This window comes from Callorhinchus milii, unplaced genomic scaffold (assembly GCF_018977255.1).
Source record: "Callorhinchus milii isolate IMCB2004 unplaced genomic scaffold, IMCB_Cmil_1.0 Scaffold15, whole genome shotgun sequence".
Lineage (NCBI taxonomy): Eukaryota > Metazoa > Chordata > Chondrichthyes > Chimaeriformes > Callorhinchidae > Callorhinchus > Callorhinchus milii.
In genome coordinates this window covers 9,839,815-9,964,553 of record NW_024704756.1, presented here as the reverse complement: position 1 = coordinate 9,964,553, position 124,739 = coordinate 9,839,815, and the positions used below count along the sequence as shown (strand labels likewise).

At 39.4% G+C, this 124,739-nt stretch overlaps 4 protein-coding genes across 4 annotated transcripts; all 4 read right to left on the bottom strand.

Moving 5' to 3' along the window:
* Positions 1 to 10,779: 10,779 nt before the first annotated feature.
* Positions 10,780 to 20,336, bottom strand: LOC103177953 (interleukin 13 receptor subunit alpha 1). Its single transcript, XM_007892374.2, has 10 exons — positions 20,150 to 20,336; positions 17,291 to 17,436; positions 17,050 to 17,197; positions 15,528 to 15,648; positions 15,257 to 15,435; positions 14,555 to 14,703; positions 14,287 to 14,425; positions 13,720 to 13,813; positions 13,201 to 13,285; positions 10,780 to 12,355 (listed from the first exon to the last, which is right to left on the bottom strand). Exons 1-10 carry the CDS (start codon positions 20,274 to 20,276, stop codon positions 12,143 to 12,145), a joined length of 1,401 nt encoding a protein of 466 aa, XP_007890565.1. The 5' UTR covers positions 20,277 to 20,336; the 3' UTR covers positions 10,780 to 12,142.
* A 2,885-nt stretch (positions 20,337 to 23,221) lies between these two features.
* Positions 23,222 to 84,353, bottom strand: dock11 (dedicator of cytokinesis 11). Its single transcript, XM_007892360.2, has 53 exons — positions 84,156 to 84,353; positions 74,973 to 75,089; positions 74,243 to 74,332; positions 73,526 to 73,608; positions 72,842 to 72,911; positions 71,756 to 71,851; positions 70,650 to 70,784; positions 69,986 to 70,169; positions 69,495 to 69,574; positions 68,675 to 68,758; positions 68,256 to 68,396; positions 67,616 to 67,837; positions 66,791 to 66,913; positions 66,476 to 66,558; positions 66,142 to 66,264; positions 65,369 to 65,448; positions 64,646 to 64,833; positions 64,463 to 64,528; positions 63,922 to 64,014; positions 63,705 to 63,828; positions 62,988 to 63,109; positions 61,423 to 61,509; positions 59,984 to 60,073; positions 57,824 to 57,939; positions 56,948 to 57,017; positions 55,807 to 55,932; positions 55,299 to 55,370; positions 54,384 to 54,530; positions 53,097 to 53,180; positions 51,363 to 51,474; positions 50,854 to 51,032; positions 50,006 to 50,119; positions 49,810 to 49,909; positions 49,294 to 49,397; positions 48,333 to 48,450; positions 47,585 to 47,651; positions 46,654 to 46,701; positions 44,633 to 44,775; positions 43,533 to 43,648; positions 42,409 to 42,543; positions 41,312 to 41,494; positions 40,570 to 40,683; positions 37,717 to 37,932; positions 36,203 to 36,260; positions 34,492 to 34,598; positions 32,186 to 32,308; positions 31,628 to 31,741; positions 30,927 to 31,073; positions 30,260 to 30,470; positions 28,315 to 28,505; positions 27,535 to 27,635; positions 27,222 to 27,360; positions 23,222 to 25,663 (listed from the first exon to the last, which is right to left on the bottom strand). Exons 1-53 carry the CDS (start codon positions 84,255 to 84,257, stop codon positions 25,538 to 25,540), a joined length of 6,264 nt encoding a protein of 2,087 aa, XP_007890551.2. The 5' UTR covers positions 84,258 to 84,353; the 3' UTR covers positions 23,222 to 25,537.
* Positions 84,354 to 89,401: 5,048 nt separating this feature from the next.
* Positions 89,402 to 93,828, bottom strand: LOC103179378 (G-protein coupled receptor 183-like). The gene is made up of 2 exons (XM_042340819.1): positions 92,974 to 93,828; positions 89,402 to 89,518 (listed from the first exon to the last, which is right to left on the bottom strand). The coding sequence occupies exons 1-2, from the start codon at positions 93,826 to 93,828 to the stop codon at positions 89,402 to 89,404; spliced, it is 972 nt and encodes a 323-aa protein (XP_042196753.1).
* Positions 93,829 to 97,900: 4,072 nt separating this feature from the next.
* On the bottom strand, positions 97,901 to 123,575 carry wdr44 (WD repeat domain 44). The gene is made up of 20 exons (XM_007892348.2): positions 123,276 to 123,575; positions 120,049 to 120,082; positions 118,004 to 118,084; positions 116,788 to 117,466; positions 113,469 to 113,599; positions 112,802 to 112,900; positions 111,206 to 111,342; positions 110,914 to 110,991; positions 109,563 to 109,669; positions 108,989 to 109,140; positions 107,681 to 107,819; positions 106,916 to 106,980; positions 105,161 to 105,277; positions 103,964 to 104,086; positions 102,978 to 103,169; positions 102,608 to 102,709; positions 102,405 to 102,520; positions 101,625 to 101,752; positions 100,344 to 100,487; positions 97,901 to 99,078 (listed from the first exon to the last, which is right to left on the bottom strand). The coding sequence occupies exons 1-20, from the start codon at positions 123,356 to 123,358 to the stop codon at positions 98,993 to 98,995; spliced, it is 2,793 nt and encodes a 930-aa protein (XP_007890539.1). The 5' UTR covers positions 123,359 to 123,575; the 3' UTR covers positions 97,901 to 98,992.
* Positions 123,576 to 124,739: the final 1,164 nt, after the last annotated feature.

Here is a 124,739-nt window from a genome sequence, read left to right as displayed (position 1 = left end):
TGAAAGTGCAGCTGCCTTACTTGGTGTGTGTGTGTGTGTGTGTGTTGCTGCTGCTGCTGCTGTTGGGTGGAGTTGGGTAACTCAGAACACGTCACTCGAACTACTCAACCGCAGCCCGAGGTCACTCACTCACTCACTCGCACTCACTCACTCACTCTCTGTCTGCTCTTGTCCTTCCCAGCAGCAAGACCGAAGAGGTGAAAAGTCTCAGCCTTCGCTTCGCTTTGCTTCACTCCCAGCACCAAACCTCACCAGACCCTAATGATCCCCAATCCTGCTATTATACAAGTTTTCACAATCCACCACCCCACCCCACCGCCCGCCCGCCCGCCTTGTAAAATATATTTTTTAATGTATTGGTTGCTTAGGTGTGCGTGTACTTTTCTTGTTATATCATCCGTTGAACCATTTTGCCCACAAAACCCAAGTCGATTCATTTTTACGGTATATTCTGTGAAGCGCTTTGAGGCGTCCAGAAGACGTGATAAGGCGCTACATCAAATGCAAGGATTATTACTTGTATTTGTTATAATAAATACTGTAAATTTGCAGCAATGTTTAAAGTGATGTTGTATGTTTTACAACATCCAGCTGCTGTCAAATATCTCAGGGGTTTTTCTTAAACAAAAGTTTCCGAAAATCACTTGACGCCACCGGGCAAATGAGGCTTTTAAAATACAAAGGGATTTAAAAATAAAATGAGGCTGAGATAAATTGTCCAATTTTAATGCGGAGAAAGAAAGGCACCACTGCCTTGATTGTTTCTTTCTGTAACAATGCCGTGTAAGAAAAAGAAAGTGCTGTATCTATTAGCAATAATTTTTTCACATTCTCGTTAATATAAAAAAAACTGCCTTTCTGAAGAGCGGAGAATGTGATTGTTCTCCAATATAAACTAAACGTTGTTTAGATTATCACTCTATATGCATTGATTCCCTCCCAATCAATAATCCTTCAGTGCAGATGTCACTGCACATCATCATTGCAAAGCGTCAGGGTACATTAAGTGAGCCTAATACTACCAATGTCCTACAGTATCAATGTCCTGTATGCCTTTTGTGTTGTCGGGTTGACATGCCAGTGTCTAGCAGTAACTTGTTGCCAGTGGAAATAATAGGGCCCAAAACGTAATCTAAAACACATCATAAATTTAACAGTATATTACAAATACACATGAGTGATCTTAAGGCTGTAATTTCATTTTGAGATTCAGATTAATTGTTATAAAATCTCATGGTTTCTTATATCATTCAAACAATTCAACAACATTAGCACCTTGTAATTACTCCAAAGTATAGTATTTATTGTTCCTGACATAATCTGTGAAAGATCACTGTGTAGTTCACTGTCACAAATACTGCCCGAAATTAAAATCTGATCCTGCCTATGGATCTCACCACTTTGCGTGCCTCAGTTGACTGAAAGCACTGTGAAGCAATCCTATGAAGCATTCTGTGGTGACCTCCTGATGTGAAAGGCCCTATACCAAATACAAAGAATATTATTCTGTGGATTGACATATAATGATAATAATCCTTGCATTTTGTATAGTGCCTTTCACATCGGTAGAATATCTCAAAGCACATCACAAGATATACTATAAAGTGCAATAACTGTATTTATTTGTAGGTGTAATATATATATAAGAATCCTTACATTTGATACAACGTCTTATCATGTCTTCGAGACATCTCAAAGCACTTCACAGAATATACTGTAAAGTGAATTGACAGTAGTTTGTGGACAAAACACAGCAGCCAATTGCGCACAGCAATGTCCCACAAAGAGTCGTGGATTGAGTGACCAAATTATTATAATTATTTATTTGTAGGGATTATTACCCCTGGAAAGCAATCCGCCATTCGATTAACAACTGGGTTCCTACTTACTGTTAAGTAAACAAGCGTGTGTGGAGTAAGGAAACTTGCCTAACATTTCACCCTGCCCAGGAATCACATCCAGGTTCTCTCGCTTGTGAGGTGAGTACTCTAAGAAATAAGCTACAAAACTCCACATATATATTGGTGTCTAAAGAATATTGTTTACTAATGGGATTCTGTAATGCAGACACCAAGTTGCAAATGGGGAATCCTGGTTATTAGCATTGAGTCAAGCCTGGAAATGGAAATTGCCATAGTTTTGTTGAAACAATAAGTGCTGATTACATCATTGGGAAACTGGTTTGGAGAGGTTACTGCGGTTAAGAATAGCGTGATCCTAGAGGTATGTTGGTTGGCTTGTTGGTTTCCCAAAGGATTCTTCCACATAGATCAAGTTGGCAAGATAATTGGTCCAGCCTTCAGAATCAATTCCAAAATATTATATTGCATGTCAGCAATCTGATTCCATGTGTATAGCTTCTATATACTGTAGCTGGGTTTTAGACCCAACTCATGGAGCGTAACCCAATTAACATATCGCATTTAAATATTTTAGCTTGTGGGCAATGTTTATTCACCATTCAGTTTCCTACTAAACACAGTAGTAGCAGTTTGACAATAATTGTATCTATTGGAAATGATCAGAGAGTAAAGCATGAAACTTTGGCAAGGAGCAACCGGGTTCTAGATGAAGACCAGGCCTCAACGAACAACAAGTGTTATTGCATTTCTCCCCATACTGATATCAGACATTTTCTAACAGTTCCAGATTCCCAATAAAATTGGCGAAGATAGGTAGAAAATACAACAACAACAACAACAAGATTCCATTTATAGAGCGCCTTTCACGTCGGGAGGACGTCCCAAGGCGCTGGACAGTTGGGTCGGGACCCGAGCAGGGGGGAAATGGTCAGGGTGAGGGGAGGGAAGGGAGGGAGCAAGGAGGGGGTAGAGAGTCGAGAGGGGAACTGAAGGCACGGTCAAAGAGAAAGGTCTTGAGACCGGCCTTGAAGGAGGAAAGGGAGGAAGCAAGGCAAAGGCACTGGGGGATGGAGTTCCAGAGCCTAGAGGCTGAGGGCCCGGCCACTGATGGTAGGGCGGTTGGGGCGGGGGAATGTGGAGCAGACCGGAGCCAGAGGAACAGAGGGTACGGGCAGGAAGGTAGGGGGATAGTAGGTCGGAGAGGTAGGAGGGAGTAAGGCCGTGAATGGCTTTGTAGGTGAGGATGAGGATCTTGAAATCGATCCTCTGGGGGATGGGGAGCCAGTGGAAGCGAGCGAGGGTGGGAGTGATGTGGTCCCGAAGCCTGGTGCGGGGCAGTACACGAGCTGCAGAGTTCTGAATGACCTGCAGCTTGTGGAGGGAGGTGCCGGGAAGGCCGGTGATGAGAGAGTTCCCGTAGTACAGCCTTGAGGTGATAAAGGCGTGGATCAGGGTTTCAGCAGCGTGAGGGGTGAGGTAGTGCCGTAGTCTGGCGACATTCCGGAGGTGATGGAAGGTGGTGCCAGTTGTGGCGCGGATATGAGGGAGAAAGGACAGCTCAGGGTCGAACAGAACACCGAGGTTCCTGATGGCTTTGAGAGGTGGAGAGTGCAGCCTTGGATGCTGATGCTGTCAGCGCCTGAGGTGCGGAGGCGCTGACACGAGCCAATCAGGAGGGCCTCAGTTTTACGCACGTTGAGCTGAAGAAAGTTGTCCCTCGTACAGGACTCGATGTCGGACAGACAGCTGTCAGGACATCGGTGGTCGTGGAGTTGAGGATAGAGGAGGAAAGGTAGAGTTGGGTGTCATCCGCATGTGGAAGTTAACCGCATGTCTGCGGATGATGTCACCAAGGGGGAGCATGTAGAGGGTGAAGAGGAGGGGACCGAGGACAGAGCCTTGAGGGACACTGCATGAGACAGTGCGGGGGGTGGAGGAAAAACCATTCGTGGAAACAAAATGAAGACGGTGAAGAATAGTGAGTGAAACAGCAAATGTAATTGTTCCAAGTAAAGACATCATCTACAAAAGTTTCGCCCACAAAATATACAGTGAATTCACTTTACAGTGTATTCTGTGAAGCGCTTTGAGACATCTCAAAGACGTGATAAGGTGCTATATCAAATGCAAGGATTATTATTATTATTATCTAACACTGTTCAAGTCTATTCCACCCTTGATGGGGTGCCTTCTACTGGTGTAAGATCACACATAACCAGTTAGGGCAGTTTGATTTGGATAGGACAGTCACAAAGGTGCAGTCTTCTTTCTGTTTTTTTAGCTACATATTCATGGACACGACATTCCCAAGATAAACCAAACTATTGTACTACTATTCACCAGAGCACAACTGCAAGATGCCATTTTTGTGCCGATAATCAGGTTTGTTCCAGCAACACTTAATTTCCGGACAGAGAAACTAGTGAGGAGGAAGATAATTTTAATTGGCAGAGGAGGAGATGGGGTATAAAGTGCTCGTAAACAAGATTATTGCAAGCAATTTATAAGTTTTTGATAGATTTATGATCACCGTATGATAAAAATACATAATCAATTTGCATCTTTATGTAGCTGAACTCTAGTCAAGATCAAAGTACAATATTGTACAGTGGAATAGAGGACATATATGTTTATTTAACCATTAGGTATCAATCTAGCTCACTAGCTCTCCACAATTTTATGTGAATATTAAGTAATTGAGTCTCAATTTTAATAGGGATAAGAGTCATCTTGCTTATTATCAACAGGGTACAACAGTATCGATGCTCTTGAATATTGTACCAGAAATGTACACCAGATATTTTCAAACATAGCAAAGCCTTGATGCACAGAGTACATTCCTACATTGTGGTTAACAATGCCCAACAACACCTACACCCACAGGTTAAAGGCCAGAAGGTCTGATCTAACAACCCCCCAGATAAAACTAATTTACTTTGTGGCTTTTGCAGGGGGGCATTTCTGTGCACAAACTGGCTACCAAGTTTGCCTGCAAATACACAGTCATTACATTTTACATTAAAATCCTATGAAGTGCTTGAGAGGTTTTGATGACATAATAAAGCAAGGATTATTATATATTTTAAAAGTCAGACCCGAACTGTATCTTTTTTTCCTTAAAAAAAACACGATGAATATCTGCAGATCTTAGAATTGCGTTCAAATCGGACCATTTTATTCCTGGTGCAAATTTTCAGTTTTTACTGGAATTTTAGAAAGTAAGTAAATGTTGAGAATATATGACTTGAATTAAAGGAACGAAAGATAAATGCCATAGCATGCCATACCTAATGAGTGTAAATTCCTAGTACAGTACACTCGTGGGATGATGCGTAACCTCACAGGGTGATCAATGTCTAAGATGACCTTTATCTTCACTGGAGGATGGGATATCATTAGCAATTGAAAGTAAATCTGCCAACTTCATCAGACTGACATCCATGTTTACTGCCTCAGCACATGAAAACCTTCCAAGTGCAAATGAAGCCATTCATCAGATCAGATAATTAATTTATTATTAATATAGTATCCTCCTCTTAAAATTCCAGGACATTTTTAAAAATATAATTAGGATCCAAGCTTGCCCTTGACATATGAAGAAGTTAAGCAAATAACTAAAATTTGCAGCATATAATTTATTCTAGTGCAAACTCTGCTAAATGCACACTCTACATTATTAAAAACAATTAATTTCCATATCATTCTTTTAATTCCTCAAACACCTGTTGATTTCTGCCAATTAAAAAAAAATGGATTAAAAGGAAAACCGTGCGTTCTAAACTTATATTTAACTCACAGCACCATTCTCCAATCCCGACTTGCCAGCTTTATTTTTTTATTTCATTTTTGTGTAATATTTTATATTAATATTAATATATTTTTAAAACTACCTTTCTTTGCTGCGATTGAAAGTCTGTGTGTGTTTTAACCCCCTCTTTTGTTTAATCCCTAATAAAAAAACTGTTTTTATTAAATCTTCTAATTAAAAAGCCCTCCGACTGTGACCTTTCCAGTTTTCCTCTGTATTTTAGCCAGCAGTAGTCAGCAATATGACATCATTACTAGGTGGCAAAATAGCTAATGATCTCTCTACAGCTGTGTTGTGCATGAGTTCTCTCATGCTCCCATGTTGCTGTCAGTGCCTTTGATTCTGCCCCACAAAGTAAATAGGATTGGACCCCAGACACGAGCAGCTCATGCTAATTGAGAACTCGTTCAAAAAGTTTGCAATGTTACATTGTGTCTGTTCTCAATGGTGGACCTTTGAGAGCTACAGATTCCTGGTGTCTTGCTTCCTTTTGACCAGCATTGCTAGGTCCTCAAACAGATTTCATTAGTACCTGGCAAACCTCATGTGCTAATGTCGTTAATTCAGTGCAGTCACTGAGAATTTGATGCTTTTATCAATGAAATAACAACTGCTCCTTTGAACTTTATGCTTGAGTTCTACATCTCAAAAATCCACCCATGTATTTCAGTGAAAGTCATCACTTTTTAAACCTTATACTGTAAAATGCTAAAATCTGATTTAAGTACATATTTAAGTATAATAATAATAATAATAATCCTTGCATTTGATATAGCGCTTTTCACGTCGGGAGGACGTCCCAAAGCGCTTCACAGAACACACTGTAAAGTGAATTGACTGTATATGTGTGGGCGAACGCGGCAGCCAATTGCGCACAGCAATGTCCCACAAACAGTCGTAGATTGAAAATGACCAATTTTATTATTGTGTTTGGTTTTGGAGGGATTATTATTAGGTGTGTGAAGTAAGGAAACTTGCCCAAGGTTTCGCTCTGCCTGGAATTGAACTCGGGTCTCTCACTTGCAAAGCGAGTGCTCTAACCACTGAGCTACAGGACTCCACAGGACTATTAGAAGGTTATGCTTGAAGGTTTAGTTGAGGAAGGGCAGGACAAGGCTCATGTGGAGCATAAACACCGGCATAAATCAGTTGGGCTGAATGGCCTGTTTCTGTGCTGTATATTCTAATGTAAGTACTGTATTACAAATTTTGACTGCACCTAACTTTACTGTAACTAGGAAATCAGCTGAGATAAAGCTGCATAAACCATTGCTCCTGAAGCTAGTGGATTCTACAGTCTAAGGTAACTGGATAGTTTATTGTTAGGCAAAGCAAAACTCCCCATAATTGCATTTCTGAAGCGCTGCCATCCTATAAACTAGACACATAGTGACAAGAGGCATCTGTGGATTATATGTATCCAGGCATTTATAAAGCAAATGAATTAACAATGAGTCAATGTAAAGCCATTGGAAAGAGAGGGAAGAGAGGAGAGAACATTATGTCTTGAGGTTCCCAACTTTTGTTTATATATTTTAAGAACATACTGGATTACTGCTCCTAACTGGGTAACAGGAAATGGCACACATTCTCTCCCGCTTAAATATTGCCACTGAGTTGCTACAGAATAGTTGGCTTTTCACTATTGCTCAGCATCTCAGGCACAGCCCTCATGTATAAAACTCAGCTTTACCTCCTTTACACACAGGACTCAGTCATAGCTCCATCAGCAATAGATCCTTTGCACTCAGGATTCAACTGGAACCACATCTTCACATGGAATTCCCAAATCTAACGAAGACCATTTCTGTGCTGCACAGTGCTGTACAGCCTTATTAAAATAATTTATCAGTTTCATATGATTAAAACCATTAGGTTACTGATCAGATGAACATTTATGTAACTAACCAAGTGTTCAATTAAGCTCCAGAATGAGTCCTTGATAGATGGGGAGTCAGTCATTCTTGGCCTAATATACCCAAAATCAGGTTTCTTTTCATACACTTGTTGCTACAAAAGAATATAATTTCTAGAAATCTTCTTCAAGTGAACAAGGTACCAGTCCAGACCTGTTACCATTTTCATGTTTGTTGGATTTGAATTTGTTTTGCTCCTTAAAATAAAATCTATACACACAGTGCTAACATGTGCCCCACCTGCTGATATTGCAGGAAGCCCAGTCCAAAATGATTAGCCTGATCTCTCGCTGAATGGAGAGATGATCTCTGGTGTGACCTTGTCATCTGATTGCAGTCAGTAGTCTTTGTTCTGTCCTGCAGCACTATGGGGGTCCAGCTATTTCCAACATTACCAAACCCTCTGCTAGCCCTTTGTTGTAATGCTTAAATAATACAATCAGCACATTACAGAGAGGTTGAGAGGCAAGACAATAGGAGGAGGAAGTTACTATGGTAATGTTGAGTATTTTAGACTGAAACGATGGACAAGGCACAAACAAAACAATACTCTTTCAATAGGATTTTAGATTAGGATTTTAGAATATTACACACATATATATATGTATATATAAATCGCCTGCAAATACAGTCACTACTGGCATTTACAATATATCCAGCGAAGTGCTTTGGGACGTCTTCCTGACGTGAAAGGTACTATACCAAATGTAAAGACTATTATTATTATTACCATGAAATTGTACATTAGTAGACAACATTTTTTTACAGATCAACTAAACTTTATACTTATCTAATATGGTGCTGCAAAAGCAATGCTCTAACTTCCCAAGTAGATCACTTGGATGTGCTTGAGACATGAGATCAAGAGGTTCTTGTTTTGAATTTTGGAGGATCCACTCAACCTTTGAACTTTTTAAGCTGAATAAAATGAGTGACATTCCTCAAATGTATCATCAGAATAGAGTGCCGAAGTATAAAAGAGGTCTTTTGCGGGAAGAGGGTACATAATGTTGACGATGTGATAAGGTGCCCTAACAAATGCAAAGATTTATTACTACAAATCTCAAACTGCTCCTTGCCAGACATCTAGAACACTTTAATTGTAGAGTCATTCTTTTCTACGTTTGTTAAAAAGGAATACATTTATCAACTTCAATATTGTGGGATCTTATTCCAAATTTGAAAATGTACTGCATTTGAGATATTTGCTGTGAACATCAACTGCCAGGGGGTGGAACCATCGAGACGCAAAGTAGTATTGTTTTGTAATGACGACACCTACTGGTGTTGCTGTTTAAATTCTGATCGTGGAAGACTGAAACAGCTCTCACATTGAATGGATCACATGAGAAAACTAACTTGGCTCACAACCCACTCCGTATCAAGACAACATTCTCTCCCTTTCAGCAGCGCAAAAACATGGAATATTTTTTCACTTCACCACCAAAAACTTGCATGTATATGGTGCCCTTCAAGTTGAATAAGATCTCGGAGCGTTTTTGCACAAACCATCCGTAGGAATAGATGCAATACTCCAATACTTTTCCCAATCAAATACTTATCCAGTTCTTTTTTATATACATAATAATCCTTGCATTTGATGTAGCACTTTATCATATCGTTGAGATGTCTTAAAGCACATCACAGAAAATACTATAAAGTGGATTGACTGTATTTTGTGGGCGAAATGCAGCAGCCAATTGCGCACAGCAGTCCCACAAAGTCTTGGGTTGAGTGACCAAATATTTTTTTTTTTGAATGGATTATTACCCCCAGAAAGTGATCTGCCAATCGACTAACAACTGGGCTCCTATTTATTGATAGGTAAACAGGTGTGTCGAATAATAAAAGATGAAAGGATAAATCAACATAGCTATCGTTTGGGAGTTTCACCTTTTGCACATAGCCACATAGTTTGATCCTGCACATTATTCCTGGCAAAGCTCCAACAAGACCTTAGCAAGCTTTAGAGTTTCAGAACTATTGTTCCAAATGCTTTTATGGCCAGTTTTGCAGGGGGAAGAATGTCATGTGTGGTTTCATTTCTGCTGGCATTAGTCCAGATTGTCAACATTGCTCCCTAGCAACATGGAGAAGTTTTCACCCTTAACATTACATATGCCTAAAGTCCATTTGGCATTCCTTTTTTTCCAGCAACAAGTTAACCAATTGTTTCAATTAAAATGGATTATAGTTTATGCAGGATCAGCTCAGCCACACAGATGTAATAATACGAACTGCCTGTGAGTTGTGCTGCCATACCAAAAGAACTTAAGGAACTTAAGAACTTAAGGCTACAAAATTAAGGGTGTAAATTAGGAATTCTGGACACTGAAATTCTAAAAAAAAATAAGGTACTTATATTTCAGAAGACGTGAAAAGCGCTCTATCAAATGCAAGGATTATTATTATTATTTATTATATTCAGATGTGATTTTGCCCCTTAAAAATATTTTATATGATTCCTAGAAGGGATTTGCTAATGAGATTATTATCTTTCCCATTGTTGGAGGTGTGGTGTAGCTCCTATCTTTATGGGAATATGTTCTTCTTTAGGGAGAGCTAAGATATAATAGTACTAACCCTTGCATTTCATATAGAGCCTGATCACGTCTTTGAGATGTCTCAAACCGCTTCGCAGAATATATTGTAAAGTGAATTGAGTGTATATTTTGTGGGTGAAAAATGACTGTTTCCCTTCCTTTGAATTTGGAGTTTGTTTGGGGAATTTTGTTTTGGTGATGTTCTTACATTATCAAATGAAATTTTTTTTTGCTTAGTGGTTCTAATTCAGTCGATTACGTTTATATAGTGCCTTTCTGACATTGCTGGCTGGGCACCTGAGCTGGGGGTAGAAGCCGAGGGAATGGGGAAGGCAAGGTCAAAGATGTATGTTTTGAGAAGTGCCTTGAATGAGAGGAGGGAACAAGCGAATTGGAGAGACTCTGGGATGGAAATCCAGAAAGTAGTGTGCGTAAATTGGCTTCTGTGTTCGCATTCAAAATACAGTGCAATCCTGTGCAGAGCTTTGAGGCATTCTCCTGATGTGAAAGGATCTATATCAAATGCAAAGATTATTATTATTTTAATATAGTTTGGACAGCATAGCAGTGTAGACCAGGAAAAAGTTACCATGGTAGCTTCAAATAAGCAACGGTTAATTGTAAATGTATACAGCAGTTAACAAAACAGGTAACTTTAATAAACCTTTATTCAGGATATGAAATGGGATCCATTCTAATCCTGTATGTCTGCATCTCCCTTACATATCACAGCTCTTCTTCCTCAATACCGATTAGCAGTCAGTACACAACATCAGAATATGCACACATGAATATTGTCATTTTTCAATAGAAAATGTTCTAACGCAATGCTGAACTGCAATAAAATTTAGCTCATATACCGACACATTGAATCAATGTCATTTTGTGAAGCATTTGCTTGAAAGATGCTATAAACGGAAGTTATCTTTCTGAGATTATTTCCATTTACACATCAATGTTTTACGCTGATTCCTCTTCACTGTAGAATAGTTAAAAAGATATTTAAAAACAGTTGCAGCACATTTTTTGTGGTTTAGTTTCAAAATAATCATAAAAATATTGAGTTAAAGGGGACCACATTTATTTAAAATAAAATCTTGATTTACAAGGCAGAAACTGTCTTTTTATAAAAAAAACTGAATTCTGTAGTGGATTCACCTAAACAAAATGTAAATGGTACATTATAGGAGGGTGAGAATATGTTGTGCTGTTATCTTCTATCTGCAATACCAACCTAAGAACATTCAATTTGTCTCAAGTGAATATGCGGTGTCAATAAAGTTTGAAAATTCTCCATCAATCTACCCAGACTCATTTGATTCATTTGTCTCATCGGAATACTTGCAGTTGTTAATTCCTGATGAACAAATCATTATTTTCTCAATTTATTTTGTTTTCTTACTTAGGGTCAAAATAACCTTGACAAACTAGCAACCAGGTAACAAAATGAAATGGAACAGTGTGGACCGCAATTCCAATTTTTTATGACAGTATTTATATGACACTGCATAGGCTGTGGTTCCTTGTGAGCAACTGTGGAAAGTTTTTTCTGAAATGCCAATGTTGTTTAAAGGCATGAAATCATCAGCTGCATCAGAATCGCTACCATAGACATCTGTTTGAGAAGCCCACATGCAATACTGCACACAATCACAATGACATTAGTAGCACTTTACTGAAAATTACTGATAAAACGTTGCCACAAATCAAACAGATTGAACAGGAACTGGTTGTATTAAACCATATCAAGAAGAATCGAACTATCCACTGTAGATCTTATCTCTCCCATTGTTGGCCTCTGACCTTACCTGAAGTAGTTGGAGATTATATCCAAAGTCCAAACTTTGAGAATACTAGAATTTACCAAATGTATAGTTGGAAGAGTTAATTGCCAGATAATCCAAACGACAATGGCTTTGACAGAAAAGTGCGTGGGTGTAAACATGTATTTCTGCAAGTCAAAAAGCTGAACGACACCTGCGGTGAAAAAAATGGACTAAACAATTGTTAATATCACAAAGTCACCATGTTATAAAGCATACAGTTATCATCCACAGAGCCGTCTTTATTAGCATAAACAGGCAGAGTTTGTTCCTCCAGCATCTCATTTTCACTGAAGTTTCCCTCCTTTCCATACACCTTGATCTTCTCCACTGTCAAGACAGGACAGGTTACTTCCTCTTCAGGTTTCCATGTCATATTTTCTTTAGGCTGTTTGATCCATGTCTATAAAAAATAAAAATGCAACCAATTCCCCTTATTACAAATCTATTACTTTGTTGATGTGATGAATGGGGTACAATTTGTGGTTTAAGGCGCACCAAGATGCTACCCTGGACGTAGGGCGAAATATTGTTGTTGTTTCCCTAAACTGACCTTGGTGAAGACCAGCAAGTGGCGGCAAATGTTTTTACTCAGCTCTTGATGCCGTCAATGTTTTTGACGCCGAGGTCTGGGCTTTTATTTTCTAGATTTTAGGCCCTGTATTGGGCTCTATGTCATTTTTTTGTTTAAATATTTGTTTCCCAGCATTAATCTGCCAAAAATCACGTTCTCTTTGAACAATATATTAACTTTGAGTGATCAGGCGGGTGAGGCCCAGTTGCTAAAACTCAGTGGTATTGTTAGATACAGGGCGACCCTGTTCTAGGATAGCCGGGTTTAGTGAAGGTCCCTTTATAGCAAGGGTATACTCTGCCTGGCCTCCTTCCGTGTGCTATGAGTATTTGCAATGACCGTCGCTAATATCACACTGCACAGGGACATCATTGGCAGGAAGCGACCCTCATTTCACTTCTTGCACACTGCATATACATTCTATATTTAGGAAGCACATGATCTGAAAACCCAGCAGGTATTTTTTCACACGTTGCTTTCATATGGGGATTATGTTCCTAGAACCAGACGAAAACGCCAAAATATGGTTCCCCCTTGTATTGCAATACGATTTCTAATTTTAGGCAACATCGCAGGAATTCAGTCAGCCCTGAATAACTGTGCACTGAAGTGGAATTCAAGTGTTACCAGAACAAGTCAGTACGGTGTCTGAAAACAGCAGAGCACAGACCTACCGAAAAATCTACATTTTGATCCCCAAACACGCCTTTAAACATCTTTGCAGGGTCAGGAATTGGTGGAAGTATCAATATCTGGAGCCTTAAACGTAGAAACAAACAAGAACAATAAATAATGAATCACACAAATAAAGTCAGCTTAGCAACATAGGATTAGGGAATTATATGAGCTTTGAAAGCCTTTGAATCACTGTCACTGGAGGTCATGGCAAATCAGGGTTTATGGTTATCACAGTTAAATCATGTGAGCTGGAGATTGCTGTAGGTTTATTTTTTGCATTTACTGTAGATGCTGCAAATTATCTCATGATAATTCAATCATGACTGTTCTAGTAGGAAGGTTGGACACTAACACAAGATCCAAACCATTTATTATTCAATACAGAACTTTTTTGAAAAAAATTGCTGACAGAACTTTTGTATATTATTCTGTAACTTAAAACCTTTTCCATTGTAAGTTTTGCCTTTTTAACTTCAGTGCTGGATTTCAGGCTGGGAAGAATGTAAAGTACTTACCGTTTTAAGTAGGTGAGGAGCAATATTGCTGCGAAAGCCACAAATATGACAACAATAATGAAGAAAGGAATTCTCCAATTGAAGCTTTCTTCTCCTATAAAAGTATATCAGACTCAATATTCAGGCAGACCAGAAAAGATGGAACCACATGACCAAATCACACTCTTAACTACTCGTGATAGAACTACTGCATTTTACAGAATAGCTTTCAAGCCTTGAGTTCATCTGATTCAATATACATAAACATAACTTTGTATGGCTGCCTTGATAGTTACGTAGTTACTGCCTAGGTCAGCATAAGAAAAATATGAAAAATTATGATCCCTTTGTCCCAATTGCTCGAATACTTACAAAATACCCACCCTAAACTCTGATAAGAAAATTGCTCTACGTGTGTGCACACAGACTGGAGTGAGTCATCAAAACAAGTCTGATCCTATCCTTCACCCATTACCTATATTTTCTAGTATAAGCTGTTGGGACAGCTTGTTTTTTGCCCCCTCCCCTACGCAGCTCTGGGACACTGAAACCAACTGTGTCTGGTATATTTATAGAGTTGGCTTTTACCAAAAGTTGATTCGCTGCTCCATTCACTCCACTTTCCATTCATTCCACACCTATCAGTATATATTGCTCGGACTTTGATAGTATATTGATGGCTTTCGGGGCTTCTGACAGGATAAGTTACTTCAGTCCTCTCGGCAATCTTAAAGAGAAAGAAAAAGAAAGGAGTTAATAGAAGATTTATTTATATTTCTTAAAGCCACATTGACATTTGATTCTGAAAATATAAAAATAAGGAAATGTCACATTGCCACTGGTGAGAGGGACTCACATTAATTTCCTCCCAATCATTGTTGTCAACCTTGATTTTTACGTTATAATCAACACACTGTTCTTTCAAAGTTGAAGGGATCTTCCACTTTATGGTAAAATTCTGCTTATTCCTGGACACACTTACATTGCTTGGTGGGCTGAGTTTCACTGCAAAAAAAAGAGAAACAGACCTTTATTTGTTTTGGGAAATGAGCCAAAATTTACATGTTTAATTAATGCAACATATAAAAGCGATTTTTTTTCTGTAGATTTGACAGAATATGGAACGTCTTTTTATTCTCCTCTCATTATGACCGGAGACTTGTTTAGATAAGTCAAGGCATCAAGTCAAGTGTTGAGAACTAAGTTCAAGGCATCTTTATTCTCATTATTAAAATCAACTCTGGCAAGAATTCTCATTTCTAATACAGCCTCTGAAAGTGAGATTACCAGTTTAGTAAACCCTCGTAGGTGGTTTGGTTCTGTGGAACTGTACAGATATGAATTCATAGACTTTCATCTCACTGATATCAATTGGATTTAAACTAAAGTCGCACAGATGAAAAGAAGTTTGATAAACAATCGCTTCTATCCATTCAGCTCCTTGTGCACATCTAGTTACTAAAAGTTGTCTTCTTTCCTCCTAACGAGAAGACAACTGCTTTAAGAAATTGATTTAATGTCTTATCAATGTGTTCTAATGAGAGACTTAACAACTCACCAAACCCTTGACTATGTAATGTATAGTAGTATGACTTTATATCCGGAGACTCCGATCCAACGCAAATATTAAAGTCCAATTCACGATTAAATTCATCTTTCTGAAGTTGGCAACCAACAACCTTGTTTTCCTTCATAATGTAGGTTTTACAATTCTGAACGCCTTCCACATCGCTTTGCCTGCAACAGCGAACGTACATTAATTCTCACCAGATGACTTAAAACTTGGTCATTGAAATTAAATCAATTGGAAACAAAATGTAGTTTCATACCAGTATTGCAACCAATATGTAGTGTTTGCTGGTGCTTTGTTCCCAATGTCCCAGGTACAATTTATGTATTCAAAGTTGTACAAAATGCATCCAAAATTTCTGACTGCTGTCTCAGGGTTTCCTGCAAGTGAAATTTCACAGAAAATGGAGCAAAGATTGAAACGTTGAAAAATAAGAAGCAGCATTTGAAAGCAGTTTATTATAAAGGGTGAATGTTGTTATTTTATTTATGATGTATTTCTATGGCAGGGCTGCAAACGAGCCTTGGGAAAGATAAACAAACAAATTCAAGGCTCCATATCTGTGTTTCAAAATGATAAGGTTGATTGAAACTATTTTCATCTTATGCCAGGTAAACGATTGCTAGTACTATTCTAACTTGCATTTGTTTTAAAAAAAGTGAAGGATGCAAATTACTGCCAATTTAAACTTATAGATCATTCTCTCGAGATTTCTTATGTTCTTGAATAAAGACTACTTTTGCAATTAATTAAAATCTTGCCTTTGTATTGATACTGATATTAGTGGAGTCCTGTAGCTCAGTGGTTAGAGCACTCGCTTTGCAAGCGAGAGACCTGAGTTCAATTCCAGGCAGGGCGAAACCTTGGGCAAGTTTCCTTACTCCACACGCCTAATAATAATCCCTCCAAAAACCCAAAACAATAATTAAATTGGTCATTTTCAATCTACGACTGTTTGTGGGACATTGCTGTGCGCAATTGGCTGCCGCGTTCGCCCACAAATATACAGTCAATTCACTTTACAGTGTGTTCTGTGAAGCGCTTTGGGACGTCCTCCTGACGTGAAAAGCGCTATATCAAATGCAAGGATTATTATTATTATTATTATTTCTCCATAACTAACATTTCTCCCTATAATTTAAAATGGTGCCTTATCCCAAAGCTATTTGCATCACCTACAACAACAACAAGATTCCATTTATAGAGCGCCTTTCACGTCGGGAGGACGTCCCAAGGCGCTGTACAGTTGGGTCAGGACCCGAGCAGGGGGAAATGTCAACTTGTTCCATGGAAGACAATGACCTTTAAAGTCAAGATAGTGAAACCTCAGTAAGTAAGCTGTACTTTTTAATTCTGCCCCAAAATCTTCTCTCCCCCTGTAGTAAACGTGACTAATGCAGGGGATTTGTAAAGACAACAACAGATTTCCAGTAACTTGCCTGAACACTCATTCTTCCTACACATGCTGGCAATGTTGGCAGATTCTTTTTATAAATGTTCATCGTACATCTGCAAAGAGTACTGTATATATAATAATACCTGGGGCAGGGCTTAGTGATCAGGAGCAGGAACTGTAGATGATTTTCCTTTCCTAAGCCTAGGGACAATGAGATCAATTGCAGTATTCCTCTATTGCTATTGCAGCTGAGCTCAGCAAAGAGTAAGTATTCAACCCGGGACCTTCGTGACCTGTATGTTGTCTATAAACGTTAACTAACATAACCAAACCATCATAGATCTTGCCCTTTTGCCTACAAATACACATATACAATTTGTATTACCTGGTGGTGGTCGTATGTATATTTGGCACCAACTGCTTTCTGCGCAATTATTGTCCCCGGAGTTCACTTTTGCTCTCACTCTGAAGCTAATTCCTTCATTGAGATTCACCACTTCTGTACGATTCAAATGTGGATTTATTTTAGTTTCCTAAAGAGGAACAGAGAAATGATAGACATTCAGTGTACTGTACGCACTTTGATAAAAAGGAAAACTACAGAAAATGTTACCACCTATACTTACTTCCCAATTGGGGGAGCCATATTTTTGTTGGCTTTCATATCGGACTAGATTTTTCACACAATCTGGAGGTTTCCAGATCCACGTCCAGGTAACAACACAAAGACCCCTTAATGTAAAATTCAAGTGATCAGGGCAAGGGAGGAGCACTGCAACACAATCAAAAGATTCACTTTGAGCACATCAGAACCTGACTCTTGCTAAAGATAATCCAAGGGTTACACAGAGAAGACCAATCACAATAAAGACCATTAGGGGTAGAAGATTTGGAAATAATCATCTTTTAATAGTTCAGCCCAAACAATCTGGTAAATAGACAGGTTTATCCACAACAGTCATTTTCTAAGATTTTAAGCAAGCCCATGAAACCCCACAAAATGAGTCTAGTGACCTCAACCACGTTTCCTGGTAACCTGTTCTGATGTCTGTCCTGGAAAGACCCTCTGCAGCCTTAAGCTGTGCACTTCTAATAATAAAAATATTAATTCTTGCATTTGATACAGTGCCTTATCACGACTTTGAGACGTGATAAGGCGCTATTTTTAAGACCCTATATCACGTCTTACTTTTTCAATACACTTAAAAACTGATACACCTCGATAAAGTTCCCTCTGAGATATCTCGTTTCAAGTTGCACAATACCAGACCTCCTTAAATCGCAAGACCAGATCTGTAGACAGGATTCCTTGGGGCATTCTTGCACAATACTAGACCTCTTCCTGATGTCGTGGCTAACAAAAACAATGGGCATTCATTCATTTCATGGCTGTTTTAATTACCCTTTATAACTCTGCACCTGCAATCTTTGCTCTTTTGTATGGTATATCTAAATGCGTTCTAGATTTAGTTTCTGTATGCCAATTAGCATCTTAGATTCTCCATGAAGTCCTTCTAAACCCATTTAATCAAAGAGCTGTGGTTATATATCAGTTGCATTTAAGTCACATTTTAACCCAGTATTTTGGAAGATTGATAGTAAAGTAATAATAATACTTGCATTTGATATAGTGTCTATCAGAGTGCTTTACAAAGTCTGTGCAGTGTAGTGACTGTATTTGTAGGTGAACGTGGCAGCCAATTTACCAGGGCAATGTTCAACAAACAAATGTTCAACAAGTAAAGTGAATGACAAAGTTCTCTGGAAGACTGTGGTGAAACCTGGGCATTTGGTTCCTTAGTTTTTCCTTTCTCACGATCAGCCCTGGCTTTCCTTCACCTTTGACACATGACCTGCTTATCCCCTTTTCTAAAATCAATTATAGCCTAAAGCCTTATTCACACCTTTGTTTTTCACCTCCTGATTTTTCAAATCTATTCCTCGCTGGTCTCCTGAGTTCCACCATTCATAAGGCCCAGCTAATCCAAAACCGTGCCATCTGCATTCTCACCCACATCAAACTCTACTTCTAAAGCCTTGACAAAGTTCATGCCTCGTAATAATAATCCTTGTATTTGATAACGCCTTATCGACATGGAGTCCTGTAGCTCAGTGGTTTGCAAGCGAGAGACCTGAGTTCAATTCCAGGCAGAGGGCGAAACCTTGGGCAAGTTTCCTTACTCCACACAGAGCCTAATAATAATCCCTCCAAAACCAAAAACAATAATAAATTGGTCATTTTCAATCTACGACTGTTTGTGGGACATTGCTGTGCGCAATTGGCTGCCGCGTATGTCCACAAATATACAGTCAATTCACTTTACAGTGTGTTCTGTGAAGCGCTTTGGGACGTCCTCCCGACGTGAAAAGCACTATATCAAATGCAAGGATTATTATTATTATTATATTATCACGTCTTCGAGACGTCTCAAAGTACTTCACAGAATATACTGTAAAATGAATTGATTGTTTATTTTGTGGGAGAAATGCAGCAACCAATTGTGCACGGCAGTGTCCCATAAACAGTCGTGGACAGTCGAGTGACCAAACTATTATTAATATTATTTTGAAGGAATTATTATCCCCGGAAAAGCTATCCGGCAATTGACTAACAACCAGGTTCCTACTTTCTGCTAGGTAAACAGAGGGTTGTGGAGTAAGGAAACTTGCCCAATGTTTCACCCTGCTGGGGATCGAATCCAGGTCCTCTCGCTGGCGAGGCGAGTGCTCTAACCCCAAAGCTACAGGATTCCAATGGAGCAACTTCAAGATCCTCACCCTCGGCTCAGCGAACGCAGGTTGTACTACCTGAGAACCCTACCACTTGCACGGGCTGACACAGAAATTTAAGGTCCCCCAGCTCCTGTCGGGGCTTGAGGAACCAACTCACAACCTTCGGACCCGGAGCTACCATCCAGGAGGTATGTAATCCACATTCCTCAAGTGTCCCAACTGGAGGCCAAAACGCAGTTGAACACAACTTTCTAAGTCATACACCGCGCCCCCCCCACCCGAAATAACTTTACGAGGTGCGGCAAAGTTGCCTTGTTCGTGCCAAACTTTTAAAACAAGAGCAGAAATTGTGCAAGAGTATCTCCTGGTGAACTTGATGTTGAAGCCGCCTTCCCGGCCCGCAAAGCGACTCAGTCACCAAACAGACGCATGTCATTGGCATGATAACATGTGTGTGTGTGTGTGTATGTAGGGGTGTGGGGGGGAATTGGAGCACTGAGCTCTCTAGAGTCCAGCCTCCCCCCCCACCCACACACCCACACACATAAGTCTTAAAGACGATCTGAAACCCCAAGAGACCAGAGAAAACAAAACGACCCCAACAAACCTGAACAAGAAAAACACCCCGAACGAAACAAACCGAGAGAGAGAAAGAGAGAGAGAGAGAGAGAGAGAGAGAAAAAAAAACACACACACACACACATAACCGACATCCCACCCAGAAAAAGTAAAGCGTAAAAGAGCGCACCGACCTGCGGTCTTGTAAGGACTCGCTCCTGAGGTTACACTGCTATCGCCCGGACAGGACAGACACATCAAAAGCAACACGAAGCTCAGTAACCCACACATCGTGTGGCTTAACTTCTTGTGGACCACCATCACACCCCCCTCACACAACACAATGTTGTCTCTTCCTCTGCCACCACCCACCCACCCACCCACCAGCCCACTCTGCTCCCCCCCTCCACTCCACTGTTACATCCACATTGACTGGAGAAGGCTCAGCACTGCGCTATGGCGCATAATGCGGTCCCAGTGATTTAAATGCAGATTCCCTTCCAGCCAGGGCGGGGGTTCCAGCTCCAACACGTCACTGGCACAACAAGTAGGCGTTCAATCTATCATCAGGTTTTTTTTTCTCTCTCTCTCTCTCTCTCTCTCTCTGTGTTTGGCCCCTTCAGGGCGATTGCACTTGTTCCTAAACTTTCAAACCATCTGCTGCAAACAGATGCCTTTCCGGCTCTCAACACACCCCACACCCCCACACCCCACCCTCACTGCTGGAACCCCTCCCTTCACTGTCTGCTTCATTAAGGAGGAGGCACACAAAATACTGCAGATGCTGCAAATCTGAAGCAAAACCAGAAGTGGCTGAGAACACAAACACACACACACACACACACACTCACTCACTCACTCAACAGGTCAGGCAGCATCTGTGGAGAGAGGAAAGGGAGTCAACCTTTAGGGGTCCACGACCCTTCGTCAGGGTCGTGGAACCGAAATGCTGACTCACTTTCCTTTCTCCATAGATGCTGCCTGACCTGCTGAGTGTTCCCAGCGACTTCTGTTTTTGTTTCATTAGGACGCGGGTTCGATTGGTTGTGGTGGTACCCGATGGTTTCTTATCGTAAAAGATCCCAAATCTCGTTGTCGCGTCATCCAGATCTGCTATTGCGCTTGAAAAACGTGTGATGGCATGATTTGAAGTGTGACGAAAGAAAGGATTTGAAGTGTGTTTGGGTGACGGTGGGCAGTGGGTGCAACGTGAAACCAACCGTCCAACTTTCTGCTCAGACTTGCAGTTATGTGATCGGTTGACTCGGACATAATCATTGCACTTGATCATTTGATATGGCGCCTTAACACATCGTTGAGACATCTCAAAGCGCTTCACATATCATAAAGTGAATCTTGTGGGCAAAAGGTAGCACCCAATTGTGCACAGCAGTGTTCCACAAAGAGTCATGGATTGAGTGACCAAATTATTACCATTTTTTGAAGTGATTATTAGCCCTGGAAAGGGAACTGCCAATCGACTAACAACCGGGTTCCTACATAGGAGCATATGGAGTAAAGAAACTTGCCTCAAGTTGCTCCCAGTTAAAACATTTTTTAAAACATTAAACCCATTATCCAGATAAAAACATGCTAAATTTAAATTTATTTAAAATACAATTTCCATGTTCCCAGAGAAAAAACTTTTACCATTTCAATTTTTAAATTCTTAAAACTGTCAAAAATATTTTCTTTAGAAATAACATTGTTTATTCGTATCTCTACATATAATTTAGCTGCATTCCAACCAGGAAAGTAATTCAAGGCTCGATTACGGAAGTTCCCTCCTCATCGGCCTTCCCAACTCTTCCCTTCACAAGCTGCAGATCATCCAAAACTCTGCAGCTCATGTACTCTCACGCACCAGGCTCTGTGACCCCTTCACTCCCACCCTCGCCTGACTCCACTGGCTCTCCATCCCCTAGAGGATCGAATTCAAGATCCTCGTCCTCACTTTCAGGGCCATCCATGGTCTTGCCCCCTCCTACCTCTCTGACCTGCTGACTCCCTACCAACCTGCCCGCTCCCTCCGTTCAGGGGGCTCCAGCCTGCTTCATGTCTTCCGCCTGACCCTCCCTACTATCGGTGGCCGAGCTTTCGGCCTCTCTGCCCCCACACTCCGGAACTCCATCCCACAGTCCCTTCGCCTTGCTTACTCCCTTGCCTGCTTCAAGGCCGGTCTCAAGAACCTCCTCTTCGATTGTGCCTTCAGTCGCCCTCCCACCTCTCTGCCTTCTCTCACCTCTATCCCACCCCTCCTCCATGCTCAGGTCCTGACCCCTGACTGTCCAGCACCTTGGGATGACCTCCTGACGTGAAAAGTGCTCTATAAATGTAATTTTACTGTTGTTCTGACAAAGGGTCATGGACCCGAAATGGTGACCCACTTTCTTTTCTCCATAGCTGCTGCCTGATCTGCTGAGTTTTCCCAGCTCTCTCTGTTTTTGTTTCAGGAAAGTAGGTTTGTTTGTAAATCAATCTTTTTCACTGACATTTGGAAGATCTTTTCAAATATTAATTTCACATTACTGAAGAACTTTATTTGTTTTGAGTGCATAAATTGCCTTGAAATGAAATAGCCATGATCAACAGAATGGAAAGTAATTGCGAGGTGTGCTATTAGATTTCTTCCAAGACCAAACATTGTCAAGGAAACAGATTTGGCTAATGGTTCAGGTTTACAGCTACACAGGTAAAATAATTGCCATCTTCGTATTGCATAGCTAATGGTTTCGACCGTGCTTTTGGTCATCTTCCTCCCCCTCCTCCTGGCTCAGTCCCGGGATCCATTACCGTAAAGCGCTCTGAGACGCCGTCCAGCGTGGAGGGCACTATATAAATCCAAGTTGCAGTTGTTGGTTACTTCAACTGCAATAAAAACAGCAAGCTCTGATATGCTGTGATGCTTTGTACTGTGGGATAGATTTCAAAGTGACAACAACAACTTATATTTACTGTATATAACATTTTTCATGTGAGTACTGTGTACATGCAAACTGTAATGAGTACTGTGTACATGTACTGGCTGTTACCTATTACTATTGATGGGGAAGTTCATTTACAATTCAGAAATGTGAAAAAAGCATCACGGCTACTCTGTAAAGACAGAGGAAGCAGTCAGCCTGCTTGCAGTCAGAAAATGATAGAATCACTAGAGAGAAGGGCTGGTATTACTGCCTTCAGAAATGCTGAGAAAACCACTTATTGAGATTACATTAGCACAGAAGATATTAATTCATCAGAAAATAAGACAATATTCAATAATGCATGATTAACACTTTTCTTTATTTTACAGGTCATCAATCTATTTACATAGAGGTCTTGTTGGCATTAAAATATGCTTGAATAAAAAGGACTTAATTATTGTTGCTTAAAATGAAAACACTGTCAAACGGGGCACGGTTAGCCTAACAGCAAAGGTTGATGGAAACACAACTGGATTATGCTACCACAGCTTAAAATGCCCAAGCTAATGTCCGAGGGGTCATGCTTTTGGCATGGAAGCAGAATTAGATCCTTTTACAGTAATAATTACAAATGCTGAAATCTTCATATAGAATATTAAGTTCTTACAGTTGATGCTCTTGAAACGATAGGATTTCCAGTTAGCAATCTGCAGGCACAATGGATCTAAATGAATGAATACAATGAATTCGTGACAATGGCCTACTATGATCAGCTGTACAATACATTTCAGAATGCAGTGCGTTTTAAGCTGGCACGCAACAATTTAAATTTTCAACTTCAAAGACAAGAGCTATATTTTCCTCATTGAATGAAATTTACAGCTTAATTTTCATATTTAAATTGACTTTATATTTTGTGTGTGTTGTGTTAGCACTACACTAATTCCGTGCACGGAAGTGCTGAATAATCCCACCTCATGGAAAGTGGGAGAGATAGAGGATGAGTGGAGGAGGGTTGTGCAAAGTAGAAAAATGCTTGGGTAATATAGGAGACAAATAATATTTCCATTAACTTTTGACCTAGATACATAAACAATTCAATGCTTTCCCTCAACATTTACAGAACATCAAAACAGCTGTCACTGCCGAGAGAAAATTTTCATAGTATTCATAAATTGTCTCCTAAGTATTAACCCAGTACAACATTTAAACGAAAGCCACTGAGCAACAGTGGGTCTCCACATGGCTGGCAATGACCATTTTATTTTCTGTACACTTGAGAAAGGAAGAATAGCATAGTAAAGATAGGTTAATAAACAAATATTGGAACTGGGATTACTGACAATCAGTTGAATTCTGCCGTTTGTGATAGCAGTTACACTGATGGCTTTATTTTGTATTTTCATGAGATCTTTGTATTTGGTAGCAAAGCCTTACGATCTCTAGTTTGCATAGCTCTGTGGTGGCATGGCACATAATTTATTATAACTGCTCCTCTATTTGCATAGTGGATGTTAGGAGATACTGTACTAGTTTCAGTATTCTGGCAAACTGATATGTTAAACAAATTAAAACATGAATAAAAACACAACAGAGGCTAAAATATAACAGAAATAACTGATTCGTATTATGGGGGAGGAAGAGGACACAAAAGTGAACTAATGTTCATAAAATGCCTCATGAGTTAACAATTTTTAAAAAACATCTATTGAGAATTGCAAGGTTAGTGCACCAAAATAAACACCTTCCTCAATTTACTGTGAATACTTTGCATTGGGAAAACAGTTCTTTAACCTTTTCCATTTATAATATTTAGAATAAAATTGCAGAAAATTGTTTTTAAAAGACACCAACGACATTCATATTCTGTAAGCTACAACTTGTAAGTATTCACAAGGTTCAAAATGAAATAGCAGCAGCAACAAATATCTCTAAATCATTCAAGCTATTTGTTTTCCATTCGACAAGCAAAGATTAGCTGAAGAACACGAATTCTGAATACTGCAGATTCATTCTTTCTTTCCAAACATACAAATATTTTTCTGATGCATCTTTTCGATATGTTAACTATCATCAGCAAAGGCAAGTATTTTTCATTCCTTAGTCTGTATGTATTTTGCTCTGACATTTTTTTGAAAATAAAAACCATGTATTTTTAAATAGTCCACAGTTAAGATGTTTACACAATTACCGCTATTTTGTTACATTTTAAATGTACGATACTGTGAATAATCACACATTAACTCATTTTACTTTCAAACACATTCAAACCAGCATTCTGTACAACTAGAAAATTACAAGAAGGTTTTGAAATATATGTTGAGCCTTGTACTTGTGATGCAGGATTAGACTCCTCAAAGTTAAATCTTTTCAAAATGTCTAATGGATAAATTCAGCCACCTTGGGCAAAACACTGTTTGCAGACAACATATGACCTGAATAAGAATGTTTTTTAAAATACAAAAACTTGCAGTTGTATACACTTGGGCCCTTCGAACCGCTGGGTTCCTCCTTTGAATACAACTCCCGGCAGGCCATGGAAAACTACCATTGCACTTAGAACAACTTGTGTTACAGTTTCCATTGGCCACAATGAAAGCTTTGGCAACAAACTTTCCTGAGAATGAATAAAGATAAAATGTTTCAAGCACCCTCCTTCCTCAGCGTGCAGCCCTGTCAGACTGTCGAGGGGGCGTTGGGTGAGCCATGAACTGGGGCACCAGAAGTCGTTCCGCTGATAGCGCTAAAAACATACAGTGAGTTCCGCAGCTGTGATTTCATGACATCTTCTTCTGTTAAAATCTTAATCAAAACAGGAAAATGTCAAAATGCATGTTGTTTGAAAACAAAGCTTGAAATGAGTCAAAAGCTTGAAAATAGTCATGCTTTGTACCAGTGTATAAGTTACACCTTTACAAAGATGTTCATCCCAGGCAAGTTTGAGAGATTGAATTTATTACCAAAGATCAAGCACTGAGCATTTAAATTGTCACAAAGTATTGCAGGAGTTCTTGTTCCCGTATATTTGATGTTGGGTGGAGAGTAATAGAGAAAGAATGATAACAGGGAGAAAGAAAAACAAAGGCAAAAGGTGTAAGAGGGAACCGAAGATTATAGACAGAAGGGAAAGTGAGAAGCACACAAAGAGCTACAAAATAGGAGGGAAAGGAGAGTCCCGAAAGGAGGGAGAGAGAGAGAGTATGAAAAAGATCGCAGAAAAAAAAAAGTGCCACAATATTTTCTAAAATGTCAATTATGAAGTGGAGATGAACGCAGAGGTTGGTGGAGTTTATACAGAGGATTATTTGGTAAATCTAAACAACATCTTAAATATAAATTGCAGATTACATTTACCCCATTAAGTCCTTCATAACAAGGGAGCACATTTGAAATAAAGGAAGACAGTACATATTAAAAGAAACATCAACCATTTTTGTAAGGAACAGTCAAGAATCAGCTAAACAAATTATTTAAGTGCAAGAAAACAGGCGAGCTGAATAACCTGTTGTCATCCCTAATGCATTGTTGTCAACAAACTGAAAAGCAGACTGAATTCTTAAGCAGACGCAAACAAGGTGGTGGGCTGAATACGGACATTATTGTTTGGGTGTGAAGGAAGTTCAGCCGGATTGATCAATTTATGAGCAGATGATGTGTTATGATCAGTCCACTTAAGTTTATTGCTGGCAGCAGAAAGCCCAGGCAAAGTTGAAATGGAATAATGTGCCAAGTATTTCACTTATGTGATAAAAGCTTAAAATATTAAAATCTACTCCCTCGACTGGATAAGACAATGGAAAGTGGTAAAACTTGAAAGTCAGGCCTGCCTCCAATTCACTCCAAGCAGGAATGCGAGTCAGTGCTGGAACTCAGTATTTGTAGCACCTAAATTGGCATCTAAATTTCTGGGTACTTTAGAGAAGAGGAGGATGCATTAATGGTCAAGGAAAACTGAGGTAATTACAAAGCAAACTCATAAATTTACCCACAAAATCAACCAATAAGAGCAAAATGTTCACTAAATACCCACTAGCTACCCACTATGAGGTGCTTGAAATCGACATCAATTATTAGCTGGCGTGTGCGTTATTTCTTACATGCATTCCAACCAATCAATGCGTTCCATTCACAGTTTCACCAAATTCATTATTTCCACCATTGTGAGATTTAGGCAGATTGTCAAATTGTTCAACTGAGATGCAATGGAGACGCCAAAGATTCTTCAACCAGCAAAAGCACGGGATGTGTTAAACTTCACATAAATTTGGGATTCATTTCCGTAAAGGAACACTTCCATTTCTCTTCACACCAGATGGTTCCTGCCCCACGTGCACTTAGCAGGAGAGATGCTAGCACTGACCTGCTCGTGGATTATTTCTGACAATTCTTTCACCATGTCTTTGAAGTTTGACTTTAGCCCTTCGTGGTACTCCATCTGGTCCTCCTTGATCAGACGCTCATTTAAATCCAGAGCAAGGCTGCAAGCTGCAACAAATTGCCTGTGTGCAATATTTAAAGAGAGAATATCAGTTGTTTTTCTCCCCTTGTACCATTCAACACAATTTGTCAAACACAATTTTTTTCTAATTTTCAGACACTTCCAACGGTCGCAGCCTATCCATGAATATCCATTATGCTTGATCAAGATAATACAGTATGTTTTGTTGACTCACTGGAAGACATCTTTTAGCTGCTTCACTTTTTTGCTTGAATATTTGCTGCATTTATGTTCATCGAGGAATGCCCTTGCATAAGCCAGTGGTCCAGCATTCACCTACAAATAAATACAATGATGGAATTGCATCCTCTGCATAAAGACAACACCCCAGATCTATACTGCAAACCACATTTTACAGTGAAAAGATTTGGCTTTTGCGGACTTGTAAAGCTAAAGGTAAAAAAAAAATTCAAAGGAAAAGTATTCAACGTCTTAATACCTTTTATGTTGTTCTGCTACAGCAAATCCTTTTGCAGTCACAGGCATTACATAAACCCGCTTACCGTTTCCTCTGAATTTCTTTAATAAGATAATAAGAGAACCATCTTTCACTTCTGAATAAATGGTCTGATTCGAACATTTAAACAAGACCCAGCTCCGTCACTTCCTGCAATCCTTTTGCCCTGGCTGTTTCCCTCACTCAGCAAACACCGGATGCTTCATGTCCCCAATCTGATCTGCCCCACCATTGCTGGGTGAGCTTTCAGCCATTCTGCCCTCACTCTGTGAAACTCCATTCCGAGTTCCTCCGGCTTCAACCCTTCCCCCCCACCCCCCCATGCACTTTTAAAGCCTTTCTTAGTGACCATGCTTTTGGTCACCTTACCACGCCTCCCCCCCCTCCATAGGATCCCCTACTCCAGCTCGAGCTCCCACTCAGTTGGATGAAGCATTTGAGGCATCCTCCCAATATGAAAGTTGTTATGTAAATATAAATTGTTATTATCATGCTCACTTGCACGGAAACACAGCCCTGGAGTTTAAGTTGCAATTGAATCATATCCACTTCATTTGAGGCGCACAGCTTTTGTAGTTCGGCTGTTCGGTCCTTCATTTCATCAGTAGCAACATCAATTGGTTTCAGGTCAACATGATGTTCGTACATAACTGCAATCCTCTTCTTCACATATGGAAACGTGTGTATTGCTGGAAGCAATTTCAAAAACATTAGGTGAAACAAAGTTTGCGGAGTTAAAGTTCACCTTTAATAGACACAAAGGTTCAAAATCTTCTTCAACCATTTCTGTGAGGAAAAATATTATACACTATTTTTGGTCCCTTTTCTTTTTTCACTCCTTAATGCGTGGGTGACATTTCACAGCACAGAGAAGCACCTCTGCACCTCGCGTTAAGAGCCACGTGGTAATTTTTCATTAACCAGCCTGCCCAGTGAGTATCTGACACTGGAGAGGGGACTTCACAGCCGAGCTGTTCTGGGTTCTGTTCTTACTCAATGTCCAAGCAGGTACATTTATCAGCAGGTTTCAATGGAAACCAGACAGAAGTGAGAATACAAGATGACCTCACCTCTCTCTAGCCCATGGCTACAAAACTAAGTTCAAACACAGAGACAGGAGTAGGCTGTTCAGCTCCTCGAGCCTGTTCCACCATTTTATAAGATCATGGCTGATCTGTACCTCAAGTCCAGTTACCCACCCTTGCCCCATATCCCTTAATATCCTGACCTGACAAATATACATCTACCTCCATGTTGTTAATATTAGCAATTACTGCCCCCATGCTAAAATCAATTAGGCCAATAATCCAATATTTAGTATGTATGACTTTATGAGAGCTGTACTGGAGAGTGCCTATATACACCTGCTTTTTTGGGGGGGGTGGGGGAGCCAGTTGGGGAATACTGAAACTGTTTTGTAATAGTTTAGCTATTTATTAAGTTGATAATTAAGCTGCTTTTCTGATCACCCCATATGTACTTCTCACTTGCTCTGCCCACTTATCATAATCTGTCTCCATTTGAACATGTGCCCAAGTGGTGCTACAGCAGACAAAGTTTGCTCAGAGCAACACAGATACAAATCCCAACTACTGTAGCAAAACTTGGATTCTTCCATGTGTGTAAAGCAACCAAAAGGGAGAGATGTAAACAAAAAGTGAAGAGTAGCTGAATGACACGCATTAGGGAGGGGAGGGGACCGTTAACAGCTAAGGGAAAAAACAGGCAGGTTTGAAAAATGAGGAAGAGACAACACAGTGCATATTGTTTTGTGATGCAAATTTCTGATCTGTGGCTACCATTGTTCATACACCGTGTAGATTTGTATACATCTCATCTGCCTGCACGTGGGCTCAAGAGAACTGTTATCTTAGTGAATCTGCAGTGTTGTTGTGAGGTATAAGCACGCCTAAAGCTTGAATGTTTCCACACATGGTACATTTTGTTCCAGACACAGGAAAAACGCTATGCGTAGATGGCATACTTAGAACTCTGACGGTTTGGTTATTTTTTAAGCATTGTAATGGGTTTCTGTGTCTGACACCTGGCTGATCTCCCCCAAATGTTACTATGCTTAAAAACAACCAAACCTCTCATATTTAGGGTGGACGATAGACAAGATCTGTAAAGAAACACAACACATTTTGGGGGATGGTGTGGGCAATGCTTACGACTATTGAAAAAAGAGATACGAAGATTGTTTTCCCAGTCTGTCGATTCACCTCTCACATGTTTGCCAACAACAATAATAATTAATACTCAAACAAGCCAGTCAAACTCAGAAAATGTATACAATGTCTAGTTTCAATATAGTTAGTAAATAATAGTATATAGTTAGTAACCTTGTCATCAATGGAATATCTCACACAGCAATGCACAGCTTTGGCTGTAGATTTGGATATGCATCTAAGGTTTAGTCATAGACATAGTAACATGTGCCTACTCGTTAAAATGGTTCGTCGCTTGCACTGTTCCTCCACCCCTCCTTGCTTCTTTCCAGATAACGTGTAGGGAGTCTCAAAAACAAATCGGCAAATATTGTGGTTTTTCTCAAAATATGTTTTCCTGTCAGACGATTCTTTTTCATCAAAATAGGGATTGACAAAAGTAATTTGAATGTACGCATATTTGGGGTCCAAGTCTTTTGCATTCACCTAAAAATAAATAGTGTAATTAGAACCTTAAAAACATACTAACATTTCAATTCAATGTGCCTAGTTTCTGCCTTGAATCACTGCCAATATGAGAACATAACCGTATAATTTTGCAACTGGTTAAGACACATATAGATAATAATCAACTGTATGATCAGTTTGGCTCTTTACAAACAGAATCATGGGAGACTGTAAGATAAGAAAAGTCATTGAAAGGTCACGAATTCCATTCATCCTACGTACCTTATTTTTACATTATGAAATGGTTGACAACATCACTCCTGACCAGCTGGGATACCAGAATAACAGCAGAAAACCCACATTAAAAAGGTTAACAACAAAGTTGTCAGAAGTTTGGATGTGTCTCTCACCCTTACTTTTGCTGATTCTGCGCATGATAAAAGGCCAGTGTAGAATTCATATGACTACACTGCAAAACTTGGTTAAAAAATATACCTTGTTAGAATCCTGGATGATTTTCACTGTCTCAGCCCCAAATTTATCACCATAAAGTTTCAGCAGTCTCTCAGATATTTCGGGCAGCCTGGTCAATTTGGGTTCTTTATAGATGTATTCCTTTCCATCTTCCTCCTCGAAGAAGCTCTTTTAACAGTAATTGAGACAAGAGTAATGAATTTAAATGCCTTCATAAAAATTTACAGTCAGCACTAAATCACATCAATACAGTAGGCCCACTAAGGAACAGAAAGATAAATGATAGGAATCCTTAAACTGTCATATTATCCAGTCTGGGATGTATTCAAACACAGATTCTAGAGGTGAACGGTTAATGTCTACTCATTTGAGACATCAGTTCCCCTCCTTATTAAATTAATTAGATCAGGCAAGCAAGTGATGGGGCAAGATGTTTTGTTCACAGCAGGAAAATGATCAGATGAAAGCTCTGTTTGCACTGCCACAGAGAACCCTAAATATAATGCCTCAGAGTACCATGTGCTGGAAGAATAAAATGACTTCCCCAAGTGTCATTACAACTTTGATCTGATGGCTGAATTTTTTTGGGGGGACATGAAGAGATTGTGATGTCATCAATCTAATAATTGAAAATGCACTGAAAATATTTGAAAAAGCAAGTCTAACAACTAATTTTGAAAAAGAAACTGGATGCAACATTGATAATGTGCCCTGTTACTCACCTGTCCATAAAAAGCCACTCGAAAGAAGGTCCCTAGCAGCCTCCTCCCCGTATTAAGAACCAATACAATTTTCTTATAAGCATCATTCAATGTGCTGTATATGAAAGAAAGTTTCTAAAAAAAAACAATAACTAATGATCAGGTTTGTACAAACAGTTTATAAATATGCAAGACATACCATACATTATTGCTATGCACAAAAGCTCATCAAAGTTACATTCTTAGAAAGAGGAACACAGGAAGATGTCAAGATGAGAGTTTCAATTCTGTGATCCACTCAAAAGATATTCTTTTGATCAGCTGGGAGAAATATGTAGGATGTAGACAGGTTTAGTATAAACTGTAAAGACTCCCCCACAAGGGGTAGGAGAGATGTAATTACTGGTTCTTTACCTCTCTCTGTGATAAGGTTCCCGGGCTCTTAGCATTTCTCGGGTAAGAACTAATACAACAGACTTTAAACCATCGATATAGGTAGAAATGTGAATCAACTGAATGAGACTCTGTCTGTCTGGGTAATCCCAGGTTTCCCTTTTAAAATGGAAAGAATAAACTCACCTCAAATTCCCGTCGTTTCTCGTAAATTGGAATTATGAACTTGTAAATCTCTGCAATCAGCTCGTAGCGCTCTGCATTCCACAGTCCATTCGCACACTTCTCCAATAGCTCCACAAGAACGTCCTACCCGAGCAGGGCATGTTAAATATGTAGATAAATAAAAGCAATGAAACTTTCCCATGTACAACAAAAACAAAATTTGCAAAAACGCCTTTCACATTGGAAGAAGATCCCAAGGCGCTGAACCGGCAGGGATCAAGTCCCGAGCATGGAGGAACAGGGTTGGAATGAGGGAGGGCAGAGGGGGTAGGAGGGCAGCTAAAGGCACGGTCGAAAAAAAGGGTCTTGAGTCGTGCCTTGAAGGAGGCAAGGGAGGGAGCAAGAAGAAGGGACTATGGGATAGAGTTCCAAAGGGTGGGGGCAGAGAGACTGAAAGCCCAGCCGCCATGGTAGGGTGGGTCGGGCAGGAGACATGTAGCAGGCTGGCTGGAGCTTGCAGAATGGAGGAAGCGGACAGATTGATAGGGGGTCCGCAGGTCAGAGATGTAGGAGGTGGTAAGGTCATGGAAGGCCTTGAAAGTGAGGATGAGGATTTTGAATTCCATCCTCTGAGGGATGGAGAGACGGAGCCTGGTGCGGGAGAGGACATGTAGAATGTTTAGAGACATCAACACTGCAGCTTAAAAAGATCTTGAATGACTTAAATAAATATACACTTTGCTTAAGCTCAGGACTACAACAAGGAGCGTTTTTTTTATTGGGTGACAGGCTTTATCATTTCAACACTTATAATAATAGACTTCAATGTTTCAATCAGTATTCTAATTAGAAGCATACTAAAAGAGTGAATACAAATGTGCAGAAGCCAGTAATGTGCACCATGATAATTTCTCTAGATAATATCACAGTTTGATCGGAGACACTGTGCAGAGACAGGTGCCAGATCACAAGCAGGATCTAAATCGCTTCTTGGGTGTTGCAAATGTATTCATCTGTGTCCAAAAATTATCCATTAATCATAAAGGTTACAGTTTTTCCAGTTTCCAAAAATGTATTCAAGATCAATATCTTGGAGCAGGTTTACCATTAATCATTACAAAAGTTGATGTATGCAACCTCCTTCCTGGTTGCGTGGCATGGACCTGGGCTATTTCTGCCTAAAGTGTGGAATCCTGTAGCTCAGTGGTTAGAGCACTCGCTTTGCAAGCGAGAGACCTGAGTTCAACTCCAGGCAGGGTGAAACCTTGGGCAAGTTTCCTTACTCCACACAGAGCCTAATAATAATCCCTCCAAAAAACCAAAAACAATAATAAAATTGGTCATTTTCAATCTACGACTGTTTGTGGGACATTGCTGTGCGCAATTGGCTGCCGCGTTCGCCCACAAATATACAGTCAATTCACCTTACAGTGTGTTCTGTGAAGCGCTTTGGGACGTCCTCCCGACGTGAAAAGCGCTATATCAAATGCAAGTATTATTATTATTATTATTAAAGTCATGCCAAAGGTTGGTGAATCATGTTGCTGGGATTGTTCCTTTTTTTTTGTTTGTTCAGCTGAAATCTACTGGACAATTCTGATTTCTGAAGCTAAATACAAGTAAAATATAAACCATAAACCATTTTCCCATGGCAAGCTGCTAACTTCAGTAGGAGGAAGGAGCTTCCACAGCTGACCTCAGTGACCAGTTTTGGTGTGAATTTCCTTCAGATGTTACCATTTCCTTTATTTCAGTTTCTGTTATTCCAGTTTTTATTATTATTAACAACACCAGGATAAAATACGTTTCCAATTGAACAGTTAAAAGTAATGCTGGGCTCCAGCCTGCTCCATGTTCCTTTCCCGGCCTGCCCCACCATCAGTCATCGGACCTTCAGCCTCTCTACCCCCACCCTTTGGAACTCCATCCCACAGTCTCTTCACCTTGCTTCCTTCAAGGCACGTTTCAAGACCCTCCTCTTTGACCATGCCTTCAGCCACACTTCTACCCCCATCCTCCCTGCCCTCCACCCCTCCTGATCCCAACCTCCTGCTCGGGTCCAAATTCCAGACTGTCCAGCATCTTGGGATGTCCATCTGACGTGAAAGGCGCTACACAAATGTAATTTATTGTTACCCCAATATAATTATAAAATAATAATTCTTGCATTTGATATTGCATTTACACATCAGGAGGGCATCTCAATGCCCTTCACATAAGTTACTGTAAAGTCTAGTGAAACACTATATCAATGTACATTGTACTGGAATGGAAAATTGACTTTTGGTGACGACAAACAGTGAGTTGCATTTCTTCAGAGTTTTTACCTCTGTGTAGTGGACATCTTGCATACCAGCATCCTCCTTCATAGCAGCTTCTTCCTCAATGTTGGGAGTTATTGCTTTGAAAGCAGAGCACCCTTTAGGAAAGGATTCTGAAAAAGAGTCAAGATTATTCAGATAAGAGTTTGCTGGTTAAATTTTTTTTAAATGTTTTGATAAATGGTTAAATTTGAATGTTATAGCATAACTATGTATTGGATTATTTGTTGGAATCAATGTGCAATCATGAGGAATCAGAGGATGTGAGAGTTGCTGTGTTTTTAATTGCACCACAATCTTTAATATTTCCTTTCTATTGAAAGCTCGCTGCTGAATAAATGATCAGAAACTCCCATGCCATCTTTAATAATAATGATCCTTACATTTTATACAGTGCCTATAATACTGAATAATTGTAGAGTGCTTCACGGGTAAATACAGTTAAGTGTAGTGATTTTGTATTTGTAAGCAAACTAAGGAACCAATTTACACACAGCAAGGATTCACAAATAACCTTGAAGGTGAACAATAAACAGGAAGAGGAGATTTGCACCAATGTGGAAGTTGAAGACCCTTAAATAAAGAGGAAGAATAGGTGCACAAAGTTAACACGCCAATACGTGTTTCCTTGAAATAGAAGGATGTGGGTTTTGTGTTCTTAGACTGCTGACACTGGGAGTTCCAGATTTAATCTGCACAGACAGTGGAGGCGAGCACTTCCTTACGAGGAGGCCGGTAAAACTGGTGCAATAGTCACCTCAACCACAACCACCCACTTTTTAGAGGCCATTGGAAAATAATACAGGTAAGTACTAGCAGGGGAAGCGATTGTATATTTGTAGTCAAAAGCAGCAATCAATTCAAGGGTGGCAAGGTCCCACCAACAGGTATCAAATAGGCTCCTTGGCATGTCATCTTTGTCAGTGTCTTCATGGTGTTGAGATGGGACAGAATAAAAAGGGAATACTAACTGCTTTCATTCGCTAGGTGTTACGCAAGATAGGTTGCATCATTTTGGGTCATTAAATTTAAATTTAAATAAATACAATAGCTGAACGTATTAATGTTGACACAATGAGACTAAAATGTTAAAATGGTCTGCTGTCTGAAAGAAAGAGCGTGGAGAAAGAAACAACATTTTATTCAAAATTTAAATCAGAGGAGAATGGTTCCCTTGTGCTTCCACAGCAGTCCGGGCTCTCTTGACAAGGCAACAACATGTATATTTACATGCATTGGTTAGTATTACACAAAAAAACTATTAAAATATAACATTTTGCATAACGACACAGAGCTTGATGTGTCTCATCTGATACTGAAGCTCACCATTTGTTGGCAGGCAGCGCATTTTGAATTTTATGAAATTTGTTGTTCTTATTCTCATTGTGTCAGATTAATAATTGTTGGATTTGGAACAAGTTTAATAGGCACCCAAAATGTAAACTGAGAGATGTAGAAAGAACAGGAATATTTTAATGAAAAAGAATGCATCACAAATGGAGTCAGTTTAATGCTGCATTTGGTGAAAATCCTGAAATCTCCTCCAAGTAGTGTCAGTGTGAAGCTTCAGTGAGATTTAGGCTGTCTACGCTCACTATTTATCCTGTGAATCAGTATAAATTCAGCACGAAGACATTTCTCTGTTCAGCTAACATTCTAGTGTGATTCATAAACAGGATTTATTAGATAGATTATGAAATGAAGATTTGTTCCTTACTTTTTCTGTAAAGGTATTCTGCAACCAGTGCAGCCACGTGAACATAGCACATTGATGCCTGCAAAGGAAGAACATGCATCCTAAAGTAAGGCTTTTCACTGTAAGAATGAGCAATGACTTTGTGTCCAATTTAGTATCACTTAAATGAGTACATCAAAATTTAGCAGAGTTTATATTCAGTCCACAACTACCACTGCACACAGAGCTGAGGCAGAGTAAGTGAATATTCAGACAGTCATTTCACAGTCATAGAAATGTATAGCACAGAAAGAACCATTCAACCCAACAATTCTGTACCAGCTCTCAGAGCAAGCTGTTCATTCAATCCCATTACCCTGCCTTATCCCCATAGCCCTTCAAGCCATTGTTCATATATTATACTTACCTGCTTCACTCTTGAAACACACAATGCACTTTGCCTCTAACCATTTTACTTGGCAGGGCATTCCACATTTCAACAACTCGGAGTGAAAAACAATTCTCCTAATTTTATTTATTATGTGGTTCAACATAAAATTTCTCTTTTTGTACTGAACTTTTTACTAAGCCAGTCTGGAACCTTGGTGTCTTGTTTGACCCTCAACTATCCTTTCTACCCCACATCCATGCCATGTTCCGCTCTGCCTTCCCCCACCTCCGCAACATCACCTGGCTCCGCCACTACCTCACACCGCAGGCCGTCGAGACCCTCATACACCCATTCATAACATCCAGGCTCGACTGTGCAAACTCCTTGCTTGTTGGTCTCCCCAATTCCTCCCTCCATAGGCTGCAGATCATCCAGAAATCCGCAGGAGGTGTCCTCTACAATACCAGGCTCTGCAACCCTATCACACCATCCTCGCCCGACTCCACTGACTTCCCATCACACAGAGGACACAGTTCAAGAACCTGGTCCTCACTTTCAAAGCCCTCCATTGCCTTGTTCTCCCCTATTGCTGTGATCTGCTAACCCCTGCCAACCTGCCCGCTCCCTCCGCTCAGTGGGCTCCGGCCTGCTTCACATCCCCCGCCTTGCTCGCTTGGCAGGCGGGCCTTCTGCCACTCTGCCCTCACCCTATGGAACTCCACCCCGCAGTCCCTACGCCTCGCCCCCTGCAAGACCCATCTTAAGACCCTCCTCTTCAACCGTGCCTTCGGTCACCCTCCTTTCCGCTTGCTCTCCACCTTCCTCGATCCCGACCCTCAGCTTGGGTCCAAAACACTGATTGTCCAATGCCTTGAGATGTCCTCCTGATATGAAAGGCTCTATACAAATGAAATTTGGTGGTTGTTGAAGTCACCTGAACTATGACACAAGAACTACCTGGTCTCATCTACTTGGAGCAAATAAAGTTCTTTTTATTATGTGTCAAGTTTTTATTTTGAACAATTTCTATGCAAATTTGAAGGGTTATTTAAGGGTCAAAACCCACGCACTCTCTCTGGCTGAGTATCAAGCTCCACCAATGTTAGGCGTGAAGGGCGCTATATTGTTGTTGTAAGTTGTTGTTTTGAAGCCAGAACTTGGTTACCTCGGATGGATCGCCATTTTTGGCGTGGATCTTTGCCATACTGTCCAGCCACGTCTTCCTCAGCTCTGGAGTGCTGGCATACGACTTTGCCAGACTGTACTGCAGATCGACTAACATTTCAGGGTCCTTTTCGTGCTCCTTCATTTGAGCTGTAGCCATCAGCACCGTACGAATTCTCTTCGTCAAATCTTTCACTTCACTCGGAAAAGCTGTCGACTGTGAAAGGATAATAAAAAAGGAAAAACAGTCAAAAAAACAGTATGAAAATCCTGTGGTTTTGCTGATTTACATAATGGGGGGGGGTCAAATGATTGAAGCTAAAACATAATGTTTCATAAAATCTTTATAATGGAAAGTCCCATTATAAAGACCAAGTGGAACAGATGGCTATTTTTACAACAACAAAAACAACAACAAGATTCCATTTATAAAGCGCCTTTCACGTCAGGAGGACGTCCCAAGGCGCTGCACAGTTGGGTCATGACCCGAGCAGGGGGAAATGGTCAGGGTGAGGGGAGGGAAGGGAGGGAGCGAGGAGGGGGGAAATGGTCAGGGTGAGGGGAGGGAAGGGAGGGAGCGAGGAGGGGGAAGAGAGTCGAGAGGGGAGCTGAAGGCTCGGTCAAAGAGAAAGGTTTTGAGACCGGCCTTGAAGGAGGAGAGGGAGGAAGCGAGGCGAAGGCACTGGGGAATAGAGTTCCAGAGCCTAGGGGCTGAGAGGCTGAAGGCCCGACCACCGATGGTAGGGCGATTGGGACGGGGGACGTGGAGCAGACCGGCGCCGGAGGAACGGAGAGTACGGGCAGGTAGGTAGGGGGATAGTAGGTTGGAGAGGTAGGAGGGAGCAAGGCCGTGAATGGCCTTGTAGGTGAGGATGAGGATCTTGAAATCAATCCTCTGGGGGATGGGGAGCCAGTGGAGGCGAGCGAGGGTGGGAGTGATGTGGTCCTGAAGCCTGGTGCGGGACAGTACACGAGCTGCAGAGTTCTGAATGACCTGCAGCTTGTGGAGGGAGGTGGCGGGAAGGCCGGAGAAGAGAGAGTTCCCATAGTCCAGCCTTGAGGTGACAAAGGCGTGAACCAGGGTTGAATGTAAGTTAGACTCCATTGTTCAATGTGTGGCTTTAATATTGGTAATTTATTTCTTATTTTAGCATTATTGTCAGTGAGGATTGCCTACCAACAACTGCAACAGCCAAGTTTTAGGTGGTTTCTGGTGACTCATATCAATGAAATTGGAGCAGTCAACTCTCAATAAACCCTCCTTGCTAATCCCCACAAACATTCCCGGCAACAAAAATTGGTGGCCACACCCTGATGACTCTGCTAATTTACCTAATCATTTGCAGAGCAATAGATTTCAAAAGGGCTCAGGTTTCCTTCCTTCCACCCCCTTCACAATTACGTGATCCAAGCTGAAGCAGTGGAGGGGTGTTACAATTGGCCTTGAAGCTCTGGGTTAAGGAATGCAAGGATAATTATATTTAATAATTATATTTATAATTATATTTAATAACTATATTTAATTATAATATAATTATATAATTATAATTAATATATAATTATATAATAAAATATATATATAATTATAAGGATAATAATTTAAAGGAGGGAAAAAAGCAGACACCATTCCAACTTCTGCTCGCTTGGAATAGAATTAGGCCATTCAGCCCCACCAAGCTTGTTCCACCATGCTATTAGATCATTGCTGATAATAAATAATAATCCTTGCATTTGATATAGCGCTTTTCACGTTGGGAGGACGTTCCAAAGTGCTTCACAGAACACACTGTAAAGTGAATTGACTGTATATTTGTGGGCGAACGCAGCAGCCAATTGCGCACAGCAATGTTCCACAAACAGTCGTAGATTGAAAATGACCAATTTATTATTGTTTTTGGTTTTGGAGGGATTATTATTAGGCGTGTGGAGTAAGGAAACTTGCCCAAGGTTTCGCCCTGTCTGGAATTGAACTCAGGTCTCTCACTTGCAAAGCGAGTGCTCTAACCACTGAGCTACAGGACTCGCCTCCAATTACCCACCTTTGCCCCTTATTCTTTGATAGAAAGGTTACCTAACTGTTAAAGGAAATTAAACACATTTCTTCCTCTTGACATTTACTGAACTGATTTTCTTGATTAGAGTTATTTTGCTGTTCATATGCATTACTAACAGGCATTTCTGTGGGTGTAGTACACTGTACAAAATACCATATTACACACGGATATCATCAAACATGGATGAACTCTCCACCTCACAGAGCCAGTGGAGAACCTTGGTGCCTTGTACTTCTCTCCTTTGAACCCCACATCCGTACCTTGACCTGTTCAGCTTTCCCCGATCTGTGTAACATTAACCGCCTCTGCCACTGCTTCTCCCCTCAGGCGGCTGAGAGCCTAGTCCATCCATGTCTTTAAAATCATATCCAAGCTTAATTCACCTACTGTCTGCTCACTGGACTTCCCAATTCTTCCTTCCACAAGCTGCAGACCATTCAGAACTCTCTCCCGTGCTAAGCTCCGCAAGCCTCTCACCCCATCCTTGCCCAGGTCCACTGGCTCCCCATCCCCCAAAGGATCGAGTTAAAAATCCTTGACTTCACTTCTAAATCCCTCCACTGTCTTGTCCCACCATACCTCCGTGGCCTTCTAAAACACTACTAACCTGCCCACTCCATTTGGCAGGCATTGCCCCCCAAACCAAGATAAATTGCTCCATTACTGCAATTATAAAACCAGATTCCCTCAAGTACAACCCATATTATACTCCTGACAAATGTAGAAATGTTGAGCATAAAGTCATTTACACTCCAGCAAGTGTAATGCAATTACATTGAAGGAATCAAACTTGCAAATACCTTGAGAGCTTTGTCGCTGTTGGCAAAATTATTGATGATGGACAGAGATTCCTGAAACCTGGATCCTCCAGTCAGAACCACATCTGCTATAAGTCTACTGACTGCAATTATGATCTAAAGGAAGAAACTACAGATTATTTCCTGTTTCAAGATAATGGGATGTTTTGTAAATGTTATCAGTGTTAGAGAAAACCATGATGATTTAAAATTAGTCGTAGAATCGGGGCAATTGTGACTTATGAGACAATAGAGATGGGAATGTAGGTGGGTACATTGGAGATGTGTAATAGCTCTTTTGGGACTGAGAGGAAATGTGGGGTTGGCCAGGAGAGTTTTTGATTAATAGAAGTTCCTTTAGGGTTTCTCCAGGAAATGGGATCAGAGTATCTGTGGTTAGGAGCTAACACAAGCATGGATACTGTTAACCAAATAGCTTCCTTCTACACCCTATTATGCTAAGGTCTGAGCTGATCGCATTAAAAGCTTTTGACACTTAATGGGCTGCGAATAAGGCTGTGTGCACACTCCAGGAACTGGAATAAGAGTCACGGATATATAAACAGGTTACATTTACAGCAAGTGTCCAAGTTGGCCAGAAATAACAATTTAAATGCATATAGTAAATTCCTTATTTTATGGGCAATGTGAGCATTTTCACAAGCCCACCAATGTGATTAGAGAAGGGAGGGTGCAGTGTCACAGGAGGCACAGTTCATGCTGGAATTGGAGAGCTGGTACTGACCTGCAGATGTGTTCTCAAAAATGTCCTCTTTTTGGTGTACTCAAAATTGTTCCTCATCAGCAAATACAGAATTGCAGAGGCTTCGCTTCTGGTTGAGTTTAGCTTTGAGGTGCAGCCCTTTAGGATTTCATAGCAAAACGATGCACATATATTTGCTCTTCCTTTGAAAAATGTTGAAGGGAACTGCATGAAGGGGGTGGGGGGTGGGGGGGGTGGGAGGGGAAGAGAATACATTAGAATATACAGCACAGAAACAGGCCATTCGGCCCAACTGATCTATGCTGGTGTTTATGCTCCACATGAGTCTCCTCCTGTCCTTCCTCAACTGAGCCTTTAAGTATAACTTTCTATTTCTTTCTCCCTCATGTACCTATCTAGCTTCCCCTTAAGTACAAAGAGAATTGTTATCCCCACAAAATATGCAGTCAATTCACTTTACAGTATATTCTGTGAAGCACTTTGAGATGTCTCAAAGACATGAGTCTTTGACGTCTTTGAGTCTCCACATGACGTGGAGTCCTGTAGCTCAGTGGTTAGAGCACTCGCTTTGCAAGTGAGAGACCTGAGTTCAATTCCAGGCAGGGCGAAACCTTGGGCAAGTTTCCTTACTCCACACGCCTAATAATAATCCCTCCAAAAAACCAAAAACAATAATTAAATTGGTCATTTTCAATCTACGACTGTTTGTGGGACATTGCTGTGCGCAATTGGCTGCCGCGTTCGCCCACAAATATACAGTCAATTCACTTTACAGTGTGTTCTGTGAAGCGCTTTGGGACGTCCTCCTGACGTGAAAAGCGCTATATCAAATGCAAGGATTATTATTATTATTATTATGATAAGGCGCTACATCAAATGCAAGGATTATTATTATCCCAAACTAAAACAGAATGTAGGAGTACCTATTTAATTAGCATTAAGTGTCCAGGTCAACACAAAGTCAATAGTGCTATCAGAAGAACAACAATAGGCTTAATTTAGTTTACCAATATGTTTGGTATTAAGTATATGCTTATTTTAGAAACATGCAAATACTTTGTCAAGTTTAGATACATTTTTGTATATATTACTAAACAAAATAAGATGCCAATGAATACCTTGCTAATGAAGGCTCTTAAAGATGCAAAGGCATGTTTCATAGCTGTCTCAGACTGGCTGTTAACCATTGAGAGGTGAATATCGAACACTTTCTTCATTAGAGGGTTATGCCCATCGCCTTCGAGTAACTGATTCTGAAAGAGAAGAGATTTCTCAGCGATTAAATACTAAGGAACATCTTGCTTAATCTGGGTTAAGTTGGGTTTAACCTGGGCCTTCTCTCTGATAAAAGTAACAGAAACAAAAGTGGTTTCTGTACTGCAATGGAAAAGTAAAAATGCAAGATGTGAGTCATTTTTTGACTGATTATGAAAAAAATTACATTACAGTATATTCTACATTCCCCCACCCCCATAACACAGGGGAGGAGTCAAAGTTGGGGGAGGATTGGGAGACATAATGCGTACCTCGGCATACCAGTTTTTTGCTTTTAAGTCTACAACATTGCAGGGAAAACTGAAGTCGACATGAGTTGTACTGAATAGTCCCAGTGGTGACTCAAGAATGCTTGTGAGGGTTTTCTCACAAGCACATTTATCTATCTCACTGTTGGAACAGGAGTCCATTACATTGGGGGTAGAGGAAAGAGATACTTTTAGAATATATTAATAGAGTAAAAGCAATTCATTTGAGGTGGACAACTTAGATCCGTTGTTGTGCACTGCACAGTGTACGTTTAGGTCATCAGCGTATTTTTGAAATGTCGAGGTTTAAATTATTCATCAGTTTCTTCCAAGGTATACAATGTGCCTGAATTTCAATCAATTCTGAGCATTCTGTGGGGTGAGGGAAGATTAATTCTTCTTTATTAAGAATTCATCCAACTGCATTTCACTGTACCAAAACAGCAACTCCATGTTATTTTGCCCACAAATAGTCAATTCACTTTACAGTATATTCTGTAAAAAATTTGGAGACTATTGAAGACGTGATAAGGCGCTTTATCAAATGCAAGGAATATTATTAGTTCTGCTCAGAGTGTGGACTAATGATTAAAATGTAAAGTCACTTTTTTAAAATATTTCGTTTAAGCATAACAGGGCCAGGAAAATATATTAAAGTGACATATGGCAGAAAGCAAGCAGATTAGCATTTATTTTTGTAGACAAAAATCATGGCTTACCTTGACATTTTGAGTAAAACACGAGATTGTATCTAATACTGTCAGGCATACTTCAGTAGTAATGCTGCCTTCAAGTAATGATTGGTGACTAATATCTGCTTCACAGGCACCAAAACCTAAAGGAAGACATTTGAGAACACAGTTGAGAGAGCTTTGCAAGAAAATACTGTTCTTTAGCACCCCTAAAACTACGTCAACTATTTACTGTTTTGAGTTTCAGGCAAGTGTCATAACATAGAATAAACCAAATGCACATATGGACATAAAAATATAATGTATTTATTTAGACAATATGATAAACGCACATATCAATTAGAACTTTACACCTGTCTCATCAGTTTTAACTCTCAGCATTTTAGTGTGCTTTGAACGATGGACAGAATTATTTTTAAATTTATACAATCAACATTGTAGATTAACACAAATAGTTTGAAATTTATTGCTCCCTCTTCTAATACCCTATGGTAGAGTCCAATCTTGGATGTCAAAACTCTAGTATATTGCATAATTGCTTTGAAGTTCATCACTGGTATCTTTGTTTTTAAATCAAACACAATACAACAACGAAATTACATTTGTATAGCGCCTTTTACATCGGGAGGACATCCCAAGGAGCTGGACAGACAGAGCAATAAGTACATAAGAGCCAATCTCCCAACCTAAATCATGAAATTAATTGGTCTCTCTTCCTCCATCCTCAGATATACAGCTAACTATTGTTGTGGATGCTCCTCCCATTAGCCATTCCATTTATACAACCCTTCTCTTCACAGAGGAGCCTTTCAAACTCTCCAGTCTAATTATGTTTCCTTTATCATATATCTCAACTTTGCAATGATGTTGAGTTATTAACTATATAAAAAAAACTGAGCATTAACACACTTTGGAAAATGGTGCACAAATCAATAAAGAATGAGAATATTGGAATAATCCTGCACATGAAAGGGTATAATTCAGTTGGAAATATTGTTAACTAAATAACAGCCTCGGTAGCTATGACAAAGGTGGATTGAGTGACATACCAGATTCACCCAAATAAGAATGACTAAATTCTATACATTGAATTATTATTGCAACTTAAAGAAGACGCCTGGACATACTGTGGTTAAGGGTGAATGAACTGTCCATGTTCCCAAGCTGCTGAAGTCTGGCATGCATCAGTCCTGCTCTATTACGAAGTGCAGGCATGGTCTGAGACTTCCTGTCAGATGCAGAGTATTTAGATCCCAATCCTTCTTGCATTCTTTAAGATAAAGCGTTTTAAAATAACACACATTATCACATTCAGAATCTGAATTTATAATAAATGCATGACAGCAACAAAAATAAGCATTGCCCAATTTATCTTTTTAAGACTAAAAGCATGGAATGTGTGAAGATCACAAATCCTCCTTGATCCATCCATTTAATCTCCCTGGTCTGTACCCTTTTCCGGCAACAACATCAAGATTACATTTGTATAGCGTCTTTCACGTTGGGAGGACGTCCCAAGACGCTGGACAACACATGTACACTCATACTCGGTGGAATATCTCATTATCTTAGTCTACCTTTACACCCCCTTCCAGGGCAGATATTTATCTTGTCCCCTTTTAAAGGAGCTCACCAAAGTAGAAGCAATTGGTTTTGCTCCGAAGTTATTCCACATCTTTACCACTGGGTGAGGACAAAAAAAGCTTCTTGTAAACATGAGGTTCACTTGAGGTTGCTTAGTATTAAAATAATTTCCTCTGGTTGTTTAATCACAGCCCAAGTAAACTATTTAAGTAGAATCATTAACTCCTCTAAAACAATTCAAACATTGAAACAATGCACAGACATGAAAATAAATTGTAGTCTCAGTAGTTCAACGCTGCTCATGGAAAAAAATATCCGAGTGTTTTAAGATATATTATCAATGTTCACCTAAAGAACAAAGATGGAAAGGATAATATGCGTGAGTAATTTGGGTAGGAGAGGCAGTTGGTATTCGAAGGATCTTCAACAAATTTAAGTCAAGGGATGTGAATGGCAAGCACGTTTTAATGTTGACGCAAGAAAGGAAAATATATTTTCAATGTTGACAGAAAGAAAACATGTTTACAATGGATAGGTATCCAATGGGGTGGGGAAAAAACACACCATGATAAGTAGATAAATAAGCTGTGAATATTGATAGTAACCAGTCAAAGTAAAGTTTCTGTAATCAAGTTTATGGGAATGCCTCTTGAAGGCATTCATTCTAGGACAAAAACAAAATTATTCCAACTTGTTCTACTCAAATTTGGGTGCATAACTGGATCACTCCATTCAAAGGATCCATTTTGAAGTAAACATTTAATCCAAAGTTGATCATTTACTATGTGAATATTAGCCTTGATCCTGTTGGAACCATCTTTGGAAAGCAACTGGTCAATATTGGAACTTTGCTGGATTCCAGAGTGTGTGCGTGTATATGTTATATATTATATATATAATATATCATATATATTTATTCATCTCTCTCAGCAAATTCAATAAGCTGCAAAAAGTCTTTGCCTGTGCAGAATCTGATTCATTAATTAGACGAGATAGGGTTTACTTTCTTGTGCATCAGATAGCTCATTACGCCAAAATTAGCACACAAGGCATTAAAACTGCTTGGATGTATCAAGCTTGGATATGATTTTAATTATTATTCTGATGTTTATTCAAAGGGAAGGAGTAGTGATTAAATTATCCTATATAAATTATGAAGTTGTAATCTACGTCAAACAAGCTATTCCAGAGTGTCAGGCTGATAGAATAATCATAACTTTGGCTTTTGGCAACATCATTGCTTTAATGATGTTAAAGCTTTGTTAAAGCTTGCTTTACCAAATTGTCAAACTTAAATACGTATTTTTTGCAATTGATATACTGCTGATAACTTAAAAACATAAATAAATTCAGCCAGAATATTGACAGCATGAGGGCTTAAGGTCGTGACAAGTTAAGGCAGGATCGAGTAATTAGGAATTCACTGCATAAAGGCATCTCCAGATCATACATGATCCATCGGCCTGCACATTCGTGACTCCTCTGGACCATACGGAAACGGCTCACTCCCTTTGAAATTAACTATCAGGCCATAAAAATAAAACATTTTAAAACAGTACAGTACCTTGCTATGTGTCTCTTTCCCACATATCTGAATTGATGAAGACACACTCTGGAAAGACAAAGTAAATGATTTCTGCACTTTATGTTTTTTTTGTTAAAAAGAAATCATAATATTATCAATTTTAAGGATTAGCTGTTAAACCAATTTTTTTTAAAAAGTGGTACATTTGGTTTTGCTTTGCAGGTCCAGCTGTTAAAAGGTCATCCTAAATTTGTTTTACTCTTGTTTATTTTCAGCACCTCGGAATAAGGCGAACACATACAGATCCCAAATGCAGAAGCAAATAACAGGTTTTAATAAAACACACATGCTGGTATGGTGTGTGAGGAAGTGGAAAAAAGGATATTGTTTTTGAAGAATCTCAAATTCGCTATTTTATGCTTTTTACATCATTTTGGAAGTATATTTTGCCTACAAATACAAGGTCACCACACCTCACAGTAAAATCTTACAGTACAGGGCATTTGTCAAAAATATATATTGTGAAGTGAACTGACTGCATATTTTGTGGGCGAAACATGGCAGCCTATTGCGCACAGCAGTGTCCCACAAACATTTGTGGATTGAGTGACCAAATTATTATTTATTTTTCTTTGGGGATTATTATCAGTCGTGTGGAGTAAGGAAACAATCGAACCCAGGTGTCTCACTTGCGAGGCGAGTGCTTTAACCACTAAGCTCCGGGACTCCAGAAGAACCACAAAGCGTGCTGTTTATTATCAAGTAGGAATAGTCATAGTCCAGTCATGCATCGTTAGATATTTACAGGGGTTAGAAAATTTGTTACAAACACGGATACTGCACAATGAATTGCAGTGTGTTTGATGCAGCAAATTTAATGGTATCACTCTTCAGCTTTACTTTATAATGGAGGTTGGGTTTTGAAACCAGAATCTAATTTTCTTTCCTGCAACGTTTACAAGATACTTACTCCAAAATGGTGAGAAAGGCCATGAGTTCTTGAGCTGACAACTTGTTCCAATAAGCCACCAAAACATCTTAAAATAAATGAAAGTATGTTACTGATGCCTAAAGGCCAGAAAGGTAATATCTGGACAGGGCATGAAGGGATTTGAAAATGAGTGAGAGGATCTTAGAATCGATCTGTTTGCTAATTGGGAGCCACTAGTGTGATGGAGGTACATAGTTTTGTCCAGGTGAGTATCCAGGCGGCGGAGTTTTGAATTAATTGAATTTTGTGTATGGTGGAGCTGGGGAGACCAGGGAGGAGGGCATTGGAATAGTCCAGTCAGGCCGTGACAAAGGCGTGGATGAGGGTTTTGGCTGTGTTAGGTGTGAGGTACGGACAGAGGCGAGTAATGTGACGGAGGTGGAAAAAAGCGGTCCAGGTCAGGGAACAGATGTGGGGGTAGAAAGCAAAGCTGGGGATCAAACCTGACTTCTAAGTCGCGCACGAGTTTGGTAAGTCTGAGGGAGAGCCCAGGGAGTTTGAGGAGTTCAGACCAAGAGGAGAGAAGACATTGACAGCAGTAGAGGAAGGAAGGAAAGAAAAAAGGAAAGAGCGCACAAGACCAAGAGAGAGATAGACTTTTACTCAATCATTGACCGAATACACCTTACACAATAAATAAAGCATTAAAAATTGTGGATTAGCACAGTTTCTGCAATTTAGAATGATGATTATTGGAACGTAAATGGTGAAACATGCGACCTCCTACCTTCAGAGACAGCTTTGACAATGTGAACGAAGCACATGAGAAGGCTACGGATTTCATATTGGTTCAGCTGGCTATACTGCGATACTCCGCTCCCTGTTGAGCTCCTGCGGTCATTGCTCTAAAGTCAGGGTTGTGAAGAAGTGAATAAGTACCAGCAAATATACTGCATTTCACACATGTATTTCATTTCTATAATAAGGTCCTTCATGGTGGATGCAATTTCACATCAACATAAAACACCACTGTTTAACATTCATCACAGGCCAAACAGATAGAAAACACAAAGATATCTCATCATAAATTCCAGAGTAAAAATAACTGGTACGTGTCAGCATTTTCAAAGCTGTAGACTTATCGTGGGTTGCAGACGACAACTTCAATTCACTCCAACTTTGCTCTGAAGCAAATTGTAATATCTATTGCCACCTAATGGAGGATTCCCAGCTCTACACAGAGGATCTCACAGTTCCTAACTTATTGCTGCTGCACCTTTACCCACAAGACCTTCGGGGAGTCTAGCTTCCACCGTTTGAACAAAATAAAGTGAACGGTAATTTGACATCATGCCCTAGATCTCCCACATAAGCTGGGGATTCTCCTGGATGCCAAAAAATCTTCCGTATTAATGTTAAACTGCAGTTAAAAATTCCGCAAAACGTTTTTTTTGTCAGTACGGTAGTTTGTATATTACACTTTCAGTCTGTGAATAAAAACAGGCAAGAAGTTGCTTCCAACAAGCTGAAATACACACCGCTTTGGAAAGCCACCAAAGCATATATTCCATCAATTGACATATCGGCCTCATAGCAGATTTATCATTTTGACCAATTGACATTTGCTGACCATGCAAGGCCAAAAATCTGTTCAACAAAGAACTAATGCTTCTACTCAAATGAAGATGTTATACAGCATACAAATATTCAACATTTACATTAATTAAAAAAAAAAGAGGTTATTTTACCTGATCTATGGAATTTTGTCTTTCATCGGCTGCACTGAATTCCATACTCAAGGAGCCTCTCGAATCTTCGCGTTTCAGCCCAGGAGTGTAAAGAGCTCCATAACCTGTGAATAGGAAAGACAAACTTTTTAAAAAAAATACATTGCAGTAGTTAGAAACCTTTCAAACGCTATATAACAACGTATAACAATATGCCCCTGTGGAAGTTTGTCCTACTCCTAAATGTTTAAAACCTTTTACATCTCGGTTGCCTTTGAGATCATTTCCTCAGTTGATCTTATTAAAATGTTATTAAAAATACTACACAACTTCCAATTTTCATTTTCAAGATTCTTGCTTGTTAATGTTTCAATTTGTTAATGTTAATGTGCATAGTGTTAAATAAGGAAGATCTGAAATAAATATTTGTGGTATTAAATCTACATGATTTCCTCTTTGATTCTGAAATATAGTGTATGAAATGAATCACTTTCAACGAGAATAAGCTTAATAGAATTCAACAAATTTCCGAATTACCTGAAAGAGCTAAATCTTTGTCAATAAAACTACAAGATTTGCGTGGAGATGAACTGCCATTTGCTGGTGAGAAGTTGAATGCTAAGTCGTCTCGGATGGCCTATTGTAGAACAGGATTTAGTTAGGAACACCAATGATAAGTTGCAGCACTAGATGGCACTATGCGGTTGTGAAAAATCAGGACACACATACTCACACTGCTCGAGAAAGTCAGATAAAAAGCTGATTCCTTTACACTGAGCCTCTGTGCATTTTCGAACAACAGTTTCAACAGTGGCAGGTACAAAAGGGCTATCCTAGCCTGGTGATTCTGAAATGGAAATAATAAGTTGCCAAATAATAATAATAATAATCCTTGCATTTGATATAGCGCTTTTCACGTCGGGAGGACGTCCCAAAGTGCTTCACAGAACATACTGCAAAGTGAATTGACTGTATATTTGTGGGCAAACGCGGCAGCCAATTGCGCACAGCAATGTTGCACAAACAGTCGTAGATTGAAAATGACCAATTTATTATTTTTTGGGGTTTTTGGAGGGATTATTATTAGGCTCTCTGTGGAGTAAGGAAACTTGCCCAAGGTTTCACCCTCTGCCTGGAATTGAACTCAGGTCTCTCGCTTGCAAAGCGAGTGCTCTAACCACTGAGCTACAGGACTCCAAATAGTTGAAACACCAGAATCCAGTGAATGAAATAAGAACACAGACACTTGTACATCATCAAAATTCAGTTCCAGCAAAGGTCACGTTTGATCCAAGAAGTAGACATTCTCTTAAGGAACATAGAAATTTATAGCCCTGAACGAAGCTACTGAGTCTGCATCAGTTCTCAGATCAAGCTGTACATTCAATCTCACTGCCTTGCCTTATCCCAGTAGCCCTTCAAGCCTCTATCTTTCTACTGTCTATTTGCATCTTGAAACCCACAAACAACTCTGCCTCTGCCATCAACTATATTACTCCATTATATTATTCAAAAATATCACACAGTCGTTGTAATGCATTGACTTATTCTGAAAGTACGGCTAAATTAGCACCATCTTACCTTGTGAGCATATCGATCATCAAACGTGTGCTTTATCAGAAGGTTCTTCAAAATAATAATAGCTGTGTGTCGGATATCGTGAACTTCATTAAGTGCTACAGCAAATTCCCTCAGGAGTAGTCCCAGCAGAAAGTGGTGCTTGCAGAAGTCATCAGTGAGGCTGCACTCAAGCTGCAGATCTGTCAAAAAGAAAAGACTTATAAAAGAGCAAAATCAATCATTGTTCTAAACACAATTTTGATCATGGTCTGTTGACTAATTCTACAAGCAATGTATAAAGAAGGGAGAAGAAAACTGACAACTTAGTGACGGGGAGAACTCTGTGCACCAATATATTTTTAAGTACTTCTGAATTGAAACCTATTCCACTAATTTAAAGCTGCCTCCTACATATGTATCGGGCTTGCTTTGTTACTTTAAATGCAAACTGTGGAAATTCCCTTTTGAATTTATTATACTGGATTTCCATGAAGTGCAAACTGAAGAAATCAAGTTTATTATTACTGTACCCTGAATCCTCTGAAGTCGACTTTTCCCGAAGGACATCGGCAAATTCAAAGGAATGAAGTGTTCATGGTTGCATATTATTTGCAAGAAATCCAGCTTAAACTCAGTGAGTGCCTATGGATAGAAAAGCACATCAGCAATAAGGATTGAAGAAGAAGGTCACACAGGTAACTGTAAATTATAAAATAAAAACTTTGCACTTATTCCACTTACACCCCCAATGCATTGTTGGGGGTACACTGTACTGTCAGAGGTTCCTTCTTTCAGATGAGACATTAAACCTTGCTGTATGCAAATTCACCATGTTTGCGTATACATAGGAGACACTCACTGCACTTTATAGTAAAATCATATCAAGTACTTTGAAATGATCATAAAGATTGCATATTCTCTTGCGGTTACCCAAGCTTTCATCAGCAACCATTGCTTGATGCATTTAAGGAACCATAAAGCATCCCAACAATACACTACAGCAACAGAGGAACTTTCAGCCAAACACGGCATTATGATAAGCAGTGCTCTGCCTTATGAGACCACTCCTACTTTAACATCCAGCCTTTGCTGCTGACGACCTTGTACACTGTAGTCCAATGACATGCTGCAGGTTGTAGGTGGGGGTGGGAGGGCGGGGAAAACAAAAGCTTTTGCAGGAAGATGGCTGAATTTATCAAGCCTTTTTTTGATAAACACATCTAGGCTACAATTATTTATTTTGAAAATCACGAGAGAGTGCAGTTTTCAAGTGTTATGAATTTCATATTGCGCACAAGAACTGCATGCTTTAAAATATAGTACTTATAAATCAAACATGTTTAATTAACTTTATTTAGATATTATTTGTATAGCAGAAATGTGGCCGCCATATTAGATGATTCATTTGCAAAAAGGATAGATTGCTCACGCTGATGAGTTTTCAAACCGGGGATGGTGTTATCCTCTGAATATTAACATTGCAAGTCATCAACTAGGTAAGTCACAGCAACATGACCGTTCGAAGACAGATTTAATATCACATCAGCTGTTGCTCTTCCTCTTTCCTGCCTAATACGACCATAACTTTGGGTTATCACTCTTGGTCAATGCTTTCATCCAAGAAGATACATGTTGCTATTTATACATTCAAATACAATTTGTTTCTATTGATGGTGTAAGCACTGGGGCATGAACAACATTCACATTTTGGGAACTTGTTAACATTAGCACACACAGGTGCAGCATGAGTGGGACTGACTACTTAGTGCCGGATTAAAGGTGACTTTGCGCTGTAAGCTCACATCACTTGAATTGAACCCAAGTGCCTAACCCACTCTACCATCCGAATCCACCTTTGTTTTTTTTAAAAAAAATCTTATAATAATAAAGGATTTAATGTGGAGTGCCTGTGTATTTTGTTGCTAAATGTGGCAACAAATTTGCACATAGCAATGTCCCACAAAAAGCCATAAAGTCATGATATTTGATGAACTCCTTCAACTCTCATAACAGTTTTGACCAGATACTACATGTGTGACTGCTCAGTTGACAGATACAGTACCATCTACATCTATATAGTGCCTTTCACATCAGGAGAATGTCTCAAAGCATTTAGCATTCAGTCTGTGTATCGTATTGTTCAAGTGGAGACTGGAAGCATTAAAATACCACTTCATGATTCGGGCCAAAAAATGATTTAGATGCAAGAAATTACAATTACTAACTAAGAAATAAGAATGATTGCAGTCAATACAAAATCTTACCTTGGGGTCTTTAGGGGAAAAACAGCTGATGTAGTCATTAATTAGGTTAAAGATAAATCCTCTGTCCATAAAGGTCAAACAACGCTGTTGAATTAAAAAATATGAATGAACAGTATTGTAGAACATAGTATGTAATAATCCACTTGGAGCTATTTTGTTCAGCTCTTGTTTCCTTCATAACAGCGCTAAGTAAGAGCCTTTGTCCCCCAAACAGTCCCATTTTTCCTTAGAAGATGGGCAGCAAACTATTTCAGTAATGGGCCAAACTTGAGCCAGATATAAGCCACAAGCAATTCTGCAGAGCAGGATTCCCTGAGCAGTGATCAGAACCATGTCAACACTGAACCTTTGGGACATGCTTGTTAGTCTGGATGACATTAACCTGGGAAACTTTACTGCCATTTAGAGAGCTTTGATTGTCATAACAGATGGAATCCTGACTCTTGTTTGCGAATATTTTCCTCAGTGCGTGGTTTTGGTATGTAGGAAATAAATAACCAAGAACCAAAACAGATTGGTATGCTTTTATATAGTTGGATCAGCAAAGCAATAATGCCCCATGTTGTGGTGAGAAGATGTTTGATTACAATGGGCCTTGAAAGTCCATTATATAATAATAATAATCCTTGCATTTTGATATAGTACTTTTCACGTCTTCTAGACGTCTCAAAGTGCTTCACAGAATATACTGTAAAGTGAATTACTGTACATATTTTTGTGGGCGAAACGCGGCAGCCAAGTGCACGCAGCAGTGTCCCACAAACAGTCGTGGATTGAAATGACCAATTTATTATTGTTTTTTTTCTTGAGGGATCATTATCAGGCGTGTGGAGTAAGGAAACTTGCCCAAGGTTTCATTATCCAACACATTTTGGGATATATTAATTAATAAAATATCCTTGTGCAGTTTTGTAGTAATAATAATAATAATAATAATCCTTGCATTTGATATAGCGCTTTTCACGTCGGGAGGACGTCCCAAAGCGCTTCACAGAATAGACTGTAAAGTGAATTGACTGTATATTTGTGGGCGAACGCGGCAGCCAATTGCGCACAGCAATGTCCCACAAACAGTCGTAGATTGAAAATGACCAATTTATTATTGTTTTTTTGTTTTTGGAGGGATTATTATTAGGCGTGTGGAGTAAGGAAACTTGCCCAAGGTTTCGCCCTCTGCCTGGAATTGAACTCAGGTCTCTCACTTGCAAAGCGAGTGCTCTAACCACTGAGCTACAGGACTCCACACAATACAAAGTACTTGCGTTTGATGATCATAGTTGAACTAACCTTCATGAAATGAGCCCAATAGATATTTGCATTCCTGGATTCTTCTGGAATTTCTCCGTACCTCAGATTGATGTGAGGAATCAGTGCGAGGAGTAGGGAATGTACTGCATGTTGATAGGAATCTGGAAATCTTTGGTTTCTGGGCAGCTGATGTATCAAAACAAATATTTACAAACGTGTGAGGCATATTAGTACTACAGATCTCATTCCGTTAGTAACTATAATATTGTTTCATTAAGTGAAAACATCTAAGACTAGAAAACATTTACACAAGAACACATCACTGTGAACTAACAGAGTTTTTTTTCCCTCGTCATTGAGTAACTCCTTTGGGATCACCTTGTCATTAAGGAACTCCTCTGAGATCTGGATGCATTAAGTGATGATACAACAAGATACACCTTCAGCCCACAGTTCACCAATTAGTAGAAAGAAAGAAAATCTGGATGCTTCTCCATCTAAAACACTATGTTGGCAACCAGCTCGAGCCTTACAACAGGTCATATACTTGAAATGTAACTAAAACCTTGGTAAATAGGGAGACAGATTTGTATTTGTTCATAATTGAGAATTTTTGAAACATTAGATTATCAACACTGGAACAAGTTTTATGAGTGCAGATTTATCAAAAGAAATCTGAATGATGTGAAACAATAAAGTAAACATCTTAATATTTGACCAGAAATAGCTGGTTAACATGTCAATTAGAAAATATCACTGAAACCACAAATTCAATTCTATTCATTTATTCTCCAAATAACCATATTTATTGTGATCATATAAATTATCCTCAGGAACAGATTAAAACATTTTTTAAAAATAAAGAACAATTCTGGTTATTTACGGTGCCATTTGAAAATTAAAAGTATCAGAGTCACAAAGCTGTGTGGAAACAGAGATAAAGATCTTTCTTACCTTCAACTTGTTTTTCTCAATTAGATATTGAGCCATTGACTTGATCAATATTTCAAAGAAAAACCACGAATGCTGAAATGTGAGAAAGAAAATGATGACCACCAAACTTTCTTGGTAAAAGGCAAAGCTTTCCTAGCACTTGTCGCAGTGACCTGGCATGAAATATTTTGCTTGTTAATTTATTACAAGTTTGAGTGCATAACTTTTGTTCACTGCAATGATGAAATCACCAGAGCAATAGGCAAAGGTAATAAAAAGGACAAAAAGAATGGAAGAGGGACAGCACCAAAGTACTAGATAGCAAATGGATAGAACAGGAGCAGTAACATACAAAGGGCACAAGGTAAACCACCATGCAGTTTAATAGTTTGAGGAGGAGAAAGAAAAGGAATTAAGCTGCGTTACAATACTATTAACATTTGTTGCAAGGCTAGCCCCTCCCCCTTAAAGATAACCAGGAAACACAAGTAACCATATATCTGGAGTATTAATGAAATGTTCAACCGGCCTTCAACAATTTGTTGATGGTGAGAAAATCTGCAGATTGTTTGAGGATTGTAGTCATTGATTTTGCCAGTTCTTCGTGTGTTGCTTTGTTTTCTGCCATTGTGTATTCTTCTGTCCTGAAAACATACTGAGAGAGAAAAAAAGAATGAACAGAAGCATTCTGAAACAAATGAAAAACCTTCTGTATGCTTGTATTTCCAATAAAGGAATTTGCTCAGTTCTGAAAGTTCTGGTTTAAATTGATATCACACATTGCATGAGGCCCCCACTCCAAATTAATTGATTTTATGAGAAGGGTGTTGTTAGTGGATCACATGCAGAGCAAATATGGATTTCAGTTGGATGAATATAATCCAGGCTGCCATACAGTAAATAACATCACTCACAGAGAAGGAGAAACTGAAATTGCATTTTAATCCAAAATATGTAGGGCTTAACCTACAGTAAAAGTAGCAGGAAAATTCTGACAGTGGAGGGAAGGAGACAAAATAAAAGCCCATATATACAGCAATCTGAAGAGTTTTATCAAGTAAGGTTTAGCTTTTCTGCTACATACATTCTTGTTCAAATTATTTTTCAGACCAGCGTAGGTGTGGTGTGGCAAAGTCAGGTGAACAGAAATAACATGTGCTTCAAATCACTCTAAGAGCTGAGTATTCTGAGCTGACTGCAGTATTCCCTCCAGCACCAATGTAAACCTTTCATCTTTCATTTTCACTCACGTGGCCTCTCTGAACGAGATTGCCAATCGTGCAAAGTATAGACATCTTGGTATTTCAGCCATTAAGAACTGACTTTCATATTCCCAACACAAAGGGCTTTGAGACACAGCACAGAGTAATTTTCATCACATCAATCAAACTGGTTTCAAAGCCAGTTCCCTGAGGTGAAAGTCAGTTTGCTAATGCACTGCATCACTCAGCTTTCACAGGCAATATCATTACTAATAGATAACCACTATCACCAGAAAGGAAGTGTGAGGTATTAAAAATGTTAAAACACAAAATAATTTGCAAAGGGATGAATTCTAGTGTTCAAAGTCCACATTTGATAAATTTTTTAATCTTATTTTCAAGTTAATTGATATTGTTACATTTATTCATAATACAATAATTTCAACTTCTACAGGATTAATAAAATACCTTGATGAATGATCGTAAATAATGGTCTAGGTCCTCTTCATGACAGTTGGAGATTATATGAATTATTACCCTAAAGAGATATTGAAAGGATAATAATCATAGATTGTCACTGAATACACAATAAACCAAACTTCAAAAATGACTTCTTTATTGGCTCCTTATTCTTCATACCAATAGTAAACTATATATTTGGCAAGTTGTTTGGTCCTTTACTTCTCAAAAGACATTTAATATCAAATATCTTCCTTCCTCTATTTTATATTCTCCAATGCACATTTTTGTTATTTACATTCAGCAAAACAGAAATGTTAGTTATCAACCACACTGATGTTTAGATGAGCTAAGCTAAACACTTGCTGATGGATCCAGCTTAATGTACATGGAATTTTGCAAAAGCAGGGCTGTGGTTTATTTCCAATCAAATTGAAAGTAGTGAGTCATCCTGGGCTATAATTCCACTGGCATCCATCCAATACCTCAACCCAATGGCCATCCTTTAGATTTGCGTCTAGACAGTCATAAGCTATTTGACTGAGGAGCATTACGGCAGTACTGGATTGCATACTCATCCAAAGTCCACATGTGCAGACATTTCAGCTGGGAATCACTGGATAGCAATCAGGAGCAATAACCTTGACTGATATTGCACATCTTTAATACAAAGGTTTTTGAGAGAACATTGACAAATCCAGTTTAGCCCCTCACATACAGACAGAGAAACAGACATGCAGACATTCAGACAGTAACACCACAAGCAGCACAAATGCATGCACATCCATCATTTTGAACAGATTTATGTATCAAAACCATTACTTTACAGATGATACTTTTTCCTCCCCTTCATCTTGAGGGAGAACAAAATGATGAATCATTTACCTCGTGGCATTCACTGCAACGTCCCCCTGGCTGGTTTGTGTGAGAATTTGAAAAAGCTGGTTGAAGACCGTTGGTAAGAAGTTGACCATCACACAGGGTTCCACAGCATGCAAACACTATAACAAAATAAGAGTTAAGTGCAGTTTAACAGCATTTAATGCAAGTATCTATGTAAACTGCTAACTTTTTAAACTGAATTACCCATACAGATGCTACTTGCATTTATGCTTGTAGCAGGCTTAGAGTTGAAAATTACAGTGAGAAGTATGACACTTCCAGCAAATGTTAGCGATACTTTTTCATTAAGTTTCGCTTTTAATCAAGTAAAACGCTAAGCGGGAAACTGAACTTGATATCAATTCTAAATATGATCATTAGGTACAAACCAAAGTAATATAAAAATAGTTATTTCGAGGTAACTGCAGGTTGCCAAATACATTTACAAGACTATGTAAATGCAGGTCTTAATGGTAGACTCGTCGCTTTATACACATTATAAACATCACTGCTTATAATCTACATATTGGCACAGACACGATGCGCTGTATGGCCTCCTTCTGTGCTATATAATTCCATGAACTGCACATTAGGGGGCAGCAATGTACAGCGCCAGTTCTGGTCACAAGCTGCACACAAGAGTTCTGTTAAAGCAATCAATTGCCACAATTAAAAAAAAGCAGAAATCGGAGATTTTATTTGAATTGTATATCAAATGTAAAGCCTTCTAAGCAGTCGTAATAAGCTAAAGTGGCTTGGTGCATCTGAACAAAATATTGTATCTGCTCATGTAAAGAAATTTCCTTTCCAGGTTTAGGTAACAGCGTCGGTGTGGCAATTCGAGAAGCCTTCTTAACCTCAAAGCATTCAACAGTAACCAGAGATGAACATTAAAGTCAAGAATGGTGAAGAATAGCTATGGGATAAGTGCATGCCTTAGAGGAAGGCAGCTACAAGGCAACTAAACATCCAGAATCTCAGAGATCACAAAAATTAGATCATTTGTTTCCCAGAGTTTGTGTTTTTCCACCTCCTCCCACTCGCCATCCTTTTTCAGTCTGTTTATGTGGCAAAAAGGAATGGAGTTGTCCGGAAAGCGGAGATTGAGCCCTGAGGGGAGAATCACGATTTGCTTGATATACCTTGTACATCAGTTTCTACTGGACGGATTCCTGCCATTGTAAAGAACAGCAAGTAAAGAAAACACCATACAAAAATTGCACGAATAGGAAATGTTTTGGTTGATGTTCATACAGCACGCTACAAATATTTTTCCTGCCCGTCGTGAACTTTTCCACAGTTTTCTAAAACCTGTTACAGTTGAACTAGTTCAGTGCCTCCAATTCCTCCCTCCAGGGTCCAAGTCAATGCTGGTAATAATCAAATCTCAATCCCTTACCGAGACAAAGCCAAAGTGTGATGTAAGTGTTCAACTCGCCAAATAAATGAATCCTGCTAAACTTTTTAACCCTTTTCACATTTCAGTTTTTAACCTTCTGAGGAATATGTCTTATGTTTAGAAATGGAAATATGACTTTGTTTTAACAGTTTAAAGTTATTTATTCCTTTTGCAAGTTTCATTGAAACCATGTTTATGATAAATAAGTTGCATTCCACGTGTAAAAGGAATTCCAGATAAGTGTGCTTCTCAGGACGACAGCAACAAAAGTACATCCAAACACATTGTCAAAGTACAACAAACCAACCTGAAATATATATAATCCATAAACATCTATCAAAATGCATTTCTTTGGCGTTCACCTACAATTACACTTTACAGTGATGTGCTTCAACACATCCCTCCCGACATGAAAGGCGCCATATCAAATGCAAGGATTATTATTATTAAATGACTGCTAATGTCATTCCTAAACAATTAATAATAATCTTTGCATTTGATATAGCGCTTTTCATATCTTCTAGACATCTCAAAGCGCTTCACAAAATATGCTGTAAAGTGAATTAATTGACTCTATATTTGTGGGCATAATGACTAAGTATAGAAAAGAATAATCCTTACATTTGATAAAGCACCTTATCACGTCTTCGAGATGTCTTAAAGTGCTTCATAAAATATTCTGTAAAGTGAATTGACTATAATATTTTGTGGGTGAAACATCTACATTATCCTACAGAAGAGCAAACGATAAGAGGATTATCTACCTTTAAATGTTTTATAAGGTCTCCAGTGATCGCTTGTGTTCCTGATGGACTTTGCTGACAGTGATGGAAGAAATTGTGCAAATACTGGTCCTGTAATCAGAAATCACATACAAAGACAATGCATTTCATAATGAAATGACAACAACAATTGTGATGTGTACAGAAATACATTTAAGTAATCCAAAATTAGATTGCCAAGGGACAATTAGTAGATTGATTATTTTTTTCCCAAACATTCTCAAAAGCTTATCAGGAAAACACACGCTCAGCAGATTGTAGCCCTGTTTCAAAACCAACTCTTGAAGTACTGTATTCATTGTTGAAAGTGTTTCAAAACATTTCATAATTTGTTTACCTGAGGACTAGATTGTGTTTAACAATGTTTTGTCACCATTTTTGTTCCTTGTCTTAAAAGTCTTTAAATTGAGAACAAGTAACAAATTGGCATTTACAAACATCTGATAAATTGCCCAAGGTGGTGTTTGACTTCGTGCACTCTCTCTCGGTTTCTTTCCATGTGCTAAAGTGTGCTAAAATGTGAAATCTAAGTGACAAGTTCCTGAGTCAGCATGATGCACTCTTCCCCAAGGCGTCTACAAAGTACAATCACTACATTTTATGGTGTATCCTGTGAAGCAACATCCTCCAGATGCAAAAGGCACTGCATCCAATGTAATTATGATGATTGTTGTTATTATTATTTTTCCAAATGTTACTGGGAAACTGTTCAGATTTCATCTCTGGAGGAAAATAAAAACTGCTGTCCAAATTGTGCCAAATTCAATAGGTTCAAGGAAGGAGAGTAAGGAGAGGTTGAACTAACAAGAAGTGGAAAGTCAGATCTCCAAAGCGGTCGCTGGTTTTAGAATCCCCCCTCCCCCCACAAAAATCATCGAGGGGTGGACTTCCCAGTGTGGGAAAATACTTGGTGTTGGAACGTTTCTACGTCTAAGTTTAATTTAATTGGCAGACAAGACAAACGGGTCTTCCACTCCTCAAACTGAGAGAGATTCCCCGGGGAGAAGAGTCTGCGAGATATAAATGGACTTGCAAGGTGATCCCTCCCACTTTTCTCCCTTCCAGCTACACAAGCAAATGTTTTGATTCCAACTTTGAGGCTGGGGCCTCAGGCCTGGGAAAGTGAATGCTTCTAGAATTACAAATGTTATGCATAGTGCAATGACCCAGTAACTTCTAACTCTGCAGCAGCCAGATGCAAGGGTAACCATCAATAGTGAGGTTCAGATTTTATAGGAAATGCAAGTAAGAACCTCTTCTCAGCTTCCCTTGTTTAAGGCAAGGCAGGTGAGTAACTATGTAACCACATGTGCAAGACACTAAATCACATAACTAAGGTGGAGACTAATAGCTAAATAGCTTAGGAATCTGCTTTACGTGCAGCATGTTTTACATGTAGGTTGAAAGCTGGAAGTACTTACTTCAGTGTAAACTGTAGACACTAGATGATTTTTAACTTTGAATAGGGGTTTTCCTCCATCCACCCACTTAATGTCAGGAACAGGGTGCTGCAAATTTAAAACAAAGTGTTGTTGTAACGTGACAGAAACAAAACCGTGAACCATCACAGTCTATTGTATTGTGTTAACAAGAATGCATTTCATGATGATAAGAAGCCTTATTTGGACTTTTAAAAGCATCACGTAGCAAGCTAGCAGCTTTGTATGTAAAACTGCTCTGCTGGAACTAGGGATGAATCTATTTGTTGTAGAGGAGCCTTACTCGCCCCTACAGTTCAACCACTAAGCAACTCCGACCACTAAGCAACTGAAGGCACTGCTCATGCTTTGGCACCTGACTCTATGCAGCAGGATATGACAACGTAAAGCAGAAGTATGCACAGCACACGATGATTCACAAACCCTGGCAATAGGCCAAGTCACGTCAGTGTCATTCTGTAGAACTCAGCTAATCATTAACATTTATTTTTGGGGTTATTCTGACTACAAACAGTCAAAACAGTTACTGAGAGCAAACAGAACAAAGGTCCTGAGCTGAGCACACAAGTCCGTTTTGCTCATCTGCTCTCCGATTTGAGGAATTGAGCTTCACTGGCTTGAAAAAAAGAAGAGGATCATACCTTGCCTCCTTCTCTTCTAAATCATCATCGAAAGAGCTAAACAAAACTCAGTTAAACTAGTTTACAATGTCTCATCTGCTGTTATAACTAACCCATGCGGCTGGTAATGAAGTAGTACAAGATCTAGGTTCTCTGTAAAGCAGTAAATTGTTCAGCAAAGCACTCTCTTCCGGTTAGCTGGCCTAAATATAACCTCGCCACACCACCATTATAATCTTGTGAAACCACTTTCTTCCTCTCCCGACACAAGATGACAGTAAAATGTTTGATGGCACAACAGAAACAGAGTTATTTACTGATTTAAGATTTATGATACAGCGTCAAGGGAATTAACAAACGTTAAAACATACTTGTGACATTTATGCAACCCATCAATTGAGCTACAATATTGCAACACTCTCTCAACTGCAATCTTGCAGTTGGTACATAAGTTGCATACCATACATGTACAAATAAGTAAAACAACTTTGATCTGTTTTATTTGAATAGCAAGCTTTATTGACAGATGTCCAGCTCTTGGGATGTCCTCCCAATGTGAAAGGCGCTATACAAATTTGTGGATTCCTGTAGCTCAGTGGTTAGAGCACTCGCTTTGCAAGCGATAAACCTGGGTTCAATTGCAGGCAGGGCGAAACCTTGGCCAAGTTTCCTTCCTCCACACGCCTAATAATAATCCCTCCAAAACAATAATAAATTGGGCATTTTCTATCCACGAGTGTTTGTGGGACACTGCTGTGCGCAATTAGCTGCCGCGTTTCGCCCACAAATATACGATCAATTCACTTTACAGCATATTCTGTGAAGCGCTTTGAGATGTCTAGAAGACTTGAAAAGCGCTATATCAAATGCAAGGATTATTATCATATACAAAATGTAATTTTATATTGTATTGTATGTACATCTCACCTTCTTGGTGTCTGAATCGCGATTCCCGAGGTATCCATGAGGAAGGTTAGCAGAGACTGGCAGCTGCTGTTCAGATGTAACTACTCTGCCGTCTTTCAGTAGTGGAAGCCAGCAACAGCCAACTGAGTGAACACAACAAAGATAACCAGATTACATGGAAATAGCAATACATTTCTTACTTGAAAAACAGTCTCTTAATTTAAAAAGAAATGAAATTGATAAGCACTTAAATGAATAAGAAAAAACATGGAGAGAGAACTATCCACTGAAATGATTCTCCTGGACACGGATGCGAAACATTATTAAAAAAAAAGTAAAACAAAGAAGTGGACCGATGACCATTCTAGGAGCTAATCTGGTGATCTCTGAACCCGGAAAGGTGCAGTACTGATGAGTCTGTGTGGTTTATTGATTTAGGGTATTGTTCAGTGTTAGGATACCAATGGAAGCACCCTTCTCTTTTTGAATAGTGTCATTGGGTCTTAAACAGACCAGACATCCAAAGGGCCCTCCCTCAAGCAATGTACTTAAGTTTTATCCTAGACTAAATGAGCTCAAAGAATCAACATGTTGCTTGAACCTACACCTTTCTGACTTGGAGGCGAGATTGTTCCATGTGAACTAGGCTGACCTGAAGAGCTATCATTTAGCATCAGATATTCAGTCACTGTGCTGTTTGGCATTTGTCACCTTGTTAAATTCAACATGAAGACCTACCTTGTGATTCAACATTTTCCTGTTTTTTGGTAGTTCCTTTACTGTTTATGTCACAGCTGATGTGGTAAAATGTGAACAGAAGATGGTGTTTTTCATGAAGATGCACAGGCAGCTCAATTTTGACCTATGAAAATCACCAAACACAAGTGAAGGTAAATAACACCATCATGGAGAAGGGATTAATGTGCATTTGAATACATAAGAGCAGTGGATTTACCTCATTATAGAACTCCGGACTTTGTTGATGATGTTGGACTGTAGCATATGCTTGTGTTGTAAATACAGGGCCTCCTGGTTTGCCATAGATACACTTTAGACAAATTATAAAAAGTGTGATTATTACTGGAAGGTAATTTATATATTAAAACATTTCAGCACCAATAAAACAATATGAGACACAAAAAAATGATAGCAGAATTAGGTATAAAGCATATGAACAGAGGATAATCATACAATACAAATTTACATCGCGCTTTTCACATCTCAAAGCAGTTGATAATGCTGGATGGATGCTTGAGCTGGGGAGAGGAATTGGAAGATGACTGAAAACACAGTCAAAGAGATTTGTTTTGAAGCGTGCCTTGAACGAGGCATGAAGTTAAAGTGGAAAATTTTACCTTCCATACAGACTTTCCAAAATGACGGCCAAAATAATTCACACAGACTAATAAATGTTATTCAATTTCAATCCAAACTGTTTCAATACCCATGGATTGCTCCAAACCAATCTGTACAGATATGCTAATCTTGTCACTAACCTTCAAGGGGCGCGAGTTTTCTCCATCAGAATCTCGGACTTCCACACAGACTCCAATGTTTCTTGCCTTGAAACATATTTGCACAAAATTGAGAAGTTAGGTAACTTCAGGAATATTTTTGTAAGTTGCCAGTGTCATGCTTTGTATTGGTAAAACAAATGAGATAATTTTTATCTACATTACCTTAGCAAATGACTTTTGGTTGTCATATTTTAGTTGGTTGGGGTAAACATACAAATGGTTTTTGTAGCTGGCAAATGGATGCAAATATTTTGCAATATCTGGAACAAACTCTTCGATTTCAAATGATACACAGCTGCAATTGGCTTCCTCAAAAGGCTTTATCGGGATGTATGATGATGTAACACTGCCTAAACAAGACAAAAAGTGGAATTTAATTGATGTTACAGCTTAGTATGTCTATAGCATCCCTTTACAAAGTTATGATGCTCAATAAATTGTGGAATCCTGTAGCTCAGTGGTTAGAGCACTCGCCTTGCAAGCGAGACACCTGGGTTCAATTCCAGGCAGAGGGCGAAACCTTGGGCAAGTTTCCTTACTCCACACGCCTAATAATAATCCCTCCAAAACAATAATAAATTGGTCATTTTTTTATCCACGACTGTTTGTGGGACACTGCTGTGCGCAATTAGCTGCCTCGTTTCGCCCACAAATATACTATCAATTCACTTTACAGTCTATTCTATGAAGCGCTTTGAGAATTCTAGAAGACGTGAAAAGCGCTATATCAAATGCAAGGATTAAATTAATAAAAAATTTAATCTAACAATAATAATCTTCGCATTTGATATAGCGCCTTATCATGCTGTTGAGATGTCTCAAAGCGCTTCACAGGATATACTGTAAGGGGGATTGACTGTGTATTTTGTAAATGACAATACTCACTGGAAACGTCTGGAGGAACGCATTCGATAGTCACATTTAAATTTCCTGGGATCATCTGAAGTTTAGACATCTTCTCTGGCCTAAATTAGACAGTAGGAAATATAAATTAATGTATAGATGCATCATCTATGAGAACAGCGACTTCGGAAACCGAGTGTCTAATTCGAGCAGTTTAATTAAACAGTAAATCTTATCAAAACAATTACATTTTGACATGCTCAATTAGCTGCCAGCTTGACTCCCAAGCAAAGGTTTACAAGTTCACATTCCAAAGCTCCCTGTTTGCCAAAGTTCAACCCTTATTTGCCTCAAAGTGTCATCTGACTTGTTCACTTGAATCATGTCTGCTGACGTACAGGGTTTGACACTGGTACAAGCTGTGAATAAGTTTGCAGCTAAAAATGCATCACTTTCTGGAAGCAAAGAAGACTGTGAGGTGACAAGCAATTAGCAAGATGCCAAAATGATGAAAAGGAGAGAACATTTAAGGGGTTTTAATAATTAAGGGCATTCTACAAAAATACATCATAAGGTACATATCTCTACCCTTATCAGTGCTCCAGTCATTTTTATTCACTCCACGTTACAACATCACAAGTTCTGCGCTCAGATCCGTCTGCACTGAACTACTGATCTCAGCTGGGATGGTGGGAGCTTAACCAATTATTAAAGGTCTCAGCCAAATATTGGAGAGAAGCTTCTTTCTTTGTGTGCCGATCAAAACAAATCCTTACTTTAAATACTGTTGGACAGTTTTGCAGCCAAGTACTCACTTCCTGAAGTCTGCTAGCAGTTTAAACAGGTCTTCGTTCGAGAGCTTATTACTGTCCTGTTTGTACAAAGATGAGAACTTTCCATCTGTGTCCAGAGAGCCCTGAGTATCTTTAAACACTGGCCTGACGAAAGAAAAGAAAGTTAAACCACTTATTGCAATTTCACCCCAACTTCAATTAGAATCAGAACATTTGATTTAAAAGGTGGGTCTTAAAAAGACCAGGTGAAATGTGAAGAGTCCCTTCCCCATTAGTCTAATCTACTCAATGTGACACAAGGTTGGGAGTTTGGAAATCTGCGAATGCAAACTCATTAGGGATATTAAAAACTCACCTTGCAGCCCAAGCAAAAGCCATTTTGTAGCACCCAAGCCTGCTGCATATCTGTTTGGCAATTTTAAGCACTTTTTGGGCCGTCTAGGAAACAGATATTAAAATATTGTTAGAAAGAGGTTGCACAGTTGCAAATGCAGATCAAAATAACTTAGAAACTTCAGTTTGCTGAGGAGCATTCTTGCTGCTTAAAACATTTCCCCATTTGCTCACTCTAAACCATTAGAACTCTTCTACTATGAGAAAAAAACAATTTCTTTTCATAACTGACTTTTGCAAAAGAAAAACGGTAGTTACTTCATAAAAGACACAATACCTTATTTGCATCAGAACATTTGATGTATGGTTCTGCACACTGAGCAATTCCTCCTTGTAAGACCTTTTCTATTCGTGCCACCAGGAAAATATCAGGGTGGGAGGCTGTCACTGAAAATATGCCCTGCAATAAAAACACATCATAAATGTACAATGTAAGAGGGGGCAGCAGTGGCTCAGAATATGAAGTCCAGTGTTCTTTCTACTAAATCTAAGCATTGCCAAATAGTAAATCTATTGAAGTTATTTCCTCACAATCAAAACAAAATTATTATCTATGGCAACGAGTGTTGCAAGGCCCATATGTTTTGAACGACTGATATCAATCGCTGACTAAGTGCTGCTTACTCCTTTAGTTCCATTGACAATTTTCAGATGATTTGTCTGTCCCATTTTTAAGGTTATGAATGCATATTGTAAATGGTGTCCTGCTATAGAACAGTAGATGGACCAGGGAGAGAGCAAGGTAAACAGGGGTATGTGGAAGTTAATAAACTGAATGCTGACATGTTAAAATTGCACTTAATTCCTTCCACAGTAAACTTAGTTAGCCAGAAGTTGTGCCAAAATTGGTACCAATCAAACTTGAAGAGGCCGACTTCAGGGCGGAAACATGTTCACCATAGACGGGCGGGCATTGAATGGTTTTTGTAACAGCTGAGTCCAGCTGATATCGTCAGTTTATAAACTGTGCACTCTATAAAGCTGTGCACCATTGGGGAATTGTGCGGAATAACACAATGCCAGAAACCATGATAAGAACAGACTTTATTCCCTAATAGGATTTTGTTAAACATTTAGGTTCGGTCAAAGCACCACACAGTACCTGTTTTGGATAGCGCAGCAACCTCTCAGATACTCCTTGAAGGCAAGCGTCATTAGTAGTAGACGAGCCAGCACTTGCTAAGCTATTGCCAGATCCATTATCTGAGTCCCTTGGTAACATTTCCAAGACTGCTGGGGGATTCAGGTCCACATGGAAGTCTTCTGATATCTTGCGATTATTCTTCGCATCAAACAGTGCCAGGGTAACAAAAAATGGCTCAACCTGAGAATTGAAAACAAGCTCAGGTATAAGATGGGGGAAATATTTAATGTGCTGGACTGCATAATGCTTTTGATATAACATGGAGGTGCTGAAAAACTTCCACTCAATGTGTTGGGGTTTGCGCGAATTAACTAATTTGATTGCTATGCGACTCCTGGCATACAGTCTGATGTTTCAATACTTTTACATGTTGATTCAAATGACGTTGTGCCAACCTAGAAAATACCATACACTGTTGGGTTACTGCTTTTATTGAGATTGCTTGTGTACATGCAATAGAGGAAAACTTTCACTCAGTGGTTTGAGGTGATCAAGATCAACAAGGTGTTAGATCTCACATGTCGTGTTATCTGTGATTAATTATCAGACAAACTTAAGACTCAGGTGATGCAAAAATAATATTTCAAAGACAACTTACATTTGTTGCCGTTCTATCTGTCTTGTCATTCACACAGCCTTGCAGAGTGAAGGATAAGTCATGGCATTTCACCATAAAGCGTTTGCCAAACTTGTCCTCAAATGGTTTCACATCTGGTTCAATTCCTGAAAAATCCAGTTTCTTAAAAACAAAACAAAATAACTGTTGTTCTGAGGAAAAAGCTTCAACATCAAACAATGTGCCATAGAATTAGAATCATTTCTCTAAAATTATTCCCCCCCGCAAACCACCCTTTCTATTTTAAGTATCATACTTTCACATTCCACACAAGATAAACCTCATCCACAAGGAGCAGAGTTCAGCGGTAATTCTAGTCCACTTCTGGACAATTTACAGGGGCTTCACATCATTGTAATATATGACATTCTGCACCTTTAATTCTGTAGTTTTACTCTTACCTGTGTGTCTGGGTCCAAAGCAAACAATTTATATCTGCCTTCACTTCTGTTGACCTTATTCAGGTAATCAGATTCTCGGGCATACTAGAAACAAATAAAAATAATCACATTTTCAGGCAGGATCCAGAACATCATCTTACTTCAATTCTATGCAGTTTAACTATGTCTATTGACTGATCTTGGCATCATCAGTAGTGATTTAAAAAACGCGGTTTAGTTTGTCTAAGATCTAAGCACCAAAAATAGACTGAATTATTTCACTGTACAGCCTGGTGTATTTATGGTTGAAGAAAACAAACACATACGACTTATAACAATTGCATTGCTTGGGGAACATGAAAAGTATGATACATTGTATTTAAAAACTTTTCTTTGCCAATAACACTTCATAAACCAGCATTAAGTCCAAATATTTATTGTCAACATATTAATTCCAAGGGATTTCAAAGTATCGTGAGGATGTCCCAAGGAGCTGCATAGTGAAGAGTTTGCACCTGAGTTGGGGGCTGAAGTCAATAGGGGGTGGATGGTAACGGTGGAGATGGGGAGATGACTGAAGGTACAATCAAAGAGGAAGGTCTAAGACAGATCATGAATGAGGCAAGGGAGGGAACAAGGCAGAGGGGTTCCAGGATGGAGTTCCAGAGGGTGGGGCAAAAAAGCTGAAGGCCCGATTGCCGATCGTGGAGCTTCTAAAATGAACAAAAATACTCCTGAAAAAATTGAGTATGTAATTTTTTCTGCTTACAAGAATCAAAACACTAAAGTTCCTACAAAGCAAAAGTACCCAAGTTATTCTGACAGTGATCAGTGAGAATACCTTCATTAGCTCTGGATGCATGCTTTTCTCCAAACTCTCCATCATACTTTCAGACTTTCCTTGGCTGAATGATTCTTCATCTATACGTTAAACACAAAAAATGTCCTTAAACTAGCACACAGCTTGCAAACACCAGTAATATGCCTGCCACTCTGCTAATCAGACTGCCCAGAAGACCAACGGATTCAGAGCTTAAAAAAAACTGCAACTATTTAGTTTTTTTTTTAAAAAATCCTAAGGATGGCTTAGGTGAAAACATGACCTTCCAGATGCAATTTACTTGCAACTCTACCATTCCCTTGTACCTAGCAAAGAGATCTCTTTGCACTTATGATAGTACACAAATCATTTACACCGTTTATAGCCTGTAACTTCAGCAACCGATTTCAGTTGAGTTGCTACACATGGCTGAGTTGTCAAACCCAACTCTCAGCCAACTTCTGCCTATCTACAAAGCGTATTGATAACGATGGCATTTTACGGATAATTACCCAGTCCACTTTCAAGTGATTCTCCGTTTCTCTTCTCATGCATCACAGTGTCAGCGTAGCTCTGAATGCTCTTCTTTAAAGTAGACACCCACTCGTCCATTTCTTGCTCGCTGTCTGCTGCTAAATGACAGCTGCACTTCTCCTGCATTCGGAGTTCAAAGCCATATCGACGCATCTTGGAACACTAGAACATTGAACAGCACGAGCTCAGATCTGTTCTTCTATAAACCTTTATTGCCATTTTATGAAATAGACATATCAATGCAAAAAAAGTTAATTTGGACAGAATACAGTTAATGATTACCCGGTTACGGAGATCACTTGCTCAGACACCATCTCTTTTCCACTATAAAGTGTTTGCTTGAGGAAATACAGTAATAGGTCTGCTTGGCACAGACCATTCCCATTGATGGATTTATGATGTGTAATACAAACCAGCTAATGGGCAAGCTAATGGAACAAACCATTAAAGTCACATTTTCACCTCACATATCAATCATCCAAATATTTCTCAAGGTGTGTTTAAAAGGAATATGTTATTCACCAAAGTCCAAAGCATACGTAGTTGAAAAGGGAAGTGAATAGCAAACAACGGTAAAAAATTATTAGAATAAGCATAGATGTGGTTTAAAACGAAATAACTTTTTTATATGAAGTTAATTACCTGTACAACATCATTGCAAGAATCCAAGAAGATTGATGCTTTGGACTCTTTACAGACTTTCTCATCTTTGCAAAAATTAAGTGTGTAAGAGCCATCAGATTGCTGTGTCAGGAAACAGAACCGCCGCTTAAATACCTGGAAATAAAGAATCAGTTCATCATCTTTCTGGTAAAATAATTATTTTTATATTTAACCAAAACTCCATTGAAACTCCATCAAGATCAATGCACACAATATAACTACCATGAGAAGAAAGAGGAAAACAATGTAGAACAGGAAGCATGCTAGCATCTTTTTATAGCAGCTTTGGTTTACTGTTTTAGATTGAAGATGAACATGAGCTATCATCTTTATTATTATTACCAAGGTAAAAAGCACGCATAGGCATAACGGTTGGATGAAATACTAGCTCATATTTATCTTTGCATTCAGATTTTTGAATAATGCCTGATAATAATTCTTCAAGAAAAAAAATAAATTGGTCACTTCAATCCACGACTGTTTGTGGGACACTGCTGTGCGCAATTAGCTGCCGCATTTTGCCCACATCTATACAGTCAATTCATTTTACAATATATTCTATGAAGCTTTTTTTTGAGACATCTAGAAGTCGTGAAAAGTGCTATATCAAATGCAAGGATTATCTATACAGTGAATCAAAAAGGAGTCAGCTCCTTAAGGAGAGGCAGGGTGTGTTCCTTTTGAGGTGGAAAATCAATGAGAGAAAATTAAAAGCAAAGATTTTTCAGCAACTGAATGGTCAGCAATTAGCATATCAATCTAGTCAATTAAATTACACCACCCCTATTACTGCTTGCCAGTTCAGTAGGTTAATTTCATTTCCTCTTATACAAGATCTCATTTCCTGGTGCAATGTGATGCAATAGTCACAGTTTAATATGAAAACAACGCTATTCCTATTCATGGTAAAAAAATAAAATCACTCACAAAAGAGTTACTTGACTATCCAACAAATAGGCTATGCTTTCTCTCGTATTTCTGCACATTTTTAAAAAAAACTATTCCAATTCACGTTGTGGAGAGATTAAAACAATATCTGCCTTGCACCAGATCCCATCTTTCTCATAGAGCTGAGGTCATCTTACCCTCATTGTAACACTGATGGTACTGTTCATGTTGGCTTTGAATAGCCATCCTTGTTTAATGATTCCTCCTTTCTGTGAACAAATTGACGAGACATCCTAAAAGGGACAAGATCAGGAGTGAATTGAATATCTGCACTAATGTATCTTGAGTAACCAAACTGTCCAGCTGCCCACCCAGGTTCAAACACTCATCTCATATTGATTTGATATTACATTACAACTAATAGGTACTAAATCTGAAAAGTAGAATCTATTCACAAAGCATGGTTATGTCTGAACCAACGGATAATGCTTTGTGAGGGAGGCAGTGGGGTGGGAGGAAAGCAACAAGTCACAGAACAAAATTGTGTAGATCTTGTCATCATTCTTCACACTTACACATTCCCAGGCTTGTTTCTGATATTTAAAGTGCGATCCTTCTACACTCACATAACTACCATTGCTCCCTGTCTACTCACACAATTATAATACATCAGTTGGGGATCCATGAAACGAGAACCCGGGTTCTAATGTGTCATGTCAAAATCAAGGTGTGGCTGTCACTCAGTATTCCTAGGTCGTCAGGTCACTGCTGAGATCACAAAGCTGAACTGCAAACGTGTACAGAAAGTCAGTACAGTAGTCACAGCATTTCCATTGGTTGCTGATTGAAGCAGGATGTATACTGCATTTGCTTATAATGGATACTGAAACACAGCATCACTGCACTGCTAGAGGGCTCGAACTGCAGCCCTGCATGAGCCAAGCATGCCTTCAGCACACGGAGTGAGAGCATTTTGGGGAGGGAAGTAAAAAAAAAGTTCATTGTGGTCTAAATTTTAGTGTTTGAAATCAGTCATGATATAACCTAACTTGAAAGAAAATCGACACACATTTATCTGCGTGTTCAAGATTGTAACAGAAGCTTGGGTTCTGAACGCTTCACAAACTGCTCATAAATTTATCCATGACGTCCACGTGAGCAGAATCTTTCAATTGTCAACACTCTTGTAACATGCTCCCAGTCAACTGGTCTCTAGATTACAGGCAGCAGAGTTTGACCTTTTGCTTAGTGCCTTGCGGAACACACAGGAGGATCTGGTTTACCTCATCTTTATCAGCATCTTCATCAACTTCAAATAGATGCACAGGCAGTTTCTCTGGTTGAAGCCCTTTGCTAATGGAACACAGAATCACAATGGTAGATGTATTCTTCACAAAGGAAAAACATCAAGAAACAAAAACATCTACTTTGTGTATTTACAAAGCAGTGTGAATGCATCCATTACATTTGTACCGCCCTCTAGACTATATGGGATTCCTGATGAACAAATCCCATATTACTGCTGTTAAATCACATGATTGGATGATGCTATTCTAACTCCAGCTGCCATCACACCTTTACTTAAGGGAAAAAGTAAAACAAGGTTTTGGAACATTAACACTGAACAGCTGAGGTGATGATTAAACAGCATAAGTGAATGATGTCACCTCAACTCTTTAATAATTTGGTTCATGTTACTGTACATTAGTTAAATCTTATATAATTATTTACCACTTATAAACCCAATTAAAGTAATATCCTGCTGAGAGCACATACATTTAATCTCATTTTCAGAATGCGTTCGGGGGAGATATGGCTAGAATCTCGGCTGGATGGCAGCATTAATGAAAGACATTTCTATTGAGTACAAACAGAGTATCACCCACAAAATCTATACATGGATGCTAGGAAAAAGATGCTGAAAGTTGAAATTCTTGTGTTCCACAACATTACTAGAAATCCCTTACCTGGGCAAGATCCTGAAGTCGCCTGAATAATCTTCATATTTGCAGTTTACTACCTGCCAGTTGGAGTTATAAGTCTTAATGCACTGTAAATGGAAGAAAATTAAAGTTTACTTATTCCCAAACGTTATTTATCTGCTTAGAAAACAAGCTGCAAATCTAGATAGGAAAAAGCTCCACCTTAAATAGGTTTAAGATTATATACATCAAAGATAAGTGATGAGGGGTAATTACACAGTTCACGCATTTTGAGCAAAGTAGACCTGGATATGAGTTTGATTAACCTGAGACCTCTGCACATGTACAAATAAACAGATGCAAGGAACTCCACTATCTGTGAGTCAATGCAGGAAAGGGGGAAGGACAGTCACAGGCCTGAGTTGGTTGACAAGGCTTGGAAACTGGATGACTTTACTGGGTGATGGCAAAGCATCATTTAGAAGCCTTTAATTAGCAGTCGCGGAACTGACCTCAAAGCAAGATTAAAAGGCAAGATTAAAATAGGATTGTGGGGAAGGGAAGAATGATTTTATAAATCCAATGTCATGTCAGAGTTATGCTACCACTTTGCTTAGTTTCGTAAAGTGCCCCCACTTCATAATTGTGAGATAATGGATACATCTAAACTATCCTAGTTTGTAACTGTAATTTTACACAAGTGATATAGTATTCTCTATGAACAAGTAGGCATTCATTGGAGTACAGTTCCATCTGATGTACCTCTTTAACCAGCAGGCTTTGTGCCAGTTTTGCAGTAGCTGCAGGCACTGTGGAGTGGAGTGTTCTTCTCTGACGTGGAACTGTAGAGATCTGTTCAGAAAAAGATAATGCAAAGTTCAGACAGAATATAAATAATATTTGGTATTTAATTGAGATATTAACAAAAAGTAATTGTTAATATCAGCATTACATCAAGACTTGGACGTATCGGTTATCTCCCAAAGCATGGTCCTTTGGGATGTTGAACCTTTGCTCTCGAGGGCAGATTCAGCTTCACATCATAGCTTTAATTTCAATGTTTTGAATGCTTGGTTCATGACTCAATCTCACCACTTATTTCTGGGTTAACACGATGTCATTCCAAAGTTGCCCCTTTCGAGAATATTTTTAAATAAGATGAAGTGGGAAAGATAGTGAGTGTGACCTTTAAATTCTTAAAAAGGTCTAGTTACTTACAATTTCATTGTGGGCAATTTTTCTTCTTTAAGTTATACTGGTTTAATATTTTACCTACCCCCAATTTGCAACAGTCTTCTGGCAACATTCTCAAGTGTTCATCACTGTTGATTCCAATCGTATCCCACCTAACATTAACATACACATACATTTTCCATCACTAGGCAATGGATGGATTTTTAAAAATATATTAATGTTCTTCCGAAGAAGAATAGGATTGTTTGCCAAGTTAGTTGATAGACACCAGCTTTACAAATGCACAGTATTTACTTACAGAAACATCATCTAATGGGAACTGCAATAGGTCCCGCAGAGGATCACTTTGAATCTGTGACTTTCTTTGCACAATAACATCCTCATAATCCAGCGGTTCAATTATTTTGTTTTTTTCCTGTAAAGAAAGCAAATTGATAAGTGCCATCCTTGTAGGGTCAAAGTGAACACAAATAATAATCCTTGCATATGATATAGTGCCTTTCACGTCAGGAAGACATCTCACAGTTCTTCACGGGATTTACTGTAAAGCAGTGACTGTGTGTTTTGAAGGACCAAACCCCAAACCTTCTCTTGCAGATGCTCATGATGGGATTAATCCTATTTATTTCTATGCATTTTGGTGTTATGTTTAGGTTTCTTCCAGCTGGTGGTGTACACCAAACCTAGAGAGGAGATTTACAACTGTTTAGGCCTGGCTGAATATACAGCCAATCTATTGTGAAATCTATTTCACTGAGCACCAGAGAGGGTGGAGCCAGGAAAATCCTGGATTCAACCGAACACACGTCAGACTATATTAGTCCAAGAAGTGTTTGATTCTGACCCTGGATACACAAAGGAAATAAAAATCTGTTCCTCACAGTGCCTTATTAAAAGTCAAATATCTCATGTTTATGCAGAAACGTACTAAATCAAGTGGTGTATACTTTACTAGATGCTCTGTGGAGATTGGCACAAAAGAGATCCTCTGACTAATATGGTTATGTAAAATGCAATATGGTATTCACAGTTTTCTAGAAATCGATGTGAGCAGTACATGTGCTGATGCAAAACAAAAGTTTGTATTGACCTTATGAAGTCCCATTTTTTGCAATGAAGTGGGTGCAAATTTGTCAAAAGGACAGGTTAGATGACAATGAAAATTACTCTTAAAGTCTACAAACAGGTATAAGGTGAAAGATCAATATTTCTGGAAGATTGTTGGCCAGGAAACTCAGAGAACTCAGTCTCTCTTCAAACACTGTCATAGGATCTTCAGTGTGCACCTGGACAGGCAAAGAAATATCTTCCCAGTGACTCTGGAAACAGTAATATGAACAATCCCCCCAAGGGCTATTTTCTTCACCTTTTGGTGGTTCAGTGCCCAAACTACAAATCCTGGCATTGTCTGGCATGAGTCTTCATCTGCAGTGATTGAAGAAACCGCAGAAGAAAATAAAGTTGAAAGCTGTACATCTGCACATGTACAAGTTTAAATGTGCTCAGCGATTTCTCCGGTTATGTAGAATACATTCCTCCTCTCTACCACACCCCACAATACAAACAAGGTGATTTCCAGAGCAGAGCAGCATTATCTTTCGCTTTAAGCAGTATTCTCAAAATGGAGGCATTCCTTTAAGAAATGAAATACTGGGTGCCAAAAGGTCAAGCTAAAATTTGCATGTGGTTAGATGTCTGGTGTTTTGCATGCAACAAAAAATTAGGATGTGATTTTTTAATCTTCAATTTCATCAGTCATTCAAGTTCTAATGGTGAGCAGCAGATAAATAAGTATAGGAAGTCTCACACTTTATAAATATAACACATAGATTCTGAAGAATTTACACAAGTTCAAGCTTTTATTAATTCCATTCAATACTCAATTGAGGGTTAAATCTCCAAAATAAGCCATTCACCCATATTCAGTCTTTTTCATTCTCCCACGATAGTGAAGGCGTAGAGATGATCACATTTTACACACAATATTCAATCACTTCTTGAAGAGTAACCTATTAACTGAACTAAAGAAACATACTCTCCTATAAGATAGCCAAAAGGATTGCAGCACCTATTCAAAGAAGTCATTGTTCCGGTCTTCTGCGCCTTGACCTGCTCTGCCTTCCCCCACCTCTACAACGTCGCCTGGCTCCGCCACTGTCTCACACCGCAGGCCACCGAAATCCTCATACATGCTTTCATTACACCGAGGCTCGACTTCACAAACCCATTGCTTGTTAGCCTCCTCAACTCCTCCCTCCACAGGCTGCAGATCATCCAGAACTCTGTAGTCTGTGTCCTCTCCCACATTAGGCTCCACGACCCTATCACCTATCCTCGCCCAACTCCACTGGCTTCCCATCAAACAGAGGATAGTATTCAAGATCCTGTTCCTCTCCTTCAAAGCCCTCCACGATCTTGTCCTCTCTACCTCTGTGAGCTCCTAACCCCCTAACATCCTGTTCGCTCCTAACCCCCTAACATCCTGTTCGCTCATTCCGCTCAGTGGACTCCTGCCTGCTTCACGTCCGCCCTTGCTTCCCCCACTTTTGGCGGGCGGGCCTTCTGCCTCTCTGCCCCCACCCTCTGGAACTCTATCCCACAGTCCCTCCGTCTCACCCTCCCTTGCCACCTTCAAGACCCTCCTCTTCGACCGTGCTTTCAATCTCCCCCCCGCCTTCCACCCTCCCCCATCCCAATCCCGACGTGAAAAGCACTTTACAAATGTAATTTTGTTGTTGTTGTTAATACCACTTTAACATTGCAAAACAACTCACTGAAAACTATTGAGACACATTCTTTAATAATAATAATCCTTGCATTTGATATAGCACCTTATCACCTCTTTGAGACGTCTCAAACCGCTGCACCGAATATACTGCAAAGTGAATTGACTGAATATTTTGTGGGCAAAACTTTATGCTTCTACTGCACCCACTGTCCCTTTAGAAGTTCTATTCTATGGAAATTCTGAACGAGGAAAGGCTGGTTTCATCAACCTCCTGTCTAATGCAGAATGTAAAATGTTTTACAATAAGTGAAACCACAGACCAACTTCCGATTGCAGCACTATTTCAACAGCAGTGACTTACTCATCAATCTCCTTGTAAGGACAACAAATTAACAAGTCTAAGTGAAAGAAAAACTACACTTAAAAAACATAGTTTCTGACCCCAACCATTTAGAATTTATTGCCTTTTTTAAATCTATGCCCTGATCTATTTCGCCTCCATTGCCAGTTGCTGGAAAGAACAAAGAGGATCTATGTAAACAAACACTGCAGCACTGCACTTTTTCTAAATACGGTGGACCAGTGGATGCTAGTATAATAATAAAGCAAGCAATGTGAATCGCAATGTGTAAAGAAAGTTGTAATGCTTTTGAAATTATATTTATTTCTACTTCACAGCTACATGACATCTTCAGCCCTTGTATACCGAGTGCTGTATGCACAAAGATTTTTATTCAAATTAATATGCTTGGTGTCAGAATAATGAAAACAGCCTTCGTTTTAAATAGAATTACAAAAACCATTAAGCACAGAATCAGGCCATCCAGCCCAACTAGTCTGTGCTAATATGTATACTCTATATGAGCCTCCACCCATCCTAATCACCCTCTCCTGCTCATATCCATCTATTCTTTCTCCCTCCTGTATATGTTTTGCATTAGGAGCAAGAGTAAATCATTTAGGTTAAAGCCACACCCATCTCAGGTCAACTGGGGTGAACACACATTAACCTTACTTGTCTAGCACGATTACACCTAACCGTAGTAACGCTATACAGTGGGTCTGATTCAGTTTTATCTGAATCTCTGAGCTGCAGAATACCAGATTGTGGGGCAGTGCCTTTGAATCACCCAGCGATGAGTCTGTTTCAGTTAAACTCATAAATCTACTTACCAACAAAAGTCTATTAGTGTGCCCAGTAAGTAAGAAGACCAGCAACAATACACATCAAGACATGCACACGATTCCAGGACATTGCATTAGCTCCTAGGGCTATATTCTAGCTCAGACAAGACTGATCAAGCCATCACTTCTACTGGTCCTGATGTTTGCAACTAGGACATTTTATATAATGAATATTAAATTGAGCATTGAATTTAAAACACAAAACTTTGGCATCTAATTTAGCAACCAGCACTTTTTTTAAAAAAAAACTACCTTCTTTCCCATCTCTCCCCAGTTGCCTCCCTCCCACCACAGCTCCCAATCACATCTGGCTCTTAGTACACATCTGTGTTGAAATTTAGACTTTTCTGTTGTGGCTCATACCCACCAAAATTGGTAGCTCCTCAAATTTCACACAAGTCCCTTGCAGCCAGCAGAAATGAAACTGTCATCCATCCTCACAAGTTGAATGCAGGCCAGAGATAAAATTCCGAGTGCCTATCTCAGAAAAACTTTTATATCTTATTTGGACCCCTGCCTGGTTCTCCTGTTAGTATTCAGTGCAATTTTTCTTTTTTTTAAAAAGGAGTCATTCACTTACATGATAAGAATAATAATCCTTGCATTTGATGTAGCGCTTTTCACGTCTTCAAAACGTCTCAAAGCGCTTCACAGAATAGACTGCAAAATGAATTGACTGTATATTTGTGGGCGAAACGTGGCAGCCAATTGTGCACAGCAGTGTCCCACAAACAGTCGGATTGAGTGACCAAATTATTATTGTATTGTTTATTTCTTGAGGGATTATTAGCAGGTGTGTGGAGTAAGGAATCTTGCCCAAGTTTTCGCCCTGCTGGGAATCAAGCCCAGATCTCTTATTTGCAAGGCGAGCGTTCTAATCACTGAGCTACAAGACTCCACAGGAATGATACAGGAATGATATTGATGTGTTACTCATACAAGTCTAGTCAGTTGGCTTTGGACAATTTTCGTTTCACTCCAGGACCCGGCCCCACACGAAGGGCACTATATAAATGCAAGTTGCTGTTGTTGTTTTCTCTACTCTTGACGGAACAATTTTTTTTGCTGCGGTTAAGTTGCATGGGGCATGTTCAGTCTCACACTACCTCAACCAAGTGACCAGTCTTGTATGAGCAACATCTCAATACACTGTTGTCCATGAGGGTCATTACAACAAACAATAATCCTGTCCACCAGTATGTGTATCTGGGGAGTGAACTGTGGCAGACTTCTTCTCCAATAGCCCAGGGTCCAACTATAGTGTTCCAACTGTTAAGTCATCCCAATTGAGGCTCTGAACATATCTTCTGATATGGTTGGCACTGAGGTACTGGGCACTGCCTTTAGCTACTAAGCCATTAGGAAAGCCGGAGGACTGTGTGATTTAAAGGATTCATGATAAGAGGACCTGAATTCACATCACTTTGATGAAAAAAATCACACCACACTTTTGAAAAAGGTACATAATCATCTGTGTAATGAAGAGCATCAACCTATTTCTAAACGTGCTGTAACTAATCTGCTTTCCTTTTCACTTCTGTGTAAAAATTTAAAATCCACACCTAGTTATTTAATTTTAATAAATAGAAGAATGTATTTTCAGTCTGTAAGAATAGCTCGCGTATGCCTTCATGAAATTAGAACTCATTGAGCTGTTTTCCACACAGGCCATTACTCACATGCACATGAAGCTTCAGCGAGATCAATATGTATTACACAGGTCACTTGGGACCTCAACGCACTAAGTAAAATTACAAAGACTAAATTAAGACGTTAGTTCTCCTAGCAACAGTCAATATCCACCACTGCTGACAGATCTTGCTGCACTTTTAAGTGTTTCTGTTATCCACTGGAAAGAAGTAGTTCAGCAAAGCCAAAATTCTGTAATCAGCTGAACAGCTTGTGATGTCATCTACAACTCTCTAAGGCATTTCAACTGGCTATCGGTCATCTCAGAAAGATCTGGTAAAGCTTTGACAAATGCACTAAGTGGTACAGTATTCTACATAATGTACAACAGATGCTCCTTCAGCTAACACATTGCTTTAAGCACATCTGTGTGAAGATTCAAGTGGTTTATTATTTTTTTCAAAAAAATAGTGCACTTTTTATTTCTGGTAACAAATCTAGGTAGCCTGGTCCATATAAAAGTGTGTCCACGTATGAATTACCATTTTTTTTTTCTATTTATCTTTCTGGCTGAAGGAATGCTGATGGAAGATTCCATTTTTATTTATGATCGCGTTTCTCAAAGTAAGGCAGTTTAGCCAATTAAGAAAGCAATCTTATCCACTGCCTGTACCGATGAGACTAAGTGGAATCTTAGCCAGGAAAAAAATGTTTCCGCTCCCTGATTATTGAGGGTCACAAGTTTAAAACGAATACTGGCAACTACTCACGACTCTTTTCAGATACAAACCTACAACACAAAATGCTCTGAATTAAGCACTTAATTGTTTAGCTTACTCTACAGGATGCCCGGAAATGAAGAGAAAGCTGAAAATTTGGCATGGTGTAATATTGTGCATTGGCTGCACTGTGCTAAGAGCTCTGACCTGCTGCACTGTGGAGTTACCCACAACCATCCAAACTCAAGAGCTTTTTTATGTCAGCTGTGACACTCCAGGGAAACAATAAGCAAAGGCCATGTACAATAACAAGGAGGAAGTAGGCAAAAAAAAACTGCCACCCAAGTCAATAGCATTAAAGAAAACCTCAATCATTGCTACTCAACGCCTACTTCCATTTCCCCACTCCACTTTTTAAACACATAAAAAGTTACAGGAAATTCTGGCAGGCAAGTTGTAATTTCTTCCCCTCTCTCTGGTCAATGATACCCTTGACAGAGATCAGGTGCCTTGCCCAGGATAATAACTCTGAGACCTTGATGCACTGCACAGTTTGATGCTATTCGGAGCTTTTACTCAGTGAACCATCAGCAAACTATAGATTCCTGTTACCTCTCCTGTCTCCAGATTTCCTTTTCTTTATGTTTGAAAAAAAAGTACAAGTAATATGCCGCATTAGTCTGTGCTGAACAACTAGCAAAATATATAATTCAAGTACAATATGCCCCCAACTATGGTTCAGTTAGAAGCAAAAGAGGAGTTTTGCAGAATCTAACCCCTAGTTGTTACAGTGGAGGTTTAGATGCCGAAATGAGCAATAATTTGTATAGAACAGCCTCTGGGCTTTGCAGTACTTGGGTTATAATGAACTTAGTGTTGATTTATAACTGGAATAACAAGCCCTCAGGTTTCCCCATCATTCCATTAGGAGTATTACAATGTTACAGGAGTTGTGACAAACTTGGGAGTCGCACAGTTTCTCTTCTTTTTTAAAAAAAATCCACCCCCTGATGTATCGATTGCAATTGATGAGCAACAATGTTGGGCACTTAAATAAACACTCGTGGCCTTTTAGTGCTTTATCTGCATCAAGAATTGGTGCTGAGACAACGTGGATAGATAAGAGAGAGAGAGAGAGACACATGGCCAGAGCTGCAGAGGGTGTGAGGATTGATGCCATCCCCCAAAACCCAATCCAGGACTGTAAATTGCAGTTTTTAAACTTTTAGTTTCATTTTAAAAAACACTGAAACATTTTGCTAAAGACACCACTGGCGAGTCAAAGACCCTCACACACACACACTCACACTCACACACACACACTCACCCCCCCCCACACACACACTCACCCCCCACACACACACACTCACCCCCCCCACACACACACACTCACCCCCCCCACACACACACACTCACCCCCCCCACACACACACACTCACCCCTCCCCCACACACACACCACCCCCCCCCCCACACACACTCACCCCCACACACACTCACCCCCCCCACACACACACACTCACCCCCCACACACACTCACCCCCACTCACTCACACACACTCACCCCCCCCCACACACACTCACCCCCCCACACACACACTCACCCCCCCCAACACACACTCACCCCCCCCACACACACCACCCCCCCACACACACTCACCCCCCCACACACACACTCACCCCCCCCACACACACTCACCCCCCCACACACACACTCACCCCCCCACACACACACACTCACCCCCCCCACACACACACCCCCCCCCCCCACACACACACACCCCCCCCCCCACACACACACCCCCCTCCACACACACACACTTACCCCCCCCCCACACACACTCACCCCCCCCCCACACACACACTCACCCTCCCCACACACACTCACACTCACCCCCCACACACACCACCCCCCCCCCACACCACCCCCCCCCCCCACACACACACTCACACCACCCCCACACACTCCCCCTCCCCCCACACACAGACAGACATACACACACTCACACCCCTCACACCACCACCCCCACACACTCACCCCCCCCCACACACACACACACTCACCACCACACACACATACACTCACCACCACACACACATACACTCACCACCACACACACACCACCACCACACACACCACCACCCCCCCACACACACCCACTCCACACACACCCACTCCACACACACACACCACCACCCCCCCACACACACCCACTCCACACACACACACACTCACCCCCCCCCCACACACACCCACTCCACACACACACCACCAACACCACCCCACACACACCCACTCCACACACACACACACTCACCCCCCCCCACACACACACCCACTCCACACTCCACACACACACACACCCACACCCACTCCACACACACACACCACCCCCCCACACACCCACTCCACACACACACCCACTCCACACACACACACAGACTCCACACACACACCCACTCCACACACCCCCCCCCCCCCCCCCCCCCACACACACACACAGGAGGCAGTGAGCCCCTGGGTGGCTGCAGTGGCTGGTGTGTGAGGGGCAGTGGCTGGTGTGTGAGGGGCAGTGGCTGGTGTGTGAGGGGCAGTGGCTGGTGTGTGAGGGGCAGTGGCTGGTGTGTGAGGGCAGTGGCTGGTGTGTGAGGGGCAGTGGCTGGTGTGTGAGGGGCAGTGGCTGGTGTGTGAGGGGCAGTGGCTGGTGTGTGAGGGGCAGTGGCTGGTGTGTGAGGGCAGTGGCTGGTGTGTGAGGGGCAGTGGCTGGTGTGTGAGGGGCAGTGGCTGGTGTGTGAGGGGCAGTGGCTGGTGTGTGAGGGGCAGTGGCTGGTGTGAGGGGCAGTGGCTGGTGTGTGAGGGGCAGTGGCTGGTGTGTGAGGGGCAGTGGCTGGTGTGTGAGGGGCAGTGGCTGGTGTGTGAGGGGCAGTGGCTGGTGTGTGAGGGGCAGTGGCTGGTGTGTGAGGGGCAGTGGCTGGTGTGTGAGGGGCAGTGGCTGGTGTGTGAGGGGCAGTGGCTGGTGTGTGAGGGGCAGTGGCTGGTGTGTGAGGGGCAGTGGCTGGTGTGTGAGGGGCAGTGGCTGGTGTGTGAGGGGCAGTGGCTGGTGTGTGAGGGGCAGTGGCTGGTGTGTGAGGGGCAGTGGCTGGTGTGTGAGGGGCAGTGGCTGGTGTGTGAGGGGCAGTGGCTGGTGTGTGAGGGGCTGAGAGGAGATGAAGGGACTCACCACAAACAGCGAGTTCCTGACCGCCTCCGAGGCGCTCTGCCGCAGCTCCGCAGCAGTGCCGAGTTTGCTGAGCCGTTTGGTGAATTTCCGCACTTCGGACATTTCTGGGCGAAAGGCGTCCGATTAGTCCCGACTCCACAGACACATCGCCGGGAGAGGGCAGGGAGAGAGGGGAGAGAGGGCAGAGAGAGGGGAGAGAGAGGGAGAGGGCAGAGAGAGGGGAGAGGGCAGAGAGAGGGCAGAGAGAGGGGAGAGAGGGCAGAGAGAGGGCAGAGAGAGGGGAGAGAGGGCAGAGAGAGGGCAGAGAGGGGAGAGGGCAGAGAGAGGGAGAGGGCAGAGAGAGGGAGAGGGCAGAGAGAGGGGAGAGAGGGCAGAGAGAGGGAGAGGGCAGAGAGAGGGGAGAGGGCAGAGAGAGGGGAGAGAGAGGGGAGAGGGCAGAGAGAGGGAGAGGGCAGAGAGAGGGCAGAGAGGGGGAGAGGGCAGAGAGAGGGAGAGGGCAGAGAGAGGGAGAGGGCAGAGAGAGGGGAGAGGGCAGAGAGAGGGAGAGGGCAGAGAGAGGGAGAGGGCAGAGAGAGGGGAGAGAGGGCAGAGAGAGGGAGAGGGGAGAGGGCAGAGAGAGGGAGAGGGCAGAGAGAGGGCAGAGAGAGGGGAGAGGGCAGAGAGAGGGGAGAGGGCAGAGAGAGGGGAGAGAGGGCAGAGAGAGGGAGAGGGCAGAGAGAGGGGAGAGGGCAGAGAGAGGGAGAGGGCAGAGAGAGCAGAGAGAGGGATGGAGGCAGCGCTGAGCCTCTGCTGACTGATTAACACACACACACTCACAAGCTCCAGTGACTGCAGCCACACCCCAACTCCTCCTCCTCTCTCTCTCTTTCTCTCTCTTTTCCTCCTCCTCCAACTCTCACCCCCTTGCCCCCCCCCCCCCCCCCAAAAAAAAGGGGTTGGGTGTTGGGGGGGGGGTAGAGGAGCTGCTGAGGGGGCTGCCACTTCCACATGTTGGGCATCACTCCTGCCCCTAAATCCACAGGATCAATAAACAGTTACATGTGACCCCCCCCTCCCCCCCCCACCCCACCCCAACACCCAAAGTGCCAGATCTGCCATTCTTCAGCCACAAACTATTTTAGTGAGAACTTTGTAACTGAAAAGGTTTGTGATAAGCGATGGCAGATGTTCCCTAAGACATCTGTGCTGTAGCAGAACACTGTATGAGCTCAGACCATGACTGGTTATATTCCCCCCCCCTTACTGGCTGGAAGCTTCCCTTTACAGGTTAGAAGTACACTGTTAACTTTATTTCCCGGCTGCTGTCCATTCTCTCTCCCACCCTTGTTTTTAGGAGTGCTGTGGATCAATATAACTCTCTTGAGGTCTTCACCAATTAGATCCTGTGTTTTTTTTTTGAGTTATTATCAATCACAACTGTCCTGCGATTCACCGTTATCAAATGTCACTTACGTACAGTTCTTCGCTGTTTCGAAACGGTTCAGTTTTATTTTTACGACATGGGCGGCCGTGCAATTAACTGAGAACCGCCCAGTGGTCACCAGCAAGAACCCAAAGAAGAGGGTCATTCATGCGTTCTTGTACGAGAAATGCGACTGGAAACCTAATCTTTGTGAAAATTATTAACTCATGCTCGCCTACAAAAACACGTTGCACTTTAAGATTAAATCCAGTGCAATGCTTCGGGGCACCCTGCTAACATGAAAGGTGTTGTATCAAATGCAAGGATTATTATTTTTACAATGTTCTGTTAGTATAAGCCTCTCTTCCTAAGCTTGAAATAAATACTGTTAGTAAATATTTGTATCATTTATTGATACAGTAGACATCAGACAATAAACATTAGAGATTTGGCCCATGTGTATACTGATTATACTGGGAAGTTGATGATCAGAGAGTGAGTGAGTGAGTGAATTCAGCTTGAGACTGGTCGGTGAACTGAAATCTTGGGAGATATGGTGGGCAAGTTATGTCCAGCACACAAGAATGATTGCAACTGTAATATAATGGCAAGTAGAATACTTAAATAAATTAGAGATATTTAGAGCTTGGCAAATAATTCAGGGTGAAGTTGTGCTACTTTTCTATGGCATTAAAGTTTAAACTTTACAAAGTAAAGTTGCTCTGATACTGATCTGCAAGGAGCTCAGTACATAAACAAAACTTGTCTACAACAAGTACCACAGGATTCATGAAATTAAAATGTTTATACATTGTTTTTGGAGTATTAGATCATACTCCCAAATACATCAGTAGTTTACAGAGAAATAAGTAATGGATTATCATCATTTGACATCTAATACCAATAGATTGCTCGGCTCCGCTACTGTCTCACACTGCTGCCCGCCGAGACCCTCATACACGCATTCATAACATCCAGGCTCAACTATACAAACTTCCTGCTTGTCAGTTTCCCCAATTCCTCCTCCCACAGGCTGCAGATCATCCAGAACTCTGCAGCCCATGTTCTCTCCCCCACTAGGCATTGGTGACCCGATCAACCCAATCCTCTCCTGACTCCACTGGCTTCCCATTACACAGAGGATACAGTTCAAGATCCTGGTCCTCACTTTCAAAGCCCTCCATGGCCTTGTTCCCCCCCTATCACTGTGATCTGCTACCCCCAACCAACCTGCCCGCTCCCTCTGCTCAGCGGGCGGACCTTCAGACACTCTGTCTCCACCCTCTGGAACTCCTTCCCACAGTCCCTCCACCTCACCCCCTCCCTTGCCTTCTTCAAGATCCATTTCAAGACCCTCCTTTTTGACCATACCTTTGGTCACCCTCCTTCCCCCCCTGCCCTCCATCCTCCACAAACCCGACACCCAGATCGAGCCCAAAACACTGATTGTCTTGGGATGTCCTCCTGACATGAAAGCGCTATAAAAATGTAATTTTGTTGTTGTTGTTATAGGTATTACATAATAAATTGCTTTGAGAAAATAAAATAAATAAAAATAATTTATTTGCATTAAACATCTGCTCATGAACATGTTGCGATTCGTTGACCATTTTCACTGATATCTACAAAGTGTTCATTTCTAAAGATGCTGCCATCTTATGGTGTCCCCTTCAAAGACACCTTTTCTTCTTGTATTTCACAGATAGAACTAACAGTTGCCATTCCTTCCTTTGATGACTATTGTCTTAATCCTTCCATCACTATTCACATTCTTGGCTTCACTATCTGATCTCTTAATCAATGCTCACTTCTCTGCATTGCAGAGCAGTGTCCAAGAAGCATGTCTTCCACTTTCATAACTCTCTAATACCCAAATTAATCCAGAACTTGAATACTATGCCCACTTCAGGGAAGGCCATTCTTGGATTCCTCTCACTCTCCTTTGTAAAATACAAGGAAAGGTTTCACACCCCTGGTACGATTCATTCTTTCCTTGGACTTAAAAACTGTAGAACTTCCTCTCTCCTTCCTCCTACAGTCTTTAAGCTTTGAAAAGCCCAACCATGGGTTCACCTAATCGTTTTTCCTTTCTCCAACTCTTTTCAAATTGGTGGTGTATTGCACTTATGGGTCTTGGCCCTTTGCCAAGGTTTCTCAATATAAAAAACAATGCTGATATCAACAATGCCAAAAGTGAGAATGTTTTCCATTTCTCGTACAAATGTTCCTTGCTAAGCAACCATATTTACAATTAATGGTAGAGCTGCTGATATACACTCCGAGGTATTACATACAAGATTTGTCTTTGTGACTTAAACAAGCCCAATGACGATGATCACACTATAATTGTGATACATTGTCCTAGTTTACTATTACACTCTGTATCAGTAGCATGGTAACATGATGTGTACTTTACGTAGCACTGTCCTACTATAACAAAACACAAAAATATTGTTTCATTTCTTGGAACACTGAGACCAGTTAGTACACTGATGTGCTAAATCATAGATATGCAAGTTTCGTTGAAATACGTAATTGTAAATAAAAAATTGAATTACAACATTTTTAAAGCAGATTATATTAAGACAAAGATCCATAGGAGTGATTACACCTTCACACTGGTTGATGTGCTCTTCAGATCTTTTCCTCACCACTGTAATGAGCAACTTGGACCTTTCATATAGGATGAAAATAATAATAATCCTTGTATTTGATATAGCGCTTATCACGTCTTCTAGACGTCTCAAAGCTCTTTACAGAATATACTGTAAAGTGATTTGACTGTATATTTGTGGGCCAAACGCAGCAGCCAATTGCGCACAGCAGTGTCCCACAAACAGTCGTGGATTGAGTGACCAAATTTTTTTTTTTTGAGGGATTATCATTCCCAGAAACAGGCGTGTGGAGTAAGGGAACTTGTCCAACGTTTCGCCTTGCCAGGAATAGAACCCAGGTCTCTCACTTGTGAGGCGAGTGCTCTAACCACTGAGGTACAGGACTCATCTCAAAGTACTTAACAGATGTGAGAGGAAATAATAATCCTTGCATTTGGTATCGCACCTTATTGCATCATCAAGACATCTTAAAGGACTTCACAGAATTTTTTTTAGTACTTTTAGGCAAACTATAGGCTGTGAAAAATGCCGCATATCTAAAGATGGACTATTGTTTAATAAGGAGCCAGAAAACAGACTGTAGAACCATAGAAATTTACAGCACAGAAGAAGGCCCATTCAGTCCACCATGTCTTTGCTGCCTTTTGTTAAGAGCAATCCTTTTAGTCTCATTAACCTGCTCTTTCCCCATACCCCTGTAGCTTACAATCAAAGCTTGACTCTAAATGTGGTTAAGGAAATCAATTATAAAGAAGTACAGAAAGCTAGGAAACGTGTAAGTGCTTCTTGATATAATCTCCAGCGTCACTAGTACTTATATATTCATTAAATGGGTAATTTTTTCTATTTCTGAGAGCACTTATTAATCTGAGAGCACTCTGATGAAAATAGTAGATGACTTCCAGGAGAGAGTAAAACCGTATTTTTTGTTGTTGTTGATGCAGGACAAGGGAGGGGCACAGTGAAGCAGATGAGTTGCTCATCTATTAACTATTTTTAATAACGTGACAGTGACCTAAAAAAAATAAGGTTACATTTTGGTAAATCTGCACCAATATCAGGAGCTTGGGCTGTTTTGTACCATTAACACAGAAAATGACAGGTAAAATCACTGTCAAGCAAACTCACTGTGAAATAGCATTCCAAATCCCTCTTCAATTATTTGCACCAATTATGCAGCATCTACCTGATCAATGTAATTAGCAGGTAACAGGGTAAGTCAAACCAGTCTATAGAAATAACTTGTTCTGCACAAATCCTTTGGGATTGTGTTCTTCTACTGATTCAGTTCCTTGGAAGCAGATTTCCTCCAGCTCTTCTGGAATGTGTTTGCCAGTCTCATTGCTCTGTAGGTGGAAGTGAAATTGCTGTATAACTGATACATTATACACTGTTCCTTCTAATTCACACCATGATCTAGAAATATCCATACTGGGCCACGGCGTTGTCTTATTGAAAACAGAAGGATTAGCGCACTGCATTCATCTAAACCTAAGCTTTTCAATTTTCTTCAACACATGTACAACATTGAGAGACACTGTCTTTCTTTGCAGGGATGATTTATACAATAAAGCTGGAAGCTGGTCCAAGATTTAACTACCATATATCGTTCTGTATGATCTCCTTGTTAATTTGAATGAGTACTTTAGGAAAATTGTAGACTACTTTCATAACTTCCTGTGGGACAGCAGAATGCCTCATGCCAGTACACACCAGAGTGCAGAAAGGCAGATCAGCTGGTCAGATAGATTTGTCAAACACAATTAGCTATGATTTGACTTGCTGTTGAAGCCCTTTTAACATGGTTAGAATTTCACTTCTGCCAATCTGCCAAACTGAGCCCTTAATATTATAATAATAATCTTTGCATTTGATATAGTGCTTCTTTGAGCCATTTCAAAGGACTTCACAGAATATACTGCAAAGTGAATTGACTGTATATTTTATGGGCAAAACCCAGCAGTCAATTGTGCACAGCCCATGGAAATAACATTCCCAGCCTTCTCTACATGCCAAAACAACAGTCATTTACCAAACCCAACTGTGGATCACATTCCATTTTGCAGACGCGCTGCTTGTTTTTGTATTGTCCTCCCTTTTTACTTTTTTAGGCGTCTTTGCAAGATCAAACCCCAGAATGAGTGAAAGAGCAGGCAACTGATCATTTTGTCAGCCTGGATTCAATGCTCATCTGAATCCTGCCACTATGAGGGCAGTTTAAGGTTTCTCTTTATCGAATTTTATCTCATACCCTTTTCCCTTGCTTTGCTTACTATTTCCCAATGATAGCAATGTTAGGGTGTGCTAATACTAAATAACACAAATTGTTAGGGCTCACACTAGTCATATAAACAACCCATCATTCCATCATTTAAATAGTATTAGCAAATCTGCCCTTTCTTCCCAGGCCTTTCTTCAGTCAATATCAAGAACTGCTACAAGTAGAAAGAGAAAAATAAATGAATGTAGAGCTAAGAGGAAAGAGGAAAACTAGCTCTCGGGTGCTATTTTGAGTTGTGGGCGAAGAGTATTTCACTCAGTGTATAGGATCGATTTGGCATTGATGAGGCAGAGAGTGCAATGTTTTAGCATCTTCTTCTTGTGATCGAATTCCTTCGCCAAGCAGCCTTTTGGCTTGCACAACTATCATCAAGTAAGCTTTATTGTACTTGGCACCTGTCATTGCTTCCAGGGTACCAGTCTCACAGAATGATGAAATAAGGCAAGTTAATTGCCCCTGGAGAACCTCTCATTGATTAGACAATAGTAGACTGTTCATTTATAATGCAGAAATTCACGTACGTTTTTCCTTCAGTTGCATCTAGACGTTTTGCAGTTTTATTAGTCAAAGATTCACCTCCCATCTCCCTTTAGAAAATGCCCAGAAATTAAGTGGTGGTCTGATTTTAGATTCAAAGCATATTTCATAAGTACAGGACTATTTATAAAATCAATACAGAAATATGATAAGTGTCAACTTCAAATTATTTTGAGGAAAAAAAACACATGAGTTTGAGCCAACAAGTGCTGCAGGTGTGTCCAATTCCCTACCAATATTTGTGTGTGTTTGGGGAATGGGTTATGCTCAATATTGGTCTATTGGAAGATGCATTAATGTTCCTTAGGTCTACCACTGGCCTCAATCCTCAGTCTCTCTGAGTTTGAAGCCTAGATTATGAATCTATACGTATATATATGTAAGAACTCTTAACACTACATTGGCATCTTAATCCTTTTGAGGACAAGATACAATGCACAATTAGATCCATAAGCAGTGGATAATATTACTCAGTTTTCAAAGTGGCACACAGACAATTGCTAGCTTTTGAAAGGATATTCAAGACTGCCATCTTGTGGACCAATGCATTATTTCTGTTATAAAAAGCAGGTTTATTCGCAGCATTTCAGTGATAATACTTTTAATTCATTGCAGCAGTTCTGAAATAACATAAAGTACTGCCAACAGCTCAAACAATGCATTAGGCATTCAATGGCATGAAATAATTCATAAAAATATATCTTTCACTTCAATAAAATCATTTGATGTTCACTTGCTCTTCTGATAACCAGGAAACATTCACAAAAGAACAGCATGGCAGCAATTTTGGGGAGACTAGGACAAGTTACAAGCATTCTTAAAACTGTAATTCTTTGAAAATAAACATTTTTGTGATAAAGTCATCAATGGCTTTAAATTTATAGATGTTATAAATATATGTGGTGAGCAAAAGATAATACAATAAATATCTCCTCTGTTGAAGCAGACACATTGCCACCTTTTAGTTAGTCAGCAACCCACAAATTTCAGTTGTATTAAATAAATGTTGTATTAATGCTGAGTTTGTTAGATGCAAGAAATGCATGTGACATTGTTGAATTAAAATTTATGTATCTTTTACATGTGTACACATAGCGTTATAGACATAATTATTATTGCATGTGACATAAGTGCCTTTCATATCAGGACATCTCAAAGTACTTCACACAATTCACTGTAATGTGTAATGACTGTATTCTTGAAGGCAAAATATCCATTTATACTCAAATCTACAAAGCTGGATATCTGATATAGTCACAGACATTGGAAGTCACTGCAATATGTTCTGCTGTTTTGGCTCGTCACTCCCAAGTCTTCAAGTATGTGGATTTGAATTCTGAAAATCTCCTGTGAAGTTGCTTACGGCACCTTCTGACAGTAGAAACATTATCACAAGAATGAAGAAAAACATCATCATTGAAAAGAAGTTATATATTCTGCATATGTGAAACAAAAACGACAACCAAACTTTAATGTTAACCTAATGGAAATCAAACTCCATGATCATTGAAAATGATCAAATGTGGTGAGGGACTCATTGAGACTGCTCAAAGTGCTTTACAGGATATATGGCACAGAGAATCGACTAGATTTTGTGGGCGAAATACAAAAAAAAACTTGTAAATCATACTATTTAAGAAAGAAGGAAGTACTAGACACAAATTCTTTACAATATGAATATGTTCTCAACAAAAGCAAACGTGTTCCAAACATTGCACTTATTGAGTCACCACTGTGATATCAACATCTTCTTGTAGAGAATTTATCGTCTTTTTCTATTCTGTTCTATAAGTTATGATCCACCGCAAATTATATCTGATTACTTTTCACAGTAGAATTTTGGTCTTGAGGAACTGTCTTACATAAACAGTTTCTTACCAATTTCAAAAATATGCCTTTATATTGTCTGGAGGCAAACAAGTTGATGAAGGGATCGAGGCAGCAGTTTATATTCATTAAGGCAACAGTAGATTGAAGAAATACTTGGAAATCTTGTCTCGTCTTGCAAATTGGCTCTTCTATCAGCATTTTGACCACATGTTGAGTGAGCCCAATATGGTAAGGTGTAAAACAAACCAGAAACACAACTAGGACAGCCAGAACCACAATCTGAGATCTATAATTTTGAGCTCTGTTGCTCGTTCCACCGGAGAGATTCTGTTTCCTCATTTGATATAGTTTCAAACTGATACAAGAATAGCTGAAAATTATAACAGCGAAAGGAATATAATAGCTAACTAAACATCCACAAAGTATTAGGGGTAAATATTCAGATTTTTCAAAGCTTGAAAATTCCATACAGGTTTGATGACTGCCCTCTCTTTTTACTAATTCTTGAGTGAAAAACGTCAACGCAGTTTGTAAGAATATTACAACCCAGACACCGGCACACACGGATTTTACAACAGAAACACTTCTGAGATTTACAGACTTCATGGGATGGATCACAGCCAAATACCGGTCAACACTTATGCACAACATGAAAGCTATACTTACATATGTATTCATAAAAAAAATACAGCTAATAATTTTGCACATCAGCTCACGTAATGACCAGTAAAATCCATAACTATAATAAACAATTCTTGCAGGCAGCGAGAGTGTAAAAAGCAGATCTGCAGCAGTGAGATTTATAAGATATATCATTGTTGAATTTAACTTTGACTTATTGTAGAGGACGATGTAGAAGGCCAAAATATTTCCAGGAATACCAGTAATGCACAGAATGCTGTATAACAGAGAAATGAGGACAGTTACAGTTTTTCTGTGTCCATACAGCTCACAGGTAGAGTTGTTCGAGTCATTGGCAGTAGCAACTGTGGAAAACTCCAAGGCCATTTGTATCCACAGATCTTCTGAATAAAATAAAATATATTATTTGTCATTGTACTGTGTAGTAATTTCCACGTAGAAGTTCACAGGATGGTACAGTATAAGTCACAATTGCAATTTTTATCCCATGTTGAATTGATTTCTGTGCCGTTATAGAAAGTAATTTAATTCTGATCTACTCATGGGATCCATATTGTGGCCCCGGAGAAGGGATTTCAGCTGGACTTATGGCTGGTTATTGGCAAGTTTCCCATTAGCAATTCTGAGTTGTTATTAGTGAATCCTGTTGCTAACTGCCACATTATTAATCCCATTCCCAACTTTGGAAAAAGTTCTCTGAAAATTCAGGTGCACATTATGAGCAGCATCATTCATATCAACTATGTCAGTAATATCTTTCAGAAAGACCAGCATGTTAATTAATTCAGGACTTCCCTTTCCAGAATCTGGGAGGTAAAAAAAAAGTGCCATTCATCAAGTTTTGTTTTTCGATGTTTTTTGATTGATATAATTTCCCCACGAAATGAAGTAAACCAAAATAGTGTTAGACCGAAACCATTTATTCAAAGCACCAATATTAAAAATAAATCATGATATGCAATACACAGAAGTACAAAATAAGCTAGAACAGATTCAACAAGTTGTTGAGAGGGTCAAAGCAGAAATGCACATCAGTATATTTGTGCAAGTTGGTAAGCATTTTACAGTTACCTTTAGTGAGTAATATTGGCTAACATACTGAAAAATGCAGGGTTTCCTTCTGCTGATAGCAAAGTTGCTTCACTGCTATTAGAGACACGAGGAGCAGGAATCCAGACTGATACAACCTGTTCCACATCATCTCAGTCTTAAAATGTCTTAAAAGTATGATTTTGATCAAATTTTCAGTATAAACGGTGGTTGAGGCAGCAGAAATTCTGGGGATGCGGTTGCAATTCATAGCTGTAGCAGTCTGAGTGTGGTAGGTTCAAATCAGATTTGGAAATCATATCCATCCAAAGTGTACAATCTCACATTTTGTAAAGTAAAACTCCCATCTATTATCATTTTATCTACTCACTAAATCTATTCTATGTCACTTTGGTATAGTCTGTCGTTTCCATAACCTACGCCACCTTAATATTATACGTAAACAAGCATTTATGTAGCGCCCTTCATGCTGGCTAGTGTCCTGGAGCGCTTCACAGTGGCGGAGTCTGACCCCGAGCCAGGGTGAGAGTGAAGTGACGGTAAGCACTATCGAAAAGGAAGATCTTCAGGCAGGATGAGTCATAGCCCACTCATTACACGGTAGAAACTCAAAATCCCTGTGCGTATTTCTCACACTTTCTGGTCTGATTTAATCATACATTCTTTTGACATTTAAAATACATTTCTTTTAGCTGTAACAAAATCAAAAACCCATATTTCTGTTTTCTATCTGTTAGTCTTGATTTAAGATCTATGGAGGCCACATCAGGTTACTTCCAGTAAGTCATCTTTTTAATTTTCTTTAGGGATATCCAATTCTATTGTTTGAAACTGAACTTCAAAACAAATATTACTGCAATTTAAAATGACTTAACCTGCTGTATTTTGGATGCAATCTCAAAAATACTGATCTGTTATAGGAAAGGAATTGATTCACATTTTTTTGTCCTGTGCAATGATGAAACCATACCATATATCTGTATCCCTATATTACAGCTATGCTTCTATTTTATCTGTAAACTTTTAACTTTGTGTCTGCATCTTTAAGAGGAATAAAATATATATTTTCTAACTGGTTACATGTGATGACTAGATCATGAGAGGTACAGATGAAAACGTTTCTTTAGACCATCCTTCCAGAATATCCACCCTATGATGACTCATTTCAAGCTGTTTCTTAAATGAGTGTTCAGACTACACTCAAATATCCTTCCTGATAACTTGTTTCAGATATTAAGTACATGAATAAATACATCACCAATAAATGTTGAATAAATATTTTGATATACATATCCTGAAATTTGGCTTCACAAACTTGACCCTTGTCCTGAAGACTTGATATATATTTAAGAAACAACTATTGATGAACAATAAGATTAATTATCTACAGAAGATGAAAGAAAAGTACAATGAGACTCACAATGCCACATGGAATGTGCTATGAAGCAGATAGTTGTTCCCGGCTGAATCAAACTGACTGATACAATTCTTTTCATCATGCACAAATAAGAGTAAACCATCAGCACAAGCTGATATCAAATCTTATAAAGGGTGCGTCAATCACTGTGGTTTTCTTGAGAACATGAGCCAGCATTGGCATAATAACTGTGCAAGTTATCAAATAAAGATCGACTCCTTTATGGTTACATCTTTTACTTGTAAGTGCAAAGTACTTCTGCTATGTTGGCTAAGGAATTAACTCAAAAAACATGAAACTATGCAGTAGTCACAAACATATATAACAGTCATGAGGGAACTGGTAGTTGGTAAAGTACTTTACTCTGCTAGTTTATGGGTTAACATTGATTATTGCACTTTTATCATGCCTCCACTTGGAAATTATCGGTTTCATTATCTTATAATTTTGTTATCTGTTCCGTTTGCTACTGAATTAGTAAAACCAATGTTAATCAGAAAGTTACAAATCCAAAAATACACAGCAGGGAAATTTACATTCCTACGTTGCATAAAATTGATCAATGATCATGGCTTGAACAGTGTGCAAGAAGAAAATAAACTGTATGGATAATATATTTCTTTATTACTGTCAGTGTCAAATTCAGTAAAATCTAAATATTATTCTATACATTAGTTATAGGGCCAGGATAAATGTTTCATTTCAGAGTATTTTAATGCCTGGAAATGGAAGTAACAAAAATAAATTAAAAAAACCCAAAAAGTTTGTTTTCATCAGGTTCTATTGTTGTCCTACCTAGGATGGCAATTTGTTACAAAGGATTTTTATTACTAAACAAAAACATTCTTCTGAACTGCAGACAGATTAAATAACAAAATTGTGGAAAGAAGCTTTTGTCACAAAATACAACAAAACCAATTTATTTTTGAAGGAAATTATATGACCAATCTACTGTTGAAGTGTAATGCTTTTAATAGATATTGTACTATGGTACATTGCACTGCTTAGTAGGTTATATAATTAGCTTATAGCCATATCCAAATTGTAATTATACAATTATGTGAAACTCAATACAAACTCCAATATAATGACTATCATTACAATGTTGTGTGATGTGTTTTTACTATGTTATATTACAGATTAAAAAAACTGAAAGATGTTAATTGGTTTAATATTATGGATTAAATTGCTGGGCTAATAATCTTTCAACTAGTCAAGCCCTTTCATGGAGGTTTTTGTTTTAATGATTTAAAGAAAAGCAACATTTTGCACATGGTACATCATTCCAGAATTCTAACCCAATAAAGGTGAGCCATGACACGCTTGTAAAATAAAGGAATTAGTGAAACATGAGGCACTAAATGTAGCCAAATAATTGACTAAGCTTGTTCTTGCTTAACCCACTTATTGTACCCGACTTCCTCTTCAACATATTTATTGGATGATGCATCCTTTCTGAATATTATTATTATAGTGCAATATGAAGCAACAGGAGACTCTATGGTCTTCCACAATATGTATAAATTGTGATCCCATAACAGAACTGTCTTATAATCAAGCAGTCAGTTAGAAAAAGTTATTTTCCCTGTCTGCAGGTTTAAAGTAAACAAATGTTTAGGTTTAATACAATGCTTAAAATACTGCCATACTTCCTCCCATATTCTCACCTTCAGGAAGTTAGGATTTGAGGGCATATAGCTTCTTTTCTAACGGATAGAGGGATTTTGTAAAGGATAGAGGGATTAAGGGATATGGGGATAAGGTGGGCAGATGGAGTTAGAAGATCAGCCATGATCTTATTGAATGGCAGGGCAGGCTCCAGGGGCCGAATGGCCTACACCTGCTCCTAATTCCTATGTTCCCATGTTCTTTTGTTTGAAATGTTTTTTGATAGAAACTGTTACAATTCTGAGGTTACAAGGCTTAGAAGCCTGATGGACAGACAATAAATAGTGCTAAAAAAAAATCAGATTCACTGTTGACAAAGCAATCTTTATTTATACATTTTGCTTATTTCAGACTAACAACCATCAATAACACTCACTAGTGCAATTGATCTAGGAATGCTATTTCATTGGTATTGAATAGTCTTATATACATAGATGTCCCTATCTGAGTGCCACGTGCCATAACAGCAAACAGTTCTCTCATCTTATCACAAAGCCGACAAACAAATTAAAATTTCATCACAGCTATTTTACACAGTTTGAACATAAATTGGTTTAACACAATGTAAAGGTTGGTTCAAGAATTCATTCAGCCTAGTACCAGCAGAATGAAAAGTATCGGCAATAAACGCCACAAAGAAAATCGGATATTCATAACCTAGTGTACAGAGTAAAAAAAGGTAGAGCTCAAAAACAGAATATATAAAACAAAGGAAAAGCACACAGCTGGATTATCAGTGGCTATGCACTTTTAGAACAATGCATTTCGTACATTTTAGAAACATCTTGATATTTTTTCCCAAAGCATATTTGCAGTTGTAATTGACAGTAATTATTTTAACTTGGTATCAACTTTTAAAAGAAACATTGCGTCTTGTGCACAAAATGCATAGGCAGTAATTTCTGTTAAATTGATTCAACCACAAACAAAACAGATTTTCGCTATGATCATCATTGATACACTTTCACAAATGGGCCAGAGCTAGTTTTACCAGATACCTTACAAGGCACACTATGAACTATGAAATCAATTTTTATTTTTTCAAACAGAATCCCAACAACTGATCCTGTGACCAATATTCACAGAAATAAATACAAATTCAATATGCAAAGCACAACTATACTGTTTCTGAGGATGGACAGGGTACTTATGGACTTTAATCTTTAAATGCTCCACACAAGGATGTTAACAGCAATTTCTGCTGTTTTTTTTACTGCACAACCAATCTCCATGTCCAAACCAACTTTGTGAACTTGAGCTTAAAACTGAATTTATAACAGTATTAGCCATTGCAATGTTTCAATTTCCGATGTCACCAGTAGTAATTATAAGCACAGTATTTGCAACAAAGTATAATATGCCACATCAGAGTTTGATTTCAATAATATAACAGAATTAGTTCTTTTTCTTGATAAAAACTTTGATTGCTCCTGTGAAATCAGCGGACAAGAATACCTCTGCAGTATTGGATTTTTGTGCACCTGTTGGGAAGAAGGACAAGTTATGGGCAGGTCTAATCGAGTAACTGATAATTCCAGATACCTTACAAGGCTTTCTTCCACCTCCGACACATCACTCGTCTCTGCAAATACATCTCTCCGAAGGCCGCTGAAACCCTTTGTCACCTCTAGGCTGGACTACTCCAACGCCTTCCTTACCGGTCTCCCATCCACCACCATCCATAAAATCCAAATCATCCAAAACTCTGCCGCCCGCATTCTCACCCGCACCAAACTCCGCTCCCCGATCACCCGATCTTGCCAGACTGCCTATCCCAGAGAGGATTGATTTCAAGATCCTCACCCTGATATTCAAATCCCTCCACTCCTCTGCAGCCCCCGACCTCTCTGAACTCCTCTCTCCTCAAAACAGTACCCGTTGCCTTCGTTCCTCCAGGTCTGGCCTCCTCCTCATCCCCCGAGTCCTCCGCTCCACCCTTTAGTGCCTTCAGCCACTATGCCCCGAGGCTCTGAAATTCCCTTCCTCACTCCCTTCGCCCCCTCTCTTCCTACTTTCAGGTCACTACTGAAGACCTTTCTTTTCGACCGCGCCTTTGGTCACCTTCCTCCCCCTCCCCCTGGATCGGCCCCGGGACTCGTTACTGTGAAGCGCTCTGAGATGTCGTCCAGCGGTGGAGGGTGCCATATAAATCCAAATTGTTGTTGTTGTAGTAATTGCATATTTCCGATAAGAAGAGAAAATATGGTACCTGTTGGTACACATCCACTTCAAACCATTAAAGAATTGACCCAAAGTTTACTTTAAATAAAATCAGGCTTGCTTAAAATTCTCTTTACTGCTCATCTAACATACCTACTCCTATACTCTCACTTTCAGGAAGTCAGGATTTGTCTGGAATACAGAATTTTCCATGCAGCTTCCAGTTTTAGCTTCAGTGGCGTTAATCTGGTTGAGCAACCTCCCCCCACCCAACACCAAGATATAAACAGAAAGCTGAATTACTAGATATAAGACAAACTAAATTCACCACTGAGGTCAGGCACCTTCCAATGAAAGTTGAAAACATGAATTGAACTTTGAGGGGCCAAAGCATGTCCAAAGCTATGAGCTAAAAGACCACCAAATCACAATTCAATTCTTTATATTTTCTAAGCACTGCTCTAAATTAGAGCCTTGGTTAAAATATCTACAAATACGTAACGCACATAACAATATGAACTATCAAAATACTATATTGGTCCATAAAATACCTAGGGAATATGTTAAATTGAAATAGACAACATACCAGAAAGTATTTGATCCAATGCTGGAGTATCAATATTCACGTTATCGCCTTCTGTTTTCTCACTTTTCTCTGCCTGGGGTACATCTGGGACCATTAGGCTTGGATTTGGGGCAAATATTGCTGATGTGACCACTGCATTATGTGCTGATGAGGAAACAAAACTATCAGCAAAGTTTATGATAGAGCATAAACAACTTATACACAATTTTGCGGTCAGCATTATTTATTTTATGTGTATGAACTTTTTTGAAATTTGTTTTCTTGCAGCAAAAAAATTAAACACAATTTTTTTTACAAATACAGAAGGAATTCCCGTAAGTTTGGGTTTATACAAAATGCATATTATTTTTAGCAGTTAAATCGAGAGTTTCCAGGCAGTGTCTTTTCATGTTGCTAGATATAGTCGCATGTCATTTGTCAAATCTGCAGAGAATCCAACAATTTTTTTCATCTGAGAGAGATAATTCAAGGATAACTGGAGGCCTTTTTTTTTCCTCTTTGCTTTTCTATTTAGCCTCCAGGATACAACTACGTTGTTGTTGTTGGACACAGACCACCGCTTAAAACAAGATTCCCTTATATTAGTTAACTAAACGGAACAAAGCAATCATTTGGAATTTGGCTTCTATTGTGGGCTAGGATACCAGGAACATACTGGGGGCAGGGGGAGAATGTAATGTTATTGGGATTGCTCTATGTTTTCTTAAACAGCAATTACTGAAATGGAGCAGCATTGGCCTGAAAGGCTTACTGAACCTGACAGTTGCATTCCCAACTGATACAGTAATTGGGTTAATGACATACATAATCAGGTCAACAACTGTCTTTTGTCAGTGATTAATGCTTAGTTTAAAAAGAAATCACTGAAACAAGTGTAACCATAATTCTTCTCAACTGCCAGGGATTTTAAAAGCAAGAAAATACTTTTTTATGCTTTATGTCGATTTGTTTCATAGCTAATGTCTCAAACCCTTCACGGTTAATTACTGTTAAGAATGAATTATATAATTGTTTTTGTAAGCAAATGAAAGCACCATTTATCAAGGTCTCACAAAAGGTAAAACACTGACAAAACTATTTTCTCTTTTTGGAGAGTGTCATAAGGTCTTTAATGTCCATCTGATCAGATCGGTTAAATGTCTTATCCGAACATCAGCACGTCTGACAATGCAGGACTCCCCCGGTGAAGCAAGCTGGTGATACTAAAGATTGGAAGGCTGGAACTTGGAAAATAATAGAACCCTGGTTTATGTGATGCATCTTTAACAGATTACAAGTTACCTTTAATGCCCTCCCAGAAGTCATTTCGATCCCTTCGCACTGAAGTAAATTTGCTGACATCATGGTAGGTGCTCCAGATATAAAAGTATCTATCTTCAGATCCACTTACTATGTAAGTGTAATCATGACTAAATAAATAAAAAAATGTTATTTATATAGTATCTAAAATAACCTGAAAGAAGAATATGGAATAGAATTCAAATAATCCATTAAGACAATGTTGGATGTGTGTCCGTGTGTGTCAGGATTCTGTCAAGTTCTGGAATAAGCTTGGCTGATTTCAGCATAGAACCAAAAGATAAATAAGTCCTTTCAGTTTAACTTCTGAGGTGCAGCTATGAGATGTACTGCTGGTAGCTAGTCCACAAGGCTCCTGTCAGAACAGGCTTATAGGGCCTTAATCCTGAATTCCACACTCTGAAATCTTAATGTTACCTATCTATACTGTAGCTAGATATACAGTATTTCAGCCTGTCTTCGTACTGCACTCAAGATACAAGATAAGAAACACTAAAAGACAATAATGAGAGAGGATAAGTAGCCAGAGGAGGCAAACACCATATTTCCCCACCTACTAGCTTTGAAACAAACTCTCAATATGGGTGTTATAAAAAGTCAGTAGGCACAGAAACATCAAATTTGTTTTCGTATTCTGTTGACATCTATTTAGTTTGATCACAAAACCATTGAAGAATCTTCCCAAATCAAGCAGCTTCTAATATATATTGTGTCTGCATCAATCAATAAATAAGCGTCTAACTTATACTTCCAATTCCTTACCTAAAACTTGCTTTGATTTGGCTGCTGCTGTTAACATAGCCTTTGTATTTCATAGAAATGGACAAATCTCTAAGATCGTATAGGCGAATTCTTGAATCATTGGAAGTCACAAGGATCTAAAGTTAAGAGTTCAAAATGTTAATATAGAAATTTCTATTGCAACAAAAGTTATTATTGTACTTGATTTCCCAAACAAAGAGTACCTTGTTTTCACCAGGCAATGGTTCAATGCCAGTAATTTTTCTCCCAACTCTGTTTCTCCCTCTGGTCGAGCGGACATGGATCTGGGTATGATACTTCAAATGCTGGAGAGGGAACATGTTAAAAATACAACCAATTATATTGCTTAGATCTTTTAAACTAATTCTACAACTAACAAATTAGCTTAGGAGTTACACGACTAGCGCATTAAAAATACCACATTTATATATATAAAAAAAGTTGATTCCTTCAAATTACATGTAGCAAATTACACAAAATTATCAGTCTGCTTTATTAAACATATCATACAACAGTAAGACTAAATAAAACTACTACAATCTTAATTCTGTCCCACACATACTAGGAATTTACCTCAGTGTCATAGAAGATGCACCTCCCATCATAGGTGCCAATCACTGCATATTTGCCATTTTGGCAGAAATTTGCTGCTGTTATCAGTTTTGTTTGTCCATCAATTTCATTCCATAATGCTACCTTCTTGTCTGGAATGTTCCACAATCTGAGTTTGCCATCCAGAGAACCACTTAGGAAATACCTATCATCCTGAAGAAACCGTTATGGCAAGCATTAGACTAGAAGCAGCAAACAAATGGTTCTTTAAAACACCGAGGTACAGCAAGTCAGACTTATACAGGAACAATCATATCCATAGTCACAACACCAAAATGCTATTACATTAAAAGCTTAAAAACACTCTATAAACTGCCTATGGATTGATAAATTACAAAACAGCAATATCAAGTAGACAAATAAGACAAAAATATTTAGCATTCTCCATGAGAAATAATAGCTGAGAAATCTGTAAAGGTACTAATTGGTTAACATTTAGTTGATTTGTTTTTATTTGCAGTTCAAACACAATCAAACACAGGAACTCTAAATGAGTCCAAACTTCTAAATTATAAGAGTTATTGGTTCTCTTATACATGAAACTTCGGATTATGATATAGTATTACTGTAAATGGCAACCAGATGATTTTCATGTCCGAAATATTATTTAGTTTGTTTTATAATAAAAGTGTTAAACTTGGGAAAATGGGTTCAGACAATGGGTATTCGTAATTCTTATTAAATAAAAGCATTAAACAAAACACTTAAGATATTTAAAAATTCTTATGACAAAACTCTCTCTTAAGCTTCAGCAGGAGTCTTTACCGAACCAATTTTGAAACATTTACCATGGTTAGCAGTACTCTGACCAAAACATTTGTAGTGGTTAACAGTACTATGGATACTATAATAGTGACTATATAACAGTGCCACTGTTTATCAGCTAAAATACATAGCATAAAAAAAAGAACAAAGGATATGCAGACTAATTCAGAATTATTCCTTACCCTTGGATGGAAAGCTATAGCAGTAACAAAATCTATATGTTGAAAGCAGCAAAGACACTCTCTTCTGGATATGTGCCACAATCGTACTGTTTTATCCATAGACGAAGACAGTAAAAAGTAGTTCTGCGGGGTTAAAACCATAAAGAGGATAAAATGATGGATTTTAAAATACACTGGAAATCAAATGGAATATTACATGATGCAACAAGATTTGATTATATGGATTGTTATAACATTTGGAAACAAGGCAGAGAATACTGATTTACTTGAAAGCTCCAACAGCAATCCAATCATTTTAAATGAGAAAAGTTAAGGGTTCTGGTGTGAAGAACTTATATGGGTCTGGAAAGTTGGTCAGATGTCCTTTGCTTTTCAAACGTTATTTCCAAACTTCAATCTGATCTTTGTCATACCTTCAGGATGTCAGGATGTTTATCTTTCCTGAACACTAGGATTAAATATACTATCCTATAAGATATGGGAAGGGGGGTGGGGGTGGGGAGGAGAAGAGAAAAATTATAAAGATCGGGGCCTCTTTAAATTCTTGTTCGTTGGAGCTTTTAATGACCATGTGATCGTCATATGGTATGTGATGATCAGTTCTTAGATTTTTCGGTAGCAGACAACCTATAGGGTCTACTGTGTTTAAGATCAAAGTACTCCCAATCAAAGAGTGTTCAGCGGGGGAAGCGAGTGGAAACTGTGCATGTGGAGGATAACCTTACAATTAAGATAAACATACTGCAGATAGGTATTGAACATTATTCCTTCTGAATTTATCTCCCTTACACACAATGTTAATAAGAGACCTATTTTAGATACAAATCCGATTTAGATTGCAGATCTCTACAGCTCAGTTTCGGTCTGTGCGATCAGAAGTTTAACAACTTGCACTTCAAGGCAAATTCTATCTGGAAAACAAGCATTCAAGATCACCCTAGTAATGTGCTGGCATTTCCAGATCATTTAGCTGAGCAAAGCACTTTGAGACATCCTCCTGACACGAAAGGTGCTATATAAATATATACTGTAATATATATTAACTGGAGCAGAGATGGAAGTCGTCAGCAGGCACCATTCTGGAACAAGTGTTTTCAGATAAAACACTCCAACATGAATACAAATGGGTATTACATTGCTATGAAAACACTGATGAACCAATTGATTAAATAATCTAGGTATGGAATCTGTTTTTACCTTTGACCACGAAAGGTCGAGAAGGTCAGCAGTATGTCCTTTGTATTTGCAAAATGGATGCTGTCTAAACGGTGCATTTTTATCTTCAGGATCAGACTCTTCAGCTCCACTGTAAGCCTGTCAAGTCATACACAGAATACAATTAACTATCTAGAAATCTATAAGACAGCTCACTTCCCACAAATCCAAATAAGATGTTTCAAATCTCAACTGCCTACATTTTAATAAATTCAAAAGTTTAAAGCTGAACATTTTAACCAGTGCATTTTTAAAAACATTTTACATATAGAAATTTACATTTCAGTACCAATATCTACATAACAATGAACTGCTGTCAGAATACAGCTGTAAAATCCCAAGTACCCAAAATTACTACATACACATTATACTTTAAAATCATTCATTTACAAACTGTGACCGTAATGTCTCATGAATGCAGATTTTCTTTTAAAAATGTCAACAAAAACAGTGAATCAATTTTCTAATATCATCTGCTGTTAAATCCATTGGATTGGCAGACATGTCAATAAGCCCACCGTGTTTTTCAACACAGCTGAATCCTAACTTTGGTGTCCTGTAGCTCAGTGGTTAGAGCACTCGCCTCACAAGCGAGAGACCTGGGTTCGATTCCCGGGCAGGGCGAAATCTTGGGCAAGTTTCCTTATTCCACACACCTCTGTTTACCTAGCAGTAAGTAGGAATCTGGTTGTTAGTCGATTGACGGAATCACTTTTACGGGGGTAAAATTTCCTTCAAAAAAATAATAATAAATTGGTCACTTCAATCCACAAGTGTTTGTGGGACACTGTTGTGCACAAATGGCTGCCGCGTTTCACCCACAAAATATACAGTCAATTCACTTTACAGTATATTCTGTGAAGTGCTTCGAGACATCTCGAAGACGTGATAAGGCACTATATCAAATGCAAGGATTATTATTTCAAGGATTATTAGTTATTAGCATAGTTTGTACTGACTAGAAGATAAGGTCAGATTGCAGACTGAGAGGATCACACTAATGCAATTATCCTTTAAAAGGCAATATTTACAGGATAAATGGTATTATTGTACTCAAGTGTTTCATTAGCAATATTTCTAACAAGATCAAGCAATAGTTTATTCAAACTATTTTATATTACAAATGCTGATGTTATTTTTATAATACTGAGCTCTTTAGAACTTAAAATATATTTAAACTTATTTATCTGTAATATACAACAACAACAAAATTACTTATTGAGCGCCTTTCACGTTGGGAGGACATCCCAAAGCGCTAAAGTCAGAAGTTGGGACCTGAGCATGGGGGAGGGGTGGTATAGGGTTCAGGGAAGGCAGAGAGGTGGGAGGGAGACCAAAGGCACGGTTGAAGAGAAGGGTCTTGAGACCGGCCTTGAAGGATGCGAGGGAGGAAGTGAAGCAAAGGGACCGTGGGATGGAGTTCCAAAGTGTGGGGGCAGAGGGGCTAAAAGCCCGGCCACCGATGGTAGGGTGGGTCGGGCGGGCGACATGGAGCGGGACGGAGCCTGATGAGCGGAGGGAGCGGGCAGGTTGGTAGGGAGTCAGCCGGTCAGACAAGTAGGAGGGGCAAGGCCATGAATGGCCTTAAAGGTGAGGATGAGGATCTTGAACTCGATCCTCTGGGGGTTGGGGAGCCAGTGGAGTCGGGCGAGGGTGGGAGTGATGGGGTCGCAGAGCCTGGTCCGCGAGAGCACAAGAGCTGCAGAGTTTTGGATACATTTTTACAAACAGACTTACCCCTGTGTCTGTATCAGATTTTGATGAATTTAAACTTTCTTGTGAAGGGGATGGTGAGACGCGTCCTAAATAAAAATGAAGTCACAACATTATCATGAAGCAAATTAAAGAAGAAGCATCTTATTAATTATACTGAATCAGGCATCCTTTGGGGTACTAAATATCTTGAACTCAGAATTAAATTGGCTTAGAATAAGATCAGAGTTTACAATCCAAATCTACTTGGTACATGGGTACTCACTTGCCATTGATAAAGTGTGTGGGCTTCTCCTTAAATCTATTTAATTTCAAGCATGACTCCTAACTCCATCACTCTCCTTGTAGTCAGCTTACATTTTTGCAGTTATTTTCTTCTGCCGATATTGCCCATTGCATGTAAATTGGTGTGAGATTTCTAACAAGTAATTTAAAAAATGCTCATTGCAAACATCGTGATTGGTGCATACATGTAGTGGACATGCTACAACATTTTAAAAGGTCCTTTTATGGTGATCATGCTTAATGGTGGAAGGGAAAGAATTACTGTCCATGGATGTGAAGTTAATCCAAAGTATTATCCCTGATAATTTACAAGTCATCACAGGAAACTTTATATGTCTGACCATATAACTATATGTCTGACTTTATATGACTAGAAATGTCTGCCAAGATTGCAATTCAAATCTGAATTTCCCATCTTCTAAGAGGTTCTGTGGCCAATTCACAATCACAATTTATTAACATGGAGATTATATTAGACAGGTATTCATTACAAAAAACAACTACCTTCAGTGTTGTATTTCATTCTCATATTGTTGAAATAGTCCCAAGCGTTTTTTAAAACCCATATCCTTACAACATTATCTTGTCCAGCTGTTGCAAGTAAACGGCCACAATGTGAAAATTTCATTGTCCACACAGCCCCCTAAAAATGAAAATACACACAACTTAAATTGTTCCACCACAGCCTTCCTTTATATGCAAAATTTTATGAAGCTCTTCATTTTTATTTTAAGCGGTATAAGAGAGGGAACAGCATGATTTAAAAAGAAATTATAACAAACCAATCAGACAGTGTTAAGCACTGGACAGAGGCTGTTTAGAGATTCGAATTAAAGCATTTTGCTATTAAGCAGCTGGTTGTGTGAAATAGGTGTGAGTGCTTAGTGCTTGAAACAGGATTGCTCCATTCTTCAGTGCCAACAATCTTTCTTTTATTATATGCAAAAATTCATCAAAAATTAAAAGGCCATGGGTAACCTTTAGTTCTTTGTCTACACTTATAAATCACATGATAAAATCAACTCTTCTGAACCTCATACCCCTAGATTTGCACATCGTAAAATCATGAACGTTATGTTCTCAATGTTATCATAAAGATGAGATTCAAATAATTAATGGGTGATCTCAATTGCAATAATGGTTCATGGTGTCCCTGTACTCCCCTCGTTTATTCTGCAATTTTTAATCATCTTTGGAATCTGCAGAATTAATATGTTTATTCTACAACATGTGGGAGGACAAAGGCTGCACAACTATTTAATGATTAAAGCATGTTACTGGCATTCGCTATAATCAAATGTCAAAACACCCACTGTTAAGACCGCATGTTAAGCAATGATGCACTACAGTTAAAGGGAAATGTTATGGGGTGAGTGGGGGGAAAAGTGAGGAAGGAAATAAAAAAAGCTTCACGATAAAACATATCCTACGAAGCTCACGGGAGGAAAAGATTTTGAAATTAATATATATAGGAGCTATTTATATTTGAGCGGTTTAAAAAGCTCAACAAAATCCTACAAAGTCAAGTTTTTACTGCAAAATCATGGTTGAATTCATTAAGCAGCCCCTTAGCTCTAATTGGCATTGAGCACAGATGTGATCTGCATTTTTTTCTGTGCATACATTTACCATATACAAATACATTAGCTGTCTGAATTAAGATTTGATGGTGAATGACCCAATCAAATTTAAAAGTTTCAATATCCCAATTTATCAGGCAAGAAAAGTAAATCGCACACACAGTGTTTTGTTTCTGCACAATTCCTTTGCCTGATGGCACACACACCTTTTTTCAAAAATACCTACACTTACCATGTGCTCTCCGCTGAGATCTTGCACCACTTTAACCTGGTCAAAGTCATAAGGCCCTTTGAAGCCATGTGCTGCTTTGAACTTAACAGGTCTTGTGTAAGGCATTCCCTCATCATCACTGGATGAAGCATCATCTTGGTCCATGTGGAACACTAAAGGCATAAACAATTGCACACAACTGGCTTTGTAATAAACTGAATTAAATGTGGATAATGTTCAATAAATTCAATAAAACTCCAGTTGTGTAGATTAGAGCTGTGACACAATGCTGCACTTCAAACAGGTCTTCTTAGACTGGGAGTCTAGGGGTGCACTGCTGGAATCCCCTTCTAAAGTAGCCTTTTGATTTATTTTTCTTCTTTGCTATTTCACTTTACTGCAGACAAAGTACCCGATAATTTTCCATTATTGCGTTTGTAATTGTAATCAACTCTGATCAATCACATCTGATAAATAGGGTCAAATAAAGTAACGTAATACAGATAATTAACAACTTTAAGTGATATTCCCGATTCTGCTCAGTACATACAGTATAGAGACTAAGAATACAAAAAAATTGTTATTTTCAACCTACCTTCATCTCGGACACTTTTCACCTTGTTTACAGCTTTTTCACCATATTCTTCAGCGAAATGCTTGGCTCTCTTCACAGATTTACCCAAAAACTTCTTTAGCTGATTCCTGTAAAACAGTTGCATTTTTTGTAACCATACAACAATAGCTTATCTCCCACTCAAAGATCAGGGTGTAATATCCTCCAGAATGTACCAGTTGGATAAAGCAACAAACAAAATGCAATATCAATAAAAATGTGAATTTGGCATCATAATGTGTAAATAAGATCCTGTCAATGAACAACATGCAACAGTGACCGAGAGCAACATCAAATAGAGATGGGTAAATCAATATGAAATACGTCAAGAGCATACGACTTTCACCAGCTTGGATTGGCGCATTTGTTTCCAACACTTAATTCACAATCTCAATTTTCTTATTGTGTTAAAATCAGCGGTTTGTGCAAAATTCTTGACATTAGTAAAAGTCAAAAAGTTCCTTTGAATTAATTTAAATAATTGTGCCACATTAACATGTTAAAAATGCAATGCAGGCTGGCGTTCCCTCAAAATAAGCTTCTTAGAATCAGTCTGAAAATCAACAATCCAAACCAAAATGTAATTTATTTGTCCTGCACAAAGTGAAACACACAACACATCTTCCATACAAAAAATAAAACCCCATCCACAGAACAGTTTTGTCAATGGTAAAGAAACCTAAATTGAATTAAGACTATTCGTATAAATTAGACTGAAAAATAATAATCTTTGCATTTGATATAGTGCTTTTCACGTCTTCTAGACGTCTCAAAGCGCTTCACAGAATAATCTGTAAAGTGAATTGACCATATATTTGTGGGCAAAACGCGGCAGCCAATTGCACACAGCAGTGTCCCACAAACAGTCGTGGATTGAAAATGACCAATTTATTATTGTTTTGTTTTTTTGGAGGGATTATTATTAGGCGTGTGGAATAAGAAAACTTGCCCAAGGTTTCACCCTGCCTGGAATTGAACCCAGGTGTCTTGCTTGCAAGGTGAGCGCTCTAACCACTGAGCTACAGGACTACACACAATTCGACACATATGTTGAGTGAATAATAATCCTTGCATTGAATGTATTGAAATTAAGCAAAAGTAGATCGAGTTAAAGTTTAAGTAGTTTATCAGATCTGAAAGAACAAATTCTTTTGAAGATTCAGATGTATAAACGGAATTATTGTATTATGTAGATGATAGGAAACTAATATACACTTCAAGGCAACAATACACTCAGTGGTTTAGATGGCATCAAACTCCTAGTGGCATTTACTAGTGAATCACTGAATTAAGACTAGTAACTTTTTAAGCACAAGTTAATAAGTTAACTCACGTCTTCTGCTTGATTTTGTGACCATCTGACTCAGATTGCTGGATCTTTTCTTCATCATCTGACTGCGCAGCATCATTACTACAAAAGAAAAGGCCTTATGATCAAAACATAGCACTGCTGTAAGCTGTGGCCTAATTGTTAACGAATAAAATTAAGGCAGAATCTGACTTTGTAATATATAACATGCAATAGAAAGGAAATCTACAAAATAAACTGTGCCTAATAATTTTTTCAATCGTTGCAGGGCGGGGGTAGGGGTAAAAGAGACGAGTGAATCACAAAATCTACGTACCTCACATACTCTTTTGTTCGGCGCATAATGTGTAATGTTAGAGGGTTAAGGCCTTTGGGAAGTTTTTCCTCGGCCATATTCAAAGGGATCTCTTCCCCAGTGTCTAGATTCTTTACCATCACACTTGCTAGAATTTCCTTCAATAAAAGTTAAAAGATGTTAAAGTAAAACAATTTTACAGGCCTAGTGTAGTGAACAAAACTTCTCAGCCTCAAAGTGGAGTGCAATAGAATGCACTTTACCTAAATGTTAAGCTTGATTTTTACATGAGGCACACCCATTTCATTATATAAATAATGCAAGTGAGATAAAGGTATTTGGTGACATTAGGAAAAAATAGCGTAGGAGTTCAATAACTCAGACTGACATAGTAACATCACTATGGAAGTGGCTTAGTGGTTAAAGTACTCGCCTCGCAAGTGAGAGAACCTGGGATCGATTCTTAGGCAGGGCAGGCAAGTTTCCTAACTCTGTTTACCTAGCAGTAAGTAGGAATCTGGTTGTTAGTCTATTGGCAGATCGCTTTCCTGGGGTAATAATCTCTCCAAAATAAAAATATTGAGGCCATTCAGTCCACGACTGTTTGTGGGACAGTGCTGTGTGCAATTGGCTGCCGCGTTTTGCCCACAAAGCAGTCACAACAATAACAACAATTGCACTTATATAGCGCCTTTCACGCAGTGTACCGTCTCAGAACACTTAAACTGCCAAATCTGGTAGGTCAAGCACAGAAAAATGTTGATCCAATTTCAGTGATGCACTTTACAGTGTATCCTGTGAAGCGCTTTGAGACATCTCGAAGATGTGATAAGGTGCTGTATCAAACGCAAGGATTATTTATTATTATTACACTAGACGTCTGGTGATGTCATCAGGATTCAGTTCTTAAAACAAAAAATCATCAAAAATATCGATTTCTAAGCAAGGAGTTATGTCCTTGAGCCAGCACCATGGAGGACATAAAGACCTAAATGAAATTGGATCAATGTTTTTCTATGCAGTTAGGTTTATTCCTGTGCTTGACCTACCAGATTTGGCAGATAAAGACCAAAACTCAGAGAAGACAAATTTTTTCATGGTGCTGAGAAAACAAAGAAAATGATGAGTAAAATGATTTGCTGCATGTGCCAAAGGCACTTTGAAGGCTGCTGCTTTCAACACAGGCCCAGATAATCAAATTTAGACTTTGCTAGGATCTTAAAATTAGCACAGCCTCTCTCTCAACAAGGACCAGATTTTGTTACTGGCTATGAATTTCTACAAGGTGCAAGACTTCGGTATCATAAAAGCAAATTAATGTTGTCACTGAAGACTGAAAGTCTCAAAACTAATAATCTGCACAACTCTATGAGGGAACAAATCATTTTGTTATTTGTAGCATTTTATGCACAAACGATCTTTCTCTTTTAAGGTGTCTGAGTATGTGGTGACAAGACATTGGAATCATTGGGATGTTCATCTTATCACGATAAAATTATTTTACGTTTTTGTTGTTGCTTATATTGGAATATGAATGATAGTCCACAAATTTGAGGTTTTAATATAATATGTCCGCTATGTAATTTGATTATAAAATAGAACTAATAGAAACCTCACCTCATCTGTAAGTTCTCGTCCAGAGTTTGATCTTGGTCTTTGTGGTCCTATAACTTCAGCTCCAGGGTCATCAGATTCTCCTGTTACTTTTCCATTTTCCTGTAAATTGGATTTTAAAAGAAAAAGCTTTCAGCAAAACAAAATAATTCAGTAGTTACCTTCATTTTCACTTATGTAAACCTAAGATCTTCCTAAACCACTTTTTTACAAATCAAATATTCAAAATTGATCAAAAGTGAACCAACACTACCTCCACTCCGGTAAGAGTGTTAAACAGTCGCAAATATCTGGATTGCAAGGACTATTACTTCTAGGTACTTAAAAGGACTGGTGATATAGGTTTATTGGACTCTTTGACACCAAGGCATCCAGCAGATTTCCTTTGACCTGAGTCACTTGGAAGAGAAGGAAAGAGGGAGAACCTGTGACAGAATATAGTGACATGGCAAGATGCCGAAAATTCAGTGTATATAAGTTACTTAAAGTATTTAAGCCTAAAAAAATTACAGAATACATAATTGAATTGAAAAATTAAGCACAAGGGTTTTGGTGCTGTACATTGTCAAATCTGAAATCTGACTATTGGAAGAAGAATATTTAAAGGTACACAGGCAATTCAAAACCTTTTTTTAAAAAAAAACAAGCTGATAATATTCATTTTACAAACCTGTGCAGTCACAATTTTTTCCCCACTGGTTGCACTTGCAAGATCTAAGGAATGCTGCAGTTCTTTGGTTAGATTTTCCACAGCGGTGCTGGGACTCACAAGCCCACTGGATGCAACAGGATCCGCAAGAACTGCAAAGAATAAGTTAATAAATATACAGCAATTATACATTTTCACTTAATCTGCTGTCTTATTATCCCAAAGGTCTTTGACTACACATAGGAGGTGAGTACAATTCTCCCTTAAGCAAACTCAAGATGCCTCAATTTTAGTTTGGTATATAAAAGCTTCATTGCTATGCAAGAATAATCCATTATAGAACCCAGAAAGAGGATCTCCAGTCTGCACAATGGCCGGTAATAGTCACTGGGACACCCGCCAAAACTACACATAATATTTCAAGTAAGGTCTCATTAACATTCCATACAATGCAGCAGCATTGAATTGCATTTATATTATGGTCCTTTCATCCTTCCATGTAAGGTAAATATAAATGTAAATTATTATTGTTGAAAACCAAATAATAAATGAACTCTTTATCAAATGCTACAGCCTGGAACTAACTCCCACTTTGGCTGCAAAGTTGATCGTCATCCACTGGAGTATGAACCAGGCAAAGGGAAATCCGACTTGCTTTCAATGTCACAGTACAATGTCTCAGAGTCTTTCTTCTCCCAGGATCAATCAAGGCCAATATCTCCTTTAGCAGCACTAATACCACTTAATTCATTTGGATTGTTGTTATGGGTCCTAAAGGAGAAATTTGGGTTCAGGCAAATTCAATTTATGTTGCACTGAATGTAAATTCAGAACATAAAACTAACCATACTTGGGTATCAATTGAGCAATTCCACTCATTGAGAGCAAAGGAATCATTATTATGGGAAATAGAATGATTAAGAGGGAGAAATCATTGGAAAATTTCATTAAGGCACTTAACTAATGAAATATAAGCTGCTTCAGAGGTTACAATTTACCAGGCAAAAGCTTAATGTGACCATTCAGTATAAAAAGTATAATATTTTATTTGCAAGTATTGGCACTCTCAGTTTGATTACCAAATCAATCATTAGAAAACATCTATTCGTGGAGTCCTGTAGCTCAGTGGTTAGAGCACTCGCTTTGCAAGTGAGAGACCTGAGTTCAATTCCAGGCAGGGCGAAACCTTGGGCAAGTTTCCTTACTCCACACGCCTAATAATAATCCCTCCAAAACAAAAAAAACAATAATAAATTGGTCATTTTCAATCTACGACTGTTTGTGGGACATTGCTGTGCGCAATTGGCTGCCGCGTTCGCCCACAAATATACAGTCAATTCACTTTACAGTCTATTCTGTGAAGCGCTTTGGGACGTCCTCCTGACGTGAAAAGCGCTATATCAAATGCAAGGATTATTATTATTATTATTATTGATTCAGAGCTCATCCCACAATTAGCTGAGCCATACAGCCTGGAAAAAAATCCTGATTTGATTCTAGTCTGCATTCAATTAATCAGTTTAATCTAAGGTGAAACGAGAATTGCTACATTTGGCCTCCAGGTTTCAAGCTAGGGAAAGTAAAATCAGTTGTGTTTCTATTCCTGATAGGCATTTAATTATTCTTGATATAGGTATAAATGCATGAATCCTCAATGAGGTTAGCTGCACTGTCCTTTGTAGTCAAATAACCTGCTGACGCTCCCTATCAAAGCTCACTCATGATGAATAGGCAATCGAACATGTTACTAAGGAGCATCCAAATCACTAGTAGATGGAAAATCTAATTAAAAGAGGGAAGAAACTTTGTGGGAAAAATTTAACAAGAAAATACCATTCTTATAAATTTCAGCACCAACACGTGAAACAATCAACATACTGTACTTACTAATTAGAAAGGGTGCTTTTTCAAGACCACTTTCAATTGATATACAAGGGTTGATGGGTCTATTGTGAAACTATTCTATCTCACCATATTATATATCTTACAGCAGACTTCATTAACTTCACACTTCACTGTAAAGCAACACTGCCAGAAACCAATGGGAGGTAGGTCGGCATTTGAAATGAAAATTTAGGTTAATATTTTCCTTTCAAGCATGATCTACCATTAGTACTGCTGGTTAATGGTTGTGCCAGAGATATAAACCTATCTTTCTCCTTCAAATGTTCATTGATTGGCTGTGAATCTCCAGAATTTGTTTCAGATATCCAGCATCTGCAGTTTTCTTTTTACACTGGATCCAAATTATGTTGTTGCTAGGCCCTTGAATAATATTCTTCAATTACCAGTCAAAAAAATGCAACTACAGCATTTTTAACACTTAGCACATCTTCTGTAAAGATGCAAATTCACAGAGCAATGGTGAACATGCCCACTAATTGCAAGACCGAAGAATTCAGTCATCAAATTAGATATTCTTTTGAAGCTTTGCTGCTGGTTCACTTAGCAAAGACATTACCTAGTCTTTTACCTTCTAATAAAACTAAATTGAGTCAAATTCACGTGTGCACCCTCTCCTTCCCCAATCAAATAGTTCTCTTCACTCAGTGCCTCAGCTCATACATTAAGAATGGTCACTGAGGCATCAAAAGGTCCTGTTCAGGAAGATTGGGGTGGGGGGGGGGGAGTAAAGAGGAAGATATTCTTTGATTCCAAACAGTTGTTATAAATGTCAAAGGCCTCTAAATAAATATTCATATCATCCTCCCACACAAGCTGCTTTGTGAGCTAGTATTTATGAGAACATGGTGCACTCCTGTTAGTACATGTGTTAATTAATTTGGGGTTAAATAGACAGAAAATATATGCAAAGTATGTTTTACTACAAACTTTTAGAATGAAGTCTGCTGTAGGAAGGTTTTGCAAACCTACAACTACATACATAGTTGTAGCCATAAGGCAGCAACACCTAACATCCTTATTGCTCATGAGTAAAGTTCTAGTGAAGGCAGTTCAGAAAGGGTACAGATTTATTGCGCTCATTTCAAACAACTGCCATTAAATAAGTTTAATTTGCAGTGGAAGCCGCTTTAGCCGGACACCAGTTAATCCTGGATGCTGGGTAAATCGAGCAAAATTAATTTGAATTCTTATCGGTTTTAAATATGGCGATTAAATGACCAAAAATGTGGTTAATCTGGACAAACTGCCACACTAGTTGCTCCTGCTTTAACTTACTCACCGATGCGTCCGGTTTAAACCACTTACCCTGCATTTTTATTTCTCTTCTATACAATTGGCAAGAAGGCAAAATGCTGCTTTCCTTTCTAAAGGCATCCTGGATTTTCTATAATAGTTTGCATTATTATCCATTTGCTAAAATAGCAGCTATATTTACCTTCTAGAGCTGAAGGTCTGTTTGCATCGAAGGCAATGTCACTTTTCTTTTTACGAGGCGGAGGGGCAGGTCGTGCAGGTGGTGGTGGTCGAGGAGGGGGCACGTTGGTTCCTGGTGGGGGAGGTCTCAGTGGCGTAGGTTTCTTGGTGCTAACTATTAGATCAGGTTCAATGTTAACCTGTCTTGGCGGTTTTGTTGGTTGTTTTTCAGCTGAGAACACCTCTTGGAGGGGCAAACAGTCTTCAGTAACATTTTCCAAAATGTCTGCCTTCTTGACCTCTTTGATTCTCTCAGCTTTGTCTGATGGCTGCTGTGAAGTTGTAAACGCGTTTTCGTTGGCTTTATCCTGGCACATTTCAGTAACTGGTTTTCTATTCCCATCATTTATTGGCAGTACTAATTGAGTTTCTAAAGAGGATAAAGATGTCTGAGTTTCTTGTGGAAAACCTGTGTTCTCAGTCTTTTCATCAAAGGTACTTTGCTCTATGAATTCCTTTGGCTTAGAACACACTATCTGATCGGTGATTAAGAGCTCAGGGAAACTGCTAAGTAGATTAGCTTCAGATGATGTGGTTACTGCAACTTGGTCTGTTTTTACACCATTCTCTTCTCCAATCTCTGAGGATTCATCCTTTGGCTGATTCTTCGGGTGGCAATCGGATTCTTCTTTATCAAGGATCTGAGAAAGGTAAACATAGCAAAAATATAATGTATTGTAAAGTATAAATATTAAAATACCACAAAGCCTAAGAGCAATTTAATATTAGCAGCGACAGTACCAGCCCAATCAATAAATTTGAAGTGAAGCATACTTTTCTATTCAGTATCTAAAATGTAATTTTTCTCTTCTTTCCTCTCCTGAAGACAACTTCAGCTCAGGCTTAATTCCATGGGTGCCATCAACTCTTACCTAAGTGGATGTGTGTCCTTCATTCATGAGCACATACTCTGAGAATTAGTAAGCTTTTTGATCATATACATACACTTTTCAACAGGAGTCAAAAGTAACAAAATTATTTTTCTTTCTACAGCTAAGGGACACTAAGGCCAACACTAGTAAGCACAATATACCAACAATTGAGATCAGCAATTCAGCAGGGACCATGGAATGAATCTACAATTGTACTATTCCAACAATAAATGCACCTACCAAAACACCGAGGAGAGTATTTTATTTGTAAAATGGTTTGTATAAGGTATGTGCAAAATAACTAACCTCATCTTTATTATCTTCATGACTGTGTTCTTCAAATGGCAAATCTTGTTCAAGTTCCTGTGTGTGAATATCTGTTTTATCCTGTTGAGACAATAAAAACAATTATGAATCTACAAATTAACTTTGCTGTAACATGTGCAGCCAACTACCATTTTAAAACATCTTTCAATAGAACATAGAGTAGCACATCAAAGAATGCTTCCTGTCAGGTTTGTATTAAAATGATTCACCAATAGAATATGCTTTATTTTAATATAGTCATCACACAGCCATAAAACACTGCTATTTTCATGGTATTTTTCCAAGCTGAATCACCCTACCAGTTAAGGAATTGACTTGAGAATTGTACACAAGTCTGTACAACCAAGTGTCAATCATGAGGTCATATAAATGAAGCTCATAAAGGAATTATATTATTAAATTCTAATGTTATTAGGTGAATTTTGCACTTAGTAACTGAAATCAAAAAATATTTTTAGCAGTCAGTAACAAGATCAAACAATCCCAAATTCAGATAGAGAAAATATTGACTAACTTATGCTCCAAACTCAGATAATCACTCTCAGCTGCAATTCTCACACTGCTATCTCAATGGCTTCTCTGAAGGAATCTTAAAAATTACTGAGAAAATGTCTGTGTCAAAATCATTACAGAGACAAGAGAGGAAGGCACAACAATCAGATTAAGTCTCTCCTGTTTACCATCTACTGTCTTGTTACATAGTATTGGGGTACGGGAAGGAGGGATGAAGTTGGAGAGTAACATTAGTTACCTATGGAAGGAATATTTGGCTAAAACATAAAACATACACTCGAGGTTTACAATGAATTCCCAGAAATTACCACTTTAAGCGGTATCTTTGACTTGTACATTTTTTAAAATTAATTAAATCAGATACTGGAGAAGCGAGGGTGTCCACTGCATGGTGAAAGGCTAATCATTAAACTTTGTACTGTTGGCTGGAGAGCAATATCTGTCTTCACAGGTTTTTGTATCAAGCGGTGACAGAGGCCAACTTCCCCAGCCTATTTCAAGGGTATTTTCTCAGAAAGACCGAAATAAGGCATCTGCTGTAACACGGGTAAAGTCATCTTTATTTTATGAACCAAGCAATTTCAAAAAGATATAGTACAGTAGTTTCAAAGGACATTAAAACTTAAGATGGTTGAATAATGCAAAGAAAGTTAATATACGTTTCATATTTTAGTGTCTATGAAATTTATCCAACCAGAAAAGATAACCAAATAGATAGTCAGAAGTACATTCTGTCTATTCTTTGGATAAATTATGCTGTATTTATGGGGAAGGTTTTATTTGACAGAAATTATGTTGGAGGTTTGTGTACAGTGGAGCACTGTTGCAGTGTTCTTGTAAAATGATCACAGCTGTACATGGGGATAATTTTTTAGCATTGAGCAGAAAGGAAGTGTTCTGTATTGTATCCTGGGATCTACAAGAACTGTTAGCATAAACCATTAAAATTAGTCTCACATTCTCATTGCCATATACAGGATTACAATATACTTTCAACACTTAGAGACCTAAATAAATTGTATCTACCATGTAATATACTCAATAAACTTTTTTTAAAAAAAAACGTGATCTAACTGCAATGTTCTGATGAAATTATCAATTTTTCTATGGTTATTTAATTTATTCCACAGCAGTAGGCAGAAAGGAAATGTTATGTATCACATGCTGAGACTTATAAGAACTGTTAGCATAAATAGTTCAAATTAACCTCACATTCTTATTGCCTTATATGGGGTTTAACTATACATTTTGAATACTTTTAGAGATCTAAATGAATTATGTCCATCAGATCTCGAGATGCAAATGTATAAAATATTTATGTTTTAAAATGTGGTCTAAATTTAAAAATCTTTGTGATATTCTTTTCTTTTTAAAACATTTTTAAACAAGAAGAGAAACAGATACTATTTATTTATTGTACAAGCCCAAGAAAGTGCAAATAGGGAAAACAAATGAAACTATACTTCTTTTTGCCGTATGTTGATTAAATAACAGAGGTCTGCAGGACATACCTTTGTGGAAGCCAAGATTATTTTTGCTGGCGACCTAAAAGGAAAAGACACACGTTAGTTTAATACTGCAATGAATGATTCGACAGCATTGCAAGATGACAAGTAACAATGACCACAACTATTACTTCAACCCTAGACACAAGATATTACAATTCTTTAAGAGAAAGCAGATTCTTCAGGCACATTTTCTCCCTCGACAACTACCATGGATTTCTGGTCCAGAGGCAAGAGGACTACTAATTGAGCCAAACTGATGTGCAGTCAAACAGCAGTGGAATACAGTATCTGTATATTAGGAACGTCAGATTGAAACAAGTTTGACTTCTGCTACCCCCATGTGACTGCTTAGAATGTTACAAGAGAGAAACCACCCAAGAATGAAGAGAAACATGAATCCACAACACCTAAACAATACTCGGGATTTCCTCAGATGAGACAAGGACCTTGTGTGTGTACTTTAATCTCACTGGACACAAATGTACAAATGCAAATTCCTGCATCACTTAGGTACTTAACCACATTGAAAGTTTTAAATTTTTATGTTTCAGAAGCAAGGGAGGCCGATAAGAGCAGTAACAAACAACATGTGGTACACTTGTAAAGGAAACTGATTCTCTCAAGCTCTAAATACATAATTTTAATTTCCTAAGCATCTTGAAATCACCTAAACCACAACTTGATTTATCACATCTTTTCTCCTACGCAATAACGTTGTGCACTACTTTTTTTTGCTCCTTAACCTTGATCTTGAACTTGCAACTGATACAGTAACTGATTATATGTGGAAAAATGTTGCAATGGCTGGCCAGTAATCAATTGCATCAGAAGCACTAATAGAAAAATAACTATATTTGTGCACTATTCTAACAAGTGTAAAGAATGTGACTTTCTTTGTTCTCCGACAGATGGTTAAAATACATAGTCTAAATAGTCATGACCACATCCAACCTACTCCACCATTGTATGCTGGAAATTGCCGATGCCTTTAAGGAATAAATTTAGAATAGTTTATCAGCATTACTGCTGTATATTTTTATGCAGTACTGTATTTTTGATACTTATGCAATCGACTGGTGCTATTTTGTTACAGATGTCTAGAGAGGAAATTACATTTGTTTGCATTATAGATTTTTCTAAACATTTAAAAACTATCCCAATATTCATGCTATTGGAATCATCCTTTTGTGAAGTTATCAAAGGCCTGATGAGTAATTCTGCATTCCACAATTCTCCATTGGAGTGTTCTAATTCTGCACCAACAACAACAAGATTTCATTTATAGAGCGCCTTTCACATCGGGAGGACATCCCAAGGCGCTGGACAGTTGTACCCAACAGCCATATTCTGCTAAACAGTAAAGATGTAATCCTTCAAATAAATAAATAATCTTGTCACCCAATCCACGACTGTTTGTGGGACACTACTGTGCACAACTGGTTGCTGCGTTTCGCCCACAAAATATACAGACAATTCACTTTACAGTGAAGTGCTTTCAGACATCTCTACAATATGATAAGGCCCTATATCAAATTCAAGGATAATTATAAGTACAATTTCAGGTTACTGCACACGAGCAGTACATGGTGCCATTTCAGAGTCTAGAAACATAAGCCTGCCATTTGGCACCAATCAGGGCACAGGAACTGGAAGCTCTCATTCTGGGATTCTGCCATCTTTCTTGCTATCTGGAACATGGGCACTCAGAAGCTACCTGCTGGTATTAGTGAATTTGTGAAGATTTATTTAATAAAACAAATTCCTGAAAGAAGTGAAACGAGGACAAATGTTGTGTATCCAGCACACATTTGTAAGGAAGTTTATACGTGCTGAATTTCTCAACAAAAATTCAAAAGGTTCACATTGTGCTAACATATTCAAGGATTATGAAATCTACTGCAATTCTCTATCAGGAATTATTTTGGAGCATCTGGTTAACTACCCAGGCAATCTGATGCACACACATTCCTGGAACTGACTTACTTGCATACACATCACATTGTGTGGCCATTCCTGGAATCAGCAGTGCAGCAAGGTGTTTACATCACAATCTCCCTCTCCACTCCCCCCCCCCCCCAAAAAAAAAACATAGTACTTAGCAGTGAAAATCCGAATAAAAATGATTTTACTGATCATTAAGAGCAGATGCATCAAAAATGGCTCACAGAAAGAATAATTTTAAGAAAGTATTTACATATGCTCGCACTTGCAAATCACCAACTCTACACTTTGTACGTAAACTGACTCTTAGTTGAACACGAACATGCAATGCAACCTGTGGGTAGGATTTTAATTTTAATCATTACTCAGCTAGCGCTCCCAATAATGATCTTCTCCCATTCTGTAGGCAGAGTTGGTTCAGTTCTAGTAATAATAATAAGTTCTAGTTCTAATAATAATAATCCCTCCAAAAAAAACAATAATAAATTGGTCATTTTCAATCCACCACTGCCTGTGGGACACTGCTGTGCGCAATTGGCTGCCGCGTTCGCCCACAAATGTACCGTCAATTCACTTTACAGTATATTCTGTGAAGCGCTTTGGGACGTCCAGAAGACGTGAAAAGCGCTGTATCAAATGCAAGGATTATTATTATTATTATTATTGGACCTTTGCGTGGGTCACAAATCATGATCCAGTTAATCGTAGAATTAGAATATACAAAAACAAAACATAGAATAACGGCGAGAACCTCGAACAGGTCCTACTCGCCGTATGTATTGCCAGCCAAGGCCAGTGTTTTTTTTTGTGTGCGCCAACAAGAGTACTGGGCATGAAGGGCAAATCGCTCCCTGTAAGAAAATCTGAAGGCTGCAAAACTAAATGGAAGGGTTGGTGCGTTTCTCAATGTGTTTGCCGATCGGGAAAAGCCCCAAACCTGCAGGGAAAACAACAACAACAACAACAACATCAGCTAGAAATAGGGAGTCTAAATAAACGACACCGACGGGATTCACAGGGCGACGATTCGTCTCTCAACGCTCTCGAAAAGCGTCGAGAAATAAACATAAACCGTCCATTAAATAAACATGTACGAGCCACCGGCGAGTGACAGCTGTGCTCGGTTATTCCCCACCCGCGACCCCCCTCTCCATTTTTTCGGTCGCTGCTGCGTCTCACGCTGGGAGGGAGGGGGCGGTGGGGGAGAAGCAGACGTCAAGTCGCAGGGCCCCGAGAGCTGTCAGGCGGACACCCCCGAGGGCAAAACACCCGCCCGCCCCGGTACTTACACAGGCGGTGAGGAGACCAGACTGACATCTTCAGCCGCGTCGTAGAACTCCTCGGCCTCCGTGTCACTCGTATCGGACGCCATTTACATGGGGCGGGGAGGCCAGCGCACAGCTGTCGGCCCACCGAGAGGGAGGGAGGGAGGGAGGTGGGAGGTAGAGCGGGGCTCCCCGAGGCCGCTGAGGTGGATCGGGCCGAGCCGGGCCCGCCTCCTGGCCGAGGGCGCTCGTATCTCAACGGGGGCGGAGAAGGTTGTAAGCGAGGCCCTGGCGGTGAAGTATCGGCTGAGTGACGGTGACGGGCCCTCGGCCGCGCGCTGCCTCGGGTCCCGCCTGACGCCAAACAAGCGAAGCAACGCGTTAACCGCGTTGAGCTGCGTGTGCGTGCGCATGCGTCGGGGAGGGAGGGAGGGAGGGAGCGAGGGGAGGGGGCGCGCGGAAGGGAGGCGGGGAAAGAGGTAGTGCGCATGCGCCACCTTCAGCGGCGGTTGGGAGGCACGTGGTGAGGCGCGAGACCAGTCAGGCCGTCCTCCTTCCTCAGTGTCGGTTAGTCAGTCAGTCAGGGGGGGAAGTTACATTAGTATAATCATAATAATTGATGCCCTTATGTTAAATACACCCGTTGGACCATTGTGAAGGTATTTTTTTAAATAAAACTATATATAGATACACATATAAATGCGTGTGTGTGTGTGCGCGTATGAATGGATTTAGATGGGTTTGTTTTTTCAAAAGCAAATTCTCGTGCACTCAAAAATCCTCACGACGGCTTGCGGGGGTGGTTCGGGGACATAGGCACGAGTGTTGTTGTGGTTAAAAAAGGGACCTTGGATCGCTCGCGGTTCGAAGAGAAAGCCATGTAACGCTTCTCTCCTCCGAGGGGTGGGCACAGCGAAAAAGGCAAGGTGGGAGCAGGGAGCGGCAGGCACCAGCCACGCGCACTCGGTGATGTGTTTGAAAATGGCGGCCTTTCCCCCCCCACCCACCAGTGCGGTCACGTCGATGGAATCGCCCTGTAAACGTTACACCCGATCAAAAGATACAATGCCTGTCCAATACCTCCATCCCCCAGTGCCTTCGCCTCGCTTCCTCCCTTTCCTCCTTCAAGGCCGGTCTCAAGACCTTTCTCTTTGACCGTGCCTTCAGCTCCCCTCCCAACTCTCTACCCCCTCCTCGCTCCTTCCCTCCCCTCACCCTGACCATTTCCCCCCTCCTCGCTCCCTCCCTTCCCTCCCCTCACCCTGACCATTTCCCCCTTCCTCGCTCCCTCTCTTCCCTCCCCTCACCCTGACCATTTCCCCCCTCCTCGCTCCCTCCCTTCCCTCCCCTCACCCTGACCATATCCCCCCTGCTCGGGTCCTGACCCAACTGTCCAGCGCCTTGGGACGTCCTCCCGACGTGAAAGGCGCTCCATAAATGGAATCTTGTTGTTGTTGTTGTTTGTTTTCATCCCAATAGGAAGTATCT

What these genes read in the sequence shown, in the direction of transcription:
- wdr44 (XM_007892348.2), bottom strand. Translation starts at nt 123,358, where the DNA reads ATGGCGTCCGATACGAGTGACACGGAGGCCGAGGAGTTCTACGACGCG. An exon ending in AAAAAATTGTGACTGCACAG is followed by an intron (nt 112,901 to 113,468) that starts GTTTGTAAAATG and finishes TCCAATTTACAG; the next exon opens with GAAAATGGAAAAGTAACAGG. An exon ending in CTTCTGGGAGGGCATTAAAG is followed by an intron (nt 100,488 to 101,624) that starts GTAACTTGTAAT and finishes TTTCCTCATCAG; the next exon opens with CACATAATGCAGTGGTCACA.
- LOC103177953 (XM_007892374.2), bottom strand. Translation starts at nt 20,276, where the DNA reads ATGGTGGTCCACAAGAAGTTAAGCCACACGATGTGTGGGTTACTGAGC. An exon ending in GAGCAGCGAATCAACTTTTG is followed by an intron (nt 13,814 to 14,286) that starts GTAAAAGCCAAC and finishes ATACTTTTATAG; the next exon opens with GAGAAGAAAGCTTCAATTGG. An exon ending in ATCAAAATGTAGATTTTTCG is followed by an intron (nt 12,356 to 13,200) that starts GTAGGTCTGTGC and finishes TATTTTTTATAG; the next exon opens with ACATGGATCAAACAGCCTAA.
- LOC103179378 (XM_042340819.1), bottom strand. Translation starts at nt 93,828, where the DNA reads ATGGCCTTGGAGTTTTCCACAGTTGCTACTGCCAATGACTCGAACAAC. An exon ending in AGACGAGACAAGATTTCCAA is followed by an intron (nt 89,519 to 92,973) that starts GTATTTCTTCAA and finishes TTCCACCTACAG; the next exon opens with AGCAATGAGACTGGCAAACA.
- dock11 (XM_007892360.2), bottom strand. Translation starts at nt 84,257, where the DNA reads ATGTCCGAAGTGCGGAAATTCACCAAACGGCTCAGCAAACTCGGCACT. An exon ending in AAAGCCTGCTGGTTAAAGAG is followed by an intron (nt 73,609 to 74,242) that starts GTACATCAGATG and finishes TTCCATTTACAG; the next exon opens with TGCATTAAGACTTATAACTC. An exon ending in AGAAACGACGGGAATTTGAG is followed by an intron (nt 31,742 to 32,185) that starts GTGAGTTTATTC and finishes GTTTTTTTTTAG; the next exon opens with AAACTTTCTTTCATATACAG.